Genomic DNA, 144,179 nt, shown 5'->3' on the forward strand with positions numbered 1-144,179 from the left:
TAGAGGAAAAATATTTATGTCGTGTATGTTACATTGCTTCTGTCATGACAAATTATCATATCGATGTTAATTGTACCACACATGATGCACTATTTAAAGACATGTCAATGGTCTTAAAACTGGAGAAAATATTTGGAACTTATTCAATTGTACACTTTTTAAAAACATTTTTTAAGTTACAAAGTCAATGCCCAGAATGGACCAAGCAAATGCAAACCTATTCCTTGCTTGCTTCAAAAACCAAATTCAAATTTCATTGAATCCAATCCATGATCACCAAAGAAGAGACACACAAGATGCAAGCTGACAAAATTAGGCATTGCACCCTATCTTGGGTTTGAGCTGATGCTTTGATTTGATTTGATTTGATTTATTATTGCCACATATACTAGTGTACAATGAGAAGTATCGTTTCTTGCATGCTATACAGACAAAGCATACCTTTCATAGAGAAGGAAAGGAGAGAATGCAGAATGAAATGTTACAGTCATAGCTAGGGTGTAGAGAAACATCAGCTTAGTGCGAGGTAAGTCCATTCAAAAGTCTGATGGTAGCAGGGAAGAAGCTGTTCTTGAGTTGGTTGGTACGTGACCACAGACTTTTGCATCTTTTTCCCGATGGAAGAAGGTGGAATAAAGTATATCCGGGGTGCATGGGGCCCTTAATTATGCTGGCTGCTTTTCTGGGGCAGTAGGAAGTGTAGACAGAGTCAATGGATGGGAGGCTGGTTTGCATGATGGATGGGGCTTCATTCATGACCTTTTCTAGTTGCTTGAGATCTTATGCATAACAAGATCCATACCAAGCTGTGATACAACTGGAAAGAATGCTTTCTACGTTGCACTTGTAAAAGTTGGTGAGAGCCATCGCAGACATGACAAATATTCTTGGTCTTCTGAGAGAGCTGAGGCATTGGTGGGCTTTCTTAATGATAGTGTTGACATGGGGAGACCAAGACACATTGTTGGTGACCTGGGAACCTAAAAACTGTACTATTTTGTTAGCTTATACTGTTACCAAATCATGTCTTCATTGATTGCCACTTGGTTCTCTTCCAGGGATTATACAGCATTATCCAGTGCCTGCCCATCCAGTTAAGTTTTATTTGAAACTTTATTTTATTAGTGTCATAAGTAGGCTAAGATGAGCACGGCAATGAAGTTACTGTGAAAATTCCCTCGTCGCCACACTCTGGCACTATTTGGATAGTCATGATGTGGAGATGCTGGCGTTGGACTGGGGTAAACACAGTAAGAAGTCTGACAACACCAGGTTTAAGTCCAACCAATTTATTTGAGATTTTCACTCAAAATCAAATTAACCTGTTGGACTTAAACGTGGCGTTGTCAGACTTCTTACTATTCAGGTACACTGAGGGAGAATTTAACATGGCCATGCATCTAACCAGCATGTCTTCCAAACTGTAGGGGGAAACTGGAGCACCCGTAGGAAACCCACACAGACATGGGAAGAACTTGCAAACTCCTCATGGACAGCAACCCAAGCCAGGAATTGATCCTAGGACTCTGGCGCTGCGAGGCAGCACTGCTAACCATTGTGCCACTGTGCCAGCTAGTTGCAATTGGTGTCAATGGTTCCAATCATTTCAATATATTTTATTGTTTCAGGAGGTTTGTCATAATTAATACGGAATGACTTTTCCTAATTGGTAGCAGACAATCAGCAATTGGCCACAATGTGGAATAGATTGATAAAGCATCCTCACTTTCTGGGCTAAGAGTATCTGATTTGACCTTCTGGGTTACAGATTAGAGATGGCCTTGAACTGGAAGTGTGGCTGTTTCTATCAATTCACCCCACAATATTGCTTAACCAAATTGAATGCTTTCTATTAAAGAGATAAGCTCTTATAGAATAATAATTTAATGGAAAGCATGTTAATGATCGGAAAAACATTGCAGATAAATGAACTTTTAATGGTTTCATATGCAGTCTAATCTAGAATGCAAGCAAACAAATCTGCTTTCTGCATGCTTACATAAAAGAGCCTTTGTTTTGTGTGCAAATTTGTGATGTATGCCACCTCAATCTTGGAAAAGGTTAGATGGAGACCGGAGATAAACAAGGGACCTCTAGAAGTGTACACTTCGAGGACTTCTATGGAGGCAAACATTATGGAAGTATTTTCATTCTTGCTATTTTAGTTATCTATTAAACCTCAATAAGATGACCCCTTTAGCACTCAAGGAAATACAAGCCAAATGCTAGCAACCTGTCCTCATAATTTAATTCTTTTGCCCTTCGCTATCATTCTGATGAAGTTGTGCTACATCCCCTCTAACTCTTTGTGACCTGTAGTTCTTGGATCTGACTGCAGTGTTCTAAATGGGTTTGAACCAAACCTTTATACAACCTCCATCCCATTGTATTGCAGCCCCTCTAACATAAACATCAATCATCTACATAAGTTACTCTCAGTTCTTGTTTTCAGCAAACTTGAATATATGGGTTTCTCTTACATTATCCAAGGCACAAATATATTCATGCTGAGGATACAGCAGAGATTCCTGAGGCTCAGTGTCAGTCACATCCTCTTTATTTGAGAACAAACTCATTATCCTGACTTTCTGTCTCCTGAACAATTCTAATCCAACAATGCTGTTGAGTTGCCTCCAAATTTAAGCTTTCTCATTTTTGTCAGCAGTCTTTAATGTGGAACCTCAGGTTGGCATCTGTAGCAATATGATCAACAGGCATGGCTGCCAGTTGGTATGCAGGAAGAAAAAGTTGAGGGACCCTCAAAGAGACAATCAGGAATGTTTCTCAATGCACTGGGCAAGCAGGTCCCAGTGATCAGTGGGTTGGGCTGATGGTATTAGAATTGCATGGCACGGGCATTGCCATTGGGGGGCTTGCACTGTCGGACTAGGAGCAAACAGAACAGATGGTCCATCCCGACCACCACCCATTGCCTCTTCCAGAAATGGCTATTGGATGGCCACCTCATCAAAGCCCATGGCCTCCCTATGTGATGAGAGGACCTGACAATGCTGAAAAAGACTGTGGTCGAATGACCATTAGCTGAACAGTTAATTGAAATAATTGACCACTCATCTCCAGTTAGAAGGTGGCCTATTTCCTATTGTTCCCAATCCTGGGAATTCCTGTCCTGCCGGGAAGATATCTGGCTTACTTCCCAGTGTCTTCCACCTCCACTTTACAAATCTTTCTGCCTCATAACCATCTCCAGGGTGTCAGTAAACTTACTACATTGAATCAGGGGTAATGTAGGCCTGAGGCTCGGAGCCACTAAATTTTATATAATTGTATTTGTTTCCTCCTTGATCTTGATTTTAAGCGGATAGCGAAGACTTGAAGTTATTTTGGATTTAATCTTAATAAGCAAAATACTGAGGATGCTGGAATCCGAAACAAAAACAAGCAATGTTGGAAAATCTCAGCAGATCTGGCAGCATCTGCAGGGAGAGAAAATAGAGTTAATGTTTCGAGTACATTTGGTTCTTTATCACAACTAAAGAGGGGAGGAATGTGTTAGGCAATAAGTGGTAGCTGTGAGAGATTGCAATGAGAAGTAGCAAAATTTGACAACGTGTGTGTGTGTGTGTGTATGTGTGTGTGTGCGCGTGTGTGTGTGTGTGTGTGTATGAACATCAGGATGTGGGTGAGGCTGGAGAAGGGGGAGGGATGGAAGTTTATTGCATTGAGATAATAAATGTATGGGATGTTTAAATACAGGGGGTTGAGATGAAGGAGAAAGGTCACAGTCTAAAGTTGTTGAACTCAGTGTTGAATCCCGAGGGCTGTAATATGCCTAATTGGAAGATGAGTCACTGCTCCTTCAGCTTGCACCAGGCTTCATTCGTTGTTGCAGGCCAAGGTTGAAGATGTGGGCATGAGGACAAGGTGCTGAGTTAAAATAGCACACCACACAAAGTTTGGGATCATGCTCAAGGTATTTAATCTTATTTGGTGGACACTGAACTTAACCCGTCTATGATTTTGTTTTGACTGATTAATCAATAATAATCATAAGTGATGCATTTTCCCACAGATGCATCTCCAGATTCTCTGGCCTCCCCCCAGCGTTTTTCCCAGCAGTGGGAGGTAGTGTGCTGTTCACTGGTGGTGGGATCTTCCAGTCCCGCCATGTAAATGGGAATTCCAGCTGAAGTCACACCATGTCACTGAAAACCCACAGGTTTCGCTGCTCACAGAACCAGAGAATCTCACTGATGTGAACGGCTGGAGAATTCCTGCCCTTCTTTTATTTTATACTAACCATGCACAACTGGTCAGGATTCTCCAGCCGTCCTTGCCGCAGAATTCTCCGATCCTACCAGCAGCACACCCCTGCCCACTGGTTTCCTGCTGTGTGGGGTGATGTCAATGGGAATTCCTATTAAATCTCAAATTTTAAATTATTAGTAGAGTGAGCATCTACTATTTATTGTGGGAGAGGTTTCTACCAATGTCCACTTTAAAAAATGCTCCCAAGCTTCCCTCCTGAATGCCCTGATTCTGATGTTAAAGTTGTATCCCTTGCTACTAGATCATGTTTCTCTCTCTAACTGCACCATCAAACCTTCGAGAATCCTAAACATCCTCAAGTTACCCTGAAATCTTCTAAATTACGAAGAATACAAATTTAGACTATGCAATCACTCCTTATTATCCGACGCTTGGAATCCTAATAATATTCCGCAGAATGTGCCCTGCATTCTATCCAAGGTCAATATATCCTTTCAAAGATCTGGTGACCTGAACTGTGCAGGATACCAGATGTGATCTGACCAGGTCTTTGAATAGTGTCATGACCATGTTGATAGGGGTGAACTGACTCTCTTTGTCCCTCTGTCACTTTTTATTCCACTCATGAGTTGGTTATAACAACTGTTGTTATAACATGAGACTCTTATAACAGAGTCTGAATTTAATAAAAATTGCCAATTTAATAAATATTGTGTTGCTTGTTGGAAACTAAGTCCTTAATTCAATAGTAAATAATTAATTTTATTGCTAAAACCCAGAGATATAGGAATTAACAAGTCATTTGAAATGTCAAACCACCCAGTAATACAAAAACAATAGCCTTACAATCCTCCCAAGCATGCAAAAAATTAAAAACTTCAGTGTATCAGATGTTAAAACTTGATGGAGTAACAAGTCAGAAAAAATATTCATGGAGCGTCCAAATATTTGTCCACAATGGAAGGGTTCAAGTCCACAATGGCTAATGGTTGCTGAAGTGTCTCAATGGAGACTGTGACGTTGATTTGGGATTTTCCTTTAAGAACTCTTGACTTCACAAAATCACAGAAAACACCAAACGAAAACTCAGGTATTTCAAACCAACCTCCATGAGGCCATCAGATTTGAATACACCTGGCAGAACAGCAACAAAACCAAAGACATGTGAACCTCTGCTTCAACAATGACATTGTTGCCAATAACAGAAATAAACATCAATGGATGGAAAACAAAGGTAATGGTGGTCAATGACAAACACTCAAGGCAACATCCTCTACTGCTACTTCCATCTTCCTGCTTCCTTTATCTGCCCTCCCTCTAGGCAGCTGTACAATGACCTCTTTTCTGGTAACACGTTTGTCACGAGACTCAGTAAATTAATGAGCAAAAACAAAAAAAAACACACGTTCACCACAAGGGTTAGAATTTGGTGAGCTGAGGAAATCTTAAATCTCTTTCTAAAAGATGTGATGAATGTTGAGCCTCAGGAATCTGTGCTGCATCCTCAGCTTTAGTATATTTGTATCTTGCATGATCTAAGAGACAGCCATGTATTTAAGTTTGCTGAAAGCAGGAACTGAGGGTAACTAGTGTAGATGTTTGGCTTTTATGTCAGAGGGGTTGCAATACAATGGGGTGGAAATTATATAAAGTTTTGGTTCAAATACATTTAGAATGCTGCAGTCAGATCTGGGAACTGCATGTCACAAAAGTATTGGTCTTAATGTGGGTGCAGCACAACTTTACTGGAATGATAGAAAGCGGTTAAAGAATTAAATTATAAGGACAAGTTACATCGACATTAGCTTGTATTTCCTTGAGTGCTAAGAAGTAAGGGGGTGATTAAATTGAGGCCTAATAAATCATTAAAATATTTGACAGGGTGGTGAGGGGAAAAACCGATAGTGATGTCTCGGTCAAGGAGGTCCAAACTTAAAATTAGAGCTAATCCATTCACAGGTAATGTCAGATAATGGCTCTTTATCCCCAGAGAAAGCTAGCTGAAATGAGAATTTCAAAAATAAGGTAAATAGATTTTTGTCTGGTGGAACCAAGATGGGAGAATGGCATTATGATACTGATCAACCATGATCTGATTAATTGGTGGAACAACGTTGAGATGCTGAATAACCCACTCCTATTCCTATGTTCCAATGTTCTTTGTAGTAAAAATACAAAATACTTCCATAATGACACAAGATTGGGGGAAAGGCAAATTGTGCAGAGGGTGTGGAGAGTCTGCAGAAGGATCTAGATAGGCTGGGCGAATGGGCCAGGAAATGGCAAATGGAATTTAATGTTGGCAAGTGTGAGGTGGTCCACTTTGGTAGGAAGAATGGTAGGAAGGACTATTACTTACGGGGCGAAAAACTGCAGCAGGCGACGGTGCAGAGGGACCTCAGGGTCCTTGTGCATGAGTCGCAAAAACCCAGCTTGCAGGTGCAGCAGGTGGTCAGGAAGGCGAATGGGATGCTGGCCTTCATAGCGAGGGGGATTGAATATAAAAGTAAGGAGGTCTTGCTGCAGCTGTATAGGGCATTGGTGAGGCTGCAGCTGGAGTACTGTGTGCAGTTTTGGGCGCCGCACCTGTGCAAGGATATTTTGGCCCTGGAGGGAGTGCAGAGGAGGTTTACTAGGCTGATACCGGAGTTGAGGGGGTTGAGCTATGAGGAGAGGCTGAATAAACTAGGCTTGTACTCATTAGAGTTTAGAAGAATGAGGGGAGATCTCATTGAGACGTATAAGATGATGAATGGGATGGATAGGATAGAGGTGGAGAGACTCTTCCCGCTCAAAAAAGACAGTAGGACTAGGGGGCACAGCCTCAAGATAAAGGGGAGGCGGTTTAGAACGGAGTTGAGGAGGAACTTCTTCACTCAAAGGGTGGTGAATCTCTGGAATTCTCTGCCCGTTGAAGTGGTGGAGGCTGCCTCGCTAAATATTTTTAAGAAGCGGGTTGATGGGTTTTTGATAAGAGAGGGGATTAAGGGTTATGGGGAGAGGGCGGGAAAGTGGAACTGAGCCACGACAGATCAGCCATGATCTTATTGAATGGCGGGGCAGGCTCGAAGGGCTAGATGGCCTACTCCTGCTCCTATTTCTTATGTTCTTATGTTCTTATGTTCTTATAATGTTTGCCTCCATAGTTAGGAAGTGGAAGTCCTTGAAGTACACACTTCCGTTTATCTCTGATCTCCATCTAACCTTTTCCAAGATTCAGGTGGCATACATCACATATTTGCAGTCAAAACAAAAGCTCTTTTACGTAAACAGGTGGAAAGCAGATTTGTTTGCTTGCATTCTAGATTAGACTGCATGTAAAATCATTAACAGTTCATTTATCTGCAATATTTTCTGCAATGCATTAGCATTGATTTCCAGAGGCTATTATTCTATAAGAGCTGATCTCTTTCATAGAAGGCATTCAATTTGCTTAAACAATATGGTGATCTGAATTAATACAAATACCCACACTTCACGCTCAGGGTCATCTCTCGACTAATCTGTAACCTCAGAAGGTCAAATCAGATACTCTTAACCCAGAAGGTGGGATGCTGAATCACCCGTTGGAACCTTTCTTTATTTTTAATCAATCTATTCCACATTGTGGCTGATAATCTGCTGCCAATTAGAAAAGGTCATTCTGTAGTAACCCCAACAAAATTCCTGAAAGAATGAAATGTTTTGAAATGAAATGTCATTGATACCCATTACAATTGGATGGGCCCATCACAGTACTGTGGTGGATACTTCCTGTAAGAGTACCAAGAGGTATCAGGAGCATCAGTGTAGACCATCTACAAGATGCACTGTGGGAACTCACTGAAGCTCCCTCGACAGCATAGAATCACTATAGGACAGAAGCACATCATTTGGCCCATCGAGACTGCACTGACCCACCAACACAGCATCTTATCATGGCCCTATCCTAAAACTCCATGTATTTATCCAGCTAATTCCCCTAACCTTCACATCTTGGGACACAAAGGGGCAATTTATCATGGTCAACCTATGTAACCTGCTCATCTTTGGACTGTAGGAGGAAACTGTTACATTCAGAGGAAACCCACATACACGCAGGAGCATCAAGAATATCAACAAAATATATCAATAATGGTTACATGGTTACAATTTGCATTCATTTACTCAATGTAAATTTTGCGAGCAGTCACAATAAGATTTGAATCCATGTTCTAGAGCATTAGTCCACACCTTTGTATTGCTAGTCTGGTGGCTTTAACTATTATACATCATTGCCTAGCACTGAAACACCCTTTCTTTCTTTGTTATAAATTTGTTTTCCATTTGTAGCAAACTGAGTTACTTGGCATATGATAGATTGGGGCAGCACAGTGGTCAGCGCTGCTGCCTCACAGTACCAGGGACCCAGGTTCAATTTTAGCCTTGGGTCACCATCTGTGTGGAGTTTGCATGTTCTCCCCATGTCTGCGTGGGTTTCCTCCAGGTTCTCCAGTTTCCTTCCATACTCCAAAGATATGCGGGTTAGGCTGATTGGCCAAGATGAAATTGCTCCTTAGTTTCAGGGGGCCTAGCAGGGGAAATACATAGGGTTAAGGGAATAGGACCTGGGTGGGATTGCTGTTGGCATAGTCTTGATAGGCTGGATGGCCTCCTTCCCCACTGCAGGGATTCTATGATTATAGATTGTCTCTCCCTTATTCTTGGACTATTAACATTTGTTACCAGAAATTAGTTTTGATCCTGTATCCACATGGTCAATATCTCTATTGTACACACAAATGATTCAAATTTCGAAGCCATTGTTACACAATGGGCAGTGGCTATTCTCAGCAACTTGTGAGAAATTGGTTTCTCAACAGCTCTCTTTGCTGAGAATTGAGCTCAAAGCAAATGGGCCCTTTTTACCATTTTGATTCTAAGTTCTGGCAAACTTGAAACTGGGAGTGTTTCAGATCCAACTTCTAGCCCCGTTCTCCGGTGCCCCCATACGCACTCTGCCTGTAAAAATATCAGCGATTCTGAATCATGCTGCACCAGCCTGTGGGCAGGGTTTAACGCGCCCAAATCCTGCAGCTCCGATCAGTGCATCCAATTGCGCATGCACTGAAAAGAAATGATAGAATGTGGCTCCCCTGCCACACCCCTCCCTGGCTGGCAAATGCCTCCCTCTGGCCTCCACAGACATTGCCACAACATTACTGACCCCCTTCTCCCCCTTCCCCCGCCATCCGGACCGATCGCAGGCCCCTCCCCCTTCCTCCCCACCAATCCCAGGCAGAGTGGCAGCGGAACCCCCTTCTCCCTCACTGATCTCAGGCAGAGTAGCATAGATCGCCTTCCCCTCCACTGATCTCAGGCAGCGTGACAACAGACCCACCCCCCCCCAGCGGATCTCAGGCAGAGTGGCAGTGGACCCCCTCCCCCTTCCCCTCCCCATTGATCTCAGGCAGAATCGCAGTGGACCCCCCCGTCCCCCTGCCGCTGATCACAGGCAGAGTGGCAGCAGACCCCCTTCCCCCCCCACTTAGCTCAGGCAGAGTGGCAGCAGACACCCCTTTCCCCTCCACTGACTGCAAGCAGAGTGGCAGTGGGCCTCCGTTCCCTTCCACTGATGTCAGGCAGAGTGGCAGCGGATCCCGCCCCCTTCCCCTCCACTGATGACAGGCAGAGTGGCAGTGGACCCCCCTTCCCTTCGCCTCCACCGATCTCAAGCAGAGAGCTGTCAAACACTAGACACCTACCTTCTCACTAGCTAGAGTGCCCGAATTGGACTTTTGTGGAGCATGTCTGTTTTGTGCCGATTCTGGATGGGTGAACATGCTGTTAAAGGGGGAAGTGCTGTAAAGTTGGGCGTGCAGCCCATTGCGTCAATTTAAATGCATGCAAATGCATTTAAATGACCATTGCACCCATTTCGGGCATGGTCCTGATCACAGCCATTTTCAAGCCTTGGTAAAGGAGGAACTGGGGCGGAGGCAGGCGCGGGACACGCTACTCGCCTCACACCCAAGTTTTTGCGCCCAAAAACGGGCACGGCACGATGGTAAAATCAGGTCCAAAGGATAAAATTTTCCCACCCTGCCCACTACGGGAATTGTAGCAGGTGGGACACGGTCCTTGCAAAGGTCCATTGACCTGGGATGGGATTTTCCGGCCTTGGGACTAACATGGTTGGAAAACCCTGTCCAATGGGTTTGGCAGTCCGTGAATTTTGAGTTTTGATAAATGCACAGACAATCTTGTGTAAATTCCACAAATCGTTTCATCTCCAGGCATTAATTCAAGGGATTGCACCCCATCCATGGTCATTTAATTAAGAACTTTCCAGGGACTTGAGGTAATTCAGTGTTTGTGCAGAAATGACAACAGTCACCTGACTCTCTGTGTCCATTTCAGTTGCTGTTGTAAAACTCAAGTTATTTTCAATATCAAGCATGATTTTGCAACATGTCTATAGACAATCCATTGCTTTTGAAGTGGAATCACTAAAGTTGACTTGTGTTGAAGCCAATCTCCATGAAAATCCCACAAACTGCAAGTAAGGTGAATGACCGGGTAATGTTTTTTTTTCTGGTGGTGTTAGGAGAAGAATGAATATTGACTAAGACACTGGAAGAATTAATTCTTCAAGTGGAATTTTCATTATTCACCTAAACAAAGACAAGGACCTTAGTTCAACATCCCGCAACGCACAACTCCTTCAGCATTGCACTGACATGTCAGCCTAGATGATATACTCAGGTTCTAGAATGTCATTTAAATCGCAATTCTTGTGGACAGAAGCTCGACTGCCAGGGCAACTAAAAGCAACTTGCGCTAAAATAATTTATTAATCTAAGCCACTGCTGTTCACCCAAAACCTATGTCAGCTCTTTATCGTTATGCTTCATTCAATTTCCCTCCGTTTCTGGGATTATGCTTTTCTTCTGCTGACTGTATCTTTTCTCAAACATCCATTCCTCTCCTCGCCCCCTTAATCCATTTTTGATCAGCTGTCTCATGCATCATTTTGTTTCTGTTTGCCTAGTCCACCTTGTGTTTAATTGACCTCCTCTCACTTGTCTCAAGATTTAGCAGACTGGCTACTCCAAGACTCCTACGCCACCTACTTGACATTTGCTTGAAAGCTTCAATCCCTCTTCGAATCTTAGAATCATAGAATCCCTACAGTACAGAAGGAGGCTATTCAGTCCATTGGATCTCTACTGACCACAATCCCACTGAGGCCCTATTCCCATCAATTTACCCTGCTAATTCTCCTGACACTAGGGTCAATTTAGCATGTCCAATCAACCTAACCTGCACATCTTTGGTCTTGAGCCCAATATTGGAATAAAATGGTGCCTTTTTGGTATGGCAATTTGAAACACCAAATTCATTCCAATAGAGTGCTTTGCTAGGATATTTTCCCGTTTCCCACCTCTAAATTCTTGAACAGGTTTGCCAGGATAAACTTGTGCCCCTCTTTAATTGGTGTTTGTTGGCACATAGACTGGTCCATTACTAGCATACCATATCAATGCTTACTTGATACTGACACAATGGTTAGCACTGCTACTTCACAGCGCTAGGGACCCGGGTTTGATTCTCGGTTTGGGTCACTGCCTGTGTGGGGTTTGCACATTCTCCCTGTGTCTGTGTGGGGTTTCCTCCGGGTGCTCCAGTTTCCTCCACATTCTGAAAGATATGCTGGTTAGGTGCATTGACCCGAGCAGGCGCTACCAGACTGTGGCGACTAGGGGAATTTCACACAGTAACTTCATTGCAGTATTAATGTAAGCCTTACCTATGACTAATAAATAAGTTTTTTGTTTTTTTCTCAATGAAGCCAATTCACAAATACCCAGTCATCCAAGATGGTACTTTTGTCGCAAGTTAAGTGTTTATATTTTAAAGTATGGCCATAAATCCAAAAAATTAGGGTACTTTTTTCACATATTGTTTACTGTTCTCTTGAAACTATCCCTCGTGATTCTATAATACATTGGCACCACTAGTCTCCAACATTGTGCTCATTATGTTGTCACTTGTGTTATGAATAGAAGGGGTTTAATATAAACAGCACTAATTTCTCCCCTCACCACCTATCCCAGAATAAAAAGTCTCACAACAACAAGTTAAAGTCCAATAGATTTATTTGATATCACAAGCTTTCAGAGTGCTGATCCTTCATCAGGCCATCACACAGTAAGAGGTCTTACTATTCCCGCCTCTGCCCAATGCTGGCATCTCCACATCATGGCTATCCCAAAATAGAAATGTATTTTTGATTTGCTTCCTCCTTTTATAAACAAAAATGTATTTCTCACCCCCACGGTTTTGGTGCAATCCAATTTTTACTAATAACCCTTCAACAAATTTGGGATAGGATAAACTCAAAGGGTTAGTTTATTTCCACATATTCAAAGTACAGGAGGAGGGTCACAGTCAAAGAGGGATGGAGAAAGGAAAGACTTCCAGTGCAGAGACCACAGAGATATAAATGTTATTTGATGTGGGTTCCAAAATCTAGACACAAAGTCCAATAAAACAAGGTGCGAGACGACACACGGCACGGCGAGGCTGAGTGACGTATTGCCGCTGAGGCCCGAGCGCTGCAGTGGCGTCGCAGGACAGCAGGGGGCGGAGCTTGTGAGTGCCCTGCCACATGTCGAGGCTGAGTGACGTGTTGGCATCGCAGGGCAGCAGGGGGCGCCCTGCCACATGTTCTGTTTTTGATGCTCTTGTGAGTCAGTGCACCATTCCTGGAGAGAGTGCAAGACCAGGTCGATGCGTGGCGTGGTAGGAGTTGATAGGAAGTTGATAAGGAAGGGTAGGAGAAACTATGAAGCTGGGCTAGCGCTTAATATAAAAAAGGATAGCAAGAGTTTTTATAAATATATAAAAAGGAAGAGGCTGGCTAGGGTGAATGTTGGTCCTTTAGAGGATGAGAAAGGGGACCTAGTGGTAGGGGATGGGGATATGGCTAAGGTATTGAATAACTTTTTTGTTTCTGTCTTCACGGAGGAGGACGTGAATAATTTGCCGGGTGTTAGCGATAGAAAGGTGGTAGGACTGGAGGGTCTTAATGACATTACTGTTACTAGAAAGGCGGTGCTCGACAGACTGGAGGGGCTGATTGTGGACAAGTCCCCAGGACCGGATGGAATGCATCCGAGGGTTCTGAAAGAAATGGCGGAGGTGATAGTGGATGCCTTGGTGGTTATTTTCCAAACGTCGCTGGATTCCGGGGAAGTGCCGGATGATTGGAAAACGGCTAATGTTACGCCGTTGTTTAAGAATGGTGCCAGGCAAAAGGCGGGGAATTATAGGCCGGTTAGTTTAACGTCTGTGGTAGGTAAAATGTTAGAATCTGTCATTAAGGAGGAAATTGCAAGGCATCTTGAAGGGAATTGCTTGATAGAGCAGACGCAGCACGGTTTCATTAAAGGGAAGTCGTGTCTGACAAATTTACTGGAGTTCTATGAGGATGTGTCTAGGGCGGTGGATAGAGGAGAGCCGGTGGATGTGGTCTTTCTAGATTTTCAGAAGGCGTTTGACAAAGTGCCTCACAAGAGGTTATTGCAGAAGGTCGAGGGACATGGAGTTGGGGGTAGGGTGTTAGCGTGGATAGAGGATTGGTTGTCAAATAGGAGGCAGAGAGTGGGGGTCAACGGGTGCTATTCGGATTGGCGGATGGTGACTAGTGGAGTCCCCCAGGGGTCGGTGCTGGGGCCTCAGCTTTTTACCATTTATATAGATGATCTGGAGGAGGGAACCGAGTGTAGAGTGTCGAAATTTGCTGATGACACCAAGATTGGGGGAACGGCAAATTGTGCGGAGGGTGTGGAGAGTCTGCAGAAGGATCCAGATAGGCTGGGCGAATGGGCCAGGAAATGGCAAATGGAATTTAATGTTGGCAAGTGTGAGGTGGTCCACTTTGGTAGGAAGAATGGTAGGAAGGACTATTACTTACGAGGCGAAAAACTGCAGCAGGCAATGGTGCAGAGGGACCTCGGGGTCCTTGTGCATGAGTCGCAAAAACCCAGCTTGCAGGTGCAGCAGGTGGTCAGGAAGGCGAATGGGATGCTGGCCTTCATAGCGAAGGGGATTGAATATAAAAGTAGGGAGGTCTTGCTGCAGCTGTATAGGGCATTGGTGAGGCCGCAACTGGAGTACTGTGTGCATTTTTGGGCGCCGCACCTGCGCAAAGATATTTTGGCCTTGGAGGGAGTGCAGAGGAGGTTTACTAGGCTGATACCGGAGTTGAGGGGGTTGAGCTATGAGGAGAGGCTGAATAAACTGGGCTTGTACTCGTTAGAGTTTAGAAGAATGAGAGGAGATCTCATTGAGACGTATAAGATGATGAATGGGATGGATAGGATAGAGGTGGAAAGACTCTTCCCGCTCAAAAAAGACAATAGGACTAGGGGGCACAGCCTCAAGATAAAGGGGGGGCGGTTTAGAACGGAGTTGAGGAGGAACTTCTTCACTCAAAGGGTGGTGAATCTCTGGAATTCTCTGCCCGTTGAAGTGGTGGAGGCTGCCTCGCTAAATATTTTTAAGACGCGGGTTGATGGGTTTTTGATAGGAGAGGGGATTAAGGGTTATGGGGAGAGGGCGGGAAAGTGGAACTGAGCAGCGACAGATCAGCCATGATCTTATTGAATGGCGGGGCAGGCTCGAAGGGCTGGATGGCCTACTCCTGCTCCTATTTCTTATGTTCTTATGTTCTTATGTTCCGTCGTGGACGACAGTAATCCATAAACCAGCACTTGATAATTCTTTCCAATAACTTTACCCAATGAGGTATACATGTAGAGATTAATCAGCTGGGTATGCAATGGTACAGAGTGTCCAGCAGAAGTAGTACTGATGGAGCTAGGTAGGCAGATCTGGACCAGATTGTTATATGTGATACTGCCAGTCACATGGTAAAATGACAGATTGACTTTGCAACTCAGCAAAGCAATGTTACTGGTTCCACAGTCAAAGGCCAATATCATGTAGCTGCGCCTCTCTATACTGTCTTTGAAAAAGGACATGTATCCCTCATCTGGCTTTTAGAGATTGTTAAATACCTCAACAATTATGAATTGAGAGGAAGGTTGCAGGATCCTTTGTCTTGGCAGACAAGCAGACTTCTATTGCCCAGCCTGGGCTATGAAATGTGGATGGCCTTTGTGTAGCTCTCTTTCAAATTGGTCTGTGCAGTCAATAAGTGGCTAGGAATGGCTCTTCGCATAAACAATGTGCCAGTTTCCCCCATACTACCAAGTAGCTTCTTTTGATGGCGGCCACTGATAAACATAGATTTAGACATTTTATGTTTTTGTCCAGTTTAAAATTTTCAGATAGCAATGAACACATCCCTGTATATATTTTATGAAGAAAGATGCACGCCAAAAACCTTTGACCTCGTGCGTGACTGGGATTCTCTGGTGCCACTGTGGTGAATGGAGTTTTGGCTGAGCACCAAATTCCCAGTTCCTGCTGGCAACAGGGGTGGGGAAAACAAGATCAGACAATCTAGCCCACAGGGGGTCTTAGTCCTTCAGGTATCTGTCATTTTCCAAGAGTGGGGAAGCAATTATTGCCGGACCATTCATCCATTCTGGGGGACCTGGGGACCTGGGTTTGAATCCTGCCATGGCAGATGGTGGAATTGAAGCTCAATAAAAAATATCTGGAATTAAGGATCTACTGGTGACCATGAACCATTGTTGATTTGTCAGGAAAAACCATCTGGTTCACTAATGCCCTTCAGGGAAGGAAATCTATCATCCTTATCTGGTCTGGCCTACATGTGACTCCAGAGCCTCAGCAATATGGTTGACTCCCAACTGCCCTCCAAGGGCAACTAGGGATGGGCAATAAATGCTGGGCAATTGGCAACACCCATGTCCTATGGATGAATAAAAAAAACAATTGTTTTCATTTCCTTTATCCATGTTGTTCTGCGCACCTTCTCAACTTCAATTTGGTGACTTCTTTTTACAGATTTCATCAGAACATTCACATGTGTCCAGGTCTCAGAGAACTACTTTTAATCCAAATATAAGTGCAGGTGACAATGAAGGACAATGTTCTAGCTGGAGCCAAAGATGTTATTCAAGATTAGGCTCACAATACAATTATGACAGCAAACACAAGAGTTTGCTTAACCTTCATTCAAAACATCAAAGGCAAGTCGAGTTTTTTTTCCAAAAATATACAGCTCTCAACACCATTATTGATAACTAGTGATAAGCTCAGTATATTAACGTGAATCAGTGCTCCAGCAATACACTTGCTGCAAAATGGCCAAGCTTTGGACTGGTGAGTTTGCTTTTTCATGGAAATATATTTCATTCTTTCGAAATTTTACAAAATTTTCAGAAATTAAATCCAACGTAGAAGACTCCCTTCCTTTTATTACAGTGAAATTAATTCAAGTACCACTTTGTGCAGAGGAAGCATGGATTCTACACTGAATAAAAGATTTAAACAGTTAGAAGATAAAATGATTTCTGTGAACTGTAATCATCTAGGATTTAGTTTCCATGTATTTAAGTGAAAGGCTTGCCTTTTGACAAATTAGTGTCCTTGTAAACAAATTCAGAAGTAAAAGTTTCACCTTTTGTCATTTGTCATTTCCATGAAATGGGATGATGCTGTGTTATACATACTAGGTTGCTTGTCTGCTCTGAAACCCTCATTCGTGCTCTTTATTATTTCAAAGCTCTTCTGTCCTTCAGAAACACGAGCTCCTCATAAACTCTCTGTATCCGAGCTTACACCAAGTCCTGTTCACCAATCACAATGGTGCTCACTGGCTTACTTTAGCTGATCACCTGGCAACAACCAATTATAAATTCTCACCCTTGTACTCAAATCATTCTATAGCCTCGTCCTTACATGTATCTTCTTGAACTCTACAACCGTCTAACGTCTCTGCAAACCACCAAATCTGGCCTCTTGCATGTTCGCACTTTTATGGCCAAGATATCCCAACCACGTCATGATGGGACGCATCATGGATAATCCAGTAGCCCAACCAAAATTCTGCTGACTTACAAAGCGACTGTCTAGTTCCTGTGGCGCGTGGGCCTCAAAATACTGCAATTAGGACAGAATTCGCCAAACGTTCCTGCCAATGGCATCTTTCGGTCCTGCCACAATGGTACGGGTGAAGAATGTAAGTTAGCATTGACTTTGGCAGGATCATCCCTTCCCACAGGCAGCCAATGGCGAGCCATCTGCACCATGGGGAAAATGCCACAGATGGTCTTGAGAATTCTACCTTTAGTCATAGCACCATTGTGCCTTAGGCCCTGGAATTCTGTCCCTCAGCTTCCTCATTGCTCTACCATTCTCTCCTTCTTCTGGACATTATCTAAATCCTATCTGTTTGACAAAAGTTTTGCTCACCTATCTGAATATCTCCTTATGTGACTCGGTTTCAATATTTTGTTTGACAATTGCTCTTGTTACATTAAAAGAAATGTGTAAATGGACATCAAGTTTGCCCCACTAGATTAATATCACAAACGTTTTTGTTGACAATTGCCAAGGTTAGGGGGGAATCTTCTTGAAGTCTTGACTCCAGAGATTGGGGGCGAATAAATCAAATGTAAAGAAGTTAGCCCAGTGGACCAACTGGTCTTTCAGCACTCCATCCGTTCCTGTCATGTCTCACTTTGACATTTATTGGAAGGCTGTGCGTGGTGATAATATTTAGGCTCAGGCCACATAGCTTTCATTCTATTTACACAATACCATTACTTCATTCAAAAATACTTTTCAATCAATAGTCTTCAAATGAATACCAGTGATGGAATGTCGTAACGTTCTTGTATGAAGAAATAACAATACAGCATGATATACTTTTGCTAAAATAGTGGACTGTCATATTTGAAGCAAATGCATTAAGTCTTTGTGCAATTGTCCCTTGTGGTAATTACTCACCAAATAACAATCAGCAAAATGGGCGGCACGGTAGCACAGCAGTCAGCATTGCCGCTTCACAGCTCCAGGGACCTGGGTTCGATTCCCGGCTTGGGTCACTGTCTGTGCAGAGTTTGCACATTCTCCTTGTGTCTGTGTAGGTTTTCTCTGGGTGCTCCGATTTCCTCCCACAGTCCGAAGATGTGCGGGTTAGGTTGATTGGCCATGCTAAAATTGCCCTTACTGTCCTGAGATGCCTGGGTTAGAGGGATTGGTGGGTAAAATGTGTGGGGATATGGGGGTAGAGCCTGGGTGGGACTGTGGCCGGTGCAGATTTGGTGGGCCAAATGGCCTGTTTCTGTATTGTAAGTTTTCTATGATTTCTATGAAATTCAGTCATCAGTATAACCGTGCTGCAAATGTCAATATATCAACAATACAATAATGTGTTGAACTCAAAATGTAAACTTACAACTCAAGCTAAAATACTGCTGTAAACGTTTGAACCTCCAACCCTCATTTGCTCATAATACATCTCCTATATGCTTTATTACAGCGGTGGTCTTGTTGGCATGCCTGCAACTGGGTAAGTCTCTGAATAATTTCAAGCTTTTTTACAATTGAATGTGATGAGTCAAAGCACCGTCCCTGATTTCCATTTTATGTCATGGACAGGTTCTGCCTACAGACTAGCATGTTATTTTGCAAACTGGGCCCAGTACAGACCAGGAGCGGCAAAGTACACTCCAGATAACATCCCTCCTTGCATGTGTACTCATCTGATCTATGCTTTTGCCGTCATGAAGAACAATGAAGTTAGCACCTTTGAATGGAATGACGTGACTCTCTACAAATCATTTAATGCTCTTAAAACCAGGTACTGTATAAGGACATAAGAATATATGTATACGAGTAACAAACCCTGAATTCAAAAGTCTTGTTCTAATCAAATATTGAGCCTTTTAAAAGAGATCTATGCTTCAATTCCCAAATTTTATAGCTTCCTTTTGTTTTAAGTTGCTTTCATTTTTACTCTAACAGGACCAGCAGTCCACATGGTCCTAAGTAGCCTGATGTAGATGGGCTAAGAATATAATGGGTAAGGAAAAGTGTGGGTCAGTCGCGATGGACTCTGAGGGGGAGGAATGAGGTGAACACACCACTCAGCACTCACGTCCAGGATGCCCATGCGCAAAACATCCATGGCCAGGGTTCAGAAAGGAATCTTTCAAGGGATCTGGGGGGTGGGGGTGGCTCAGGCAGGGCTGGAAGATTTCAGGTCAGGGATTTATCCTGGTATTGAAGTCATGAGGCTAATATTATCTCTGTTGCTTTTAAAAGCTTCAAAATAACTTTGAGCATGTCAGTTCCAAAGATCTGTGAGATTGCAGGGACTAGTCTTCATTTGTAGCTTTAAAAAACTTTGAAGTACTCTTCTCATATTCCATTTCATGCCCATTAACTTTTGCAACCACCTTGAATGACAGCTCCTGCCTCTTTCAAAGGTGGGATTATCATTGTTCATTTATATAGCCCTCTGCTGTCCAGTAATTCTGAATTCCTTCCTCAAAAGCACAGCTGTTCAGCCTGAACTCGATTTTTTTAAGGGGAATTTTTTTCAACCATGAAGTGCTTCCTAGAAAGTACAGGTGTTCAGTCTGAACTTATTTTTTTCAAAGGGTTTTTTTTTCTAACTATTGTGCCTAAACAACATGACTTTACTGGTGGCTGGTTTAAACCAATACAAACAGGCAGTACAAACCAGACATCGAAGTCCAAGTGTTTCTCAATGAGGACATTCTTACAGAGATTGTAGAATTCTCTGGACAGATGTGATGACCACGTTAAGGGTTCAGAAGGTTTTATAGCCTCCAGGTGCTCAATGTCATGGCTGAATAGTCCCCTAGCACTGCCCTTTGGCACAAGTTAGAACTGTCAGGGGGGGATAGGTTGGCACTGGCAAATGAATGTGGCCTGAAAGGAGGGTATAAAGGGGAGGGGGGCATGAAGGGAGTGCGGCCTTAGCCATTCCAACATGTTTCTCATGAGTGGGTGGGGATTGTGGGGTGGGGGGGGGGGGTGGTGTGGTGCCAGTGAATGAGGGATTGGGTGTTGGTGCATGATGCCCCAAAATCCTGATGCCAACAAGGATTGAGGGTTCAGATCAACCTGATATCTGCATAGTGTCAGGGGGAGAGGATGAGGGTGGAGTGATTTGAACATTTAGTTGTGGGGGAGGTTTCTCCTTTGTGGTCAAGGGTTGGGGCTGTTACCCTTCTTTGTGGGGGTTGTGACGTCCTTTAAAGAGGGTTCCCCAATCTCTGAGAAGCTGATCTTGCTGACGTCTTTAGGTCCCACACATCTCTTTAACAGCATAAATCACCCACCTCCTAGACAAATGTGGATTGTAATTGGGATTACAATTGGAATTGAAGCATAGATCTCTTTTAATTACCCATCTGAGAAGAATCACATCACATTTCCTGTTGGATACCATGCTTAGAAATGTTTCGGGAGAACTGAGCCCTGGGACTGTGATATTTTGGAGTAATTTCAGTAATTATTTGAACTGTATTGAAATGTGTTTTATTCCCTCAACTAATTTCTAATTCAACTACTTATTTTGTTCACAACAGAAATGAAAACCTTAAAACACTACTGTCTGTTGGAGGCTGGAACTTCGGAAGTCGAAAGTAAGATTGAAAGATTGTTGGTTTAGTGAAGCATTTTTTTTAAAAAAATTCATTAAGTAAGAATAGTTGACTATCAAATATTGTCTTGCTTCCAAACATATGTTGGCAGGGTCACCAATGTGTGTTGGAGGCTCAAAGAAAATCACGCAAGATCTGTTGTACAGTTGTTTTACTATCAGTTTTCCTATCAATGTTGATTCTGTGTTAACTTTTTTATAGATTCAGTGCTATGGTTGCCACACCCGAAACTCGTCAAATATTCATAAAATCAGCAATTACCTTCCTGCGCAAGTATGGGTTTGATGGTTTAGACATTGACTGGGAGTATCCTGGGGCAAGAGGTAGCCCCCCACAAGACAAGCATCTCTTCACAGTCTTAACACAGGTAGGAACGTAACTGGCACATTACTCATTTTAACATTTTTCCGAAACTTTTCAGGTCTCCCAAAAGTGCTGAAAAACCTGTTCTAAATCCTGATCGTTTTGACAGTTCAGTATCTCAACTGAATCTCTACACTCTGCGCACGGAAGAGGTCCCAGTCTTAAATATCATTAAAAACCCAGAGGGCGGGGTCTATTCACCCTGGAATTTGACAGTTGTGCATGTCTGCGCATGTGCAGTGGCCCCAAACTATCAACCTCCCATTTGCTGACCAGCTCAATTGCTGGTCAGCCCAGGACCCCTGCAGTGCTGCCCCTCCAGTCCCCCCATGGCCTGATTATGACCCCCACAGCAATTTCCAGGCCAGCCCTGACCACCCCCTGTCCAGAAAGCCCCAGTGCCCAGGTCCTTTCCCCCAGCAGTGCTGATTCTGCACCCCCCCCCCCCCCACCAAACAGGATCAGAATCTCCCAGAGACACGACTCCCCCCTGGCAGACCACCCACTCCTTCCCCAGCCCACCCGAATCGTTGTCCTCCCTCCATCCCAGATCGATCCCTACACAGAGTGGCAGCAGGACCTCCCCCACCAATCACACCTAGACCCTGCCCACAGTAGGCACCAACCCCTTGGCCATGCCTGGTGCCTGCTGGACAATGCCAAGATGCCCCCCAGCCATAGGCACTTTGCCCCTTGGGCAATGCCGAGATGTCCATGCCTAGGGAGCACCAACCCCCACTGCCCAACCCGGGGGGCACCCAATTGCCCCCCTTTCATTCCAGCGGTGTTACCCGCTAGTTCCCTGGACATGGGGAGCTAGCCTGAACCCAACAAGAATGAAGTATTCCTGGTGGGGTGGGAGATTCAAGATCTGAAAGGTCCCGATAATTAACAAATATACACATTTAAAATACAGGCAGAAAAGATTTAAATGACTTACTAGCTGGTTTCCAGTGTGGTCTGACTGGTGACCATTCGCTGGCCCTGGGAGGTGCGCATGCATTTCCGGCACATGCGCAAATCCCTGTTGAAGGCTGGAGATGTGTGTCTCCCACTGCAACGTTACAGAAAAGTTGTGGGGAGAATAGCAGCTTAAATTCTATTGACAGATTAATTTGCTTATCATTTGTAGCTAAATGTTACATCATATCAATAAATCAATTTAACACGCGGCTGTGTCCATGTCAATGACATGTCCTTGTATGAATGTGGGAAGCCAATTTGGTGGTGACATTTTTGGTCATCTTGGAAGAATCTGCAACAAATAAATCTTAATGTTAAAGTGATACAATATTTTTGCTTTAATTTATTATTGTCACATGTATTAGTTTACAATGAAAAGTATTGTTGTAGATTGTTTTATTGTGAATTAGAAACATGAGAACATGATTGACCTTCTCGTCAATCTACCATTCGCTGAGATTCTGCTAACAGTTCATTGAATCATTAATATAGGGAGACGGTGGTGTAGTGGAATTATCACTGGATGAGTAATCCAGAGACCCAAGGTAATGCTCTAGGGACCCGGGTTTGAATTGAATTCAATAAAAGCTGGAATTGAGAGACTAATGATGACCATGAAACCATTGTAGATTTTTGTAAAAACCCATCTGGTTCCCTAACGCCCTTTAGGGAAGGAAATCGGCCGTCCTTATCTGGTCTGGCCTACGTGAACTCCAGAGCCACAGCAATGTGGTTGACTCTTAAATGCCCTCAGGGATGGGCAAGAAGTGTTGGCCCAATCAGCGATGCTCACATCCCATGAACTAACATAAAAAAATCATTGTTATTCGGTGTCTTTTTATCTTTTAATAATCTCCCAACAACACTTTATTTTAGAGGAAAGGTATATTTACTCTAAATTTTTTCACCTCCACTTTAAAAAGCATTGACTCATGCTGGAGTCCTTTATTCTCCCAGCACCTTGATCGCATGGCTAGCTTTAATGCACCTGCCTAATGTATCTGCATATGGTCTGCATGTTACCAGAATGTAAACACACCATGAAACATGCCTAACAGTATTTGGCCTCACCTGATGTCCCCATATAAACATTTAACAGTGATAGTCACTGAATATTGCTGAGGGGCAGGAACTTCAGTGGAATTTCCTTCCCTGTTCATTGTGATGAAAAAAAAATTGCTTGAACAGCTATAAGTCTGCCTTCTGTTTAAACTCAGCCGAAGCTCTAAAACTCCCTTGTGTTCGGTACATTACCATGCTATGCTTGGCTATGGATATAAACAAAGAACTTTATGCATCTTTGGTCAAAATTTGAAGCCTCCTTTTTGTGTAAGTCTGTCAATTAGGCCAACAAAAATTTATTTTTGATGTTTAGGAACTAATAGCAGCCTTTGAAGCAGAAGGAAAAAGTATTGGGAAGCCAAGACTGCTACTTACAGCTGCAGTGGCAGCCGGAATAACCAATATTCAAACTGCCTATGAGATTCCTGAGCTGGGAAAGTGAGTATGGGCATCCATTTTATAGCAACTGTTAATACCCAGGCCAGAAACTCCAAGGTGTTTTGTGAAATTAGCCTAGACCCTAATTTTTAGGTTTGATTTTGGCATTAGTAAGCATAAGATATTTCACTCTAGGTATGATTCAAGTGACCCACTAGGAAACTTTTATCAAACAAAACTTATTTAAGAAGACAGTTAGACTATAACAAAAAAGAATGAGCATAACTTTTACCAATTATAAGACTCAAACATGACACAATATAACTCATAACAGCTAGCTATCCCTGTTGTTCCAGTGTAAAGTAATAGCCCACAAACATGCCCTCTTCCTTGGCATTAGTTAGCACAAAAACAAGTATCCTCATGTGATTCTAATTTCCAGTTATTTAACACTTCTGGACAGTAAACCTGAAACCAGTTTTCAGATTAGGATATATCCTCCAAAGAGCAAAACCTCAGAGGTAAATCAATCTTTGTCAGCTTCCAAAAACAGCCACCCAGACCACAGAATCTTCAACTTCAAAGAAGGGAAGGAACACTGCTATCTCTCTCAGCTTCAAGCAGCTTCTAAACTAAAACTGGAATGTTCTGTGAAAATAGCTGTCCCCAATCACATCACCTGACCTGTCGATTATCCCAAATCAAACTCTTCTCTGCAATCTCTGGAGAACACTAAAACAACAGAACACTACATTAGTTCAGATTTTTAAAAAAATGATATCAATTATAATTATCAATTATGCTGCTTCAGTAACAGTAAAAGACAATGGCTATAGAAAACACGTGCCGACAACATCCCAGGGACTGCAAACATATCCTACAGAGGAACATGTTCAAAATATATGTCTTAAAGGCACTGTACTGTCACACACCAACACAGTGAAGATCAGTTCATTCAAAATCAACCATCTTCAAATGGCTCATTACATATATTAATGATATGCTGTGCTTTTCTTTGCTCTAATTTGTAAAGCTAGTGAATGTGTTTATTTCCTCTATCACTGTCTAAGCTAAATAATAGATTTTCTATCATCACATTTATTCCTTCCATTACTTTGAAAACCTGAACATGTCTCATCTTAGCTTATCCTCCATGAAAATAATGTCTTCAGGTCATGTTAAAGATCTGGAATCTCACCATCATTATCACAATGGCAGTGAGGGATGTGGAATAAATGAGACTTATATCTCAACAATCAATAATCTATCTGACTGCTCTTCCTTAAGCCATTTTATTCTATCTATATCCCAATTGTGATAGGACAATTCCCTCCCTAACAGCATTGTAGGTCAACTTACAGAACATGGAATGCAGCGATTCACGACGTCGGCTCACCACCACCTTCTCAAGGGCAACTAGGGATGGGCAATAAATGCTGTCCAGCCAGTGATGCCCATGTCCTAAGAATGAATAAAAAAAAATTGAACCACCTGTCTTTCTCCTGAACTGGCTTCACTGTGCGATGTCATCATTGTTTTCCCTGACTTACATCACAGTGCCTCAGATGAATTCTCCTAATAGATTTGCTCTATTATTCAGATTGATCTGATATTTTGTGGGTATGATTGGTGGTTGCTCTCAATTTTCTTTTCTGTCTAATCCTTACCAGCAGAAACTATTTCCTATTATACACATATTCAAGTCTTTATTTCTAAAAGTATTTTATTCATTAAAGCTAAAATTTATTGGCCATTTTTCAGTCCCCATATATCATTCATTATTTCCTCAAAGGTAGTGGTGTGGAATTTCTGCCCATGTTCCTGATCTTCTGCTGTAACTTTAGCAAAAGATTGACAGAAATTGTTAAGTGTCACATTCAATGATCTGCTGCTGAAGTTATGGTGGACAACTGGAAAGTTGCATCAAGTCCACAATTAAACATAGATATTACTGTTTGATGGTAGTTGCTGCCATTGCATTCAATATGTAGATTAAAATTTGTAAACGATCTTGATGTAATCAGAAAATATTATAGGATTATCCAGAAAAATTCTCATGCTATTTTCCTTTCCTTGGCGAGCTCTGAAATTATGTCACAAAGCAGTATGCTTGTTCAGAATTAATGTCGACCTTGTCAAAATATTCCATTATTTTATTGCTGAATAATCTAGATGATGGGCCATCCCCTATGCTGTGGGGTTGTAACATTGCTTCAAAGGAGAAGAAATAGGACAAGATAATAAAGGGGCCAGGAGTATATGGCCTCACTGTAGGATGATCTTCATTCAGTTCTGTGGGACTGTCATATCCTATTGAGCAGAAGGGCCCATAAAACCCTGACCATGAATTCATTTTTAAGTTATAGGATGACAAGACCTCGAATGAAACAAAGAATAAATACATATTTTACTAAATATATATTTTGTTTACGATATTTTAATGTTACTTCCCTCTACAGAACTCTAGACTTTTTCAACGTGATGACATATGACTTCTATGGTCCATGGAATCGGTTCACTGGGGAAAATAGTCCTCTTTATGCGCTCCCCAACGCCAAAGGCAATAACCGCTACTTTAATATGGTTCGTATTCATGAATGCCCCATATTTCAATTTTACAATTGGCCAAATTACTTGCAGCCTAAATATTAACATTACCAATCTCTGCACAGGCAGGGACCATCAAATACTGGAAGGATAATGGAGCTCCTGCAGAGAAACTGAATGCTGGGTTCGCCGGTTACGGTCACACATTCAGATTGAGCACATCCAACACAGCTCCCGGTGCACCAGCAAATGGTGCTGGACCAGCTGGGTATTATACACAGCAATCTGGTTTCCTGGGTTACTTTGAGGTACAAATGCTGATACAAGCAGGATGAATATCCAAGTTCTTTGAAAATCTTAAACTTTGCCATTTATGAATGGGGAGACAGGCAATTTAAGTGATTAAAATTTGGGATGGATTTGATTTTACAGAGCCAAAATACTGCAGATGATCCAAATCCAAAATAAAGGCAGAACATGCTGGAAGTACTCAGCAGGTCAGGCAGCATTTTTAGAGAGCGAGGGAAACAGAGTTCATATTTCTGGCCAATGACCCTTTGTCAGAACCCAGGGCAGAGCCAGATTGGCACAAGTACTTCCTACAGTTTCTTATTTTATTCCCCACTGGATTAGGGCAAAAACCCAGAACTGAGTCTTCAGCCAAGTTTGTTCTTATGCCAATTGCTTTGATACCCTCTCCATCATAAAGTTACTGGCTTCAGTTGGGGTACCTCCTCAGAATGGGATGGTGAAGACTGAAAATTTGCCATGTTGGAATTGGTCAAGCACATGTCAGTAAAAATTTGTTTGTTCATTCTTTTCTCTTCCAGTAATAACGGATAATATAACTGTTTCCGTTGCTGGTTTTGTCAACAGAGGCTATAAGTTGACGGGTGCACATTAAGCATGACTGACCATGAGTCTCTTCCACTCTTAACAACTGGATAATTCCCTTGTCTATCCCCCCTCTGATAGACAAGAGAATTAAGGGTTATGGGGAGAAAGCGGGAAAGTGGAACTGATCCACTTCAGATCAGCCATGATCATGTTGAATAGCGGGGCAGGCTCAAAGAACTAGATGGCCTACTCCTGCTCCTATTTCTTATGTTCTTATGTTAACATTACACGTGTTGCAGGTAGACACTCAACTTGTTGGCCATGTTATTAACACAACTCTCTTGGCTATCACGTCCTGGGTGGGACTTGAACCCAGACTTTCTGGTTTTGTGGCAGAGAAGTTATCGACTGCGCCACAAAGTTTCCACGCTAAAACTTTGTGCAATCTTAGAATTATTTGAGATTTTGGATCTGGATTAAATTTCAGCAGTAGAAGGTATTTTTGACTTTGGGTGACATTTTAAAATGAGGTGTATCAATTCATTCACCTATTACATACCTCCTGCTAAAATTGAGAGAACTGTGTGATAGCTGCCTGAATCAATATCCCCCATTTTAGACAAGCATCCAAAGTCAACTTATTCATTAAATCCAAAGGAGAATGTATTGTGTATTACCATAAGGAAAACCCGGAAAAGCTTAATGAATCTAACAGGAGCTGATGCATTTAAGTAGATCTTAACTGCACTTAAATTACTGGAAACCAGTCACAATTTTCAACTTTTGTACAAAGTTTGCATCCTAATGTCTCATTATTTTGATAGATCTGTCTCTTCTTAAAAGATGCGACTGAAAAATGGGATGCTTCACAGATGGTTCCATATGCCTATAAGGGAAATGAATGGGTTGGATACGATAACCCTCGAAGCTTTGAAGACAAGGTCTGCTATACATACTGCTATATGTTTTAGGATTGACACTGAAAACATGTGATCAATGAGGAGCCTAACCCAATAGCTCCACCTAATAGTTTCACACATCCAAGAACTAATGGTCATGATTTTGATTTCCAATCATTAATTTTAATCGTGAACACGTTCAATAAGTTTAGAAAATGAACCATGTTTTTTTTTTCTAATTTGTTAAAACAACTAGGCATAATGACATTTGAAACTGCTGCTCTTGATATTTCTGATCCACCCCCTCACTTGACAATACTGCAGGAAATTCCCATCTTATTTTCAGCTTCCCACTTGTGGGTGGCATGGTGGCACAATAGTTAGCACTGCTGCCTCACAGCGCCAGGAACTCGAGCTTGGATTCCTGGCTTGGGTCATGGTCTGTCCAGGGTCTGCTCGTTCTCCTTGTATATGTGTGGGTTTCCTCCAGGTGTTCCGGTTTCCTCTCACAGTTCAAAAGACATGCTGGTTAGGTACATTGGCCATGTTAAATTCCCCCTCAGTGTACCCAAACAGGCGCCAGAGTGTTGCGACTAGTGAATTTTTACAGTAACCTCATTAGAGTATTAATGTAAGCCTACTTGTGGCACTAATAAATAAACTTAAAATTTTGTGCCTAAACTATAGTCTTCGGCAGAGTCAGATCCAGGTTGTGGAGCGCTGACTGACTTTAGAATTCAAAATGCAGTCGTGCAATTGATAATTGGAGTATAAATGCTGGAAGAAGGAACGTTTCCATATTCTCACTCAGCTCCCATACAAAGCAATATTGATGTTACAATGGAGATCTACATTTGTCTAATAATAAATGAAACACTGGCACATTATTAACTGATCACTGGGTGGCTGCAATGGAAGTTTAAGTAAATTGGTGCAGTTACACTGCAGGATCTCTTTTGCTTTGCCTTATTATTGTTTGACAGGAATAAATGTTTTTGGTTAATATGAGAACAAACTTAGTATGTTCTCATTCACAGTTTGTAAGAATCAGACAGTTTTTGCCTCTATTATTTGAGACGCTCTAGATTTTATGGACACATTTGAAGAGCAGCCTTCAGGCAAACAGTGGTCATTTTTGTTCTTTCCGATATTGGATTCCAGATTAAGTGGCTGAAGGAAAGTCAAATTGGAGGAGCAATGATGTGGACCCTTTCTCTGGATGATTTCAGTGGCACTTTCTGCCACCAGGGACAATATCCTCTCATCAGTAAACTACACGATCTTCTGGACATTAATAAAGGTAATTCCTTGTGGTGACTGGTCTCAACCATCTACTTGTTGTTGCTTTATAGCACACCGCCCCCGCCACAGCCCCCCCTGCCCCCGCCGTCCCCATCTCTTGGTTACACCCCTGAATCCCACACTGCCCACTTCCTCCCAGTCATCAACCTTCTTCCACTCACCGCATTCCCTTCCCCCTGGCACTGAGTGTAACTTCCCCGAGCCTACCCACCTACTTTACAAACTTACATTTACCCTGGCTCCTCAGAACGACTGGACCTTTAAATGTACCAACGTTATGGCAGTTAGTGCTACAAGAAATGGGAAATGGTTGTGGGCGAGTGGTTGGAAAGAGGGTGTGGGGGTCAATCCTCCTTAACTCCGATTTATCTGCCCACGACAAAACCTTGGAATGGGAACTTTAACTGGAATGTGCACTGGTCTCACCAGGCCTGTGTTGGCAGGTCAGGTGAGGAAGGAGCGGCTGCATTTCCTACCTGAAGCGGCGTGACATTCTGACACTTACTGTCACCCCATGAATGATCTGGCCTTATAGTGCTAAGTGTCATATGTATAATTCAATTGTTACCTCACTTGTATGACATTTTATTACCCATTTCTTTTTTATTCCAATGATGATGTGAGCATCGCTAGCAGGGCCCATTTTTAATGCCCAATTCTAAATGTCTTTGATATGATGGGGATGAACTACCTGCTCAGGTTTCTGCAAGCTGTCTGGTTTAGGTATACTCATATTGCTGTTAGAAGTGGAGTTACAGCAACATTGTTCCAAGCCAAGGTGATGTGAGGCTTGTAAGGAAATCGATAAGTGGTGGTGTCCCCATGTATCTGCCTACGCAACTTGTCTTTTTAACTGATGAGGCCATAGGTTTTGGTGCTGGGTGGATGTTTGGTGAATTGTTGGACTGCATCTGATGTATGCTATGCACTGGTGTCACAAGTGCAATTAATGTGGAGGATTAATGTGCTGATCAAGTTAGCTGCTTTGACTTGAATGATGTTGAGTTTCTTGAATGTTTGTGGGAGCTGGACACCAGGCGAATAGAATCTAATTCTGCCTTGTTGTCCACTTCCAATCACAATTCTTCCACCATTGGTTTTCATGCCTTCAGTTATCTCAGACCCTAACTTAGGAATTCCCTTTCTACACTTCTCCATTTTTTATTTCACATCCTCTTTTAGGTTTTGGCCATGTACCTAATATATCATTTTGTGACTTGTCAATTTATCTTGATTTAGAATGCATAGAAATATAGAAGCAAGAGTAAGCTGTTTGTCCCTTTGAACTGCTCTGCTATTCATCATGATCATGGCCGATCATCCAACTAAATATCCTGATCTCACTGTCCCCCCATATCCTTTGATCCCCTCAAGTGCTATATTCTAACTGCTTCTTGAAAACGTACAACGTTTTGGTCTCAACCAACTAACTGGGCGAAGAAATTTCTCCTCATCTTTGTCCTAAATAGTTTACCCTGTATCCTCAGACTGTGACCCCTGGCTCTGAACACCTCCACCATCAGGAACATCCTTCTTGTGCCTTGTGGGATGTTAAAGGTGCAATACCAATATAAATTGTTGTTCTAATTAAGCAGAGTGTTGTTTTATCCTGTGAGGTGAATATGGCTATGTTTATAATTTAGAGTGTTTGGTAGGGTTCCAGTGGGTACAGAGGCGACTGCTAAACGTTTCCTCTGGAGTAGGACAAGATACTGCAGATGAATAAGTTTTGGATGTGTTGCCATCCTCAGATTTTCTGTCTTTTCAGTTTCTCTCTGCCTCTGAAATGTGCACGCTTTCAAAGGAGCCTCTCCCATTTTAGATTTGATTGCACTAGGTGTAGCAGACATAGGTGAGCAAAATCCCAAAACTTATACCGAAACACAGGGCAGAATGTTGGACAGTGGTTAGCACCACTTCCTTAACAGTGCCAAGGACCCTTGTTCGATTCCCAACTTGGGTCACTGTCTGCGTGGAGTTTGCATGTTCTCCCTGTGTCAGCATGGGTTTCCTTTGGGTGCTCCGGTTTCCTCTCACAGTCTGAAAGATGCGCTGGTTAGGTGATTGGCCATGCTAAATTCTCCCTCAGTGTACCTGAACAGGTGCTGGAGTGTGGCAACTGGGGGATTTTCACAGTAACTTCATTGCAGTGTTAATGTAAGCCTACTTGTGACTGATAAATGAACTTTACTTTAAATGAAACATTTAGGGTGGAATTTTCCTATCATGACCACCACAGGGATCATAGTGGGCGGGACACGGACGATGTAAAAGTCCCTTGATCTCAGGTGAGAATTTCCAGCCTTGGGATGGGCACAGCTGGAAAATTCCACCCTTAGTGTCTCTCCTATGACTAACATTAGAGTGCGGCTCAGTCTCTAGGTCTCCATACAAGATTTGCTTTTGCTGCTTTGTCTCAGACATTTTGGCACAGTGACCAGTATAACTGGGTTATTGTGAGTGTTGTTATGGTCTTTGGTCAAACTCTGTGCCATAGGAGGAGATCCAGTTAGCGAACAATAAATTTTGTTTAATGCAGATAAAGTTTGAGATTCAAGATGCCCACTAACCGAATAAAACCACAAATTTCCACTCGTTTTAAACAAACAAAAATAAATATTACTATCCAAGTACAGAAAGAAAAGAAACAATTTACAATATCGATCTTATAGTCTGAGATTCAGGGTGAATATGAGGTACATTTCAATTAACAGCTAAACTGTGGTCAAACACATCACACTGCGACACAAATGACAGATGCAACTAAACCTGATTCCATGAATTTCTCACAACCCATGCAGACATGTATCACATGGGAGGTAACCAATCTGCACAGGTGCCAGTTCTCAGACTGAAGAACCTAAAAGAAGCAAGCTGTGCATGTGTAGACATTTCCTCTTGGAATCATGCACAGAAGGCCTGCGGTTTGTCAGGAATTAGAAGTCCCAACTGTTTCATGTTCAGTGAGTACAGTAACTCTTGCACTGCTGCCTCACAACACCAGGGACCCAGGTACGATTCCGGCCTTGGTGTTTCTGTTTCCTCTCTCAGCCCAAAGATGTGCCGGTTAGATGGACTGGCCATGTTAAATTACCCCTTAGTGTCCAAAGGTGGTGAGGTGGATTGGTTGTGGTAAGTGTGTGGGCTTATGGGGATAGGACAGGGAACTGGACTTGGGTAAGATGTTCTTTCGGAGAGTCGATGGGCTGAATTGTCCCTTTCTGCACTGTAGTGATTAGCTGGTTCTACAGTTCTAATGAAACTTGCTTCCCTCTAGGATGTGTGGCTCCTCCTCTTCCCACCACTCCTGGGCCTAAGACAATTCCTGGTAACCCCCAATTTTGTACTGGCAAAGCAAGTGGTACCTACGCTGACCCAAAGAATAAGAACATCTACTATCAATGTGTTGATGGAAGGACCTACGTGGAATACTGCAACACTGGATTAGTATTTGATCCTTCCTGCAAATGCTGCACTTGGGCTTGAAATAAAAGAGGTACATCGCCTCCACTGATATAACAAACAAAGCTGGTTGGTTGATACAGGTCTGGGTTCACTTCCAAGTTCAAATGCTGTCAATTTTCAAGGGGATATCAGAATTGTGAAACAAAATAGACCAAGGTCCAATTAGTTTGCCTTCTGCCCTCCTGAGAGTCCTGGTTCCAGCACAGAAGGAAGCTGGTTGAGCCCATGTTGATTTGTTGCAAACTGATCTTTCCTCACTCTTTCTGCTTAATCCTGTTGGTTTCCTTCTGCCTTCAGCCACTTCCAATTCTCTTTTGAAATCCACAATTGAATCTCCCTCCATTGTTTTCTCAGGAGCTTATTCCAAATTTTCCTCATTTTTTCATCATCTTGCCCTTGATTTTGTTTCTTAGTCACTTTGGCAAGAAATGAGGAGTATGTAGAACCTTTCATAATCATCATTAATCCCAAAGGGCTTTACGGACAAGGAAGTACTTTTGAAGTGTGGTCACTGTGCGGTCAAATAGGGAGTGATGATGTGGAGATGCCAGCGTTGGACTGGGATAAACACAGTAAGAAGTCTCACAGCACCAGGTTAAAGTCCAACAGGTTTATTTGGTAGCAAACGTCACTAGCTTAGAGGCATTTGCTACCAAATAAACCTGTTGGACTTTAACCTGGTGTTGTGAGACTTCTAACAGTCAAATAGGGCACAGCAAAATCCCATAAACAAAAATGCAATAATGGCCCAACAATCTGCCTTATTTTTAGCAATGTTGGTTGAGGAATAAATATTGACCAAAACTCTGGGGAGCAAAATAGTGCCACGTGATCTTTGACATCCAGTTGAGAGGCAAGCAAGGTCCTGGTTTTGTGTCTTATCTGAAAGCTGGCACCTGGGACAGTGTCAGATTCCCTCAGCACTGCACTCGAGTGTCAGCTTCCATTTTGTAGTCCAGTCTCTGGATTGCGACTATGACCCCACAACCGTCTGACATCAGAGTCAAAAGCACCGCTGACTGAGTGAAAGACATTGGGCCAAATTTTCCCATTCCGCCCACCATGGAATTGGAGCAGGCAAGGAAAGGTCCATTGACCTCGGGCGAGGGATTTTCTGATTTAGGGGGAACGCAGCTGGAAAAGCTCGCCCATTGGGTGGGATGTTTCAGCCCCACCTGTCACATGAATCATCACGGTTGGGACCCAAAATTTACGGACCAGCAAAAGCTCCATTGCTTTTGGGTGGGAATATTGCTTAATTTTAATGTTTTTGCTGCTGACCACTAACAAACTCTATTTTTATTTTCCAGCCTGTCGCTGATTTTCAGCAATGAAGCTCTAGCTGACCTCCAGTTTAATCATTGAAAATGTCATCACTTGTCAGAGCAAATGAACAACAGCCATCACATTGCTGACTCAAAGAATTCTCTCTCCAGTAAAGATAATGATTGAAACTGAAAAATAAAACAATTTGCAGATCTGATCAGTTTGTATGTTTAAATAAATTATAAGACTGTCATTTCTGTAACACTTCCTCCACCAAGATGATTTGTGCAAAGAATTCTCCTTCGGTGCAAAGACTGTTGGGTGTGATTATCCAATTCTGTGTTATGTTGACCGCTAAAAGGAAACACACCAAAGTTGCAAAGCTTTTCAGTGCTGCCATCTTGCGTATTCACATGGAAATTGTGGATGTGTATTGGAGTGGCAGCGTTGAGATCAGGGCAAATAAAAGTTTGCAGAGGACATGCACAGGTTTACAAATGATTAAAGTTGTATGTTACATCTGCCATCCACACATGAAATATTTTCCTTTAAGTTTTCAGCCACCAAAACCATCGAGGGTTCCTCCTTGGCATTTTAAGGCATACACAACATCCATGGCAGTAACAGTCTTGCGTTTGGCGTGTTCGGTGTAGGTGACCGAGTCCTGATTCACATTCTCCAAGAAAACCTTCAGGACTCCACAGGTTTCTTCATAGATGAGGCCTGAAATGCGCTTAATGCCCCCACCCCGAGCGAGCTGATGAATAGCAGGTTTAGTTATTCCCTGGATATTATTGAGGAGAACTTTCAGGTGCCATTTGGCACCGCCCTTCCCAAGACCTTTCCCACCTTTACCTCTACCAGACATCCCACCCTGGCAGCGAGTTGACTGAAGGATGACTTTAAGAATGGACACAAGACACTGAAGGTGTCTAATCATTAGCCACTGACAGGAATGGCTGCAGGGGGCTTCAGTAAAGAACACCTTCCTCTGCCTCTAGAAATTCAAGGTACTTGTAAAAACTATCCAAGACTGATTGTCATCTCTGGTACAGAGGAAGAGACATAACAACTATCTCATCTCCAGGTCCCTAGCTATGAGGACCAAGACAGACTAATACACACCAGCTGCTTGGAATATGCATCTGGGTGTTAAAACCTGTTCCCTGGCCTGTGAGGGAAGTGTTGTGATTGTGTGTGTATGTGTGTATGCTGGAAAACAGAAGCTGAAAGTCAAACACACAAAGTAACACAAAACAGCAGGCCAGGACCTGAAAAGGATTGCAGCAAGAAAAAGAACCAAAATCTCTCTATCAAACTATTGGACCGAAAAATCAGCTAATCATCAGCAGAAGCCAATTATAGTGGAAACCAAATGTTTCCAAATGTAATGGCCGCATCATGTCATCATCGACTCAATGCAACTCAAGAACATCCATATAACTTCTTATTTATATTTATTTCTAATCCACATGAAGGTAAGTGTATATATTTTACCATTTCTCCTTACCTTTTTTTAATAGTTAGAATCCCTACAGTGCAAAAGGAAGCCATTGAGCCTACACCATCAACAATCCTACCCAGACCCTCTCCCCATAACCCACGCATTGACTGTAATGCAACTTACTCTATCTTAATTCAAGAAAGCTTGGTTGGATTGGTTTCTTTGTAACCAAGATTACTGAGGCACTCAAGGGAAACTTGTTGCTATCAACTACCAAAGGGAGAGGCACAGTGGTACAGTGGTTAGCACTGCTGTCTCACAGCACCTGGGTTCAATTCCAGCCTCCGGTACGCTGTCTGTGTGGAGTTTGCACATTCTCCCTGTGTCTGTGTGGGTTTCCTCCAGTTGCTCCAGTTTCCTCCCACACTTAAAAGATGCGCAGGTTAGGTTGACTGGCCGTGCTAAATTGACCCTAGTGTCAGGGGATTTGCAGGTGAAATATGTGGGGTTAGGGACCTCCTTCTGCACTGTAGGGATTATATTCTCTGAAAGGGTGAGTTGAATAGAGCCAGTCACTCTCCCTCACCCATGTTTGTGACAGTTAGGGAATATCCAGACAGTCTCATCCATTTCAAGAACCCTCAGTTGGGGCTAGTCCTAACAATCATTACACTGTTGTAACAACACAAGTGACTCCTCAGTAGAGTGGATGTCTTTTGGCAGTAAAATGCCAGCCTTCGTCTGGGCCAACTGCTGGGTATTGTCTGCTCATTCCTCCTGAAAAGGGATGAATGAGATAAAATTCTAAATGAAAATTATGGGCAGCACAATGGTTAGCACGCTGCCTCATAGCTCCAAGGATCGGCTTGGGGGACAGTTTGGTTTCTTTCCACAGTCCGAAAATGTGCTGGTTAGATACATTGGCCATACTAAATTGTCCCTTAGTATCCAGGATGCATAGGTTAGAGGGATTAGCAGAGTAAATATGTTGTGATGGGGATAGGGCCTAAGTCGGATTGTTGTTGATGCAGCCTTAATGGGCCGAATGGCCTTCTCCTATACTGTAAGGATTCCATGAGCTGCTTCTCCAGCTGGATCTAAGCAGCATGTCAGCAATGTTACCAATCCTCTATCACCTGTCAGTAAACCCTGGCCTACGAGTTTCCACTCAAAGTGTGATTATTTTACCTTTGACAATTTTCAACTGCAAATTACAAATGAATTTGAGAATTGTGACTTTTAAGAGTGAGAGTTTTATGAACTAAATTTACTAAGGGTTACGTACTGCATATGTAAAACAGATTGAAATGATGACCAGAGATGAAAGCAGGCTCCCAACCCAACATACTTGTGGGTTACTCCAGAGGGGGAATTATGCTTTTGGGAACATCTGAAGAACGCAGCAACAAAGGCAGAAATAATTTACTATTGAAACTTTCAGGACTCGATGGGCGGAATGGCCTCCTTTTGCACTGTAGGATTTTATGACTCTATGATTCTACGAACAAGATAGAACACTGCTGCCACAACACTCAGGACCCCTTCATAACATTCACATCAGAATACAGTGCAACTGGCTGGCAAAGGTCAAACATGCATCTTGTTGACCTTTTGACACTCCAATATAGGCAGAAGCAAACATTTCATACCTTTTTAATTGCATTTGAAGGAAAAATATACTTTCTGCCCTCCAATTCGCTCATCAGTATTTCGGAACAAATTCCAAGATGAGCTATCAATTTTGTTAAGATTAGGTGGGAAGCGATAAATTGGTTTCTTCTCTATTCAATAAGGGTTTTATATTTCCTCATGACAAGAATATGCTGTTTTCAAATCAGAATGTAATTAATATTTAAGTTGTGAGCGATAAGGACTCAGTCATATAAGGTTTTCTCTAGTTAAAGAACAAGGAACTTTATCAACTTCTGGATCCGAGAGAAAAATTATTAAAATGCCAGATCGTGCACTGAGTTCTCGCTTGATCTGAGACCGGAAAATCCCACTCAAGGTTCATGGGCATTTCCATTATCTGCCCCTTGCCCACTCTGATTCCATGGCGGGCAGAGGAGTAAAATTCCAGTGGCAGTGTTTGGACCCACACATACATATAATTAGACATACACGCATGCCCCCATATACATACACACACGTGCATACATATACACACGCATGCCCCCATATACACACAAACATGCTCCCACACACACACATCCATGTACACACACACAAACACATACACAAGCACACATGCACACACACACATGCATGCACTCATACATACACACATACACAGGTATCAGGGATAAAGGAGCTGGAGTCCAATAAAAAAGGTAAAGGAATATACTGTCAAGTGTTCTTTGATTACCCTTGAGGCATAGATCCTAAATGTTGGGGTCATTTAGGTTCGCTAGTTTTTTGCATGTGGTCTAATATATGAGACGGCTTCCATTGTTTGCTGGAGCAGACGAGTGAAGGAGCAGAGAGACAGATAAGAAATTACCTGTTAAAAACCTGTTTAAATAAGTTTAAAGCACTTTCGTAGTAAGAACTTACCTTGTAGAACTGTTTAAATCATTTAAAAGCATTTTTGCGGGCTTTTTGTATCTACCGCTTTAAGAATTCTAAGGGAGTAGATAGCAGGGAGTTGTGGGGAAGCAGGCTTTAAAACAGCGCCAGGTTTAAAAGGAGGCCTGGTGTAGACAGCGGGCAGCGTCAGAGTGGGCAGCGGAGTGAGCGGGAAGTAGAGTGAGCTACTAGGGCTTAGGAGCAAAAGGGCTGGGGAGAAAAAGGGCCAGGTAAGTTCGTGTAGAAATTCTCAATACTACTACAGTGAATAATGGAGGGGCATGTGATGTGTTTTTTCTGTATGATGTGGGAGCTGGTGGACCCCAGGGTCCTTTCCAGTGACCATGTCTGCAGTAAGTGCAGGTTGCTGGAGGAGCTCCAGCTCAAGGTAGATGAGCTGGCCTCTGAGCTACAGACACTGAGGCTCATCAGGGGGAGAGAGGGTGCCATTGTTAATGGGGTGCAAGTGACATCCACCCCCCCTAGACTGGCTAACTCTAAGGGTCAGGAACAAGAGGGGGCTGCTGAGAGGAGGAAGGGGGGTGGGGAGCAGAGGAAGGAGGGTGGGGAGCAGAGGAAGGGGGGTGGGGAGTGGAGGAAGGAGGGTGGGGAGTGGAGGAAGGGGGGTGGGAAGCGAAGGAAGAAGGGTGGGGAGCGGAGGAAGGAGGGTGGGGAGTGGAGGAAGGAGGGTGGGGAGCGGAGGAAGGAGGGTGGGGAGCAGATGCCTCAGCCTCTCAATCTGCATAACAGGTTCTTGCTTCCAGTCTGGACGAGAACGAGGGAGGTGAGGTTGGTGAGCAAACTGCACACAGTACAGTGATGCAGCAGGACATAGGCAAAGAGAAGGTGAAAAGGAACGTAGTAGTAATTGGGGATAGTGGGGTTAAGGGTATTGACACTGTCTTTTGTCACAATGACAAAGTGCACAGAAGGGTGTGTTGTCTGCCTGGTGCTCGGGTACGGGATGTCGCAGCTGGGCTGCAGAGGATCCTGCAGTGGGAGGGTGAGAATCCGGTCATTGTGGTACATGTGGGTGCCAACGACATAGGCAAAATGCGAACTGAGGATCTGGGGAGGGAGTATGAAAAGCTGGGAATGGAATTAAAAAGTAGAACCGACAAGGTGGTTATCTCTGGGCTACTGCCTGAACCGAGTGCAGACGGGCGTAAGGTTGATAAGATTAAGGAAGTGAATGGGTGGCTCAGGGATTGGTGTGGGAGGAATGGGTTTGAATTTATGGGGCATTGGCATCAGTATTGGGGTAGGTGGGACCTGTTCAGGTGGGATGGGGTTGGTCTGAACCGTGCTGGGACCAGAGTCCTGGCGAATCGTGTAAATAGGACTGTAGACAGGGTTTTAAACTAATTGGGGGTGGAGGGTGCGAGGGTAGGTGGCATTACGGGGTCTAAAGTTAAGGAGAGGGTACAGATAAGGGAAGAGGCCGAGGATGTCCCAATCATAAAGGGAGTAGGGGACGTGAGTATGGTTGGTGGCGTTCTGGCAAATAGGGTCCAGGTGAAGGCTGGGATGAAGGCACTTTATCTGAATGCACGAAGCATTCGGAATAAAGTGGATGAGCTGGTGGCGCAGATCAGCACAAATGGATATGATCTGGTGGCCATTACAGAGACGTGGCTGCAAGGTGACAGGGACTGGGAGCTGAATGTCCAGGGGTATCAAGTGTTTAGGAAGGATAGGCAGGAGGAAAAAGGGGGGTGCGTAGCTCTGCTGATTAAGGATAGCATCAGGGTGGTAGCAAGGGATGATATAGGAACCAAAGAGCAGAACGTGGAATCGTTGTGGGTGGAGATTAGGAACAGCAAAGGGAGGAAGATGCTGGTGGGTGTCGTCTATAGGCCCCTGAATAATGATCTGGAGGTGGGGCGGGCTGTTAACGCGCAAATAAGTGCGGCGTGCAGGAATGGGACGGCCGTAGTTATGGGGGATTTCAATCTACATATTGATTGGTCGACCCATGTTGGATGCGGTGGGCTCGAGGAGGAGTTCTTGGAATGCTGCCGGGATAGTTTCCTTGAACAGTGTGTGTTGGAGCCGACGAGGGAGCGAGCTATCTTGGATCTGGTGTTATGTAATGAGGCGGGTAGAATTAGGGACCTTGCGGTGAAGGATCCTCTTGGGGAGAGTGATCATTGTATGGTGGAGTTTCTGGTGCAGATGGAGGAGGAGAAAGTGGGTTCCCGGACATGCGTCCTTTGTTTGAACAGAGGGGAGTACGGTAGGATGAGAGAAGAATTGGCGAATGTTGACTGGGGGAGCGCGTTGGAAGGTAGGTCTGCTGAGGAGCAGTGGAGGATCTTTAAGGAGATCTTTCTTGGTGCTCAGCAGAAATTTATTCCGATGGTCAAAAAGGACTGTAGGAGGAGAGGTAATAAGCCGTGGATAACAAAGGAGGTGAAGGAAAGTGTTAAATTAAAAGCGGAGGCATTTAGAGTAGCTAAGAGTAGTGGGCGAGAAGAGGATTGGGAGAGGTTTAAATGTCAACAAAGATTGACAAAGAAGTTGATAAAGAAGGGTAGGAGAAACTATGAAGCTGGGCTAGCGCTTAATATAAAAAAGGATAGCAAGAGTTTTTATAAATATATAAAAAGGAAGAGGCTGGCTAGGGTGAACATTGGACCCTTAGAGGATGAGAGGGGGGACTTAGTGGTAGGGGATGGGGAAATGGCTGAGGTCTTGAATAACTTTTTTGTTTCGGTCTTCACGGAGGAGGACGTGAATAATTTGCCGGGTGTTAGCGATGGAAAGGTAGTAGGACTGGAGGGTCTCAATGACATTATTGTTACTAGAGAGGCGGTGCTCGACAGACTGGAGGGACTGATTGTGGACAAGTCCCCAGGACCGGATGGAATGCATCCGAGGGTTCTGAAAGAAATGGCGGAGGTGATAGTGGATGCCTTGGTGGTTATTTTCCAAACGTCGCTGGATTCCGGGGAAGTGCCGGAAGATTGGAAAACGGCTAATGTTACGTCATTGTTTAAGAAGGGCGGCAGGCAAAAGGCAGGGAATTATAGGCCGGTTAGTTTAACGTCTGTTGTAGGTAAAATGTTAGAATCCGTCATCAAGGAGGAAATAGTGAGGCATCTTGAGGGGAATTGCTTGATAGAGCAGACGCAGCACGGTTTCATTAAGGGGAAGTCGTGTCTGACAAATTTATTGGAGTTCTATGAGGATGTGTCTAGGGTGGTGGATAGATGAGAGCCGGTGGATGTGGTCTTTCTTGATTTTCAGAAGGCATTTGACAAGATACCTCGCAAGAGGTTATTGCAGAAGGTCAGGGGACATGGAGTTGGGGGTAGGGTGTTAGCATGGATAGAGGATTGGTTGTCAAATAGGAGGCAGAGAGTGGGGGTTAATGGGTGCTATTCGGATTGGCGGTTGGTGACTAGTGGAGTGCCCCAGAGGTTGGTGCTGGGGCCTCAGCTATTTACCATTTATATAGATGATCTGGAGGAGGGAACCGAGTGTATGGTGTCGAAATTTGCTGATGACACCAAGATTGGTGGAACGGCAAATTGTGCGGAGGGTGTGGAGAGTCTGCAGAAGGATCTAGATAGGCTGGGCGAATGGGCCAGGAACTGGCAAATGGAATTTAATGTTGGCAAGTGCGAGGTGGTCCACTTTGGCAGAAATAATGGTAGGAAGGACTATTACTTACATGGCGAAAAACTGCAGCAGGCGACGGTGCAGAGGGCCCTCGGGGTCCTTGTGCATGAGTCGCAAAAACCCAGCTTGCAGGTGCAGCGGGTGGTCAGGAAGGCGAATGGGATGCTGGCCTTCATAGCGAGGGGGATTGAATATAAAAGTAAGGAGGTCTTGCTGCAGCTGTATAGGGCATTGGTGAGGCCGCAGCTGGAGTACTGTGTGCAGTTTTGTCGCCACACTTACACAAGGATATTTTGGCCTTGGAGGGAGTGCAGAGGAGGTTTACTAGGCTGATGCCGGAGTTGAGGGGGTTGAGCTATGAGGAGAGGCTGAATAAACTAGGCTTGTACTCGTTAGAGTTTAGAAGAATGAGGGGAGATCTCATTGAGACATATAAGATGATGAATGGGATGGATAGGATAGAGGTGGAGAGACTCATCCCGCTCAGAAAGGACAGTAGGACTAGGGGGCATAGCCTCAAGATAAAGCGGGGGGCGGTTTAGAACGGAGTTGAGGAGGAACTTCTTCACTCAAAGGGCGGTGAATCTCTGGAATTCTCTGCCCGTTGAAGTGGTGGAGGCTGCCTCGCTAAATATTTTTAAGACGCGGGTTGATGGGTTTTTGATAAGAGAGGGGATTAAGGGTTATGGGGAGAGGGCGGGAATGTGGAACTGAGCCACGACAGATCAGCCATGATCTTATTGAATGGTGGGGCAGGCTCCAAGGGTTAGATGGCCTACTCCTGCTCCTATTTCTTACGTTCTTATGTTCTTATCTTGGTTCGCTGGTTGCTTTCTCGTAATGTTGACACTGTGATGCAGACGACACACTTTTCAAATAGATACACCAGAGTTCTCATCCAAGTTAGAAATTGTAAATCCACAAAAGAATCTGGAAGAAGCTGACCACAGGCAATATAAGTCGTAAAGGTGACTTGTGACAGCTGTCTTTAGTCAGTATCTTTACTTGTTATTAAAAATCTTTTCTTAAACAGTCCGGCATATTTTTGGTAAGCTGGTGAAATGGATGACACAGATGATGAATGACACTCATAGCGGGTGTGGTGACCAGCATTTTGCCAAGGTTACAAAAATAAGTGGTAAAGTTAAAAAGAAAACCTCTGGCTCCCACTCCTCACTCACTCACACACTCCCCAATGTCCCATTAATGTAAACCCATGCCACTGCATTCCCTATCCAACATCCCTAACTCATGCACTGACACTGATCCTAAAGCAAAGATGGGTGCTTTCCCAGATTCCGTAACACATCCTTGGAATTCCTTTCTGGACACCATAGAAGGCCCACCATGAAATTCCATATCCCCAAACTGGCCACAGAAAGGGCAGCAACATCACCAATCTGGGTGATGATGGTCAGTGCCATCGTGGTACACAAGGGACCTTTATTTCATCCGAGGAGCTTTGGATTTATTTGCCCTACTTCTGATGGAATGAATCTTGACTGTGCCCAAACCATTTCTTTTTCAAAAGTAGCCCATTGTTTAGCCATAGTGTTTCACAGCGATGTTTGGTTCCAGCCTATCTGGCCCAGCCCTGTTCTTGCCCCATTAACATGAGGTCTCCAAACTGGATTGTCCATTGCCCATTGTCCACCCTAAGCATCATGCTCCAATGATTTCTGCCTTCTAAATATATCCCACAGACACTTGATCCACTTGGTCCAACTTATTTCCAAGGATCAGGTCTATAGTGCTTCCACTCTTACTGGACTGGACACATACTACTGTAGAAAATTCTCCCGTACACAATCGGGGACACATGGCCCTCTCTGCCCTTGGGAATATGACCGTTGCAGTCTATATGTGAGTAACTTGCCTCCCCTGTTATCAATAATATTCTGTTATTTTCCTGTATATTTGTTCCTCTATGTCCTTCTCACTATTTGGCAGTTTATAGACTACACCAAACAACCTGATTATCCACTTTTTGTTTTCCTTAGCTCCAGCCATATTGATTCTATACAGAACATAAAACAGTACAGCACAGGAACAGGCCCTTTGGCTGACAATTTTGAGCTGAACATGACGCTAAATTAAACTAATCCTTTCTGCCTGCCCTTGGTCATATCCCTCCATTCTTTACATACTCATGTGCTCATCTAAAAGCCCCTTAAAAACCTCTATCATATCTGCCACTAGCACATTCCAGACACTGCCATTCTCTGTAAAAAAAATTGCCCCTCACATCTCCTTTGAATTTTCCCCCTCTCACTTTAAGTGCATGCCCCCTAGTATTAGACATTTCAATCTGGGAGAAAGATTCTGACTGTCAACCCTATCTATCCTTTATAGCTCAGACCCTCTAATCCAGGCAGCATCCTGGTAAAACCCTCCTGCGCCCCCTCCACAGCCTCCACATCCTTCCTGTAATGTGGTGACCAGAATTGAAAGTCCATTTACTGGTGTCACAAGTAGGCCTACATTAACATGCAATGAAGTTACTGCGAAGGTCTGATTGCACCACTGCTTGTCCTCAACCTGCAACAGGCAAGCGTGAGGTGCTGCACATTGGGATATCAAATGTTAAGGGTAAGTAGACAGTTAATGGCAGAACCCTGAACAGCGTTGATGTACAGTGAGATCCTGGGGTTTAAGCCTATACCGCCCTGAAAGATTCCAATCTCTGGGATGATGTGCACACAGACAGTGGTGCCACATTCTGGGTGAGATGTTAAACTGTTCCATCGCCTGCCTATTATTGTGGGTGTAAACAATCCCAGGCACAATGTGAACAACACCCACATGAACAGACAGAATGTGAGAAACGAGCGACCTTCTGATGAAATCAGTCGTCTGGTTGTAGCATCAGAAGGCATAGAATCTCTGTGAGTAGAGTTGAGGAGTCACAACGGTAGGAAGCCCTATACCTTTGCAGCAAAACATTCCTATCCCTACATTCAAATCCTCTCGCTATGAAGGCCAACATATCATTTGCCTTCTTTATTGCCAGCTGTACCTGCACACATACTTTACTTTGTTAGGTTCACTGGCCTATGGTTCCCTGTTTTGTCTCTACCTCCCTTTTCAAAAAGCAGGTTTACATTAGCTACCCTCCAATCTGTAGGAAACAGTCCAGAGTCTAAAGAATTTTGGAGAATGGATCTGCTATTTCCTGGGCCACTTCCTTAAGTTCTCTGGGATGAAGATAATCAAGCCTTGGAGATTTATCCACCTTCAATCCCATCAATTTCCCAAAAACCATTTCTCTATTAATGCTGGTTTCCTTCAGCTCCTCACTAAAACGTGTTTCTCTCCAAACTTCAGATACATTTTCATGTCTTCCTTTGTGAAGACAGAAGCAAGTACAAATTTAATTCCTTGGCCATTTCTTTATTCCCCGTTTTGAATTCTTCCATTTCAGACTATGAGGGGCCTATATTCGTACTTGTCAATCTTTTTCTCTTTACATACTTGCTGAAACTTTTACAGTTAGTTATTTTGTTCCCCGCTATCTTACTTTCACACTCAATTTTTCCCTTCTTATTCAATCCCTTGGTCCTCCTTTGCTGAATTTAAACTGCTCCCAATCCTCAGGCCTATTGCTTTTTCTTGTCAATTTTTTATGCTTCTACCTTGAAAGTGATACTATCTCTAATTTCCCTTGTAAGCCATGGTTTGGCCACAATTCCCTTATCATTCTTGTGGCAAACATGAACTTCTGGAGTTCACCTCTTCATTCTTTAAATGCCTGCCGTAGCCTGTCCATTCTCTTTCCTTTCAATAATGTTTCCCAGTCCATTATGGCCAGTTTGTGCCTCATACCATCATAGTTACCTTCATTGAGATTCAGGACCCTGGTCTCAGAATTAACTACATCATTATCCACCTTGACGAAGAATTCTACCATATTATGGTCACTCATCCCCAAGGACTCTTTCACAGCTAGATTGCCAACTAATCATTTCTCATTGCACAACACCCCAGTCCAAGATGGCCTGTTCCCTTGTTGGTTTCTCAACGTATTGTTCCAGAAAACCATCCCATATGCACTCCGGAAATTCGTCCTCTACTGTCCTGTGAGTTCTGAGGGTTGTTTGTCAATAATCACATGCTGGTCCTGCTTCTTGTGAGGATAGTGTTAACTTAACTCATGGTTTTGGGTACGTGTTCTCATCACACTGTGCCCCGATGTCTGGTGACACCTTGGGGTTCAGTGTTGGCATTATTCGTGTGCATCTCATAAGACTCATTGGTAAGGATGCAGTAGTACTTGACTGAGGTTCTGTTGATGCAATGAGCTGGAAACAGCAAACATGTACCTTGCAGAACTATACTCCCAATCTGGGGGTGAAAGCCTCTCTCTTACACAAGCTGGTGAATTGTACATCAAGCAAGTTTGGATCAGATCAATTCTGTTCCAAGTGGGTTTGAGTCCACAGAATGGAATTAGTCCTGGTGTAACAGTAATCAGTCCAAAATTAGCAACCTCAATCAGTGGCGGCCACCGAATAATTGGTGCGCCAATGAAAACAAACAATATATTTTAGTTTTTGTGTGAAGGGAACGGAGTGCATTTGCGGGCGGCGGCCTTGAAATAAAAAACCCAGAAGCGCTGAACTGAGTTGCACTACCAGCAATGGTCAGGAGATGGCGGTCGTACTCCATGGGAAAAATAATCATACGCAGCACCGCACTGCCGGCAATGGTCAGGAGATGGCGGTCGTACTCCACGGGAAAAATAACTATGCGCAGCCCCGCACTGCCGGCAATGGTCAGGAGATGGAGGTCGTACTCCACAGGAAAAATAATTATGCGCAGCCCCCGCACTGCCGGCAATGGTCAGGAGATGGCGGTCGTACTCCACGGGAAAAATAATTATGCGCAGCACCGCACTACTGACAATGATCAGGAGATGGCGGTCGTACTCCATGAAAAAATATTCACGTATTACCGACAATGGTCAGGAGGTGGCGGAAAAATTCTGCCAAATGGAGTCGAGGTACATTTTCAGACAGTGGCTGGGTTCGAACTTTCAGATTCGTATCGGTGATTTACTTTGTAAAGGGGGCGGAATGGATATTAACTTAATGTTAACTCGCGGCTTTGGGTGCAGGTTCTCAGCTTACTGTCTGATGGTATCTTGGGGTTCACTTGGTCATTATTCATGCTGAAGAGTTGGTGTTTGGAGGTGAGGCTCCTTCTCCAGAGGTAACCACTTATAATAAATATGACCTCATTGCTGGGGTTGAAGGTACAGCAATGTACATTTGTGAGATTGTTCACCTTTCCTGCCTTGCTGAAGATGACACAGAATGTGCTTTAATGTTCCCTGCATCAAAACGTGACAACTGCCCACATAACAGCTTGCCTCCACCTTATTCCACTCAAAATCTTGTAGCTCTGAAGTTGTCACGACCATGACGTTTACAGTGTGCCTGTGCGGTGGCCTCTTCATGTGGACTCCTTGAATGTCCTCCTGATCCAAGGAAATGTCTTGGCAAAACACCCCCTCTTCACAGTGCAAGGCTTTGCAGAGCAATGATAAAACTCTGGATGGTCCATACCTCTGACATGGATCTTTCAGAGGCCAATAACCTGCTCTTGAAAGGATTGTGTAGTTGAATGCGTCACGTTATACCTCTCCTTGAGATTCATTCTGTGAATAATGAATGGATGTCATTAACCACGTCTTTAAGGAAATATCCCTGTTCACTGAGCTGTCAACCCTCATAAGCACCAAGCTCCATCCAGTGTCTCTGGCACCCTGGTGTGACTCAGAAATGATGAGCGACGTGACTTCCCTGGGTAGCTAGCACAAACATGCATGACCTGCTTCCTGTGATCATAAATTAGCCGGATTTCACAGAGGGAAATCCTTTTATATTAATGAACCTCACAGGTTCCTGCCAGGGAACTCTCGAGGGTATATGTGTGCAGCTGAAGGTACCTTGAACTAGCGGTAAGTCCAAGATCACAGAGAATCTCACAGCTCAGGCACCCTGGCAGCTTGATGGCACAGTGGTTAGCACTGCTGCCTTACAGCACCAGGGACTTAGGCTTGGCTCACTGTCTTTGCAGGGTCTGCACGTTCTCCCCATGTCTGTATAGATTTCCTCTAGGTGCTCCGATTTCCTCCCACACTCCAAAGATCTACCAGTTAGGTGGACTGGACAAGGTAAATTGCCCCTTAGTGTTAGGGGGACTGCCAGGATAAATGCACGGGGTTATGGGGATAGGGCCTGGGGTGGGATTGTGGTCGGTGCAGACTCAGTGGGCTGAACAGCCTCATGCTGCACTGTTGGGTTCTATGATTCTACTTCTCTTATGCATTTGTGCGTCACCAACAGTGAGATTACTGGAAGGTGCTCAGTAGAACCCTGGAATGAGATACGAGCAAATAAGTTCAGTGCAGTGATACTTGTTGCATTATGGGGTTTTTTTTATGTCTCACTTAATTGAATTTATCAGACAGAATGCAGTCAGACTCCGCCATTGTTCGCTCTAGTCTGCCGAATGACTCGCGAATCTCCACCTGATGCTCTGTGTGCCGTTGTACCTCCATGGTTGAGCTGGCCGCCATTTCCAGAGACTTCTCCTTTGACAGGGACTGAGCAGATGGCTGGTTTCCAGCAGCCTTCCGAGTGCTGGAGACCTGCAGTGTCTCCCTGCCTCTGACTGATGGGGGGAGGTGCCAGTGAGGCATTCTCCAGGAGGTGACCCAAACCTAATCAAAAGTTTGGCATCACTGAGATGTGTGTGTTTCTGCACTGGTGGAAGGTGTGAGTGAGGGCTGTGAGAGATGTTTATGAGCTCCCATGTCCTCAGACATACCTTGGGGTCTGGGCTGTTGCTGAGCTGTCTGGTTGGACATGACCTGCAGATGCATACTAAAAAGAAATGGCAGTCTTAGTGGAAGAGCTTAAGCTATATCAAAGTACATTTGACTCCAAGCAATTGTCAGGATTTGATGGAGTGTGATCCATACCAGATTGTTAGGAATGGCCAATCTCTTCTGCCCCACAGGAATGATCCCTGCCTTTTTGAATTCTGTGACAGCAAAGACCTTGGCTATTTCTTCGCCAGTCTGGGCTGGTTCTTACTTGTCATTTGCCAGCATGAATCATAGAGTCATAGAATCCTTACAGTACAGAAAGAAGCCATTCGGTCCACTGAGTTTGTACCGACCACAATCCCACCCAGGCCCTATCCTCATAACCCCACGTATTTACCCTGCTAATCCCCGTGACACTAGGGACAATTTAGGTTGGCCAATCAACCTAGACTGCGCGTCTTTGAACTGTGGGAGGAAACCAGAGCACCCGGAGGAAGCTCACACAGACACGGGGAGAACATGCAAACTCCACACAGATAGTGGCTTGGGGGTGGCTTGCATGAAGATGATGGAACGGCAGGTGGCCAGAGGGATGAGCAGAGTTAGGGACTCTTGTCTATGGTGAGTCTTCTTCATAAGGGCCAGCAGATGGAATGTATGCAACATGATAGATGGGATAGTGATATTCAAAACTGCACTTGAAAGAATGAATGTTGGTCAATGTCTCACGTTATTGTATGTGTGAGGTCTTTCCTTAACTTAGCAATCAATTAAACGCTACTGTTAAATGTAGAGAATTAAAATTTATTGCAGTCTTAAATAGGTGACCCAAAACACATCCCTTTTAAGCTCCAGAAAGTGGGGCCACCACCTCCATGTAAAATTGCACTACCTGTTTTCACATCATATGTTTAAAAGAAAGCCAATCATTTGTATTGCGGAATATTTAATTGTTTGGGACACCAATACGCTGGAATCTTATCACCATTTGTGCTGGTGGGATTTTCCCATACTGCTACAGTGAACGGAGCTTTGGCTGGCCGTTAAATTCTCCAACCTCGCTGCAGTGGGAGCGTGGCGTGACGGCCGGTAAAACCGTGTCCCATAGTGTTTTGGGTGGGGGAGTTGCCGGGGGGGGGGGGGTGGGGAGGGTGGGGAGGGGGCTGGTGGTGTGGAGGTGGGGGGGGGGACTGTTGCAGTTAAAGTCCCAACGGGTTCCTGATGGGCACCCACTGGTTTCCATTGAGGTAACCTTATTCAGAATCAGAAAATGGATCTAAGCTTCAAATGATTTTGTTTATCCACCGCACCATCTGCAAATTTCTGTGTGTGTGAAAATAAGCAGGAGGCAAAAGAAACCATCCAAAACAAAGGTGAAGAAAATGTTGAATCCAAGATTATTTTATTACTTTTGCATTTTGTCATTATTTCTGTGCTAAGGACAGGACAACTTAAAAAAGGAATAAAGGAAGGCATGGGAAAGAAGAGAGCTTTAATGAGTCAAACTAATGTATCGGGAGGTTGATCCTAAAATCATCATGGGGGGAGTGGGGTTTGTAGACCTCATTATACCTATTTTCATTAACACATCATCAAACTACTCACATTTGCACAATTCTCTACTATTTATTTATGCACATAAATCATGCTTTCTCGTAAATAAGTCATTTATGAGTGCAATCAACTTATTCCAACGGTGGTTATTTATAAAGCGATCCAACATTACTTTGTTGAATTCTGACAATGCAACGTCCAACTCCTTATTATCAAATTCAATTTCAATTTGCATGCTTTAAAATTCAGCCTTGCAACATTGGCATTCATTATAATATTTCATGCCTTGAAGGCAAGTTACAATAATGACTTCGTTATTGATACAATGGTAATATCCATGAGCATTGTCCAGGACAGGATACTTCCCTTTTGGTTTGCCGAAACATGAAAACTTTATTTCCAATTGGTCGCCTGATAACGAATATGTGAATGGTATGTTGACTACAAGCTGACATCCTAAAAACAAAATGTAAGCAGTGTTTAAATGATTTAGATTTCAATAAAGATTTTCATTTGCTTTTCACGCTCAGTTCCCTCCGCCAATAATGGCATTGAATGGTGAGGACAAGTGGGAAAGTGTGTGAGAATGCAAATTTGGACCTAATATCAAGAAGTTCTGCTTCACAAAAGGTGGGACTGACGCCACACCCTGAACTCTCAAAACATCCCATGGAGACAGTAAAGAACATTGAGCAACAGTGGGAGATACATTGGGGAAGTGACAGAAACCATGGACCATGTGGAAGGATTTGAGGAGGCTCTGTAGGGGGATGGGTGAAGAAAGTTTTAGGACAAGACTCCAGTGTGTATGTCCAGGACAGTTGAAGAATTTGCTGTTGGCAGGTGGAGTAACTAGACCTGGTAGAGTATGACATGACTTAGCACAAAGGTCAACAGGGTATTACAGTGGAAGAATGGGTCCAGACCACAAAAAGGGATGAAAGGCACTCTGAGAACTTTGCTTTTGTCTTTGGTTTTTCAACACCTACTCCCAAGTTAAAGTTTTTGTCATTTAAAATCTCCACATATTCTCCTTGATGTCTGCATTGGACACTCAACATATAAGCTGGCAGCAAATAGTAAGAGACTGCGACAGCAATTTGCAATCTCATAGAACCTCTACAGTGCAAAAGGAAAACATTTGGCGCATCGAGCCCGCACGGATAACAACCCCACCCAGGCCCTATCCCCATACCCCACATATTTACCTGGCTAATCCCCATGGCACAAAAGGTCAATTTAGCATGGCCAATCAAACTAACCCGCACAATTTTGGACTGTGGGAGGAAACCGGAGCACCCGGAGGAAATCCCAGAGAGACACGGGGAGAATGTGCAAACTGCACACAGACAGTCATTCGAGGCCAGAATTGAACTTGGGTCCCTGGCATTGTGATGCCATCATGCCATCCAGATATAGCATATGTGGACAATATGCACAAAAGCATGGTAGAAGAAAGTGATTTTTTTGTACTCAAGAAGCACATGTATGAACAACATTTCTCACAATAGAGCATCAGAATGTAGTTCAAGTTCAGTTGGATTACCAGCATTACTGATGCCAAGGGCAAACTTCAATGTGGACGTCAAAGGAAAAACTCCATTATTGCATTGCTCTCCAGAGTAATCATCGAGATTCAAAGCCCACAACATGGCACCTCCAAAGTTATTATCCTTCAGCCACCGAACCTTCAAATAACAGTACAAAAATATAATTAAAAGGTTTTGTATAAAATTGTGTTTAGAATTGCATTCCCCTGAGCAAAGACAAGTCTAGGTACATTGGCTCTGATATTCTTCTTAATACTGATGTAGAGATGCTGGCATTGGACTGGGGTGGGCACAGTAAGAAGACTCACAATGGCAACCCCTGTAAGATGTGCTGGATCATCAACATGGATACCACCATCATATGTGAGAACACCACCCACCTAGTACACAGTACATACTCATGCAACTCGGCCAACGTAGTCTACCTGACTCGCTGCAGGAGAGGATGAACCAAGGTGTGGTCATTGGCGAGACCATGCAGACGCTACGACAACAGATGAGTGGACACTGCGCAACAATTGCCTGGTAAGAGTGTTCCATTCTCATCAGGGAATACTTCAGCAGTCAAGGGCATTCAGCCTCCGATCTTCGGGTAAGCGTTCTTCAAGATGCATGACAATGCAGAATTGCCAAATGAATTAAAGTCCAGCATGTTTATTTGGAATCATGAGCTTTCAGAGCACTGCTCTGTCATCAGGTAAGTGGACAGGTAGGTTTCACAAATACAGCATATATAGACAAGCACTGATAATGGCTGGAGTGTGAGTCTTTTCAGGTAATCAAGTCTTTACAGGTACAGATACTGTGAGTGGAGAGAGGAAGAATCACAGGTTAAAGAGATGTGAATTGTCTCCAGCCGGGATAATTAATAGGATTTTGTGAGCTCAAGCCAAATGGTGGAAGTTACGTGTAGTGTGACATGAACCCAAGATCTCGGATGAGGCTGTCCTCATGTGTGCGGAACTTGGCTGTCAGTTTCTGCTCAACGATTCTGCATTGTGTGTCTTGAAGGTCGCCTTGGAGAACACTTACCCAAAGATCAGAGGCTGAAAGGCCTTGACTGCTTAAGTATTCCCTGACAGGAAGGGAACACTCTTGCTTGGTGATTGTCGAGCAGTGTCCATTCATCTGTTGTCGGAGTGTCTGCATGGTCTCACCAATGAACCACGCCTCAGGACATCCTTTCCTGCAGCGTATTAGGTAGATATTGTTCGCTGAGTTGCATGAGTAAGTACCGTATACCTGGTGGGTATACCTGGTGGCATCCATGTCAACGATCCGCCACGTCTTGCAGAGGTTGCTGTGTCAGGGTTGTGTGGTGTTGCAGTCGCTGTTCTAGTGAAAGCTGGGTAGTTTGCTGCAGACAGTGGTCTCTCTGAGGTTGTATGAGTGTTTGAAGGCAAGAAGTGGAGGTGTGGGGATGGCCTTGGCGGGCTGTTCGTCTTCATCGATGACATGTTGGAGGCTCCAAAGATATTGTAGTTTCTCTGCTCCGGGGAAGTACTGGATGATGATGGGTACTCTGTTGGTCATGTAATCAACAGAGAGGGTCGATGTGATTTTATGCATCAAAGGTACAAACTGTCAGTTTCCTTAATAACCTTGAGGATAATTAAGTTCAGAAACCTATTGGTGAAGTGATGGTAAGGAGACTCGTAGTGCTTTTACATTTCTTTGAGATATTCAGCACATTTCCTTGGGACAAGGAAGAATAAATGTGGCATTTTTCCAATTCATGGTACTCATGAGAGGAGCAAACAAGATCCAAGTTGACAAAATGAGATATTGAGCCCCATCCTGGGTTTGACACTTCATCTGACACTTCATCTTAGCCCAAAGATTGAGATATCTTTGAAACATTCCATCAGGCTGCACATTAGTTGATTTGATTTGATTTATTATTGTGACATGTATTGGTATACTGTAAAAAGCATTCTTCCTTGCCCACTATACAGACAAAGCATACCATTCATACAGGGGAGAAGGAAAGGATGGGGTGCAGAATATAATGTTGCAGTTACAGATACGGTGAAGAGAAAGATTGGCTTAATATATGATAGGCCTATTCATGAACCAATGCTATGGAAATGAGATGGTGTCCTACTTCCATTTTCCTTGGGAATGATGGCTGTTTAGTGGGATACCTGAAGAAACTCACTGGCCCTCACATCTGGATCTTCCTTAGAGAGGAAGACCTGAGATGGTGGGCAGACAGTCCAGGAAGGCCAAAAGAGATAAGATAGCTTTCACTCTAATGTGGGTAATTGAACTGTTGGAGCTGAATTCAGGTCAGGTATGTCATGGTACACTTTGAAAGCATTGTGGTCAGGACAGACATAGAAATCTAGAAAATAAGAGCATTCAGCAAACTAATGGATCTAAAGGCTGATATGTTCCCTGAACCAAATGGATTGCTAAGCTATTAAAGGAAGTAGCTACACAGATAGTGGATGCAGTGATAGTAATCTCCTAAGAATCTTTAAATACTAGACAAGTCCCAAAGGATTGGAAAACTGCAGGTGTTACACCCTTAGTCAAAACGGAAGGGAGACAAAAACAGGTAACTGTTAACATCTGTCATTGGGAAAATGTTAGAGTCCATTATACAGTATATCATAACAGAGCATTTAGAAATACATTATATAATCTTGGTGAGTCAGTGTGGCTTCATGAAGGGAAAATCATGCCTGCTAAATTTATTAGCATTCTTTGACATGAATACAAGCAGATTAGATTAAGGAGAACAGATAGCCATTATCGACTTGGATTTCCGAAAAGCGTTCAATAAGGTACAGCACGAAAAGCTGCCTAATAAGAAAAGAGCCCATGGTGTTGAGATAGTATATTAGATGGATAGAAGATTAGCTAACTAATAGGAGACTGAGAGATAGAATAAGAGTGGTATTTTCAGGATGACAATCTGTAACTAGTACGGTGCCACAGGGATCAGTGCTGGGGCCACAATTACTTACAACCTATATATCAATGACTTGGATGAGGGAAATAAATGTACTATTGCCAAAGCTGACAAGTGGTGAGGATGACTAAAGAGTTGACAAAGGGATATAGAGAAGTTAAGTGAGTCGGTAAAAACTTGGCAAATGCAATATAATTTAGGAAAATATAACATTATGCACTGCGGTAGGAAGAATAAAGGAATGAATATTATTTAAATGGAGAAAGCCTGCAGAAAGTTAAAACACAGAGGAATTTGGGAGTCCTTGTGCATAAATCACAGAAAGTTAGCATGAAAGTTCAGCAGGTAATAGGGAAGTGAAATGAAATGAAATGTTGGCCTTTATTTCAAGGGGAATAGAATATAAAACTAATAGGGAAGTCTTGCTAAAGCTAAACAAGGCACTAGTTAGACCACCAATATGATAAGTAAGGGACATCCAGGAATTGGTGGCTCTTGTTATACATGCTCATTTCATGTCTTATGACCAATTCCACAATTCATGTGATGCGATAGACCCATTCCATATTTCATTATTTGCCATGACTGATCTAATATGTTAATCCTCAACTCTACTTTCCCGCCTTAAACCCATAACCCTCAATTCCCTTACTGATTAAAAATCTGTCCATCACAGATGTGAACAGACTTAACGACCAAACCTCTATGGACCTCTGTATTAAAGAATTCCACAGATTCACTGCTCTCTGAGAAGAAATTCCTCTTCAGGAAGAAACTTCTCTGTCTTAAATGAACGACAGCTTACTCTGAGATTATGCCATCTGGTCAATGAATCTCCCAAAGGGAAAAGAAGCATTCACAGTTCACAGTATTTCAATTTTGGTTCCCTTATCTAACAAAGATATGTTGGCATTGGAGACAGTCCAGGGAAGGTCTACCAGGTTGATCCTGTGTATGGAGGGATTTTATTATGAGAGGCCCGTACTCATTGGAATTTAAAAGAATGAGAGATGATCTCATTAAGGCATATATTGTTCTCGGGAGCTTGACAAGGTAGATGCTTCTTGTCCCTAATAAAAACAATGCTGTTTTTATTAGTGAACAGTATTACCTGCTTCTAAGAGATGACCAAGAAAAACTCCATTAATTTAACCTTGTTAATGAAATAATCTAAACAAATGCAGGTTTTTGCTCTTAACAAACAAGTGCAGATTAACAACAAGTGCAGATTACTGCTATTAAAAAACTACAAAGACTTTGAGCATTTGTGCAAAATTGTGGAGGTAAATTCAAAGCTCCTACTTTAGCTGCGACGCTCTGCGGATTGTCATATCCAACCCATTGGTTGCCCTTGAATGCATAAGGGACCATCTGGATAGTATTAACTCTAGTGGCCGCATTTTTCAAAAATGGACAGATCTGTCAATCAAAACCAATAAGCATTTTAATAAGACAAACCAATGAATCCTGTTCACCACAGTTTCAAACATACTTATCCTCAGTACTTAATCAAATTCTATGCATAGTTGACAAAATATATTTTACCTGTAAATGAAATAGAACTTTTAAATTTTATCAGAAAAGAAATATCCTCTGGAAAAAGAAAGTGTGTATTACCAAAAAACAAACCCCACAAATTAACGCTAATTCTGAAATATGTGTGCAATTATCTTTTTAATTCTGACAGTGAACATCAGTCTCAAAGGATGGAGTATTTATCATCTCAGCAATTCTTTTCCAAAGACACATGTTATAATGAGCATGTTGACATTGAGAAGAAAAGGTATTGAAGGCATTGACAGCTTTATAGTAGATACATCTCCAGGTCCAGATGAATTATGCCCCAGGCTGCTGTGGGAGGCAGGGGAGGAGATTGCAGTTGATGTAGTTTATATGGGTTTTAGCAAAGCCTTTGTCAATGTCCCTCATGGGATACTTTTAAAGAAGGTAAATGCACATGCAATACAAGGTAATTTGATAATGTGGATTCAAAATCGGCTAAGCTATAGGAGATTGAGAGAGATGACAGAAGGCTGCTTTAGTGACTGGAAGTCAGTGTCCAGTGGCATATTACAGAGATGTGTGTTAGGCTCTACTATTTGTCATTTATATAAATGACATGTGTGACATTGCATTGGGTAGGATTAGTAAATTTCCAGATGACACTAAGATTGGCCAGGTGGTTACCAGTGAGGCACAGTATCTTGGGCTGCCAGAGGGTATAGACAAAAGGACAAATAAGTAGCAGATGGGATTTAACCTTGAATTGTGAGGTGATAACTTTGGAAGGAGTAATTCGACAAGAAAGTACTCAATGAATGTTCGGACTCGAGGAAGTTCCATGGAACAGAGTCCTTGGCGTGTTTGTCCACAAATCTCTGAAGATGGAAAGGCATGTTAGTAGGATGGTGAAAAAGGCATATGGAACACTTGCCTTTATCAATCGAGGCACAGATTACAAAAGCAGGGAAGTCATGTTAGAATTCTGTAGAATTTTGGTGAGGCCACAGCTGGAGTACTGTATGCAGTTCTGGTCACCACATCATAGGAAAGATGTGATTGCATTGGAGGCAATGCAGAGGAGATTCACCAGGATGCTGCCTGGGATGAAACATTTAAATTATGAAGATAGGTTGGGTACGCTTGGGTTGTTTTTGTTGGAGCAGAGAAGATTGAGGGGCAACCTAATCGAGGAGTACAAGATTATGAGAGATATGAATAGAGTGGATAAGGAACGGCTGTTCCCCTTAGTTGAAGGGTCAGTCACAAGGGGACATGGGTTCAAGTTGAGGGGCAGGAGGTTTAGGGGGGATGTGAGGAAAACTTTTTTTTACCCAGAAGGTGATAATGGTCTGGACTACACTGTCTGGGAGACTGGTAGAGGCAGGTTGCCTCGCATCCTTTAAAAAGTATCTGGATGAGCACTTGGCACACCATAACATTCACACCTATGATGTGCTAACATTCAAGTGCTAACAGATGGGATGAGGTGGGAGTTCAGGTGTTTCTAATGTGTCAGTGCAAATTCGATGGGCTGAAGGGCCTCTTCTGCACTGCATGATTCTCTGATTCTATGATTCTATAATGTAACCAATGAGAACATTGGAATCTAATTATAATGGTAACATGCCGTGAGGGTCAGCTGACCAGCTAACCCGATATAAACATAAAACAAATGGGGATTGTGGGTGTGACCCAGGATGTGGTCAGAGTGCTGTGTTATGAAGTTTCTTTATTAAATCTTTTTCTTTGATATACTTTGTGAAGTTAGTTACTTCATTACTTGCATCTGAATTATCCTTACTGCTGGATGAGCAACATGTACTGTAGACTTTATGAATAAGTGTTAACTCTGTATGGTACAAAAATATACGTATCTCTTTCTGAAATAGATATCATATGTACATTTATTGTATATAAATAGACAGATATAATAGCTATTTTTTAACATCGGTGCTGTGGATTATGATTGATAAAGGAAGTATCAAAATGTGACATTTACTGTTTATTTGATTGTATGAAAATAATTGGACTAATTTTCTGTTTCCACACATCTCATAGAATCAAAGAACAAAGGACAAAAAAAAGTACAGCATAGGAACAGGCCCTTCGGCCTGTGAAGTCTGTGCCAATCATGATGTCTACCTAAACTAAAACTGTATGCAGTTACAGAGTGCATATCCTTACATTCCCATCCTATTCATATATTAATCTAGTTTCCCCTTAAGTGCTGCTATCATACTCTTTCCCACCACCTCCCCGAGCAGCACATTCCAGACATTCACCACCTTCTGTGTAAAAAACTTGTCTCGCACATCTCCTCTAATTTTTTCCCCATGCACCTTAAACCTGTGTCTCCTGGTACTTGACTTTTCTACCCTAGGAAAGAGTATCTGACTACCCACTCTGTCCATGCCACTCATAATCTTGTAAACCTCCATCAGATCACACTTCAACCTCCGTCACTCCTGTGAAAAAAACAAAGCTTTTCCAACCTCTCCTCATAGCTAATACACTCCAGACCAGGCAAGATCATGGTAAACCTCTTCTGTATCTTCTCTACAGCATCCACATCCTTTGATAGTGTGGTGATCAGAATTGTACACAATATTCTAAATGAGGCTTAACTAAGGTTGTGTACAGCTGCAGCACGACCTGCCAATTTTTATACTCAGTGCCCTGACCGATGAAGGCATGAGTGCAATCACAGAATCATTTGGTGAACTTTATTAGCAGGTTGTAAAATAGTGACCCTGCTCCCAATGATGGTCTGTCATTTCATTTTTGAATAATCAGTAACATTGTGTTATTAAGGAACTTCTAAGAATTTCATTCATAATTTTTGTTAACACCTATAATCCTTCACGTGTGAGTTTGTCTCTGTTCGTGACACTCTGAGCCCAGGCACTATGGGTTTCATGTCAGAACTTTAATGCACAATGAAGGCTGAAACTCTCTTGATTTACTGAGAGACTGCTCTGTTTTTGAAGCCTCACCCTTTAGTGAGATGTTCTACTCTATTCTTATCTCCCTTTGCAGAACAGCAGGTTTCTGTCATATCTTGGCTTGATATTCTGATGAACAAACTGATTAGAGAAGACTCATTTATTTCTGGTGGTTTCAGAGGAGCAGATGTGGGAGCTAGTGATACCAGCGATAGCTGCCTTGGTGGGGAGTTGGGAGGAAGGGGTCCAATGACACTGATGTTTAGGGAAGGATGGGGTTGAGATTGACTGTTTGTGGGGGAGGGGGACCGCTAGCATCAGCTGTCTAGGTGGAGGGGAGAGATTCCATTCTGATAGCAGGGGTGGAGTGGGGGTGGTGCCATCTCTAATCATGCAGGGGGAGGGGAAGGAGGGGGGAACCTGAGACTTCCATGGTGGGATTGGGAGCTTGGGGGAGGGGAGGTTCATTATTGGTCTGATCGGGAGCCCCAATCTCATTGCGGCCAGGTTTTAGTTGCACTTTTAGTCCCTGTCCCTCTACATGACAGCGTGAAACACACTCCCCTGCAACAGAGTGGCAGAAGATCTGGAGAGAAAAGCAGCACATTTCTCAGGAGAGAAATACATCGGGTGCAATCTTACCAGCTGTTCAGTCAAGCACATGCTGCAGCACGGTCGGAGAATTTAGCAGCTAGTCAAATCTCCATTCTCTGCAGCGGGATAGGAAAAGCCCGCCGGCAGGAACAGCCATAAGGTTCTGGCTACCGTTTTTCGGTCAGATCCTGATGCTTTGCCAAATTCTAGTAAGATCGCCTCCTACGCCTTCCGGTATGAGACACCAACTTCAGGAGGTTGAAAGGAAAGGAAATAATTCATTCCTTATTACCTGGTCATAAAATCTATATATCTATATGTATGCACAAAGCACATTTCTACTCTCTGACAGAACTACCATGAAAGTTCTTCCACAATATTTCGAAGCAATTTATTCCTGAGTGCTTCCCATTTAAAACCTGTAGAAATGTTATCATTGAATAATCCAATAATATTTGCAACATAATTACCTCATGTTGTGCTAAGAATCCAGGTCTTTTGGTGTACTGACCAGGTTCACCACCTCCAGAAACCGGAGCACCAAAATCTGTTTCAGTGGAATTTAGGGTGAAGGTATTTCCAAAGGCCGGAAATCCAACAAGTAGTTTCTCTGTCGTTGCACCTTTGTCTCTCCAAAATTTCATTACAAACTCCTGCAAGATAATACAGCTTGACTTCTTAATTAAGATTTTAAAACTAAAAACATTTCCTTATAAGTTATTGATGAAATTTTAAAGTGATAGAGAAATAATTAATTGATAATTAATTAAGGGCAGCAAGGTCACACAGTGGTTAGCACTGCTGCCTCACAGCACCAGGGACCTGGGTTTGATTCCCACCGTGTGGAATTTGCACATTGTCTCCGTGTCTGTGTGCGTTTCCTCCGGGTGTTCCGGTTTCCTCCCAAAGTCCAAAGATGTGCGGGTTAAGTGGATTGGCCGTGCTAAATTTCCCCTTAGTGTCAGGGAACTAGCACGGGGTTATGGTGAAAAGGCCTGGGTGGAATTACGGTCGGTGCAGACTCGATGGGCCGAATGGCCTCCTTCTGCACTATGATTCTATGATCTATGATAATAAAAATAGATGTCAATTTTAGCAGACTTACTTACGATATTAAAGTAACGTTGAATATTGACTTGAGTGCCACGATACAGGGGGCTGTTGTGTCCAGTGGCGGTATTCCATATACCATGAAAACGAAATGTCGTTACAGAGATAAAGTCCAGATATCTGTTTTTAAAAATACCAAATGAGGTATTGTAATTCAAAATGAATTTCTGCCAATTATATGAATAATTATATAACATTATAAGTTTCACTCTGTCTCTAGTTCCAATACTCAAACATTGATTCCCAGTCGGAGCTCCAGATTTGCATCCTATCTTGGACGATTGGAGTTAAGACAATTCTTGACGATGGAGTTTCTTAATTTCTCAGTGAAACCACCAGATGGCAGTGTTCACTATGTTGAGGAATCCTCTCTCAGGCAATGGGAAATGTCAACCCCGTGCGCCCCCTCCCTCACCCGCCGCCGCCCTGCCCAACTGGCCCCATGTGATTTAATTCGGGGAAGCACTGGGTACGTGACCGGCAGCAACAGCTAAAACTAAGGTCCAGGAAATTGGGAAGCTGAGCAGTAAGAAAAAACAGAATCAAAACCAAAAGAATACATATTCCTCCGCATGGTTGACAGAAAGTGGTGGTATTTCTCAAGCAGCTTGTTATGAAGCTTCATTCAGGGATTTACCCATTCAGATGATCAGTGAAGAGTATGATTGGGAGTTAGGGAGTGTTCTATGCCACCACGTTCAAAGTCCAACAAGTTTATTTGGAATCATGAGCTTTCAGAGTGCTGCTCCTTCATCAGGTGAATGTAATTCAAAATGTGACTCACCTCTTGAAGGAGCAGCACTCCAAAAGTCCGTGATACCAAATAAACCTGTTGGACTTTAATCTGGTGTTGTGAGATTTCTTACTGTGCCCACCTCCAGTCCAACGCCAGCATCTCCACATCATGGCTACCACACTCAAAATTAGCAATGTTCAAAATCTTTCTTCACAAAACTCTTTCAATTGGTTTGGTTTGTAATAACTCAAATGAAAATGTTATCCAAAGGTTTTAAATATCAATCTTTCTCTCAGTTATACTAACTGTGAAATCTCAGGTATCTCATATGCGCCTTCGATAATGACTTTGTTCGCAGATACTGGGGCTGTCAACAGGAGTCTCTCCTTCCCAGAAATCTGTGCCTCAGCTTTAAAGGCCTCCATCAATTCCTACAAAGGATGACAAATTGTTAATGACGATAAACATCCTTCAGAATATCATCTCCGTGGTCATAGCCTCAACTGATAGTTTACATTCACGGGCATTCTGTCTCTTAAAGAACTGTCATTGGTTATGCATCGGACATTTTGGCTGGAGTTTTCCAGCCGTTCATGTCCCACCACCACTGCAAGTGAGGATGGAGAATTTGGCGCTCAGCCGAACCTACATTCACTGCAGCAGAACCAAAGAATCCTGCTGGCGCGAACGGCCAGAAAATTCTGATTATTGTATCTCATGCCATATACTTCCCTGAGATCCTAGTTAAACTAAACATGCTTGAGTCAATTTTAGTGCTTTTTTAGCAATAAATTTAATGAAGGTATATGCATCACTGATAGTGGGGATGCATTATTGGTCTTTGGTCATCTCAAAATATTTTTTGGAAGATTTTATGTTAAAGATGACAGCCTTCAACCTTTCACCTTGAGCAAGAGTGTGAAACGCCTTTTATCCTCTGGTGGACTGCCGCGAGAGCCAGGATACTCCCAGTCCACGTCTAAACCATCAAATCTGTGCTTCCGCAGAAAGGTAATTGCATTCTTGATGAATGTTGTCCGATTTTCCTTTGTAGCTACCATTCTGGTAAATCTAATCATATGAAGAGTTCGAAAAAAGAGAGAAAGCATTGAGTCTTAAATCAATGAATCTACTTTCGAGACTCGGGCCATCATTTCTGACCAGTTCTGTTTCCTTGAACACTTAATATGCACATTCTAAACTTCAATGTATGTTGTAAAAAGGGTTAATAGCTGGAATATGGGTGGCACAGTACCACAATGGTTGCTACTGCTTCCTCACAGCACTAGAGACTCGGGTTTGATTGCACCCTTGGGTGACTGTGTAGAGTTTGTACATTCCCCATGTGTCTGCGCAGGTTTCCTACAGTTTCCTCCCACAGTCCAAAGGTGTGCCGGTTAGGTGGATTAGCCATGCTAAGATTGCTCCTTAGTTTCAAAGATGTATAGGTGAGGTAGATTTGCCATGGTAAATGTGCAAGTTTACAGGGATAGGACAGAGGCAGGCGGGCTGTGTAAGATGCTCCACTGGAAGTTTGGTGTAGGCCTGGTGGGCTGAATGGCCTATTTCTGCATTGTAGCAATTCTGTGACTTCTATATACTAATGTATGAATACTAATCAGTCATGTTTTACTGTCTCATCCATTCTCTCCCTTTCTCTCTGCTCCCCCCCCACCCCCCTGAGAAGTGTTGAAGTCATGCCTAAATTCTATGTCCCTCTTCTATAATATGTTTTGAATGAGCTCTGAAATCAGAGTATGTCTACATTCTGTCCAAGAACTAAGCCCCAGGCCTACGTTCCAAGACAGAAGGACCCAATCTCAGAACATTGTGACAGCAGTGAAGACACTGATGTAAAGTTAGACCAAGGAAAGCCAGTGGATGTGATTTATTCAGATTTCCAGAAAGCTTTTGACAAGGTGCCTTGTCAAAGGCTTTCTGGAAATATAAGGAGTTCATATAAGGAGGCTGCTAAATAAGCTAAGAGCCAACAGTATTAAGGCAGGATACTGGCATGGGTAGATTGGCTGACAGACAGAAGCAGAGATGGGTATAAGGAGGTTCATTTCAGGATTGCAGCGGTGATTCGTAGTATTCCACAGGTTTCAGTGTCGGGACCACAACTTTTCACAATACACATTAATGGTCTGGAAGATGGAACTAAGGGCATGGTTGCTAAATTTGTGGATGATACAAAGATATATAGAGGGACAGGTAGTGTTGAGGAAGTGGGGAGGCTGCAGAATGACTTGGACAGGCTAGGAGAATGGGCAAAGATGTGGCAGATGGAATACAATGTGGGAAAATGTGAAGTTATGCACTTTGCTAGGAAAAATAGAGGTACAGACTATTTTCTAAATGGGGAAAGGCTTCGGAAATCTGAAGCAGAAAGGGACTTGGGAGTCCTAGTTCAGGACTCTCTTAAGGTTAAAGTGCAGGTTCAGTTGGCAGTTAGGAAGGCAAGTTCAATGTTAGTGTTCATTTCTAGAAGTTAGAATACAAGGCCGAAGGGCCTGTTTCCCGTGCTGTGTTGTTCTTTGTTCTTTGTACAAGAGCAGGGACATACTGCTGAGGTTGTATAGGCGCTAGTCAGACCCCATTTGGAATATTGTGAGCAGTTTTGGGCCTTATAGCTAATGAAGGATGTGCTGGCCTTGGAGCAGGTCCAAAGGAGGTTCACATAACGATTCCAGAAAGGTTTATCATATGAGGAGTGGTTGAGGAGACTGGGTCAATACTCAGTGGAGTTCAGAAGGGTGAGGGGGATCTAATTGAAATTTACAGAATATTGAAAGGCCTAGATAGGCCAATATGGAGAGGATGTTTCCACTAGTGGGAGAGACTAGAACTCAAGGGCACAACCTCAGAGTGAAGGGACGCTCCTTTAAAACTGAGATGAGGAGGAATTTCTTAAGCCAGAGGGTGATGAATTTGTGGAAGTCATTGCCATAGAGGGCTGTGGAGGCCAGGTCATTGAGTGTCTTTAGGTCAGAGATTGATTCTTGATCAATAAGGGGATCAAGGGTTACGGGGAGAGGGCAGGAGAATGGAGGTAAGAATCATTTCAGCCATGATTGAATGGTAGAGCAGATCTCATGGGCCGAATGACCTAACTTTGCTCATATACTTTATGGTCTTATGGTCTAAAGACACATTAATCTTATTGGAGGAACCAGAGAATGATAAAGTCTTTCAAAGCAGCTCAATCAATAACAAATGTAGTAGGGGGCACACTGGAAGGAGGTAACAATCACCATATTTACTAGCAGTCCTTGTCCTTTCCCCGCCTGTTTGACTACCTCGAGAGCCTGAAGAGATATCAGAGAGGGAATTCTGGAAATGTCATTTTCTTCAGGACTGAGCAACACCATTAAAAAAAGTCAAAACTCAAAGCTCGTTCCTTTCTTTACAGAGTAGACCCAGCAGCAGATGACACTTTCCTAAGCAGGGTATGCAGGAATCCACCACACATTTTGAGCCTATTATTGGAACTTTTGTTACCTTTTCAATGCACCATGCAGCCTTGTTGTTGAGGAAGTGGCTCAGTCTGTGATGTAGCACAAACTCAGAATGCCAAATTGGGCTATAATCCAGGTCAATTCTGAGGCTTCACATGACAATAAGAAGTCTGACAACACCACATGACACCATTGACTGACATCCAGGTAGCAGCCCACCCACAGGAAAGCCAGCCAAAATACACAAAAATGTATATAAGCACGGTGGTGTGATGAAAAAGCGCAGAGACCTTGGGTGAGGGTAGAAGTCTTCCAGTGGGACAAAACTGGACATTTTCAGCATTCATGAAAACATCCAGTCTTTTTAATTGAATTCATAGACCAGCGAGTATTTGTGAAACACATTTCTCGCATGCAATGGAATGTGTAGAAAATGGCAACCCTAAATAGTTACCAAGGGAAGTAGATAGTCAAAATCCACATTACTGGTCAGCTACAGCAAAGGTTCAAGGTTTTGTGATGATACCGCATTATTAACATATTTTTTATGTAAGGTAGTCTGCTTCAAGATGCAATTGTCAGTTTGTATGGAAGAAATTCTGCAAACGCTGGCAAGCAGGATCATTAGTCTTTTTAGCCATGAAGTGTTTATTTAGCATAACGCTTAACAGGTGTCTTTGACTGAAGTAATAAGATGAGTTAGGTAAATAGGGAGAGAGTCACGTGATACTAGGCTAATTGGAGGAGCTAGGCTTATAGTAGGAATATTAACAATTTCATTTTCATTTTTAAAACAGAGCAGTTGCTGAAGAGAGCTGTTTAAAGATTGCAATCTACAAGCAGATGGTGACCATACCCATGAAGACCTGCTGGACCTGAATTCACTCTCCTGAGGGAGTGATAAGGAAGAATCCTTTGGAGTAATCAATGACCTCTTGAACTTTGAGAATAATTCATCTTTCCTGTTGTTTCACATACTTTATCACCTCTCTGATGCCTTTTCAGAAGAATCAACTGTGTTTCTAGTGGCTGAATAGCAACAATCAATATGTCATCAAATCTAATGATATACTCCTTACTGTAACTTTGTTATTTGTGAAATGTTTTCCACTGAGAATGCTTTGTCTGAATTCAAATTAGAGTCTAGAGAAGATCACACTGTTAGCAAGCTGATATCTTTGCAGAGTGAATGTCAATTGAAACCCATGCTTCAGTCCCAGCTGAAAGTCTTCTTCTTTTCAGAGCTGGGGATCAGCACAAAAGTTGCAGCAAATTGCTTAGTGCTGCTGAAGCTGCAGAATCCCGAACAGCACATTTATCTCAGTTATTTATGTCCAGAAAATTTGCCTTCATTTTGTTGTTGCAATTTGTTCAGTTCAGAAAATGGTCATGTCTCCCTATCCTCAGCGATTCTTCCCATTGTCCCGGTTGGAGCAAATTCACAGACAGAAAGGTTTAGTTCTCTTCCTACTGTCTACACAAAGTAGGCATTCTTTCTGAAATATCATCGGGAAATGATCTTTTCATTTTTCCCTAAAAGGCTAACAGGAACGTTGTCATTGTTTTCCCTTTGTCATTTAAATTAATTGATATGCCAGATATGTCAAATATCTTTGAAGTGCTAAGCACCTTATTTATTTTATTCCAGTCCAGCAAAATTTCTTTGAGTCAGTTTCTGTCCATAAACAATGGACAAGATCCCCTTTCACAGTAATAAGTGGCAAATTTAAATAAAGTTTATTTCTTAGTCACAAGTAGGCTTACACAAGTATTGCAATGAAGTTACTGTGAAATTCCCCTAGTCCCCACACTCCAGCACCTGTTCGGGTACACTGTGGGAGAATTTAGCATGGCCAATGCACCTACTACATCTTTCAGACTGTGGGAGGAAACTGGAGCACCCAGAAGAAACTGATGCAGACTCCGCACAGATGGTGACCCAAGCTGGGAATCAAACCTGGGTCCCTGGCACTGTGAGGCAGCAGTGCCAACCATTGTGCTATCATGCAGCCCACTTAGTGGTCTGATCTCCATATATAGCTTGAATTGACATTTTTCTAAGTGCACTCACAGGCTCACCAGTTTATGTGCTAAGGTAGAGGAGGGTTTTCATCTGAGGACATTTCTTGAAGAGTTGCTCCCATGTCTTTGAAGCAATAGAAACAGGTGCTCTAGTTTTAACCTGCATTTCAACCTTTTTTTATATTTGTTCATGGAATGTGGGGATCGCTGGCTTGGCCAGCATTTATTGCCTATCCCTAATTGCCCTTCAGCTGAGGGAATTTAAGAGTAAACTACATTGCTGTGGGTCTGGAATCATATGTCGGCCAGACCAGGTTAGACAGCAGATTTCCTTCTCTAAAGCACATTAGTAAACCAAATGTGTTTTTATGACAAGTGACAATGGCTTCATAGTCATCATTAGCCTTTTAATTCCAGATTGTTATTGAGTTCAAATTTTACCATCTGCAGTGGCAGGATCCAGGTCTCCAGAATAATAGCCTGGGTTACTAGTCGAGTGATAATTCCACAATGCCACTTCTTCTCCTTGAAGATAATGGTCAACTTTTAGCCCTTCATTCAGTTTCATAGAGACTGAATGCAATTCAATTGCTTTTCTGCATTGTCACAATCAGTTTCACTTTTTGTCTGATCTGGAGTCACATCACTTTTGTACTTTATTCCCAATTAATGTGAATTTTTCAAATGCCTATTTATTTCCATGCAAGACTTGTCTATGTGTGAAGCCTTGACCTGGTGATACTGCTTTACTGTGATCAACCTTGGATCTGCACACACTCTCTGCGTGACCCTTCATCCCATAGTAGTGGCAATCAGTGGTTTTACACTCACAGGCATTGTGCCCTTTCCTGTTAACAGCGATAAAATGTTTGGAAACAAGTATCCCCCAACTTCATTAAGTTAACTTCAATATTGTTGGAATGTGCTTCCAGAGCTCCAGTTTTTTTTTCTTCATTTGTGGCATTTGAGTGTCGCTGACTGGCCAGTATTTATTACCCATACCAAGTTGTCCAAGGGCAGTTGAGAATCAACCATATTGCTGTGGCTCTGGAGTCACATGTAGGCCAGACCAAGTAAGGATGGTAGATTTCCTTCCCTAAAGGACATCAGTTTCTCTGACAATTCTATACTTGGTACAATCTCAAATGCTTTTTTCAGCATCAGTTCTTTCTCTGATAACAATCTATGGTGAATATTTTTCATTAGTTCAGAAGTCAAGCGATTATGCAAAGCTTCTTCCAGGTGATCTTTAAAGTTCCAGTGTTCCACAAATTTTCTCACCTTGGCTGGAACTGGCAAACCGGCTCACCAGCCTGCTGTTATCTTTGGTGAACCTTGAATCTCTCAGCAATTACTGCTGGTCTTGGATCGAAATGCTTTTTCGAAAAGCCCACAAGATCTTTAAAGCTTTTATCTGCCGGCTTGTCAGGAGCAATGGGATTTTTCAGTGAAGTGAACTTTTTCATCCTGATGTCTATATGAAACACCAAGGCATGCTTCTCCTCTTCAATCTCATTCACAATGGAAAACTGTTCAACATGAACTACAAAGTCCACAGTAGTTGGATCCAAGCCTATCCTCATCACCATTTGATGTGGCTTGTATGGCAATATTGACAATGCTGTCAGAAATCTGAACCCAACTTCTGAAAGAATGTGAGAGGGATTCCAATCTCAGAAAAGGTGATTTAATTGTCCTTGGCAATGGAAATAAATGTGAGTACACTGAGTAAATCTCAGGTTCCTACTTGTAAATGGCAAATGTTTGGATTGAAAAACAGAACTTCTTTGTGTGAAGGGTAATTGAAGTTTTTTATCATTCATTACAGGATGTGGACATCACTTGGCTGGACCAACATTTATTGCCTAACCCTAACTGCCCTCCATTTCATAAGGCATTTGAGAGTCAACCACATTTCTGTGGTTCTGGAGTTACATGTAGGCCAGGCCAGATCAGGATAGCAGGTGAAGACATTAATGAACCAAATGGGTTTTTACGACAATGGTTTCATGGTCATCATTAGCCTTTTAATTGCAGATTTTTTATTGAATTCATGTCATGGTGGGATTCAAATCCGTGTCTCCAGATCTTGCCCTGGGTTACTAGTTTAGTGACAATCCTACTACACCACCCCTCCCCACCAGAAGTGTTTTGCCACTTCTAAGCAATAAAGAATAAAAGCACTGCTGCCTCGCAGTGCCAAGAACCTGGGTTCAATTCCCGCCTCAGGTCACTGTCTGTGTGGAGTTTGCACATTCTTCGCATCTCTGCATGGGTTTACTCTGGGTGCTCCAGTTTCATCCCACAGTCCAAAGGTGAGCGGATGAGGTGGATTGGCCATGCTAAACTGTCCCTTAGCGTCAGAGAGACTAGCTAGGATAAATGTATGGGGTTATGGGGATAGGGCCATGGTGGGTTTGTGGTTGGTGCAGACTCGATGGGCTAAATGGCCTCCTTCTGCACAGTAGGATTCTATGATTCTATGAATGCCCATGTCCCATGAATGAACTAAAATAAATATATTGCATTGGGAAACTTTAAGACCTTTCTACATGAATATGATAAGGAGACAGTGGCATGGTAGTAACTTTGTTGTACTAATAATCCTAAGGCCCAGGCTAATACTCTGGGGTTAAGGGTTCAAATCCCAACCTGGCCGGTTAATAAATCTGAAATATAAAGTGTGTCTAGATAATTGTGCCCATTCAATTATCATCAATTGTAACAAAAAAAAATCTTTGATTCATTGATGTCCTTTAGAGAAGGAAATCTGCCACCCTCACCTGTTCTGGCCTATATGTCACTCCAGACCTATCGAAATCTGGTTGACCCTAAATTCCACTCTAAAATAATCTAACAAACTGTTCATTTCAAATGGCCAACAAATGCTGGCGTTTCCAGGGATGCCAATATCCCATGGAAGAGTAAAGATAAAGCATACACTAAGAATGTAATTATGAAATACAAAGGTAGGGTGGGAGGGGTGGGAATTCTCCATTAACTGCCAGGATTAAAGGGTATGAGCTAAAAGGGGAGGCTGGACAAAGTAGTGTTGTTTTTTCTGGTGCAGCAGAGGCTGTGGGGAGACCTGACAGAACTCTATAAAATTTTGAGAGGGATAGCACCCTCTTAGCACTCACAGAGTTGAAATGTCTAATACTAAGGGGCATGCACTTAAAGTGAGAAGGGGAAAGTTCAAATGAGAAGTGAGGGGCTAGTTTTTTTTTACATAGAGTGTGCTAGGTGTCTGGAACATGCCAGAGGTGGTGGTGCAGACAGATACGATAGGGGCATTTAAGGGGCTTTTAGATAAGGACATGGATATGCAAGGAATAGAGGAATATGGACCAAGGGCAGGCAGAAGGGATTAGTTTAATTTGACATCATATTCGGCACAGCATCATGGGCTGAAGTGCTTGTTCCTGTGCTGTACTGTTCTACGTTCTAAGTAACTGGGATAACAGTCAGGATAAATGATTCGCCCTGTTCAATCCACATGGTCACTAAACAGTTCCCTAATGACAGAACATTAGTAATTTGTGACAATTTTCCTTTGGAGCACACGGACATCTTCCAGTCAGTGGATAGTAACCAACAAATTAGAGTTAAATTCCTCTTAAGGTCACCATATTTTTTGGACTGTCTGTCAGATAGGGGAAAGTTTAACCAGAAGCTTGGAAGTCTACCAGCTAAGTGTCTGCTGCTATAATTCTTTTGTTTAATTGAAAGTGGCCAAGTTAGTTTTATGAAATAATCACAGCAATACTGACATTGACATTTGGAAACTCTCAAATTACTAAACATTGAGATGTAAACAATTTTAGGAAGTTATAACTTTTACCTGCTGGTTCCAAAAATCCAACCTCCATAAGCTATAAGTGTTTTCAGATTCTTATTTCTGTTCAGAGAAATGATGGAAAACATGAATATCAGTATTCCAGTGAAAAAGGGGGGAACGTACATCACCAACATTTAATTTTCAGATGACACAAAATCGGGCAGCATTGTAGGTTGTATTGAGGACAGCAATAAATTTATTGATAGGGTGGATGGGCCAAGCTTTTAAAGTAAGTGTGAGGTTTGCCATTTTGGATCAAGAAATGGATAGATCAGGGTTTTTTTTAGAAGGCATGAAGTAAAATTTATGGATGTCCAAAGAGATTTGAGAGTTCAGGTGCATAGTTCCTTAAAATGCCACAAACAGGTGTAAAAAATAGTCAAGAAGGCCAATGGAATGCTGGCCTTCATATCTAAAGGGCCGGAATATAGGGGTGCAGATGTTATGCTGCAGTTCAAGAGGTGACTAGAGTATTGAAGAGGCAGCTAGGTATAGCACTTGGGGTGAATAGGATCAAAGGTTATGGGGAGAAAGCAGGATTAGGCTTTTGATTTGGACAATCAGCCATAATCATAATGAATGGCGGAGCAGGCTCAAAGGGCCAAATGGCCTCCGCTTGCTCTTATTTTCTGTGTTTCTATTTTCTACAAAAGCCTAGTTCGATCCCACTTAGAGCACTGTGAGCAGGTATGGGTACCATACCTTAAGAAGGATGTTTGTACCTAGAGGGAGTTCGGCACAGGTTTACAAGAATGATACCTGGACTTCAGCTGTTGAGTTACAAGAAGAGACTAGACAAATTAGGCCTTTATTCTCATTGAGTTCAGATGATTGAGCAGTGACCTGATAGAAGTCTACTAAATATTTACCAGGGGAAGACAGGGTGGATAAGGATAAATTGTTTCCACTAGTTGAAGACTCTAGAACCAAGGGCCATAATCTAAAAATTAGGGCCAAACTGCTGAGGAGAGATGTAGAAAACTCTTCTACATGCAGAGAGTGGTGGAGGTTTTGAATTCTCTTCCTCAAATTACACTGAATTCTAGTTCAATTGTTAGGTTTAAGTCTGAGATTTTATTGAGAAGCGGTATCAAAGGATATGGGCCTAGGGCAGATATATGGAATTAGGCCACAGACCAGCCATGATCATATTGAATGGCTAAGCAGACTTGAGGTGCTAAATGACCTACTTCTCTTACTACATTTCTAATTCCTTCACCCATGCAAATAGTACACACCAGTTATGTTAATGATCAGTGGGAGTGACACTTTCCATTCTAGTGTATAAGTTCAGTGGAGTGGAAATAAGAGTGATTTCCTTTGGGTGGGTAGGAGTGGCACAAATCATGGGACGGTAATCTGATGCTGATAATTTGGTTACAGAATTCTTTAAATAGGTTGTTGTGAGAATGATTGTAAATTGCAAAATGGGTCTAAAATGTGTAACCAATGAAGTTCAAAGTGAATGATATGACTCACATATTTTTCAGATCATTAAATCTCTTGTACAAAGGTTCATCTTTCCACTGAGACATGTCGTCTACCGTATTGGCATGGGAATAAACCAGGTGGCTGCACAGGCAAGGGTCAATATTTTCCGGCAAGAACTTAATTTCTGCAAACCTTTGCGGAGACCATTCTAAGTAGTAGCAAAGTAGTGTGTAGGAGAAGACTAAGGTATGAAGAAAAGATTGTAGTTATTTGAAATATTAAAGACAATAAGGTGACAAAACTGAAATAAGACACACATCATGGGCTTTCCTGAATCCTTGGGCCTGATGGGAATAAACATTTGCTGGGGTTTCTAAGAGGATTTTTACTTTTGATCACAAGCAAACTTTTACATTTCTCTTCGAAGTAAATTGTTTGTCTTCAGTGTTCCTGCCAGAGAGTTGAGCACAATGAAGAGAATTAGGGTTTACACCTCCACAATTGTTTAGCAATGAATAATTATTTGCACATTATAATTGTACTGAAAACAAACATGTAACCCCACTCCTCCCAACCACCAAACATACCCTCTCTGTCAGCCATGTTTAGAGAAACTTGAACGACAGACAGGAACAGGAGAAATTGTTAGGAGGAGAGGTGGAAATCCCAGGAGGTGACAGCTGAGAAAACAATCATGTTTGGGAAGTGGATAAGTCACCGGGCTGTAAAAACCTGTCAGTTTTATATAAGTCAGCCTGATCTTCAAACCTTCTCACCAGATTACTCAATCTTCTTTCCCACTGCACACATTTGGAACAAAGAACAAAGAAGATTACAGCACAGGAACAGGCCCTTTAGCCCTTCAACTCTGCACTGACCATGCTGAACTAAAATCCCGGACCCTTCTAGAGATCATATCTCTCTATTCCCATCTTATTCATGTATTTGTTAAGGCGCCCCTTAAAACTCACTATTGGATCTGCTTCCACTATCTCCCCAGGCAGCCAGTTGGAGACATCTACCGCCCGCTCTGTAAAAGACTTGCCTCATACATATTCTTTAAACCTTATTCCTTGCACCATAAACCTATGCACCTGAGTAATTGACTCTTCCACCATGGGATAAATCTTCTCACTACCCACTCTGTCCATGCCGCTCATAACCTTGTAGACTTCTATCAAGTCGCCCCTCAACCTCTGTCATTCTAATGAGAACAAAGTTTCTCCAATCTCTCCTCATAGCTAATACCCTCCATACCAGGCAACATCCTGGTAAATATTTCCTGCACCCTCCCCAAAGTCTCCACATCCTTAATTGTGACTTGAATCCATTAACTGTGTCCACTTCAGTGGAATTCCCCGCTCACTTATTTCATAAACTGATGATGTTTTGTGTGGGAAGGTTCTATCAGAGTTGTCTTCTTATAACACCACTCCTCAATTTACATTTGTGTTTTGTGGAATTTAAAGCATTCATTCTGCTGAACAATTGGATAAGATTAGTGTTGTCACTCTTGTCAAACACTGAAAATCCCAATCAAACTGATGAATTGAATCAGATTTCCAGAGGCAGTCACAAAATTAGAAATAACTCTTGTGGCTAAATTACATATAGCTCTTGGGGCTGAAGAAATCAAGAGGGTATGGGAGGAAGGTGAGATCAGGATCTTGAATTTAATGATCAGCCATGATCAAAATGAATAGCAGAGCAGTCTCGAAGGGCTGAATGGCCTTCCCCTTCTTCTATTTTTTATGTTTCCTTGTAGATTGTTAAGCACCAGAATCGTCTTCATTGTTCCTGCTTTTTACCTTTCAAATTTCCTCTCAATAGTTGTGCGGAATTATTAATAATTTCTTATCTCTTATGTGATCTTAAACAAAGTGATCCAGCAGATCAGAGGGATGAAGCTGTCAATTGGGCTTAATAGGCCCACTTTAGGCCTCAATTAGCATTCAGCAATGCTAGCCTATCCACCAGTACTTAATTGGGCCGAGTCAAGAAGGCCAACCCCATACACTTCCATCCCATTAAATGTATCTTTCCATCTCCAACATACCATTAGCTTTGAATTCCACATCATATTAGCATTCTCTGAACTAATTGAAATGCATGCCTTGATATAAATGAGAAAAATACAGAGACTTACCCAATGAAACATGCTGTGAGCAGATCAAACCCACTAAAATTGAAATAAATAACCAGTTTTATCTCACATCACATTTGTCAAAATTATAATAAATATCTATCAAAGTTAAAGGATCCATTACAAACTGTACTAAATTGACATCATGATTTGGTTATTCTCTGGTGTAAAAATAATATCAATAGTTAATCTACTTCTGTATCTATGATGATGATTTTATTTTCAGATAAATCAAAACGTGAACACATTATGCACATTGACAGATTGTGAAAATCTAATTTGTTTGGACAAGTGAGGATAATTACTGAGAGAAATGTCACAGAAGCTTTTCATCTTGCATTCATCAGGACAAACACAAGAATACCAAATTTCAAATGATCATTGCAGTTTATACCACAGAAGAAAATGGTGACAATTGATTGGCCAACAAGTTGACAGAGAGAAAACAGTAGGGAACCAAAGGCATTCCAAGATCCAGGGAAATATCAAAAAAGGTGCAGTTAAAGGTTAGAAAATGCTATATGTGTTTGCAGGCTGCAGGTATTGCATATAAATGTACACCAATTCTGGAAAGTATTAAGGACTCGTATTTCAAGCAAGGCTGATTATCTTAAATTAGTTGTTAGTGTAGCTATATGTACATTCAGGAAAGTTCAGGAACTGCTGCCCAATCTTTGAATAACACCCAACAGTAGACATTTTATTTTGGGATTCGCCAACATGGGCTGGTTGTGTACAGTCTGTAATGCACCTGTTGTAAACAACTAAAGGAACACGTTGGCCCTGATTTTACTGGGACGGCTGATGAGTGAGACTCACAGAATGACATTCCCCTTTAGCCTCGGGCGCATTCTTATGAGCCTTGAGCGGCCATGCCGATAAGATCAGAGCCATTGTTTCTTTCAATCAGCCAATCACTGGGATGTATTGTTACTGTGAATCAGTGATGGGACAACACTTGAGACATGAAAACCCAATCTGAGATAATTAATTGAGCTTGTAATGTGATTGTGTGATGCTTGTTTAAAGTGGCATACATTCATGCGCAAGGACCCGTTCTCTGCAAACAAAAGGAATCTGTTCAAGACTTGCAAGTCTTTGGTATTTTTCCAGGACCTCGGGGAGCCAATACCTCCCCATCAATTTCTTCACTGCAACGCCTTGGTCAACTAGAGTTGGCTTCCCAAACAATCAGCATCCTTTTCTCCTGTAGTATAAAATGTTTTGATCATTTGAAATTTGGTATTTGGCATTCATGCAGTTGTCCTGATGAATGCAAAATTAAAAGCTTCAATAACATGTCTCTTTTTTCAGCAATTTCAAGCTCTCTGGTACCAAGCATCAACATAAGGATAATTTCCTGAGTGGGTGTTGGCATTGAGGAAACCCATCCAGTCCCAGCACACTCTGGGTAATCAGAGGGATGATGCCCACACAGACAGTGATGCCACATCTTAGTTGAGATGTTAAACTGTTCCATCGTCTGCCTGTTACTACGACACAATGCAAAGAACACCCACATGAATAGATAGAAAGTGAAAATCAAGTGACCTTCTGATGAAAGCAATCATCTGGTTATGAGGCTGTATTTACCACTTCAGATAATCCGAAATGAAAATAATCCAACACAAAATATCCAATACTGACCAGTCAAGAGAAGTGTCTTCCCCATCCTAGATCTTTGAAGCTGTTCAGTCACTGGTTTTGCATTCAGTGGTGCCCTTGATTGTGTCTGAACGAGACTGAATAAAGGATCTGTAGAGGAAATCATGAAAAGTAAGGAATTTATAAAGAGTCAATGAGTGGAATTTAATGGAGGCCCCTGGAGTGGGATTTGGTGAGCGGGGAGCTGTGGAATTGTCAGGACAACTTGAGTTGGAGCCCGGCACCAGGAAAAGAGAAGTGGATCACGCAGGCGGCAGGAGGACAGTGAAGCAGCAACGCCACATGGAAGCAGCAGGAAGGTAATTTAACTCATTAAGACATTCATTAACTGTAATTTACACACCTCTGATTGTAGTTGAATGCAGCCTTTTCAATTGAACGTGTGATGCACGAGGATCCCGTAACTACAGAAACCCAATGATTCAAAGCTAGCAGGGAGCAGACACGCTGTCAGGCTTTGAGTGGATGGTCAGTCAAAGTGGAGCTGCTTTTCATTGGAATGCAGACTTTCATTTGGAACACAGAGAGGCTGAATGTTATTACAGAAGAGAGGCTCAAATCTGAGGCTCTGAGGAACAGAGCTTTAAAGGAAAAGTTCAGCATTGAAAAGCCGAGGGACCACTGCTGGACATTCCATCTGAGGGTAGCTGCCAATGAAGAGAACGGGATCTAAATATGGAAATCGTGCACCCAGTTTTCTTGGACACAAGGGTGCTGGAGGACAGACTCAGGCAAATGGGTGCACTATACCCAGTGTCACCATTACCAGCACTGCGGGAGCAGCAAGAGGTAGAGGCCACAGCTGAATTCAAGCTACCAGAACACCATATGGATTGAAAACAGGTGAGAGACTGAAGTCTGTAACACATTCCAGGGTCTTCAGAATGTGAATGAACTATCTGCAGATGTCCAAGTTTCAAGAGATTGAAGTAAAAATTTAAGAATACGGTACAATAAAGATTAAAGAAGCTTGGACAAAATAAATTTGAAGAACAAAATGAAAGATAAATTGATAAGATTCAGCTCTCTGAAGGGGTTTTGATGCAAAATAGAAACGAGGTAAATTCTTGCAAGGTAAGTACTTAAGTGAAGTGAGGAACAATAGAAGTATAGAAATTTAGGTGATTAAACTGGCGCAGAGATGAGTTCAAAGTGGAGGCATAAGAACATATAGTTCATGCATATGTGCTAAAAGCCTGACTTTTAAACCATTTGAAAGGAGAAGATCAAAAAGGAAATAAGGTATATCAATAACTGTGTAGATCTGTACAGATTTGATTGGCACAATTGTTAGTGCTGCTGCCTCACAGTGCCAGGGACCTGGGCTCAATTCCAGCCTCAGGTGATTGCCTGTGTGGAGTTTGCACATTTTCCCTTTGTCTCCATGGTTTCCTCGGGTGCACCGATTTCCTCCCAATGTCCAAAGATATGCATGTTAGGTGGATTCGCCATGCTTAATTGCCCATTAGTATCAGGGGGATTAGAATGGTAAATACATGGGGTTATGGGTATAGGTCTTGGATAGGATTGCTGTCGGTGCAGGCTCAATGGGCCACATGGCCTCCTCCTACGCTGTAGGAATTGTATAATTTGATTTGATTTGATTTATTATTGTCACATGTATTAGTACACAGTGAAAAATATTGTTTCATGTGCGCTATATGGACAAAGCATATCTGAGAGAAGCAAAGGAGAGGGTGCAAAATGTAATGTTACAATTACAGAGAGTTTGTAACAGTTACAGTAGAGTTTTAAAAGCAGAGAATGAGAGTAAAAGATGGAATTAGAGGATATGCAGGGCACAGCTCACAAGAAGTCACCACACTCCAGTGCCCCCTTGGGTTAGGTATCTGGATTATGTACTGACTGGAGACAGTGAAAGAAGAGAAACATCTGGAAAGTAGTTACAATCACAGCCACACTCAGGTAGAAAGCAGAGCTCTCCCAGAGCGTGAATCATGGCTGGTGTGAGGGTTGTCCTTGTCACTGAGGATTCATCCCTGGAACTGTGCATGTGGCTGGAATGTGTGTGTCAGCTAAGAATGCTGGAACACATGTCTTTCATGAGTGTGGAGTCTGGAGTCTCCTCCTGCCATCCCTCTATCACTAATCTACAGGGAGGTGCAAACCAATAGGGAGAAGGAGCTGCAGTCTCCTCTCTGGGGGCTCCAAGGACAAAGAAAATTACAGCACAGGAACAGGCCCTTTGGCCCTCCGAGCCTACACCGACCATGCTGCCCAACTGAACTAAAACCCTATACCTTCTGGGAACCATAATACTCTATTCCCATCCTATTCATGTATTTGTCACGATGCCCCTTAAAACTCACTATTGTGTCTGATTCCACTATTTTCCCCAGCAGCGAGTTCCAGGCAAACACCACCCTCTGTGTTAAAAAAAACTTGCCTTGTGCATCCCCTTTAAACCTTGCCTCATGTATCTTAAATCTATGCCCCCTAGTAATTGACATTTTTCACCTCAGGAAAGTTTCTGACTATCCACTCTGTGCATGCCCCTCATAATCTTGTAGATTTCTATCAAGTCACCCCTCAACCTAAGTCGCTCCACTGAGAACAAACCAACTTTCTCCAACCTCTCTTCACAGCTAATGCCCTCTATGCGGACAACATTCTGATAAATCTTTTCTGCACCCTCTCCAAAGCCTCCACATCCTTCTGGTAGTGTGGCGACCAGAATTAAGCACTATATTCCAAGTGCGGCCAATCTAAGGTTCTATAAAGCTGTAACGTGACTTGCCAATTTTTAAACTCAGTGCCCTAGCTGATGAAGGCAAGCATGCCGAATGCCCTCTTGACTACCTTCTCCACCTGTGTTGCCACATTCAGTGGCCCGTGTACCTGTATGCCCAGATCCCTCTGCCTATCAGTACTCTTAAGGGTTCTGCCACTTACTGTATATTTCCTATCTTTATTAGACCTTCAAAATGCATTATCTCACATTTGTCCGGATTAAACTCCATCTGCCATCTCTCTGCACAAGGCTTCAGCTGATCTATATCCTGCTATATTCTTTAGTCCTCATCACTATCCTGAAATCCACCCATTTTTGTGTCAGCTGCAAACTTACGACTGAAGCCAGTTACATTTTCTTCCAAATCATTTCTATATATTATGAATAGCAAAGATCCCAGCGCTGATCCCTGGGGAATGCCACTTGTCACAGCCCTCCATTCAGAAACACACCCTTCCACTGCTACCCTGGTTGAAGAAGTGTTACTCAGCTCCTCAGTCAGTGACCTGACCACCTCCAGTATTGCGCTGAAAGAGGAGTCTTGTGTCGGAGTTTCTTAGCATGCAAGGAAACTCCATTCCTGGGGCATCCAGAGGATAGCCATCTACATCGCCTATGGCCAAAGAGACATTGTGATCAGTAGCCTGTCTTCCCCTCAGTTGCAGGTACTGGGACTGTACCTCACTCAACTATCAGAAACAGAAAGATCACACAGACACACCAGGATGGTATGGGTGACCAGTCCCGAGGAAAGTGAGCGCTCCTGCCAGCAGCACATCCCGTCCCATGGGTTTCATAGCAGAATGGGGTGACATCAAGGGGAAATCCCATTGATTGTGGCAGGACCAGAGAATTCCATCTCAAGCAAACAGCATGTTGTCTTCCACTGCTAGGAAATGCGCAGTAGGGAGGCTGGAGAATCTCACCCATTGAATATGTAGACAGCAGAATTTCCAATATGCATACAACGATCCATTTTGTATGTGACTCATTGCCATTTTTGAGCGGGGGATTAGAGTATTGCAGACTGGTGAGGTTAAGTTTCTACGCTGGCCTGTATAAAGCTGCTGATCATTAATAGGATAAGTTTGCACAATTTTTAGAATATTCTCATTACATACTATAGAATCCTGCTTTCGACATCATGTGTGGGATTTTCCAGCCATGCTCACTCCAAAACCAGATAATCCCACCCAAGATCAACAGACCTTTGCAATGGTCTGCCCTCCCCCCACCCACTTTGATCTCCACGGTGGACGGGACAGGCAAACATCCTCCCATGGCTTTGTAGTTGCGAGTACATTAACAGCAATCGTTCTTAAGAACACAAGAACTTAAGAAATAGGAGCAGGAGTAGGCCATCTAGCCCTTTGAGCCTGCCCCACCATTCAATAAGATCATGGCTGATCTGAAGTGGATCAGTTCCACTTTCCCGCTCTCTCCCCATAACCCTTAATTCCCTTGTCTGTCAAAAACCTATCTACTGTGTCTTAAATATATTTAGCGAGGTAGCCTCCACCACTTCAATGGGCAGAGATTTCCAGAGATTCACCACCCTTTGAGTGAAGAAGTTCCTCCTCAACTCTGATCTAAACTGCACCCCCCCCCTTATCTTGAGGCTGTGCCCTCTAGTCCTGCTATCCTTTGGGAAGAATCTCTCTACCTCTACCCTATCTAACCCTTTCATTATCTTATACGTATCTATAAGATCCCTCCTCATCCTTTTGAACTCCAACGAGTACAGGCCCAGTCTATTTAGTCTCTCTTCATAGTCCAACCCCCTCATCTGCGGTATCAGCCTAGTGAACCTCCTCTGCACTCCCTCCAAGGCCAATATATCCTTGCACAAGTGCGGCTACCAAAACTGCACACAGTACTCCAGCTGCGGCCTCACCAGTGCCCTGTACAGTTGCAGCAAGACGTCCCTGCTTTTATATTCTATCCCCCTCGCTATAAAGGCCAGCATACCATTCGCCTTCTTGATCACCTGCTGCACCTGCAGACTGGGTTTTTGCAATTCGTGCACAAGGACCCCCAGGTCCCTCTGTACCGTAGCATGCTGCAGCTTTTCGCCCTTTAAATAGTAATCCCTCCTACTATTATTTCTGCCAAAGTGGATAACCTCACACTTGCTAACATTATACTCCATCTGCCAGGTCCTCGCCCGCTCGCTCAGCCTATCCAGATCCTCTGCAGACTTTCTACACCCTCCGCGCAATTTGATTTTCCACTCATCTTCGTGTCATCAGCAAATTTCGTCACCCTACACTCAGCCCCCTCCTCCAGATCATCTATATAAATGGTAAATAGCCGAGGCCCCAGCACCGATCCCTGCGGCACTCCACTAGTCACCAACCGCCAATCAGAATAGCACCCATTGATACCAACTCTCTGCCTCCTATTAGACAACCAATCCTCCATCCACGCTAACACCTTACCCCCAACTCCGTGCACCCTAACCTTCTGAAACAACCTTTTGTGAGGCACCTTATCAAACACCTTTTGAAAATCTAGAAACACCACATCCACCGGTTCCCCTCTGTCTACCGCACTAGTCACATCCTCATAGAAATCCAATAAATTCATTAAACACAACTTCCCCTTAACGAATCCTTGCAGCGTCTGCTCTATCAAACCATTCCTCTATAGGTGCCTCACTATTTCTTCTTTGATGACGGATTCAAGCATTTTTCCAACTACAGACGTTAAACTAACCGGCCTATTATTCCCTGCCTTTTGTCTGCTACCTTTTTTAAACAGCAGCGTAACATTAGCCGTTTTCCAATCTTCTGGCACTTCCCCGGAATCCAGTGAATTTTGGTAAATAATCACTAAGGCATCCACTATCAGCTCTGCCATTTCTTTCAGAACCCTGGGATGCATTCCATCTGGTCCTGAGGACTTGTCCGCCATCAGTCCCATTAGTCTATCAAACATTACCTCTCTAGTGACAGTAATCGCATTCAGGCCCTCAACTCCTACCATCCTTCTATTTTTAATATCCGGCAAACTATTCGCATCCTCCTCTGTGAAGACCGAGGCAAAAAACTTATTTAAGGCCTCAGCCATTTCCTCATCTCCCACCACTAAATCCCCCCTCTCATCTTCTAAGGGTCCAACATTCACTCTAGCCAGCCTCCTCTTCTTTATATATTTGTAAAAACTCTTACTGTCCTTTTTTAAATGTAGTGCTAGTTTAGCTTCATAGTCTATCCCTCCTTTCTTTATCAACTTCTTAGTCATTCTTTGTTGATTTTTAAACCTTTCCCAATCTTCTAATCGCCCAGTACTTTTAGCCACTCTGAACGCATCAGCTTTTAATTTAATACTCTCCTTTATTTCCTTCGATAACCACAGCTGGTTATCCCTTCTCCAACATTCCTTCTTTACCATCGGAATATATTTCTGCTGAGCACTGAAAAAGATCTCCTTAAAGATCCTCCACTGTTCCTCAGCCATCCTACCAACCAATCTGCGCCACCAATCTACATTTGCCAATTCCTCTCTCATCCTATTGTACTCCCCGCTGTTCAAACAGAGGACACAGGTTCGGGACCCTACTTTCTCATCCTCCAGCTGCATCAAAAACTCAACCATACTACGATGGCTCGTCCCAAGAGGATCCCTCACAATAAAATCCCTAATTCTTTGTGCCTCGTTACACAACACCGGACCTAAGATAGCTCGCTCCCTCGTAGGTTCCGTCACACACTGTTCAAGGAAACTATCCCGACAGCATTCCAAGAACTCTTCCTCAAGCCCACCGCGTCCGACTTGGGTCAACCAATCAATATGCAGATTAAAATCCCCCATAATTATCGCCGTTCCATTTCTGCACGCATCATTTATTTACTTGTTTATAGCCCGCCCCACCTCTAAGTTATTATTTGGGGGCCTATAGACCACACCCATCAGCGTCTTCCTCCCCTTACTGTTCCTTATCTCCACCCACAACAATTCCACGTTTTGCTCTTTGGAGCCTATATCTTCTCTTACTACCGCCCTGATATTATCCTTAATCAACAGAGCTACCCCACCCCCTTTTTCCTCCTGTCTATCCTTCCTAAACACTTGATATCCCTGGACATTCAGCTCCCAGTCCCTGTCACCCTGCAACCACGTTTCTGTAATGGCCACTAGATCATACCCATTTGTGCTGATCTGCGCCACCAGCTCATTCACTTTGTTCCGAATGCTTTGTGCATTCAGGTAAAGTGTCTCTATACCAGCCTTCTTCTGGACCTTATTTGAAGGAACGCTACCAACCTTTCTCATGCCCCCTACTCCCTTTAGTATTGGGACATCCTCAACATTTTCCCGTACCCTCTCTTTTACTTTAGATATTGTAATTTCTCCCACCCCTGCACCCTCCACCACCACCACCACCACCACCACCACCACCACCACCACCACCCCCCCCCCCCCCCCCCCCCCCGCCTTAGTTTAAAGCCCTATCTACAGTCCTAGTTATACGATTCGCCAATGACTCTGGTCCCAGCACGGTTCAGACGAAGACCATCAACTCATAACAACTCTTAACAACTCATAACCATTTACATGTTTACATTAGAGGGAAGAGATGTGGAATTGACTCCATCCTAGGGGGAACAATCTTACCAAAGTCTAAGAGACAAACGAGCATGTAAACAGTAGAGAATCACAGTCATTTTTTCATGAGGTTCTCAGACATGATAGTATGACACCTGTGATTCATGCCAATTGAGGGATTGGATGGAGTCTATTCTCACTGGAAAGCCAGCTGATCACAGAGGGCACAATTATGCATGCACAAATCTCTCAGCATCCTGTGTAAAGTTTAAGTAGAACACTGAAGATCTGTCACTCCCTCCACTCCCTGGATATTGTCCTTCCCTGATCGTTGGCCTCAATCATCCCCTCACCCCTTAGATATCACCCCAATACACCCCATCCTGACCAACTGCTGCCCCAATATCCCTTCCACCCGATCAACTGCAATCCCCATTGCCCTTGCAGAATGCTCACCCATCTTCCCTTAGATCCCATCCCATTAAGGGTCCATTCCTCCCCTTGGTTCTGCCTTTTGGAATTGACAGGGTGCCAGGCTGGTACTGGGCTCACTAATCATATTTAAATTAAGATTATAGTATTTAAATCAGCCTCACACCTTTTGCAGGCAAGATCGTACCGGCAATCCAATTGGTAAGATTGAGAGAGGCATTTGGTTTGGCGATCACAATTGGGAATTATAAGGCTTTAATGAATCAGCAGAATCAATCATACTCACTTATTTAGGCAAAAATTAATAGAATGAAGATTGAGATTACTGGTCTGAATCTCTGGACCACAGTGCAGCGTGGTAGGTCTTGTTCAGATCTTCTGGGTTTGGTTCATTCATTTATGTCCTTATCCTTATGGATCTGTTGTGCATTCATGTCCCTGAATCACGCAAAACCCATTGGTTCCAATTGGTCTCTTTTCAGCCAACCATTATCTTGCACGACGACTGCCCAGAATGAGGTTGAATCTCCTTCCAAGCTAATATCAAATCAACCAAATATAAATTGTTAACTGTTAACAAAATTAAGGCCACCCATGTCCACCTGATCATTGTAAAGGTACACACACATCCTGATTGTGGCTCCACTCTGTCTAGCTTCAGCCAATCATTATCATGTCAAATTTCCACCCTCTTTTTGCATCTTCATTATTTGCACCATTTATTCACTCCTGTTTTCCAACCAAGCATCGACATTCCCTTTTCTTCTTATCTCTCTTTCCTTTCCATCACTGTCTACATTTGTGCTACTTACAGCCAGTTGAATTTTCAATCTTAAATGCATTTAACCATACTCCACTTCCTGTAAGGACTCTACTCTTCCAGTTTCCTCATTCCCACTGCTAACATGATCCAACTTTCAATACTAGCATTTCTGAGAAGTCTTTCCTTTTCCTCAGTGTCTATTCTATTTCACAAACGTCTAACCTTACCACTTCCCTCCTAATAGAGCTATTCGAGGTCTCCCCTTGTCTACACATGCAGTCTCCATATTCAAAGATCATCCAGCACCAGTTTCCTCACTTCCAGTGTGATGTTCACACAAAACACAACTTCCTTTCCACCTGCAGCATTTCAAAGGGATCGTTCCTGCTTCTCAGTCCTATCATCATAAACATCTCCTCCATTTTTGACACAACTTTCAGAGCAAGCACAGACGCTGCAGCATCTGCCGTTTTACCCTTCCTCTTATCATGATCCAAGGCCCCAAACACTCCTCCCAAGTGGAGCAGCAATTTCCTTGTACCTAATTCGATTTTGTATCTTGTTTTCACAGGATTGTTTTCAAACTATTCTGTTTTCAAGTCTTGAACTGCAATAGGTAGCATCCTTTCCTCTGTGCCAGAAACTCCAGGTTCATGTCCCATCCTAGGAGTTGATGGCCAAGAAAGATTTTGTCATATCACAGTCAGACAGGTTGAGTGTGTCAACCTGCCAATTGCTTCCAACTACACCAGTGGCTGGTAGTGAGGGTAGGAGAGACTCCTAGTCAACCATGCTTGATGTGGAATGGTGCCCCTCAAACTGTAGGCCCTTGGCAACAGACTAGTGACCTGTTCCAGGAATTACTAGCTATGGAAACAGATGAAAATCTGCCTTTGTGCACTGTTCACAGTGGTCTCCTTTACACAGCGAAGACCAAATGCAGGCTGGGTAACCACTTTGCCGAACTCTGACATTCAGTCCACAAGCATGAGCCCATACTTCCTGCTGCTTGTCATTTTTATTCTCCACCTTGCTCTCACTCTGACCTTCCTGTCCTTGGCCTGCTACGGTGTTCCAATGAAATTCAATACAAGTTCAAAGTACAAGATCTCATCCTTTGACTGCAACTTTGCAATCTTCTAGATTCAACACTGAAAACAATTTGATATCATAATCTGCAATATCACAGGATTGATAATTTCAATGGATGTTGACCTACATTATCATAAAGTTCTTGCATTGCCAAAGGTGGCTACTTAGCCTATCAAGTCTGCACCAACTCTCCAACGGACCATCTTACCTTGGCCCATCCCTTGTCCTATCCCCCATATTGCCATACATTTATCCCGTTAGTCAAACTTACCTGCACATCTTTGGGCTGTGGAGGGAAACCAGAGCACCCGGAGGAAATCTGCACAGGCACAGGGAGAACATGCAAGCTCCACACAGGCAGTCATCAAAGGCTGGAATCAAATCCAGATCCCTGGCACTTTGAAGCAGCAGTCTTAACCAATATACCACTGTGCTGCACTGTCTCCCAGCATGACTTTTACATGAAGGAAAGATAAGAAAATGCTCTGAAATAATTTTCAAAGGAATTTTGCAAGCTTTTATGATTCCAATACCTCTCCTTATCTATTCATTCGATAGTCTTAGATCTTACCTCAGCAATATCAAAAACAGAATCCATTCCTCTGTTAAGCATTTAAAATCACTTCTATAGAAACAATTAGAGGTAAATAGAAAATATATCAAGGGCATATTTAAGAACATAATGACCATGTAAAGGCTCACAGCATGGATAATAAAATAATTTTAACAATTAAATCACAGTGAAAAGTAAGGACATATCTAAGACAAGGAGTTAATCAAAGAGGAAACCATTACTGCTAAGGTTATGTAATCTGGTTTGGAAGAGTATAACTATTCCAATTTCCTTTCAGAAAAACAGAAATATTGTAGAAAGGTCCTGAGAGAACCCTGTCAATATTCTCCCAATTGTCAAGGAGTTGGATATCATAAAACAGTTAACTTTCCTTATTCAACTGCCCAACAGTCACTCAGGAATTTAAGTATAACATTCTTTTGAATATTGATGGGCACTCTTAAATTTATATTAGCTGTGTTTTTAAAGTTTCATTGGATTATATAAAAGAATGGAGACTACATTTTTATCTTTTATAGTCTTTTACTTGTTCACTTTAAAGTGTTTTGCATATTAAATAGTTTTGTAATGAACTTGTAAATAGATTGGTAAATAACCTTTCTTGTAGTTATTAGCATGCAGTATAAGAACCCACCTCTGTATCTTCTGTAAGCTGGAAGATACAAATTTTGAAGAGAGACCCTAGATCTTTATCATATCCAAGTAGGAAGAACCCGGCTGACAAATTACTTAATAGGCTATCTGAAAAAAGGTAATGGGGGCAATCATACAATTACATCCAGCCGGCCAATGAACGGAGAAAGCAGTAAGATCTGACAAGAGCTGAGAAATCAGTTTCTCTCCTGATTTCTTGCCTCCCCATGGTAGCTGTGGGGATGGTTTGCCAGCAGATATCTGGCAAAGTCAGCCTTCCAGTATGAGGTTGAATAAATTATTTAAATGTCATTTCAATATATTTAACATGCGATTAGTGAGCCGGGACTCAATTGTCAGAGCTCGCTTGCAGGAGTGATTCTCACTGCTGAGAATCAAAGCTGGTCCCCAGCAACGGGAACCAGGCGTGATGGCCTCATCGGTAGACCCGGAGGCCAGTGAGGCCCCACCTGGAAAATTAAGGGAAAACAGAGACTGCCACCCTGTCACTTCCCACTGGGCACCCTGGCAGAGACCACCAGGCACCCTGGCAGTGGGGCAGTGCCAAAGTGGCAGACTGAGGGGACAGTACCTACTGGGGGTGGGGCTAGGCTGGGGATGGGCCAAATGGTGGTGGGGGAACCACTGCGCACCTTGCATTTGTGATCAGTGGGGGCAGGGAGGAAGACCTGCTGCCACTCTGCAATTAGATCGGTCCGGGCAAGTGGGGGGGTTGTGGGGGGTGGGGGGGGGGGGGTCAATCGGTCTGGCTAGTGAGAGGGGTGAGGTCATGGGAATCGGTCAATCAGTGCATGGGAGGGGTACCTATGGTAGTTGTGGGGACAGTCTGCTTTAGGCCATGGAGGTTGGCTGAGAGAGGCAGAGGTTGAGTGACAGACTCTCTGCTCTCAGATCAGAGCGACATGCGCATGTGAAAAATGGTGCCCTCTGCTGCTCTTGGCCAACATTTGGATGATGTATGCCCCACCACCTTCCCTTCTGGCGAGAAGCAGTTTCTTTAGGGGTTTTTTTTGCTCATAAGATAACAGAATTGGAATTGCCCAATTTGGAATTGCCCAAAAAGTGGATCAGAAACTCTCCCATTTTCATGCTTGCCCTGGACTTAGAATTCTTTTTCATAAGACCGCCCCCCCACCACCACCCCCCCACAACACCCCAGCGCCCCCCCCACCCTGCCCCCACTCCCCACCATTATCTCTTAATAGTCATATTCCTTTTTCAGTTCACTTTTTCAGACCAAAAATAAGCATCTGTATGAAGTTACTGCCTTGAGCTCAGGTGAGGGTGCACTGCTGATGAAGTGGGGGCAGCAGAGAATTCTCCACACATATGTTCCCTCCGTATCCCTTGTAATGCCCTGCTGCTATGTCCTTTCTCTTGCAGGTTGACCAGCAGAACAGGGCAAACCATCCTCGTACTCCCTGACCCCACCAGATTCCAGCAGTTCAGAGGGGGACTTCTCCAACGCCACTACTGAAGAGACACCACATTTGTCACACGTGCCTGACACCAGCACGGGTACTCCGACGTCGGTTGGTTCAATTAGAACCATAGAACCATACAGTGCAGAAAGAGGCCCTTCGGCCCATCAAGTATGCACTATCCACAATCTCACCCAGACCCTACCCCCACGTCCCTACATATTTTACCCACTAATCCCTCTAACCTAAGTACCTCAGGACACTAAGGGGCAATTTCAGCATGGCCAATCAACCTAACCCACACATCTTTGGACTGTAGGAGGAAACCGGAGCACCCGGAGGAAACCCACACAGACACGAGGAGAACATGCAAACTCCACACAGAAAGTAACCCGAGCCAGGAATTGAACCCAGGTCCCTGAAGCTGTGAAGCAACAGTGCTAACCACTGTGCTACCGTGCCGCTTCTGGGTCACTGACTGATGAGCAACTCACAGCTGAAGATCCATAGTAGTTGGTGGCAGAGCTGTGTCAGGGAACTGATTCTCGGAAGGATGCCGGAGCCAGATGCTGAGCCCCTTGCCGGTGATGTACCATGGGGCCTGGTTGTCCCACAGCTGCGGAAGCTGCAAAGGCAGAGTTACGAGTATCAGAAAAAGATGACAGCAGCCCTCCTCGGAGTGCAAGGCCGATTGGAGGAGTCCCATTGCCTTCTAACTGAGGAGACAGTGCCGTCACTGCACCTAAGTTGGAAGGCTTACACTGTGAGGTTGGTCTGCACAGTGGAGGCCTTTGTGCAGGGCGTGCACTCCATGGCAGGAGATGGCCAGGCTTTGACTGCGTAGTGCAGGCACTGATAGGAGTCCTCATGTATCAGCGGCAGAAGACAGCAAAGCTTCTAGATCTCAATTCCATTGCCCCTGTATTCCATAGAGGAGCACAGGAGCCCCTGGGAACTTGATGGGAAGATATTGGCAGGAGTGCAGCCTGGGGCCAGGTAGCCAGGGGATCCTGGGTGCCTCGAGCCCATTTGAGGCCCCCCTCCCTGTGAGTGACACACTTCCAGCCCCTGACACCAAAGAGGATCGCAGTCAAGCATTTATGCTACATGAAAGCAGGCCGGAATCCTCAAGATCCCGGTTTCTTGCCTTGCATGATCTCACCAGTCCTGGATTTCCAGCGTGATGAGTCTTATGCCCAAGAAAGGGAGGGAGTACTTTAATCGACAGGGCCAGTGGGGTGGGGGGATGTCATGGTCGACTGGGGGTATGGGGGTGAGGTGGGCTAGGCAAGGTGATCAGCTCGGGGCAGGAGCTGCACGCTCTGTGATTAGAGAATGAAACAGAGGGAATGTTTATCTGCCCACAAGGGAATTTTTATGTTGAAAGTGATATTGGAAATGTTAAACCTGCTATTCCTTTTGTACATTTTTAAGATAATTTCTCATCTCCCTGAGATTAAGAGGTTTTATCATAGAGGAAGGGACACAGATGCCATTTGTTGCCAACTCTTATAATCTGTTTCCTATCATTTGTTTTGTTTAAGGTGATTATGGATGTCAGTAATGTGGAACTTGCTGTTCACTGTGAAATATTAATGCATTATTTCTAACTTGTGGCTCCACTGATCTGTTGGAATTGTTCCACGATATCTTTGCAATGATAAGAAATGTATTTATATGGAAAACTAACAGTGAAAAACAAAACCTGTGCCATCTGAAAAATCGAAATGGAACCAAAAGGGCGAGGCACTAATCCAATGGTTGAATTGGGCTTGTAACTGATGGAGTCAGTGGGAGACTATCATCTGAGTGTATTGTAGGCAGGCATCATAGAACAGTACAGCACAGGAACAGACCCTTCAGCCCACGATGTTGTGCCAAACATGATGCCAAATTAAACCAATCCATTCTGCCTGCCCTTGGTCTCTAGCCCTCCATTCTTGCATATTCATGAGCTTATCTAAATACCTCTTAAACATTCCACCACATCTGCCTGCAGCACCCCCGGCAGTGCATTCCAGACACCTACCAATTTCTGTAAAAAACTTGACCCTCACACCTCCATTGAACCTTCCCCTTCTCACCTTAACTTCATGCCACCACCACCAACCACCCCACCCCACCCCTCACCCCATTACACTATAGATCACTATGAATAAATGTCATATTTTGGATGCTATGACCTATATCAACATAGGATTTAAGCACACAGATTGCTCAAAGATTTTAAACGAAGGTTAAATTCTCCACTGTCATCAAAACTGTTTCTACCCTGAAGGGAAAGCGTAACTTTGAGAAACAAACTATTTGCAGAGAATATTGACTACAACTGCTCCAGGTCTTTATGCCATTTGGGGGGTCTCAACTCCTCAACACAGTCACTTACTCAACTTGTTCTGCTGCCCATTCCTGGATATAGTCCAATGTTCCAGTGTTCTCATTGTCTCTCTCTCTCTCTCGCACACGCACACGCACAGACACACATGACCACAACAGATGAACAAATCACATCCCAGTGTTCAACCTGGCTTGGAGGCCATATCTCTTTATGTCCTCTGAAAACTTGAAGGAAACATGCTGATCTAAGCAGCAAGTCTAGTAAGACTTTTGCAAGTTAAATAAAAGTAAAAGATTTATGAACACAAAGGGAAGAAAACTTAAGCACACATGATTACAGTTATACCATTAAAAATAATCTTACAAACATTCCCACAAAGAACTCCTTACTTCATCAGCCCCACTAGTTAACACCTTCCAGACAATGCTCCCTCATAGACATTTAGCAATAAACATCCAGTAATACTACTCAAGACAAAAATGTTTTCATTTCAATGAAGGTATACCACGTGACTTGTCAAACTCGCTTCCGCTCTTCTGTGGAATTCCAAGAAACTTCAGAACTTGTATCACAAAACATGAACCGCTAAAAATGTTAGACATGATAATATGCAACACTGTATGAGAGTAGCCTAAAACACCTGCCTATGCTCAGGCAAAGAAATCCAATAGGAAAACATTCATGTTTGGAGATAGTGTACGATGCAAGTCAGCATCAATGACACCATTTGTCCCTGAATTTTTAATTGTCAAAATTGTGATACTGTGTGAGGAAGATTATGGTCTAAAATTGTTGATTCAGTGTGGAACACTGGAGGTTGTAAAAGTTCCCTGTCAAAATGTCCTGTTCTTGTTTTTGCTGAATTTCATTTGAACACTATGGTTGAGGACTCTGTTGATCATGGTGGGGGAGAATTCTCAGTGCTGTCACTGCAATGCACCAAGGCTAACACTACAAGGTTGGTGTCCACAGTGGAGGCCTGGTTGCAGGACATCACTCCATTGCAGGAGATGGCCAAACCGTGGTGCAGGGCTTCAACTGCATGGTGCAGAACTGGTAGGACTCCAGTGGGACAAAAAGAAAGACATAAGAAAATCATTAGTAGGGAAGGTTGGATCCTCCAAACTGTTACAGTACAGATGAGGAAACAGGGAGACTATAATAGAGTCCTTACAGGAAATGGGGTGTGGGGAAGTTTTAAGAACCCTGTTGATGTTAAATACGGGGATCTTCCAAAACTCAGAAGATTAACTTGGGACAACAGTTCTTAGTGGTGTACGTTTTCAATTTGGTATAATGTGAGGGAATATGTGAAAAAGAGTGAAGAACAGAGGAGTCTTGCACTCAATTACTAAAGCATATTTTGTTAGGGACCAGATCAGAAACTCCAAGGTATGTTATGAGGTTAGACTAAACCCCAACTAATTTTGATTTTATCATTAGTGTGAGCATAATATGTTTTGCTCCAAATGTGATTCATTGACCCACTAGTAAGATTTTATTGGAACAAACTTAATTTAACAATACAGTTTAACTATAACAAAAATAATTTGCATAACTTTCACCAAATGCAACACTTAAACATACAAGATATAAGTCTTAACTGCTAGCTGTCTCTGTAAGTTCCAATTTCAGCAATATTGCCCATAGATGTAAACACCTCTTCAGAATCAGTTAGCTAAACACACAAGCTTCCATGAGTTGCCAATCTTCCAGCTTTTTAAAACCTGGAATCTGAAACAAAAACAGAAAATGCTGGAAAATCTCATCAGGTCTGACTGCATCTGTGGAGAGAGAATAGAGCCAATATTTTGAATCTGGATGACTCTTCATAAGAGCTAAGAGCAAAGAAAATCAGAAAAGGTATATACTTTGAGTGGGGGCGGGCGGAGGTGCTGTAAAACGATAAAGATAATGTAAATGAGGATAAAGACAGCAGAGAGAAGTGCTAAAATTGTTCACTAAAAGATCAGAATGTGTGAATGGAGGAACAGAGGTTAAGGCAGTTAACATTGGGCAGGGGGTAGGAGGCGGTGTGGGGGAACATCGTGCAAGAAGGAAAGCCAGAATGGAGAGGTGTAAAAATGGAAGAAAGATAGAAGGATGAAAGAAATAGATGAATGAGATGAAAAGAAGAAACAGAATGAAACAAAATAGATGGAAATAGGGTGAAGGTGGAGGGAAGAGTTCATACACTGAAGTTGTTGAACTCAATGTTCAGTCTGGAACAGTGTAAAGTGCCCAATCGGAAGATGAGATGCTGTTCCTCCAGTTTGCATTGGGATTCACTAAAACATTGCAAAAGGTCAAGGACGGACATATGGACAGAGAGCAGGGTAATGTGTTGAAGTGGCAAGCAGCAGAAAGGTTTGGGTCCTGCATGCAGACGGACCAAAAGTGTTCAGCAAAGCAGTCACCCAGTCTAATTTTGGCCCCCCCGATGTAGAGTTGGGAGCAGCGAATGCAATGGGCCAGATTGAAGGACGTGCATGTGAAGCATTGCTTCATCTGAAAGGGTTTAGGGCCTAGGACGGTGAGCAATGAGGAGGTAAAAGGACAGGTTTTGCAACTTCTGTGACTGCATGAGAAGGTGCTGTGGGCAGGAGGTGTGGTGTTGAGTGTAATAGAAGAGTGGACCAGGGTGTCTTGGAAAGAATAGTCCCTGCAAAATGCTGACAAGGTGAGTGATGGGAAGATGTCAGATTTTTGATCTTGATTTTACTCAATTTTTGAATCTTCCTTTTACTCCAATATGTTAACAAGGAACGTATTCAAGGTTGGAGATGGAACTGGTTTTATCCTGTACAGAGACAGAGAAAGATGACAGGGTGGAGGTTAGAAGAATTTCTACGCAAGTGTGGAAAGCAGGAGTGAATAAATGGCAAAAAGACTGATGGAGCAAGACAAAAGAGGGTGACAATGGGACAAAGATAATGATTGGCTGAAGCTAGACAGAGTGGAGCCACAATTAGGATATGTGTGTACCTTTACAATGAGCAGATGGACCTGAATCTCATTAACATTTAACAATTTATATTTGGATGATTAAGCATTTGAGCACATCTCATTCTGGGCAGTGGTCACGTAACATCTTTGCTCAGGAAAGTATTATGATAATCTTACTGAGGCCACTCTTCCAACACCATTACCCACATGGTCAGAGTGCTGCTTAGTGGCTATTGATGCAGGTCAGCCCTGCAGTCTTCTAACAGCCGGGCTGAGTGGAGTCACTTGCTTTAAAACCCCACACCACCAGCCATCCCTTTCTCTCCCACCCCACTGCTCCTTTCTTATTGGGTGGTCCTCCAAATTCAAAGGAATTTGATAGAAGTGCAGTGCAGCAAACTCTGCAGGAAATTTAAAATGAAAGGAACAGTAATTACATTGAAACAAAATTGGCTTTGGTCACAGGAAGCAGAGGGTCTGGGAATGGTTATTTATCATTCTGGAGGAATGTTTACTGTGGGATGGGATTTACTTTTCATTTTGATATCTCATATACGCCAGCACAGTGGTTAGCACTGCTGCGTCTCACCAGGAACCCGGATTTAATTCCAGCTTCGGGTGACTGCGTGGAGTTTGCACCTTCTCCCAGTGTCTGCACACGTTTTCTCCCACACTTCAAAGATGTGTGAGTTAGGTTGGTTGGCCATGCTAAACTACCCCTTAGTGTCAGGGGTAGTATGTAGATTAAGTATGGGCAGATGGGGGAGTTGGTTACAGGGATATGGACAGGGTGGAGTAGTGTTGGTGCAGACTCAATGGCCAAATGGCTTCCTTCTGCACTGTGGGGATTAAATGATTCTGGTACTGACCTTCACGTTGTTGTGCAGGGAACAATTGCTTCTGACAGTGGCCAGTGTTCTCTGGAAAGTATTTCTCATGGTGAAGTTTAGTTTAATATTTAGAATTTGAGTCAGAACTATATAAAACGTGAAAGGAACTGCATAAGCATTTTTTTAAATTCATTCGTGGGACATGGGCATCCACTGGTGGCCAGCATTTATTGCCCATTCCTAATTGCCCTTGAGAAGGTGGTGAGCTGCCTTCTTGAATCACTACAATCTACGTTCTGGGGTTGGCCCACAGTACCATTAGGCCTGAAATTCCAAGATTTTGACCTTGTGACGGTGAAGGAATGGCAATATATTTCCAAGTCAGGATGGTGAGTGGCTTGGAGGGAACTTGCAGGTGGTGGCGTTCCCATTTACCTGCTGCCTTTGTCCTTCTAGATGGAAGTGATCATGGATTTGGAAGGTGTGTCTAAGGATCTTTGGTGAATTGCTGCAGTGCATCTTGTAGATAGTGCATACTGCCGATACTGAGCGTCAGTGGCTGAGGGATTGAGTGTTTGTAGATGTGATGCCAATCAAGCAGGCTGCTTTGTCCTGGATGGTGTCAATCTTCTTGAGTGTTGTTGGACCAAATGGAGAGTATTCCATCACACTCCTGACTTATGTCTTGTAGATGGTGGATAGGCTTTGGGGAGTCAGGAGATGAGTTACTTGCCACAGTATTCCTAGCCTCTGACATGCTCTTGTGGACACTGTGTTTATGTGGTGAGTTCAGATGAGTTTCTGGTCAATGTTAACCCCAAGGATGTTGACAGTGGTGGATTCAGGGGCGGTTAAATGACAAGAGACGGTGGTTAGAGTGTCTCTTATTGATGATGGTCATTGCCTGGCATTTGTGTGGCATGAATGTTACTTGCTACTTGTCAGCGCAAGCCTGGACATTGACCAGATCTTGTTGCATTTGAACATGGACTGCTTCATTACCTGAGGAGTCACGAATAGTGCTGAACATCGTGCAATCATCAACGAACATCCCCACTTCTGACTTTGTGACAGAGGGAAGGTCATTGATGAAGCAGCTGAAGATTGTTGAGCTTATGACACTACCCTGAGGGACTCCTGCAGAGATGTCCTGGAGCTGAGATGACTGACATTCCGAGACCACAACCATCTTCCTATGTACCAGGTATGACTCCAACCAGCAGAGAGTTTGCCCCCTGATACCCATTGATACCAGTTTTGCTCAGGCTCCTTGACACCACACTTGGTCGAATGCAGTCTTGATGCCTAGGGTGTCACTCTCACCTCACCTCTGGAATTCAGTTCTTTGCCCATGTCTGAACCAAGGCTGTAATGAAGTCAGGAGATAAATGATCCTGGCAAAATCCAAACTGGGCGTCACTGAGCAGGTTATTGCTGAGCAGGTACTGACTGATAGCACTGTTGATGATCCGTTTCATCATTTTACTGATGATCGCGAGTCGACTGATCGGGTAGTAATTGGCTGGGTTTGATTTGTCCTGTTTTTTGTGTACAGGACATACCTGGGCAATTTTCCACATTGCAGGGTAGATGCCAGTGTTGTATCTGTAGGGAAAAGCTTGGCTTGGGGAGTGGCAAGGTCTGGAGCACAAGTCTTCGGTACTATTGCCGGGATGTTATCAAGGCCCATTGCCTTTGCAGCATCCAGTGCCTCCAACCATTTCTTGATATCACATGGAGTGAATCGAATTGGCTAGAGGCTCACCTCTGAGATGTTGGGGACCACTGGAGGAGGCCGAGATGGATCATCCACTTGGCACTTCTGGCTGAAGTTTGTTGTGAATACTTCAGTCTTATCTTTTGCACTGATGTGCTGGGCTCCTCCATCATTTGCGTGGGGATATTTGTGGAACCTTCTCCTCTAATGAGTTACTTAATTGTCCACCACCATTCACAACTGGATGTGGAAGGACTGCAGAACTTGGATCTGATCTGTTGGTTGTGGGATCACTTAGCTCTGTCTATCACTTGCTGTTTTTGCCATTTGGCAAGTAGTTTGTAGCTTCACCACATTGATACCTCATTTTTAGGTTTGCCTGGTGCTGCTCCTGGCACGTCCTCCTGCACTCTCCATTGAGGTCAGGTTCAATGGTGCTCTGTTAATCAGGTATCACGAAATGAGATAACTGATTAACAGAAATTGCTGCAAATGGCCTTTGAAGTCAGGTCAGTGCGGTAATTGTTACCCATTAGGACCTTTGAATGACCAACAGATGGGAGCAAGTTTATGAAGCCTCTGGGATCATCAGCAGATGGGCCCCTACTGAGGCTATGGCACAGCACATAACTGGAGGGTGACTTCTAATGGAAAACCAAGGAACCAATGGCAGTGCCTCTCAACCACCTTCAGTATGGAGCTGGAGGGATGAGAATGCCACAATCACAAGCCAACCTGTGGAGGAACTTCCCCTCCACATTGCTGGTGAGACAGATTTGGCCCTCAATTTTTTTAATTCATTTGTAAAGCATACCTACATGGATGACCAGAAACTAAGGCATGATCTCAAACAAACATGCTTGTGAGGGAGTCCAGAGAGGAGCTTATGCTTCTGGGGAACATCAGAAGAAAACAGCAGGAAACTTCAGAACCAGAAACAATTTGCTCAACAAATTTGTTGGATCTTTCTTTTTTTTAAATTAATTCATGGGACGTGCCAATCACTGGATTTAGAAACCAACATTCATTTTCCTAAGAGTTCTGGAATTCTGCTGAATGATTTATGAGGAATGTTGTGCAGGTTAGGGGTTGGTCAGCCATGCTACATTGCCCTTTAGTATTCAAGGATGCGTAGCGTAGATGAAACAGTCATGGTAAATGCATGGGGCTACTGGGATGTGGCAGGGCATGTGGTTCTAGATAGGTTGCTCTTTCAGAGGAAGGGTCAGCACAGACTCAATGGGACAAATGGAGTCCTTCTACACTAAAGTGATTATTTGGTGCTCTTAGCTGCATGGTTGCTTCTTGCTTCTTGCTTTGTCTGTCTAAACAAGTCTGGAAACTTCACCTCAAAGAAGAGAGGATTGGCTGTCATTTAAAAATGGTGACAGACTCTCTACTCCCAGCACCTGATGCTGGGATTGTCCCCTTCCTGCCCATCTCCGAGATTCAATTGGACAGTGCCAAACCTCCCAATATCTTAAATCAATGAAATCTATTGAATTCAGATGAATCCTTTTCAGAATAAATCTGTGTTATTCGTGAGTATAAATGTGGGGGAGCTTAAGTTGATATAAACATTCAGCAATTTAGGTCTGCAGTGCACTATCCACCATTTTAATAACTTGATTGATAAGTTCTGATACTTCAATGGAAATTTCTTTATTTTATGGAAATGAATGTTCAATTAAGGTCACCACACTACCGGAAGGATGTGGAGGCTTTAGAGAGAGTACAGTAAAGGTTTACAGACTGTTGCCTGGTATGGCAGATATTAGCTATGTGGACTGTTCTCCCTGGAACAATAGAAGCTTTAACAAAGGGTCATCTGGACTTAAAACTTCAGTTCTTTTCTCCCCTTGCAGATGGTGTCAGGCCTGTTGAGATTTTCCAGCATTTTCTATTTTGGCTTTGGATTCCAGCAATTTGTTTTTATTTTATGGGCCTGTTCCTGTGCTGTCCTGTTCTTTGTTCTTTGTTGAGTATTAAACATGGGTTGTGCCAATTGAGTAATGAAATTGAATTAAACGGCATAATTTTAACGGGATTTTTTTTCTAAGCTAGTCTGAAAATGGGAGACTTCCAGATCTGTTTTTCAGGTGGGTTTACGTGCCCAAACTTATCCACTCTTGCCAGAATTTTACTGGCACGCCTGCCCCAGAATCAGCGTGGGTGAGGCTCGTACAACAGCATTCTCTGTTGTCCTCGGGGTCTTATGAGCCTTGGGCAAGCAAGGATGTAGTCCCAAGGGAAGCGATGCAAATGCAGGCTAGGAGGCTGTAGCCACATGACTTAGTGCCAGCGCACTGTCCCGAAGAATTGGGAAGTAGTGCCAGAAAAAAAAAATCTAATCCGGGCAGCAAGTGTGTGTTTAACCTCATCTACCATCTTTCCCCTAAATGACTCACTGATCCCTCCTTCACCCCCAAGCACCCGGCATGCTTCTAGTCCCTGACACCCAGGCACCTCCGTTCTCCCTACGAAGAGTATTATACTGCTTGCCCTCTAAGGACCATCCCCTGATAACCTTCAGGACTCATGCCATCAGATTTCTTATGGTTCCTTCTGTCCTCACAGAAGATGAATGTACATAACTGCAGGGAGAGCATGAAAAAACTGGGTAGTGAGCCTGACCTCTGAGCCCTCAGCCCCTTTGAGGAGCGGGTGCTGGAGTTTGCAGGAGACAAGGGGATGTGGATCATTTGTGACAGCATTGTCCAAATGGAGCATAAAAGTGAGCACCCATCAATCCTCAACTTTATGGGCAAATGTCAAGTAAGCTGCTCCCATCCTGCCTCTGACAGTTAAGAGGAAGGCAGTGAAGAGACCTCCGAGGCTGGCACCAGTTTGGCTTCAGCTTCCATCTCACAATTCACCATCCCAGAGTCTCTCACAGTGGTGAATCAAGTTAGTGGCAAGGCATCTGGGATACTCTCTGGTGTGCATAACACGTCTGCTAACGTACATCAGGTGGAAGCAGGAACATCTGAAGCTTCTGGCAGGTAAGGGCTGGACCTCTGAGATCATTTCTCCCTTAGCTGCTGGAGATACAGAAGGAGCTGACAGCAACACTAGGCCAACTGAAAGGCTGTTTGGAGGAGTCCCAAACCTTTCAGGTGGACCAGCTATTGCCTGTCTTGCATGAACACTGCAAGGGTGACATCCAAGGTGGAAAACCTGAGGCAAGTGATCCTCACCATGAGCCACAGGCTCCAAGTGATGACCCTCTCAATGGGACAACACAATGAAACAGCGGGCTATGGCATCAGCCCTTGAGAAATTGGCCCAGTCACAGACGGCCATAGCTGAGGGGCTGCAGAGCATGGCCCAGTCTCAGAGGGCTCTTGGTGCTTCCATTGACAGGTGGCCCCAATTCAGGTGGACATCACAGGGGGCTTGACTGCCATGGCTAAAAAGCAGGTGGTCTTCTAGTACTAGCAGGAAATTCTGGAGCTCACTGCAGATGTAGCACCGTCCCATGGAATGACCCAGGGGCTCACAGGAACCCCTGAGGGAGGAGGAAGGGCTCCTCCACAGCAACAGCCGGCTGATCAGCTTTCACATCCTTCTCCTCAAGAAGGTCTCCTCGCTGCTGCACCAGGTTATGTAGGACACAGCATAACACCACAATGCGGGACAATATCAGAGGGCTATATTGGAGGCTCCCACCAGAGCGGTGCAGGCACCTGAACCACATCTCGAGTGGTAAGGCTTCTGGCCTCTATTCACCATTCTGCTCCTTCTACTCAGCTCCAGCTTTACTGTGATCCAAAAATAATAAAAAGATACTGACATCCAATGCAGTAAAATAATTTATTCAAGCATTTTTAAGCAGTGTGTGGCCTTGTTATTAGGTTTTCATTCAGGGCTTAATTTATCCAGATACAAGTTGCTTTTGAGTTGTTACCATCTTTAAGACTTTGTAAACAGTTGGCCAGTTTTTCTGCACTTTTACCTATTGCCACACAGCTCATTCTGAAGTATTCAGGTAGCTCAAATTAACTAGATCCTCGAACAGTTTAAAAAAGTTAAACTTTAAGTTAGGAGTGACTTTGACTCACGAGGGCAGCAACTTTCAACAACTTTGCTCATTTTAACATTTAGGTTACCATCAATCTTTCGCTTACTTACTCTTGTTTCACACACCAATACTTCTGATATTGGGTAATATCTACAGTTTTAATTCCAAATAGTATGTAACAATCTATGTTCATATGTGATTTTAGGAAATCATTGAATGGGACAGGGTGTGAAAGGGATGGTGCTATACTGGTCCTTTCAAAAATGTTAACAATTATTAGATCATTTTGCATATTTTTAGAACATTCATATTTAAGCCAAAGATTTACACAACTTTGTGAACAAATTGTTCTCCCATGTTTAAGAAAGAAAAGAAATGCTCTTGACAGGTATGTTATCTTTCAGTGGTAGAAGCTTGGAGAGATTCATAGATTAAATAGTTTGTACTGTCATGATGGCAGGAAGCTGTGGCTGAGTTAAAACTAATTTCACTGCTAAACAACGACAAATTGAATTGCTTAATGAACATCAGTTTAGAAAAAAGACAAGAATATGCATTTCAAAAGAGCTGCCACAAGTCACCTGATGTCAAATACTTTAATATTGACCACATGTCTGGAAATTTTCATATAAATTGGACTGCATTCTGATTGGATGGCATTTCACAAAAATGGGCTATGAAGGTTAACTTTGTAAAGGGATCTTTCAAAAGGAAAGCATTGGCAAAGTAAATATTATCCAACATCAGAAGTATTAGAGTGTGAAACAACTGGACATTAATCAAGTTTTATTCCACCAAAACAATGAGAATTGACAGCCAGTCAGATACTCATGGAATACTGAAAAGCCCCTGTGATATTGTTCTTGAAATGTGTCAAACATTTTGGTGATGGAAAGATTAAAAATGGGATGACTTGGGCTGCAAAAATAACCTAAAGATATACTAATTGCTAATCAAATTCCTTTCTCAGAATATACAGGCAGGAGTATTAGAAAGTTGTTTTGCTCAGCAAAAACAGAAGGAGAAGAAACAGAAACATCACATTTATATAAAACACTGTTTTAGAAAGAGAGAGAGAAAAGTAGTAATATCAGCTTTTCTCTCCCTCTCTGTCTCTCTCTCACTCTCTCTGAAGCCAAAAAAAAGATCTTCAACATAGTACACCCTAAACAAAGCCAATTCCAGGTTTCTACAGGAATGGAACTAATGTCAGATAGCCACATTATTCAATGATCTATGCCTCAATGACAAGTAAATGTCTTGATTGTATATTCTTTTGATGTTTTATTGGTTTCTAACTTCCTTATTTCTGAGGTCTGTATGTGATTCTGTCTTTATTATGTTTCTTCTCAGGTACAGTAATGAGTCTTTGACTCAACAGAACCTGACATTATTGACTCCTTACTAACAAATAAATACACTTGGTTTGGAAAAAAGGGTTTAAAAGTAACCAATCTCCCCCTTGCCCAATTGTAAGAGCAATACTTGGTGAGATACATGTGGCCCTTAAGGCAGCAGACTTATAACAGTTTATTAATATGCTGCAGATGAGATGGCATAGCTAAATATTTCCGCTGCTTTATAATATTTATACACACGGTAGAGAAGGAAGATTTCATTGATAACAGTGTGATTAACACAGTAATTGTAAGAATGTGTAACAGGAAAGTAACTGTCTGAGGTGAGTTTCTGCACAAATGTTCCATAAAGTTGAGTAATAAAGTATATGATTTTATCACAGGAACAATTGACTTATTACCTCAGTGATAGTCAGGACAGCGACAGTGAAACTGCGCTGATTTCCTCTGTTTGTAAAAGAAGGTGTTTTGAAATAGATTTTAAAGATTAAATGGTAGTATGCACTCAAAGAACAAAAAACAAAGAAAAATTACAGCAGAGGAACAGGCCCCTCAGCCCTCCAAGCCTGTATCAATCATGCTGCCTGATTGAACTAAAACCTCCTATCCTTCCGGGGACTATATCCCTCCATTCCCATCCTATTCATGTATTTGACAAGATCCTTAAAAGTCACTATCGTATCTGTTTCCACTACCTCCCCAAGAAGTGAGTTTCAGGCATCCATCACCCTCTGTGTAAAAAAACTTGCCTCATACATCTCCTTTAAACGCTATCTCTTGCACCTTAAACCTATGCCCCCTAATAGTTAACTCTTCCACTCTGGGAAAAAGTTTCTGACTATCCACTCTGTCCATGCCCCTCATAATCTTGTAGACTTCTATCAAGTTGCCCCTCAACCTCTGTCGTTCTAGTGAGAACAAACCAAGTTTCTCCAACCTCTCCTCATAGCTAATGCCCTCCATACCAGGCAACATCCTGGTGAATCTTTTCTATACCCACTCCTAAGCCTCCACATCCTTCTAGTAGTGTGGTGACCAGAATTGAACACTATATTCCAAGTGCAGCCTAATAAAGCTTCTATTAAGCTGCAACATGACTTGCCAATTTTAAACTCAGGGCCCTGGCCGATGAAAGCAAGCATGCCGTATGTCTTCTTGACACTGCCTTTTCCAACTGTGTTGCAACTTTCAGTGACCTGTGTATCTGTATACCCAGGTCCTTCTGCCGATCAATACTCTCAAGGATTCTGTCATTTACTGCATATTTACTGCATACATTAAATGAATTACCTCCCATTTGTCCAGATGAAATTCTGTCTGCCATCTCTCCATCCAAGTTTCCCACCAATCTCCATCCTGCTTTATCCTCTGATGGTCCTCATTGCTATCTGCAAATCCACTAACCTATGTGCCATCTAGAAACTTACTAATCAAACCAGTTATATTTTCCTCCAAATCATTTATATATATTACAAACAACAAAGGACCCAGCACTGATCCCTGAGGAACACCACTTGCTATAGCTCACCATTCAGAAACGCACCTTCCACTGCTACATGCTGTCTTCAATGACCGAGCCAGTTCTCTATCCACTTGCCAGCTCACTTCTGATCCCATGCGACTTCACCTTCTGCACCAGTCTGCCATGAAGGACCTTGTCAAAGGCCTTACTGAAGTCCATGTAGACAACATTCACTGCCCTACCCTCATCAATCATCTTCATCACTTCCTCAAAAAATTCCATCAAGTTAGTGAGGCACGATCTGCCCTTCACAAAATCATGTTGCCTGTCGCTAATACGTCCACTTCTTTCCAAACAGGAGTAAATCCTATCTCGAAGAATCCTCTTCAATAATTTCACTACTACTGATGTCAGGCTCACTGGCCTGTAATTACCTGGATTATTATTGCTACCTTTCTTAAACAAAGGAACAACATTGGTTATTCTCCAATCTTCTGGGACTTCTCTGTAACCAGTGAGAATACAAAGATTTCTCACAAGGCCCCAGCAATTTCCTCCCTTGCTTCTTTCAGCATTCTGGGGTGTATCCCATCAGGCCCTGGGGACTTGTCTACCTTAATGTTCCTCAAGAATCACAATCCCTCCCCTTTTTTGATCTCAACATGTCTCAAAGTATCTACACACTCCCAGACTCATCACCCACTACATCCTTCACTTTGGTGAATACTGCTGCAAAGTACTCATTTAGTACCTCGCCCATTTCCTTTGCTTCTATGCATAGATTTCTTCCCCTGTCTTTGAGTGGGCCAAACCTCTCCCTGGCTACTATCTTTCTCTTTATATATGCATAAAAAGCCTTGGGATTTTCCTTAATCCTGCTGGCAAATGGCTTTCCATGACCCCTTTTAACATCCCTTACTCCTTACTTAAGTTTCTTTCAACTTTCCACAGTTGTTTCATGTGTTCCCAGCCTCCTAGCTTTGACAAATGCTTTCTTTTTGATTCGACTCACAATATCCCTCATTATCCAAAGTCCCAAAACTTACCATACTTCTTCATCCTTTTCAGAATGTGCCGGTCCTGAATCCCTATCAACTTACACTTGAAAAGCCTCTCACATGCCAGATGTGAATTTGCCCTCAAACATCTGCCCCCAATTCACATTCTTCTGTTCCTGCTAATATTGTTGTAATTATCTTTCCCCCAGTTTAGTACCTTCATTTGAGGACTACACTTATCTTTACCCATTAGTATCTTAAAGCTCACTGAGTTATTGTCACAGTTCCCGAACTGCTCCCCTACTGAAACGTCGGCCACCTGGCTAGGCTCATTCCCCAATATCAAGTCCAGTAAGGCCCCTTCCCCTGTTGGACTATCTACATACTGCTTCAAGAAGCCCTCCTGGATGGTCCTTGTAAACTCTGCCCCATCCATGCACCTGCCACTAAGTGAATCCTGGTCAATAAAGGGGAAATTAAAATCTCCCATCATAACAACACTGATACTTTTACAGCTTGCCAAAATCTGCCTACGTAGCTGTTCCTCTATCTCCAGCTGGCCGTTGGGTGGCCTATAGTAAACCCCCAACATTGTAACTATACTCTTTCTATTCCTGAGCTCTATCCATATTGCCTCATTGTATGAGCCCTTCTGTGTCACTACTGTGTCCTCCCACAGTACAGCTGTGATATTCTCCTTAACCAGTAGTGCAACTCACCCACCCCTTTTACCTCCCATTCTGTCCCACTTGAAACATCTGATCATGGAAAGTTAAACTGCCAATCCTGTCCTTCCCTTAACCAAGTCTCTGTAATAGCAACAACATCATAGTTCCAAGTACTATTCCAAACTCTAGGTTCATCTACCTTACCTGTTATACTTCTTGCATTGAAATAAATGCACTTCAGTCCACGATATCCTCTTTGATCAGCAACCAAACCCTGCCTGCTCTTATTCTGAGTCTTACTGGCACTACTCTCTGGTTTCCCTTCAGTTAATTGGCCTTTGCTTTGGTTCCCACCCCACTGCCAACTTGTTTAAATCCTCCCGTGTGACACGAGCAAACCTCTCAGCCAGAATATTTATTCATTTCCAGTTTAGATGCAACCCATTCTTCTTGTGCAGGTCCACCTGTCCAGGAAGAGATCCCAATGGTCCAGATATCTGAAACCCTCCCTCCTGCACCAGCTGTTTAGCCATGTGTTGAGCTGTAGTATCTTCCTATTTCTACCCCCACTAACACGTGGCACAGGCAGTAATCCTGAGATTACAGTCCCAGACGTCCAGCTCTCATGAATCTATGGGCTCTTTGTGATCCGTTTTTATTTAAAATCCAAACTCAAGTTAGAAATAATTCATAAGAATATAAGAACATAAGGACTAGGAGCAGGAGTAGGCCATCTGGCTCCTCAAGCCTGCTCCACCATTCAATAAGATCATGGCTGATCTTCTCATGAACTCAGCTTCACTTATGTGCCCACTCACCAGAACCTTTAATTCCTTTACTGTTCAAAAATTTGTCTATCTTTGACTTAAAAAACATTCAGTGAGGCAGGCTCAACTGCTTCGCTGGATAAAGAATTCCACAGATTCACTGCCCTTTGTGTGAAGAAGTTCCTCCTCAACTCAGTCCTAAATCTGCTTCCCCTTATTTTGAGGCCATGCCCCTTAGTTCCAGTTTCACCTACCCATGGAAACAACTTCCCTGCTTCTATTTTATCTGTTCCCTTCATAATCTTATATGTTTAATCAGATCTCCCCTCATTCTTCTGAATTCCAATCAGTATAGCTCCAGTCTACTCAGTCTCTCCTCATAAGCCAACCCTTGGCTAGTGAATCTCCTCTGCACTCCCTCCAGTGACAGTATATCCTTTCTGAAGTAAAGAGACCAAAACTGTACACAGCACTCCAGGTGTGGCCTCACCAGCATCTTATACAGCTGCAACTTAACCTTGCTGTTTTTAAATTCCATCCCTCTAGCAATGTAGGACAAGATTCCATTTGCCTTCTTAATTATCTGCTGCACCTGCAAACCAACTCCTTGTGATTCTTGCACAAGGACACCCAGATCCCTCTGCACAGCAGCATGCTGCAATTTTTTGCCATTTAAATAATACTCCATTTTGCTATTATTCCTATCAAAACAGATGACCTCACATTTACCAACATTGTAGTCCATTGCCAGAACCTTGCCCACTCACTTAGATTATCTATATCCCTTTGCAGACTTTCAGCATCCTCCGCACACTTTGCTCTGCCACTCATTTTCATGTCATCTGCAAATTTTGACACACTATACTTGGTCCCCAACTCCAAATCATCTTTGTAAATCGTAAATAATTGTGGTCCCAATACTAATCCCTGAGGCACACCGCTAGTCACTGATCGCCAACCAGAAAAACACCCATTTACCCCCACTCTTTGCTTTCTGTTAGTTTACCAATCCTCTATCCATGCTAATATATTACCTGTAACACCATGCACCTTTATCTTATGCAGCAGTCTTTGGTGAGGCACCTTGTCAAATGCTTTTTGGAAATCCAGATACACCACATCCACATGTTCCTATTGTACACTATGCATATAATGTTCTCAAAGAATTCCACCAAATTAGCCAAATATGACCTGCCCTTCATGTACGCATGCTGTGCATTACCTATAGGACAATTTATATACAGATGTCTCACTGTTTCTTCCTTGATGATAGATTCAAGCATTTTCCTTATTACAGAATTAAACTCAGAAGGATATTTTATTTTACACATTCAAAGCCCAGGGAAAGGTGGTTAACAATGTTCCATTCCACCCACACACAGAGGCACATACCACACTCACATACACAGAGGACACACACACATGCATACACACACTCAGAGAACATACACACAGGACACATGCACACAGGACACATGCACTCACACACACACTCACACACACACACACACACGCACACATACACGCACACACTTGCAGAATCATGGTGGCAGGGAGGGGCATGGGGGAATAAAGGAAAGCAGATTTACAATAGAAAGACCAGAAAAAAATGAATACTGGTTCATGTGAATTCCCAAGTCCAAAGCCAGAATTCAACGAGGAATTGTTTCATGCAGCTGTTCAATTTCAGGTGGAGTATTCTTGCTGTTGAAGTCGATATGCAGAGATGCAGTTAGTTATGTTGGCAGTGGTATGAAATCTTCCAGGTGCCCACTTCTTGGCAATTGCTGAACTGGGGTTCATTCAACTTGGTCCAAAAGTGCGTGCATTACAACACCAGAAATGATAGAATATAAAGACTTCTTCAACTTAGGCGTCATTGGTGAGCTAGAAATTAGATGAAACATGAGATGGGTGTGATGCTACTGTGCCTTTAAGATATGTATTTTAATCATGTTTCTCTGCAGTTCTTTTTAGGGACCATTTGTGCTTGTTGCCAACCTTTATTGCTGCTTAAATGATTCAATGGGTTTTTTTGTTTACTTTTAATCTGAGCCTAATGCACTCTCTAGGAATTTACGACCCCTTTTGAATTGTTGTGAGAAGATTGATTAACAGGTCAGATGCATCAGGATTTGTTCAATTTCCCAAGAGATCTTTTACTTTCAGTTTTGGCTGCTGGCTAGTTAGAAGATGTTTGGACCCCAGGCTGGAGGCAGTGCGTTTGTCTCGCTCCCTGGTATTTGAAATTTTGCCGGAAGCAGGTTTTCTTGCCTTGCTGGAATAAAAATTTTACTATTGGTGGTTTGCTGGTTGGGGGTCAACACAGGCTCTATCACTACTGAGAGGTCTGCTGGAAGTTACAGGCCTGGAAAGTCGAAGTTTCAATTCTCTAAACAAAGTACTAATTGACAGCAGGCTTTGCAAAGTTACAAAACCAAGTGAGCATTCTTATGTTCTTTGCTAAACCTGGGATGGGTATATATTTGTAAGGAGGTTTGTTCGGTTGGAATAGTGCATTTAGTTGTTAAGGTTTATACAGTATCATGTTTTCTTCAGATTAAAAGTAAACAAAAACCCATTGAATCATTTAAGCAGCAATAAAAGTCAGCAACAAGCACAAAAGCCCCCCTTAAAAGAACTGCAGAGAAACATGATTAAAATACATTTCTTAAAGTCTTCATATTCTATCATTTTTGGTGTTGTAATGCATGCACTTTTGGACCAAGGTGAATGAACCTTAGTTAGCCAATTGCCAAGAAGTGGGCACCTGGAAGATTTTATACCATTGCCAACATAACTAATTGTATCTCTGCATATTGACTTCAACAGCAAGAATACTCCACCTGAAATAATTTGTAATTGGTAAAATTTAATGCTAATTTTCTTTCTATGTGTTAACTGCATTTCTAAATAAACTTTGTTTGATAAAAGCTCCCTAATGGGTCATTCGAATCATATCTGGAGTGAAACATCTTACGCTTACTCTAGCCAAATTCAAAGTGCAAAACTTTTTGTCATAAAATATCTTGGAATTTCTGACCTGGATTATAACACTGGATGACTTGGTACCACCAACAGTCTGTGCTCTAAGAAGAGTACCAACAGCCATGAAGCAGAAAGTAGTTAATGAGCTGCATTGGATGAGGACACTGGGTTTCATCATTCCTAAAGGTGAGGTTACATAATGGGTTCAGTAAGGGTGGCTGCAGCAAAGAAAGATGGTACATTTGGGATATGCAGTGACCCAGTGCACCTGAACAAGGCACTGCTCAAAGCTCATGAGCCTATGAAGACAGTAGAACATGAGATAACAGACATGCCCAATGCCAAGAATTTCAGCATCCTGGATGCAAAATGTAGATTCTGTTAGATGAAGAATCCCTGAACTACATTCATGTTTTCAGTAGCCAGCTATCATTTTCTTCATATGCCCTGTGGGATTTGCACTGGCAACGAGGTCTACCAGGTATGCATGGAGCAGATATTTGCAGGCCAATCTTGCAAAATCATTGGCGATGATATCCTAGTTTGGGGTTGTACTATGCAAGAACATGATGCATGTTTTTGTCTCTACCTTGACAGAATCAGAACTTTACAGCTGAAGCTTCATTCAGATAAATGTAGATTCAGGGACAATCAGTTCCCTGTATAGGTCACTTACTCCTAACTGATGGTGGAAACCAGATCTACACAAGATAATGGATGCAATCTTATTGGCTCTTCATCCGGCCTATTGGCTAGGCAAGTCAGTGAGATATCACAAGAGGTAGAAAAACAGATCTCACCTCTCAAAATCTTATCGGCACTGATTTACTCAGGAGTCAACTTCACTGGCGAGATTAAGAGCTCCTCACGGACTGCCTGCAGCTCTACTTATGGCCACTGCTCCCAGGGACACTGCTGAGGTTGGAAAGCTGCCAGCAATTTGATTAGCTATCAGCTCTGGTAGGTCATCCTCCCATCTGAGTCTGTGCCCTGAATCAACGAATAAACTGACAGCCCTATGGCTTGGGGATTCCATAAGATGATAAGGTATAGGAGAGAATTAGGTCATTTGGCCCACTGAGCTTTATAGTTGGCTCGGGTATTCCCAGCCAGATGGAGCCAGACTGTGGGACATGGAGTTACCATCACCATGTAAAATTCCACTGCCTATTTCCACAGCAAAAAAATACATTAATCATTTGTATTGTGGAATAATCAACCCTACATCTGTGTGTGTGCAACAAAATTGGGCGCAAAACTTTCAAATCAAAAAACGCAAAAAATTTTCAACCCGAGATCATTCTACTTGCATTCACATTTTGTAATTTGTTTGATTAAAAAGGGAAGAGAAATCTAGGAATATGTGACAACTAATCTGCTTTTGTGAATCAAGCAAGGTCATTGTTTAATGTTTACAGAGGCTAATTCTAAAAGTACAGTTATTAAGCTCGGATTTATTGTTGACATCATTCCACCTATTTCACCTGTCAATAAATAGTCAAACTATTCTTTGTGTAATTCTCTCCCATTCATATTTGAATCATAAATCATCTTTCCTGGTGGGAAAGTGATTGAATTTAACAATCAATTTGGTGGCACTTGAATGGCGTGGTGGCACATTGGTTAGCACTGCTGCCTCACCACACCAGGGATCCAGTTCGATTCCTGGCTTGTGCCACTGTTTGTGCAGAGTCTGCACATTCTCCCTGTGTCGAGTTGGTTCCCTCCAGGTGTTCCAGTTTCCTCCCACAGTCTGAAAGACGTGCTGGTTAGGTGCATTGGCCAAGCTAAATTCTCCCTCAGAGTACCCAAACAGGCGCCGGAGTCTGGCAATTGAGGGATTTTCACAATAAATAACTTCATTGCATTGTTAATGTAAGCTTATTTGTAACACTAATAAAGAGAATAAAGCAGTTTATTCAATTAAAAATAGAGCCGTGGTTACTTATGAAGCAATCATACATTACTGGATTGAATTTTGGCATTATAATGTCACACTAGCTCAAAATCAAATTCATTTTCTTTTCAGCATGCTTTAATTTTTTATTTATTTTGAAGCAATGTTTGCAATCTAATTTATTATGGCTGCAGCAATTAGTTCCTGCAACAATGACAATTGCTATTAAATTTCAGATTACCAGGACAAGTCATAATGTAACCATCTCCAGCGGCACAATTTATGAATTTATGTTGATCATTTGGCAAAGTATATGTTCCAGTCAGCTTGGTCAGACACCTCATTGTGAATTCAACTTCCTCTGTTGTTAGTTTGAAAGAAGAATCACATCCTGCAAAACAAACATAAACTGTATTTTAATGATTTAATTAGAGATTTTCATTCTCTTTAGACTCAATTGGCTCCAAAGTAATTATGTTGCAATAGCAGGGCAAGTGGGAAATATGTATGTAAATTTAGACCAGGGAGAAGGAGGGTTTTTTCCATTCCCACGTCTGTCAGGTGGGATGGGCAATGGGAACAGATGATTCCGAGAGAGGCCCAGATCGTGTTTCAGACTGACATAAAGGCGTGACGTGATTGTCGTAGAATCATAAAAACGCTACAGTGCAGACAAGAAAAGAACATTTAGCCCATCAAGTCTGCACTGATTCACCTATCCCCACAACCCTGCATATTTACCCCACTAATCTACCCTAAACTATACATCTTGGGACACTAAAGCACAATTTCGTATTGCCAATCAACCTAACATGCACATCTTTGGAGCATGGGAAGAAACTGGAGCACTAGGAAGAAACACACGTAGACACAGGGAGAACGTGCAAACTCTGCACAGGCACTCACCCGAGACCAGGACTGAACCCAGATCCCTGGTGCTGCAAAGCATCAGTGCTAACCACTGTGCCACCATGCTGATTGTCTCTGCACTCTGTCAGTGACATAAAATGCCATGCCTGATAATCCCCCTCCCCTGCTGTTATATTATCCATTCACATTGGTGTAAGGTGACATGAATTAGAATTGGTCATCCACTGTGTTCTCCTGGCTGGCAGATCTGTCAGAGGAGCTGAGGTGAGTGTATCGCTTAGGGGGCAGATGTTCTTGCTTGGTCAGTACCCTGGCACTGCCCATGACACTGCCCCCTGGAACTGCTTGCCCAGCCAGCGTGACAAAGTGAGACCTTGGAGCTTTTTTTCCCCAATTTGTGATCAATATGACGGAGAAAGTCACTGTTGAAGCAAAAGCTCCTGTTGGGGACTGACATGAGTTTTAAAATGGTTCTCTTTTATTGAACAGAACTTAAAAGTAACATGACAAAAGTGAAAAGAAAAAGCGAACTTGGAGATTGGCTTCTGCCAATCTCTCTACTGAATTGAACACATTGAACAGACCTCGAAAGCAGTCTAAAAAAAACACTAAAATCCAAACTATATTTCAATCATTATCTCATTATGGGAAATGTTTTTTGCAGTCTGTGTCCATCTTAAAGAAACGATCCTTGAAGCCGCTGTTGATTGAAGGATCCTCTTGGGAAGAGTGATCATTGTATGGTGGAGTTTCTGATGCAGATGGACAAGGAGAAAGTGGGTTCCCGGACCTGTGTCCTTTGTTTGAACAGAGGGGAGTACGATAGGATGAGAGAGGAATTGGCGAATGTTGACTGGGGGAGCACATTGGAAGGTAGGTCTGCTGAGGAACAGTGGAGGATCTTTAAGGAGATCTTTCTTGGTGCTCAGCAGAAATTTATTCCTATGGTTAAAAAGGATCGTAGGAGGAGGGATAATCAGCCGTGGATAACGAAGGAGGTAAAGAAGAGTATTAAATTAAAAGCGGATGTGTTTAGAGTGGCTAAGAGTAGTGGGCAAGAAGAGGATTGGGAGAGGTTTAAATATCAACAAAGAATGATGAAAAAGTTGATAAAGAAGGGTAGGATAAACTATAAAGCTAGGCTAGCGCTAAATATAAAAAAGGATAGTAAGAGTTTTTATAAATATATGAAAAGGAAGAGGCTGGCTAGGGTGAACGTTGGACCCTTAGAGGATGAGAGGGGGGACTTAGTGGTAGGGGATGGGGAAATGGCTGAGGCCTTGAATAGCTTTTTTGTTTCGGTCTTCACGGAGGAGGACGTGAATAGTTTGCCGGGTGTTAGCGATGGAAAGGTGGTAGGAGTGGAGGGCCTGAATGACATTATTGTTACTAGAGAGGCAGTGCTCGACAGACTGGAGGGGCTGACTGTGGACAAGTCCCCAGGACCGGATGGAATGCATCCAAGGGTTCTGAAAGAAATAGCGGAGGTGATAGTGGATGCCTTGATGATTATTTTCCAAACCTCGCTGGATTCCGGGGAAGTGCCGGAAGATTGGAAAACGGCTAATGTTACGCCATTGTTTAAGAAGGGTAGCAGGCAAAAGGCAGGGAATTATAGGCCGGTTAGTTTAACGTCTGTTGTAGGTAAAATGCTTGAATCCGTAATCAAGGAGAAAATAGCGAGGCATCTTGAGGAAAATTGTTTGATAGAGCAGACGCAGCACGGTTTCGTTAAGGGGCAGTCGTGTCTGACGAATTTATTGGAATTCTATGAGGATGCGTCTAGTGCGGTGGATAGAGGAGAACCGGTAGATGTGGTGTTTCTTGATTTTCAGAAGGCGTTTGATGAGGTGCCACACAAGAAATTGTTACAGAAGGTTAGGGGGCATGGAGTTGGGGGTAGGGTGTTAGCGTGGATAGGGGATTGGCTGTCAAATAGGAGGCAGAGAGTGGGGGTCAATGGGTGCTATTCGGATTGGCGGTTGGTGACTAGTAGAGTGCCCCAGGGATCGGTGCTGGGGCCTCAGCTATTTACCATTTATATAGATGATTTGGAGGAGGGAACCGAGTGTATGGTGTTGAAATTTGCTGATGACACCAAGATTGGTGGAACGGCAAATTGTGCGGAGGGTGTGGAAAGTCTGCAGAGGGATCTAGATAGGCTGGGCGAATGGGCCAGGAACTGGCAAATGAAATTTAATGTTGGCAAGTGTGAAGTTGTCCACTTTGGTAGGAATAATGGTAGGAAGGACTACTACTTACATGGCGAAAAACTGCAGCATGCTATGGTGCAGAGGGACCTCGGGGTCCTTGTGCATGAGTCGCAAAAACCCAGCCTGCAGGTGCAGCAGGTGGTCAGGAAGGCGAGTGGGATGCTGGCCTTCATAGCGAGGGGGATTGACTATAAAAGTAGGGAGGTCTTGCTGCAACTGTACAGGGCACTAGTGAGGCCGCAGCTGGAGTACTGTGTGCAGTTTTGGTCGCCGCACTTACGCAAGGATATTTTGGCCTTAGAGGGAGTGCAGAGGAGGTTCACTAGGCTGATACTGGAGTTGAGGGGGTTGAGCTATGAGGAGAGGCTGAATAAACTGGGCTTGTACTCATTAGAGTTTAGAAGAATGAGGGGAGATCTCATTGAGACATATAAGATGATGAATGGGATGGATAGGATAGAGGTGGAGAGGCTCTTCCTGCTCAGAAAGGACAGTAGGACTAGAGGGCACAGCCTCAAGATAAGGGGGGGGGGGCAGTTTAGAATGGAGTTGAGGAGGAACTTCTTCACTCAAAGGGTGGTGAATCTCTGGAATTCTCTGCCCGTTGAAGTGGTGGAGGCTGCCTCGCTAAATATATTTAAGACGTGGGTAGATAGGTTTTTGATAGGCAAGGGGATTAAGGGTTATGGGGAGAGGGCGGAAAAGTGGAACTGAGCCACATCAGATCAGCCATGATCTTATTGAATGGTGGGGCAGGCTCGAAGGGCTAGATGGCCTACTCCTGCTCCTATTTCGCATGTTCTTATGTTCTTAAGGAATGCAGTCAATTTTTAGCTAACCTTTAGCCTTCTGATTCCACATGTCGTCAAGTTCGCAGTCAATTTTTAAGCTTAACAGAGTTAGTTGCATAGGCAAAAATGTCTCAAAATGAAGTCTTTGCATAGACTGAAGTCAAAAGGGCTAAGCATAGACAAGATGTCTCAGCTTCCCTGAGTGCAAAACAAATAAACAAAGATATTCCTGAACACAGAAAGCAGGCTGGAATCAACTGAGTTTTGGTGATTCATGTAATGAACTTCAATCAAGGGTAAAATTTGAGGACCACTTGGGAGTGGGCTGAGAGTGGGGTTTGCCATTACGTCATGTACCATGATGGTGTTGGCATCGGGTGGTTGGCTCAATGTTGGGTCAACTGATGTCCTTAAGTGGCCAACAAATGGCAATTTTAAAGTTACATCTCTCACATCGCTAGTTCACAAGGTGATCTTGTTGCAGGATAAGGGTAGCCCTTCCTGTTCAGGGAGATTCCCAATCAGGTGAAGACACAGTGAGTGAAATGCCTCACTTCACTGAAGAGCCAGAGTAGAGAAGAGTGGGGAAGCTACGATCTGTGGGCATTAGGATTACAAAAGACACAACCTCTCATGATTTTGCATAGGAACAGACATAGGGAGGAGCTGGGTTATTGAGTGGAGAATAATTGAACCAAGGGCTGGTAGCATTAAACAGTCCTCATTAAGAGAAAAGCAATCAGCATTAATTTTAGAAAATACCTTTCTATTATAGCATTGTTGATAGCAAAATCACAAAAGTTACAGTAATTTGGGAAGGCGAGCTGGCTGGTGTCAAGAAGTATTTTCCAGGATAAGTTAGATATGCAGAGGTGCAGTCCTGAGACATAACAGCGTCACCACTGCTGGGAGTGTGTGATTACAGGGTGAAGAGTTTATAGATCCAGTTTGCATTATAAATGCAGACATTAGAATTTAAATAGAAAATATAGACACAAGGTGATAACAGGAAGTGATGTTTTGTGCACAGGAAGTACATGTAGACACAAGATTTGTTAAAATGTTATACGCAACAGCAATAGAATGCAATTCAAGCTTAGTTGGATCACACATAATAAATTACCATGAGTAGTAATGTCAAGAGCTGTCTTCAATGTTTTGGCCAAAGGATAAGTTCCTTGATTGCAATGAGTTCCACTGTAATCATCCTGATCCAAGGCCGACAATGCGGCACCTCCAAACTTGTTCTCCTTCAGCCACTCAGCCTACAGGAAAAACATATGAAAATACAATTAAAAGTATTAAACAAAATAGGACTTCTGTTGAAAATTTAGTGCTTTTCCATTGAAAAATTAAATGCCAAGTATTTTGGCTCGGACATTCCTCTGAGGATTATTCAGTTCCCAAACATACAGAAGATGGAAAAGAAAGGAGATCCCTAGTAATTTCACACTGCTTTGAGATTTTTAGTGCTTTTCCTGGGAAGACGGATGACAAATGCAGCATTGTAACGCCATGGAAATGAGCTGGTCAGGTGAGCCACAATGCATGTTGGATGCATTTTGGTCAGGACGAGGAGAAGTGGAATATTTCCTCCATCATTCAGAGATTCATTCTTGGCTTTGCACCCAAGTTATATTGTACACTGCTGTTTTTCTAAGAGATAGCTTGAAAGAAGAATTTTCCCCCATTTGACTGCAACTTCCATTTTTCCATCTATCACTCAAAATGATATTCTATCTCCAGCCTATTATAATAATTATCCAAAAAATCTACTTTAGTATCCAATCCTAAATATAGAATAGATTCATCACAGAAGATGAAATATTGAATAGGTCTATCACATGGCATGGGGTGTGGAATGGATCATACAAAATGAAATGAATATGTTTAACGACAAGAGTTACCAATTCCTGGATGTCCTTTACTTGTTCATGGGCCTGAACTTCCTCAAAGTGACAGTCAGTTTTGGATTGCCACTCTGTGCCCAATTCTTTAGCTGAAACATTTCCTAGTCTGACTTGCCTGACAATTCAACTCAGCCTGGACAAATCCAAGCAGTGCATCACAACCCCAGGGTTTAGTGGCAAAGCGCAGTTGAGTGAAACAGGAGTATGCAACCACTTTTTTACCTAGCTGCTATAAGCCAGATATGCTTAAATGCCCATTGTAGTTTAAGGTCCTTGACATACCAGGTAGAAGTAAAAAATCTAAATAAGTGGATAAAATTTGAGAGAATGGGTGGGTGGCAGCAGGGGTGGGTGGGGAGTGGGGTGGGGGTCACTAAAGGTGGGGAGGTTTGGAAGTTAGTGGGGGATCAAATGTTGGGGTGATGGGATGTTTGTAGGGGATCAGATGTCGGAGGTTGGCATTTGGGGGTTGGCATTTGGGGGGTTGGAGATCAGGGATCAAATAGAGTGTCAGAGATTGGGATTTGGAAAGAGATGGGGATCATATTTTGGACGATTGGACGTCAGAGGTGTCGGAGTTTGGGGTTTTGTGATCAGGATCAGAAGTCATATGGTCGGGCATCAGGGAAGGGCATCAGGACTTGGGTCGGATCAGGTCTGGGTATGAGGTTAGAGGGGACAGTGATCAGCTGCAAGTTACCAACTCATAAATGTCCCTGATTTTTACTGTTGATGCTACAATGAGCCTCCTTTTTATCCATATCTATTAGTATTACAACATTAGTTTGCATTTACTTTCCTTGCCATGATCAGTACAGGTTATTAGTTATAACTCAAATTCACCAAGTTACATAGAACTACAGAAGCCCTGGAGTGCAGAAAGAAAATATGTGGTCCATCAAATCTGTGCCAACTCTCTGAAAGAGCATCCAATCCAGGCCCTCCACTCTCCCTTATCCCCACAACCCCATGCACTTACCATGGCCAATCCAACTAACCTGTGGCATGGCAGCACAGTGGTTAACACTGCTGCCTCATAACTCCAGGGACCCGGGTTTGATTCCCAGATTGGCTCGCTGTCTGTGTGGAGTCTGCACGTTCTCCCCATGCCTGCATGGGTTTCTCCCGGGTCCTCTGGTTTCCTTGCACATTCCGGAAGACATGCTAGTTAGGTACATTGGCCACACTATATTCTTTCTCAGTGTACCCAAACAGGCACTGAGAGTGGCGACTAAGAAATTTTCACTGTAACCTCATTGCAGTGTTAACGTAACACTCTTGTGATACATATTAACTATCTTTAACCTACACATTTTAGGACACAAAAAGGCAAATCCACCTAACCTGCATATCTTTGGAGTGTGGGAGGAAACCTGAGCACTCGGAGGAAACCCCCGCAGACACAGGGAGAATGTGCAAACTCCACACAATCACCCAAGGCTGCAAATGAAGCTGGTCCCCTGGCACTGTGAGGCAGCAGTGCGAACTGCATGTTTATATTCAGATCATGTTCAAAATACGTGATAATGTACAACATGAGGAGAAATGCTCGCATAACATAACATGAGACAAGATCCCATGAGATCTGTCAGAGTCAGACAACATTCAGGGTTGTGAGAGTCATCACTGGACAATCCCTTTTCCCAGACAAGACCAACATTCTTCAGCCTCTACTACAACTGAGGAAAATAAGCATGGCTCTTTATTTTTTACTTAAATGATATAACACTATCTGTATTGTTTTTGTCAGTGAACAGTGTTACCATACTCTAAGCCAATGATTAATAAAAGCTCCATTGCCTGAACTTTATTCATGAACATATCTCATCATGACATTTATTAATCTCTAATGTTATTAATGAACTCTCAACTGAATAATTGCAGCAGATTTGTGAAATTATGGTGGTAAATAAAAGGCTCCTAACTTTGGTTTTGAAGCTTCCTGGATCGTCATATCCAACCCACTGATTACCGTTGACTGCATAAGGAACCTTCTGGTCTTCAATCATGTGTGTGGTGGCATTCTTCAAAAATGTACAGACCTATCAATTGAAAAACAAGAATTACTGTTAACATGTCAGACAAATAAGACTATAGGCCATCAGAAATAGGAACAGGAGTAGGACATTCAGCCCTTCCAGCTGCTCTGCCATTTAATAAGATCACGGCTGATCTACCAGTCACTAAGTCCACTTTCCTGTCTTATCTCCATAACCCTTAATTGCCCGACTGATAGAAAACCTATCGATTTCAGCCTTGAAAATGTCCAGGGACTCAACCTCCACAGCTTCCTGGAGTAAAGAATTCCAAAGATTCACCACTATTTCAGAGAAGAAATCTCCCTCAAATCCGCCTTAAATAAGCACTCGCTTATTGTGCGATTATGTCCTCTGGTGCAACGTTTGCCTATGTGTGACAATATACACTCATTATTTACCCCATCTAAACCTCTAAGAATCATACATATTTTAATCAAACCATCTCTCATTCTTCTGAGCTCCAAGACCCAACCTATTTAATCTTTCCATATGTGACTGTCCCTCTATACTCAGGATCATCTGAGTAAACCTCCTCTGTAGTGCCCATAATGATAGTATATATTTTCTAATATAAAGGGACAAAAACTGCTGACAATATTCTAAATGTGACCTCACAGGTACCTTGCACAGTTGCAGCAACACCTGTTTTCTTTTTTACTCCAGATATAGATATAGCACTTGGGGCAAAGGCCATCAAAGGAATGAGAGAATGGTGGGTAATGAATGATGGAGCTGATGAATGTCAGATGACCTCTTCCTGCTTGTATTTTCTATATTTCTCTATTTTTATGACCCTCTCATCACTTATTACTCACCATCATGTCATTTTGAATCCTGAGATTCTTTTGACGATTGTTCTCATAAGAAATGACTTCTTCCAATTAACCATAGGAGACCATGGAACATGTTACTGTAGTTTTTCATGATTCAAGCAAAAAGAGAATTACTCCAGAGAAACCTCTGGAGCAACTTCCTCTCATACTGCTCCAACAGCTCTGACACAACCCTCTAATATAGGAATCACAGAGAGTATTCTAATATGGTTCTCTGCTCCAAGTCACAGATACAGACTGTTATATACTTAGTCAGTACACAGAACGTTGTTTTAAAATTCTAATCTTGTCTATGTAGGCCCATTATTAACTAAATTTTTACCCAAAAGCTTGTCTTTAATCTTCCAGTCAGAGTTTCTGTTCTTCTAAAAAGTAAACAATTTTGCTGATGCATTCTGCTGATCTCAAGTTTTTGAGTTAAAGCATTTGACTGGCATGTGATTTTACACTAATGCAGGAATGTTAGATCTATTGCTCTGTTTACTCAATCTATTAATTTACTCTTACTGTATATATGCACAGAGATACAATATTAGCTGTCACCTGTGCTTTAGATTTAGATTATAATAACACAAATGGAATGAGAGAAAGCACTGAAATGTGACATTTGCTCTTTATCTAATTTTAAGTAATATAATTATAGTTATAAATTTATTTAATTATTGGTCAAATTCCCTGCTCACCATGATGGTTTGTCATTTCATTTTGAAAAGATAGTACATTTTTTAAGTTCATTTATTGGATGTAGTCATTACTGGCTGGGCCAGCATTCATTTATTGCCCATCTATGAAGGAATTTAAGAATTTGCTGAGGATCAGACAAGCAGCTGCAGTTGTGGGTTGTAAGCCAGACCAGGTAAGGATGTCAGATTTCTTTCCCTAAAGGACATTGGTGAACCAGATGAATTTTTACAATTGGTAATGGTTTCATGGTCATCAGTAGCCTTTCATTTCCAGGTTTCTTTGTTAAATTTGAATTTCACTATCTACCATGGTGGGATTTGAACCCAACTCCCCAGAACATTACCCTGGGTGTCTGGATTACTAGTCCAGTGATAATACTACGAGGCCAGTGTGCCACTGAGAAATTTTAAAATATTTAGTTTACTTTTCATCATATTGATAACGCTTCAGATATGTTTGCCTCTGTTAGTGACATACACATTTCCCACTTGCCCTGCTATTGCAACATAATTACTTTGGAGGCAACTGAATCTAAAGAGCGCCATAGTGAGTCCAGTTGCTGTGGGTTTCATGTCAACTTCAGCACATAATGAAGTCTGACACTTTTGATTTACTGAGAGATTTCCATGGTGCCATAAGCTCCACTTGGTACAGTAGTTAGTACTTCTACCTCACAAAGTGGTTGATATATTGGGTGGGATTTTATGGCCTCACTCGTCCCAAAACCCATAAATCCCACCCGAAGTCAATGGATCTTCCCATTCTCCACTCCTTGTCTGCTCCAATTCCCATGGCGAGCGAGTCAGTAAAATTCCTGGGTTTAATCAGAATCTATGTATATGGAATGAGCTGGGAACCTGGAGTTGAGAATTATCAGATCAGATCAGTCATGATCTTATTGAATGGCAGAGCAGACCCAATGGGCCGAATGGCCATCTTCTGTTCCTATGTCTTATGGTTTAATATGGCACACTGATTATATAGCAAAAAGATTACCTTCATTTTTCATACCTTATTAGAACCCTTACCCAAACGTTGAGGTCTAAATTTCAGAACTCAGTCATTTGGCTCTAATTTCTTAACAAACTATTGAACCACGGGGATGTTCACTCATGTGACTCCTTTCCTATTTCCACAAACTGGTTAGAAATGTAATTAAACAAGTTTAAATGTGAAGTCTAATACAGTTTTGTCTGATGTTTGTTTGTTGTAAGAATCTACCAGTTGTTTTCCCACAACTGCAGCTGCTTGTCTGATCCTGGGCCCCGTGCAGGACTGAAAGAAGCTGCCATCACCTCAAAATTATCATTCCACTGACTGGTTTCTGGAGAAACAAATCTTATGCAATTTCCAGGAAAATTAAACTCACAACACTAACCCAGTCCTTTGCTTGTTCCAACTTCATTATATACCTATAAGTATATATGTCATAGATTTAATACCTAATACTAATATAGATGTATAAATATGTATTTATATATGCAATGCATCTTTCCAACTTCCTACAGAACCAACAAGGTGATTCCCCCACAATATTTTATCCCTGATCACTTTCTATTTAAGATGAACTTGTGAGAATTCATTATGTGATAATCTAATAACATTTGCAACATCATTACCTCCTTATAAGCCATGAGTCCACGTTTGCTGCTGTATGGACCAGACACACCACCTTTAGAAACTGGGGCACCAACACCTGTTTTGGAAGTTTTAAGGATGTAGCTATTTCCATAGGTTGGAAATGTCACAAGTAGTTTCTCTGCTGGCACACCTTTGTCTCTCCAGTATTTCAAACTATAATCCTGCAAGGTAATATACCTTGATGAATTAATTGAGATTTTAATAACAAAATTTTTCCTATTTTGTTTTGGTAAAATTTCAAATAAAAATCATGAAATATGGATGTCAACATTAAGCAGACATACTTACGACATTAAAGTATCTATTTTGGCCCCGTACGACAGAACTATTGTACAAGGGACTGTTATGTGCAGTAAATTTATTCCATGGACCATTAAAATGTAAAGTAACCACAGTGATAAAGTCCACATTCCTGTCCAAAAAGCACAAAATGAGTCATTGAAATTCAGAATTCTTTCTAATAATGAATTATAGATCATTATCAGTTTCATAACGCAAGTGGTTCCAATGGTGGAACGTTGATTCCTGATCAATGTTGCACAGGGCACATTTGATGTTGGAGTTTCTTATTTCTCAGTGTAGCCACCAGATGGCTGTGTTCACTCCATTGGAGAATTGCATCTCAGATGATGGGAAATGTTAAGTGCCCTCATTCTCCTCTTTCACCCACACCCATCTCCCTCCCAACCCTCCCAAACTACACCCCCACCCTCTCCCCCTCAGCGCTACTTAATTCAGGGAAGCACTGGGAATCTTGCTGACATTTGTAGCTAAAACAAGGTCCAGGAAATTGGGAAACAGAGCAGGAAGAAACAAACCAAAACAAAATTAAAGTAACAAATATTATTCCATGCTGTTTTCATAAAACAGTTTGAAGCTTCCGACCTGAATTATAACATTGGTCAGTTATCAGTAATATATCAAATCAGACTAGATGATTTGGTATCACTGAAAGTTTGTGCTCCAAGAAGAGTACTGTTAGGAAACCAAAGATAATTTTACGAGATTTATATTTGTATGGATAAATATTAGAAATAAGGTAGAGTGGGACGTGAGTTTATTTTAATGTTGGTGTGCCCGGAAGGGACCTATAGTTAGATTCATGCTGGATAAAGGTGTTTTTATGCTTGGAGGTTAATTTCCAACTGAGATTCCATTGTGCTTAGAGAGAGCCACAGCATGAAGAATCAGTCAGTCAGCTTCTTAGGAACTGGGGCCTTGGGAGGATAAAAAAATCTTTCCTTTCTTCTTAGTTTTAGTAAAATCCAGGCCATAGCGTCATCGAGGTTTACAGCATGGAAAGAGGTCTTCTGCCTACCTTGTCTGTTCTGCCTCATTTTTACCATTCCTGAAAATGTGCAGGGTGTGATTTTTTTGGCCTGCTGCACTGTTTGGGTAGAGCATCGGGGTGGGACATTTCAGTAAGTGGGGTGGGGGAAAATTGGATTCATGACTGGCTAGATGCCCCATTCATTTTTTTGGATGTAATCAGCCTCAAGCCGCGGAACTGCATGCCCACAGCAGTGGGGATAAATTATGGTCCGCATCAATGGGGACTAAATGTGATGGCCTTGATGGTGGGACCAGAGGAATTGAGGCCCATGGGAGATTGGGGGCAAGGCATTCCCCATAGGAGTTCCAGCCTGGCACATTGACAGTGCCCAACTGAGCACCCTGGCACTGCCCATCAGGCACCAGGCAGTGCCAAGTGGGGAGGGCCTGATGGACAAGGCCAGATAGTGTGAAGCCAGACCAAGGTTGTGGAGAAGTAGGACAGCAGGGAATGAGGGAACTCAATATGGGAGTTGGGCCCATATTCAGGAATGGTAAAAACAGGGCAGAATGGACAAGTTAGGCAGAAGGCCTCTTTCCATGCTGTAAAACTCGATGATTCCATGGCCTGGATTTTACTAAAACTAAGAAGAAAGGAAAGTTTTTTTATCCTCCCAAGGCCCCAGTTCCTAAGTAGCTGACCGACTGATTCTTCATGCCATGGCTCTCTCTAAGCACAATGGAATCTCAGTCAGGAATTAACCCCCAAGCTTTAAAACACCTTTATCCAGCATGAGTCTAACTATAGGTCCCTTCCAGGCACACCAACATTAAAATAAACTCACCTCCCACTCTACCTCATTTCTAATATTTATCCATACAAATATAAATCCCTTAAAAATGGGGAACTGCTGGTAAGGCCGGTGCTCAGAGGCTAGCCTTTAGAATATGGAGCAAACAGGAGGCCCACAATCAAGAGGCTGACAATGATAGAGGGGAAGCACTTTTACACTGGGAGATCAGTGCATGCTCACAGGCCACATCTGCAGGCTGGTGCCGGCCTCTCAGTGGGATTAAGCCATACCCTCTCCCTACTGGTGTAAATCCCCTCTATGTTGGACTCTATGATGCACAGAGTGTCGTAATTCATTCCATTCAGCTCGCCCAAAAAGCAGTGGGAAAACACCCACATTACCGTTTGTTGAATACTTAATTTTTTTTAGCAAAATTGTGCTCACAATGTTTTGGTCTCAACTGCTTTCTGTGGCATGAACTCCACAAGCTCACCTCTCCCTGGGCGAAGAGATTTCTCCTCATCTCAGCCCTGAACAGTCTATCCCATATCCTCAGACTATGACCACTGGCCCTGGACACCTACACCACTAGGAGTATCCTTTCTACATTTACCCTGTTTAGTCCTGTTGGAATTTTATAGATTTCTATGAGATTTTCCCCCTCATTATTCTGAACTCCAGTGAACATATTCCTAATCGAATAAATATCCTCACAAGTCAGTCCTGCCATCCCAGGAACAAGTCTGGTGAGCGTTTGTTGCACTCCCTCCATAGCAAGAACACCTTTCTCAGATAAGGAGACCAAAAATGCACATAATACTCAATGTGTGGTCTCATTAAGGCCCTGCAAAATTGCAGCCCTGCTCCTGCGCTCGAATCCTCTCATGATGAAGGCTAACATACCATTTGCCTTTTTTACTGCCTGCTGTACCTGCATGCTTGCGTCAGTGACTGGTGCAGGAGGACATCCAAGTCTCATTGCACATCACCCTCTCCTAATTTATGATCATTCAGATAGTAATCTGCCTTCCTGCTTTTTCTAAAAAAAAGTGGATAACTCATATGTATCCAAGTTACCGGCATCAGCCATGCATTTTTACACTCACTCAGCTTGTCCAAATCACACTGCATTCCATTCACAGGTTTCCGGGACTACAGAATGAATTAGCCTACAACTGGCCTTTGTCTTGCTTCTTTCAAACAACAAAATGACAAGAGGGAAGGAGATGTGATGGGTTATGCACCATCTGCCACAGCTGAATTCATGTCCCACCCTATGTAAATAGTTATGCATTGATAGCCTGTTCAAACTATATATTATAAAATGGTTTGTACGCAGTTACTATTCATACACATGGTTTCATCCCAGGGCCACCCATTGAGCCAACTTAAACAGGGAAGATGTTGGGAGATAGTAGCATAGTGGTATTGTCACCAGACTAGTGTTCTAGAGATCCAATTTCAAATCCAGTGGGAGGAACCCAAGCACCCAGAGGAAACTCACGCAGACACAGGGAGAACATGCAAACTCTGCATAGACAATTACTCTAAGCCAGAATTGAACCCAAGTCTCTTGCACTGTAAGGCAGCAGTGCTAACATTTGCACCACCGTGCGTCCCATGATGATCATGAAACCATTGTCAATTGGCTGTAAAAACTCATTTGGTTCATTAATGTCCTTTAGGGAGGGAAATTTGGCATCATTACATGGTCTGGCCTACATGAGACTGCAGATCCACAGCAATGTGGTTGACTCTTAAGTTAGGGATGGGCAACAAATGGTCAAAGCATAAAAGAGACCGAGTGGGTCATGTGATGACATGGCAACAGAATGGGAACTTTACCCAAAGGTTGTAAATTTCAATCTTTTCCTCAGTTCTACTCACTTTGAAAGCTCAGGTACCTCATATCCAATATCAATAACCTTCTTATTAGAAGAAACCGGAACATTAAGAAGGAGTCTGGTCTTCCCAGAAGTTTTTGCCTCAGCTTTAAAGGCCTCCATCATTTCCTACAAAGGATGAGCAATTGTTATTGATGATAAACACCCTACAGAGCATAATCCATGTAGTCAAAGCTCCAACTGACAGTTTATGTTCATGGGCATTCTGTCTCTCTCTCTCTTTTTATTGGATATGCATTGGGCTTATATCTGATACTGTATACCTTCCTGAGATCTTACTTAAACTAAATATGCTCGAGTCATTTTCAGTGCTTGTCCAGCCGGACACTTATGTCAGACTCCTATTTATGACTATAGCTCAGCCTTCAACACCATTATTCCCATGAATCTCATCTCCAAACTCGGGGGCCTGGGCCTCGACACCTATCTCTGTGACTGGATCCCGAACTTCTTAACTCACAGGCCACAGTCAGTAGGGATAGGCAACAACACCTCCTCCACGATCATCTTCAACATTGGCGCCCCACAAGGGTATGTTCTCAGTTCCCTACTATACTTCTTATACACCTATGACTGTGTGGCCAAATTCCCCTCCAATTCACTTTTCAAGTTTGCTGACAACAACACCGTAGTGGATTAGATCTCAAACGATGACAAGATGGAGTACAGGAATGAGATAAAGAATCTGGTGTACTGGAGTGGCAACAATAATCTCTCCCTCAATGTCAACAAAACGAAGGAGATTGTTATCAATTTCAGGAAACGTAAAGAAGAACATGCCCCTGTCTACATCAACGGGGATGGAGTAGAAAGAGTCAAGAGCTTCAGGTTTTCAGGTGTCCAGATCACCAAAAACCTGCCCTGGTCCCCCCATGCCGACATTATAGTTAAGATAGTCCACCAACACCTCTACTTTCTGAGAAGACTAAAGAAATTTAGCATGTCAGCTACAACTCTCACCAACTTTTACAGATGCATCATGGAAAGCATGGTATGGCTTCTGCTCTGTCCAAAACTGCAAGGAACTACAAATGGTTGTGAATGTAGCCCAATCCATCACGCAAATCAGTCTCCCATCCATTGACTCTATCTACACTTCCCGCTGTCTCAGCAAAGCAGCCAGCATAATTCAGGACCCCACGCATCCTGAACGTGCTCTCTTCCATCTTTATCTGTCAGGAGAAAGCTACAAAAGTCCGAGGTCACGTATCAAAAATAGCCTCTTCCCTGCTACTATCAGGCTTTTGAATGGACTTACCTTGCATTAAGTTGATCTTTCTCTACTCCCTAGCTATGATTGTAACATTATATTCTGCACTCTCTCATTTTCTTTTCTATGAAAGCTATGCTTTATCTATAGCTTGCAAGAAACAATATTTTTCACTGTATGTTAACACGTGACAATAAAAAGTCAAATCAAATCAAAATCAAATCAAACATTTTCATGAAGATGTGGCCATTACTGGTATTGGAGATGCATTATTGGCTTCAGATCACCTCTAAATGTTTTCAGCAGATGTTACATTAAAGACGATAGTCTTTTACCTTGACTAAGAGTGTAAGATGATGTTTGTCCTCTTTTGTACTGCCTTCATATCCAGGATACCTCCCATCCAGGTCTAAACCATCAAATCCATGTTTCCGCAGAAAGACAACTACCGAATCAATGAATTTTTTTCGACTTTCCTCTGTAATTGCAATCGTGTGAAACCTAATCATGAGAAGATTGAAGTGGAGAAAATATCAAACCTAGAAATCGCTCCTTTGGAATTCTTTTTCTGGCCAGTATTGATTTTTTGAACTCTTAATGAGCTTATTCTAAACTTCATTGCAAAATAATTCAATGTCAGCATTTCAATAAACTGATAGTATTAATATCGTGAGTCTCTGCACAAGAACAGTGCTGCTTTATCCTGACATATCATTCATTATTCTGAAATTCATTAACAGATTTTTACCTAAGTTTATTTAAAAATAAATCCTTACCTGACTTTTATTTTGCATTGCTCTGTTGGGTTCCATTTCTGGTTGAAATCCAGACTCATTCATTTCCAAAAGGAAAGTCCTGGCTTCTGACACAAAAGCAACAATGACTTCTGGGGTGCACTCTTGGAACGGAATTGATTTTAAAATGCATTTCTAGGACGGAATTTTCCCATCGTATCCATGACAGGAATCGTAGCCGGCAACGGGAGAGGGTATCACCGTGTAAATGTCCATTGACATCAGGTGGGATTTTCTGGTCTCGGGCGAGACCGGCCAAAATATCCCATCCCTAATCTCTGATTATGTAATCATTTATGTAACCAAGGGAGGTGATAGCCTAGTGCTATTATTACTAGATTATTAATCGAGAGATTGAGCTAATGTTTTGGGACCCGGGTTCGAATCCCACAGCAGCAGATGGTGGAATTTAAATTTTGGATATAAAACTGGCTCGGTCAAAGAAGAGGGTAGCAGTGGAAGGGTGCATTTCTGAATGGAGGGCTGTGACAAATGGTGTTCCTCAGAGATCAGTGCCGGGACCTTTGCTGTTTGTAATATGTATGAATGATTTGGAAGAAAATGTAACCAGATTGATTAGTAAGTTTGCAGACGACATAAAGGTTGGTAGATTTGCAGATAGCAATGAGGACCATCAGAGGATACAGCAGGCTATAGATCAGTTGGAGACTTGGGCAGAGAGATGACAGATGGAGTTTAATCTGGACAATTGTGAGGTAATGCATTTTGGAAGATCTATTACAGATAGGAAATATACAGTAAATGGCAAAACCCTTAGGAGTATTGATAGGCAAAGGAATCTGGGTGTACAGGTACACAGGTCACTAAAAGTGACAATGTAGGTGGAGAAGGTAGTCAAGAAGGCATACGACATTTGCCTTCATCAGCCGGGGTATTGAGTTTAAAAATTGGCAAGTCATGTTGCCACTTTATAGAACCTTAGTTAGGCTGCACTTGGAATATAGTGTTCAATTCTGGTTGCTACACTACCAGAAGGATGTGGAGGCTTTGGAGAGGGTTCAGAAAAGACTTGCCAGGATGTTGCCTGATATGGAGGGCATGAGCTATGAGGAGAGGTTGAAGAAACTTGGTTTGTTCTCACTGGAATAATGGATGTTGAGGGGAGACCTGATAGAAGTCTACAAGATTATGAGACATGGGCAGAGTGAATAGTCAGAAACATTTTCCTAGGGTGAAAGAGTCAATTACAAGGACGCATAGGTTTAAGGTGCAAGGGGAAAGTTCTAAGAGAGCTGTACGAGGCAGATTTTTTACACAGAGAGCGGTGGGTACCTGGAATGCGCTGCCAGGGGAGGTAGTGGAAGCTGATACGGTAGTGACTTTCAAGGGGCGCCTTGACAAGTATATGAATGAAATGGGAATAGAGGGATATGGTCCCTGGAAGCATAGGGGTTTTAGTTAAGATGGGCACCATGGTCGGTGCAGGCTTGGAGGGCCGAAGGACCTGTTCCTGTGCTGTAATTTTCTTTGTTCTTTGTTCATTTGTGAATGTTGCAGAAGGGAGTACACAAGAACATAAGAGCTAGGAGCAGGAGTAGGCCATCTGGCATCTGGAGCCTGCTCCATTTTAATAAGCTCATGGCTGATCTTTTTGTGGTCTCAGCTCCACTTACCCGCCCGCTCAACATAACCCTTAATTCCTTTACTGTTCAAAAATTTATCTATCTTTGACTTAAAAATATTCAATAAGGTAGCCTCAGCTTCTTCACTGGGCAGGGATTTCCACAGATTCACAATCCTTTTGTATGAAGAAGTTCCTCCTCAACTCAGTCCTAAATCTCCTCTCCCTTATTTTGAGGCCATGTCCCATCGTTCTAGTTTCACCCACCAGTAGAAACAACTTTCCTGCTTCTATTTAACTATTCCCTTCATAATCTTATATGTTTCCATAAGATCTCTCCTCATTCTTCCGAATTCCAATTAATATAGGCCCAGTCTATTCAGTCTCTCCTCATAAGCCAACCCTCTCAAATCAACCTAATGAATCTCCGCTGCACTCCCTCCAGTGCCAGTATCCTTTCTCAAGTAAGGAGCCCAAACTGTAGACAGTGCCCCAGGTGTGGCCTCACCAGCACCATATACAGCTGCAACATAACCTTGCTGTTTTTAAACTCCATCCCTCTGGCAATGAAAGACAAAATTCTATTTGCCTTCTTAATTATCTGCTGCACCTATAAACCAACTCTTTGTGATTCTTGCACAACATCACCCAGGTCCCTTTGCACAGCAGCATGCTGCAATTTTTCACTACTTAAATAATACTCCGTTTTGCTGTTATTCCTACCAAAATGGATGACTTCATTTTTACACTATCTGCCAGACCCTTGCCCACACACTTAGACTATCTATGTCCCTTTGCAGACTTCCAGCATCCTCTGCATACTTTGCTCTGCCAATCATTTTAGTGTCATCTGCGAATTTTGACACACTACACTTGGCTCCCAACTCCAAGTCATGTATGTAAATCATAAAAAATTGCAGCCCCAACATTGATCCCTGAGATAAACTGATCGCCAACCTGAAAAACACTCATTTATCCCTGCTCTTAGCTTTCTGTTAGTTAACCAAATCCTCTATCCATGCTAATACATTATCCGTAACACCGTGCGCCTTCATCTTATGCAGCAGTCTTTGGAACAGCACCTTGTCAAATGCCTTCTGAAAATCCAGATACACCACATCTACAGGTTCCCCATTGTCCACCGCGCATGTAATGTTCTCAAAGAATGCCAGCAAATTGGTCAAACATGATCTGCCCTTCATGAATCCGTAAGAAGGCAAATTGATGGTGCTTTCTATAGAGGTGACTTTTTTTGATAAAAGATTTAAGATGGTCATTCATTGGATAATGGCCAATGATTTAAAGTTAAATTCATACTGAAGTATTTTTATTAAATACTTTGAATTGTCTGTCTGACAGAACCATTTACATTTCTTATCATTTAACATAAAATCTACTAAGAAGCCTGGAATTCCATAATTTAAGTGTCTGTTGCCATCGTACATTTGCACAATTGAAAATGGCCTATTCTACTTTGCCAAATAATCAGAGAAATGCTGACATTGATACTTACAAACTCTCGACTCACTAAATTTGGGACACAAACCATTTTGGGAAATTCAAATTTTACCTTTTGATTCCACGTGCCCAATCTCCGTAACCCAAAAGTGTTTTCAGATTCTTATTTCTGTTCAGAGAAATGATAGAAAACATGACTGTTAGTGTTAGAGTGAATAAGGGAGGAGCATTCAACATCAACATTTAATTTCTCTATCCATGTCAATGTTACACATCAATTATGTCAAAGGTCATTGGGGGGTGTGGTATCTTCCATTGCAAATTATAAGTTCAGTGGTGGGAGTGAACTTAGAGTGATTTCCATTGGGGTGGAAAGGTGGCGGGGGGAGGGGGGGAGGTGGGTGGGCGGGACTGCTGGTCCTGTGCAAATTCACATTGTTCAGTTCATAGGATTTGCATGTACGAGGACCACAGCAAATCTCAGGGTAGCAGGCAGGAAGCCACCATCCCTGACCTTCCCTCATGGGGTCAAAGGTCCTGGCACTAAATTTGGATGGCACCAGGACAGTTATTCACTCAATGTAAGCTAGAAGTTTCAGTCTGGCTGCCGTGCAAGATTCAGCATCAACCAGCATATTCCAGAACAAACAATGTGTAGCCTCCCACAATTCAGCAAAGCCTCACTGTAGATTCTCCTTCAAACCATGCAGGAAAGGTGGGAAGTGATGCTTCCTAGGGATGGCGGCAGGAGGTCTGCTGTCTGTTTGAAGTTGCCTAGGTGGAGGGTGCAGCAGAGGCTTGTGCCAGTGGGGTCCACATGAGAACCGCTCATGAGTGCATGAATGAGCAATCTGCTGTGCACCACCAGAGTAGGTGACGGAGTCTGGTGTACTATGCCTTTAAGGGTTATCACCATGACATTGCTGGAGAGGAAGTGTGACATGTGATCCAGTCTTGGCTTCACATTTGCTCCTGAGCAGAGCACACACACATACACACCCACACATTGCTGCCACTGATGACTTCAAGCTTTCTATCTGTTTATAAATGATATCATATTCCTAAGCTAAATGAACGAAACTATGACATGTTACCTGATGCATTGTGATGGTGTATTTGTATCATTTTATCAAACAAACATGGTTCCTAGTGGTGGCCAAACATCCCATCAGCAAGACCAAGTACAGGCATGACATGGTAAACATGCTGAGATTATGCTACATGGCATGAAACCACTCTTGACATTTTGGGAAGATCACAAGGGGGTCGTGCCTCAGAGAAGACTGTAAACACAGTATTCTGATTGTGCAGAAAAGGTTTGAAATCACAGTACAGCGATATTGCTCAGATAAAGAGCTGGAAAGCAAAATGAAACCTTGTGGTGAGTAGAACATTGCATCCTGAAGTTAGCACAGTGGGGAAGTGTGAGTGACAAGGCTATGGTCGGAATGGATCGTGAGGGATAGAGAATCCAAAAAATAGCAAAGAAAGGGAATAAATGTTTGGCCGGAGAATGTTGTAATTACAGTGGTGCAGCTTCAGAGAAGTGGATTAAAGCTGCTACAGCAATACTCAGACCAGGTACTAAAGAAGAGGAAAAGCAAAAGAGATAGGGCGGAATTTTACGTCCTCACCGTGCCCATTTTGCGGTGGGAAGAAGCCTTAAACTCGGGCATGATGCAACTCACGGGAGTGATGCCCAATTCCACGCCCATTCCTATTTTGCCATCCAAAAATAATCAATGTAATCGGAGCCACCCATAACAAAATTAGATTAACTGTATTCTTGAGAAAGGTCTGTCTGAGGAAAGGGGGACAAAATCAAACACTTTTAGATGGAAGACTGTTTCAGATGAAATGAATGGAAAACCAGAAAAAAGGTGGGGGGGCGGAGGCGCTTCTCCCAATTTTTACCATAGTGGACTGAGAGAATTGTGCGTCGGCCAATTGTGGGATTCCCACAGCAGTTATATATACTATTTAAATGTTTTAGTGGGCCTGGGACTAAATTCTCCAGGCCCATCAGCATTTCCCACCTCCTCAGGAGTATTTCACTCCACCAGGGATTATTATAGTTCCCAACTTTTGGGGAACTAGTTGGAGTAAAGGGGGGTAAACGGGGCCTCCAGGGGATGTGGCCGCAGGGACGGTGCCCGTTGGCCATGGGCCAAGGGGCCAAGGGGCCAAGTGTCCATGCCAAGGGGCACCTTGGCACTGCCCTCCAACCATGGTGCAGTGACATGGGCAGGGCTTAGCAGATGAGGCCTGATGAGGATGGAGCCTCAGGGGTGATCAGTGGGGATGGTGTTTCCCACTTCCACTCTGCAGGCTGGGGCTGGAGGGAGGCCAGGGATCGGGTGGGGTTGAGGGAGATGTGTTCAATCAAATGGGTGGGGTCTGCTCGGGGAGGGGTGCCTGCTGGTGGGGGGGGGGGTCGATCTGTGGAGGGCGGGGCCTCCTGGGGGAGTTTACCTGCAAGGGGGAGTCATCACAGCTGCTGGAAGCCAGGGTGGGCCAGACAGGCGGAGGGTCCAGAGCTGTCCTGCGAATAGATGAGGAGCCGCGCTGGACCGTGGGGTGGTTGGGGGGGTGGGGCAAGGCTGCAGGGATCCTGGGCGGGCTAGCATTCAAGTTGGCCAGCAAACCAGAGGATGAATTTCAGAGCCACTGTGTAAATGCAAAAGCTCGCTAGTTTCACCTTCTCCAGCATGAATAGGCCCCACTTCCAGAAATGTAATGATATGCACACTGGTAGACTTTGCATTGCACAGAGTGTGAGACATTCTTCTCTGAATTCCCATTGAAAAATACTAGTGTGAATTAGTCCAGTTTCCTCACAATTTTGACACTTAGAACATTTTGGGAGAATTCCACCCATGTTGTCAAAACGTTCACAAAATTTCCAGTCTGAATTTGGCCACAGCTGACCATTGTCCAAATCCAAAAACATTGTTGGAGATTTTGGATAGTAAATTAAAACATTTATTAAGAAAAGAAGATGCAAACACACAAGATTACATTTATACAGTTAAAATTCAACTTAAAGATCATTTCCACCAAAAGGATATCAACTTGATTCAACTCATGTGAAACATCCCTTTAGGCACCAGTTCCCATAGATACTTAATCTATAAAAATTCTAGTAATATCATCACAAGGCATTCACTCTTGCTATTGGGAAGATATGTCACAGGGCTTCTCCCGTTCTCTCTCGCACTGCACTGTGGAGAATTCCACAAGTTTTAGAAGAAAAGCCTGCTTCAGGAAACAACTGGTTCCCTTCTGGGTTGCCGAAGATTGCTTCACTTCGCTTTTTTGCACTGCTCTGATTCATCACAAAGTACACTCCTCTCAGCACAGTTTCCAACCTTTCCTTGAACAGTGTTATCTTTTTCATCTTTAAAACCATTGTTTCCAAAATATTTCTGAACTTAATCATCTACAAAATATAAAAATCTGTCATGTTCCCCCTGACCCTAGGCTATTGGCAAATCAAAATTAATAACCTTTCCCACGTTTACAATTGTCACTTTAATCAGAGGTGATGAATAAAACTACTCCGTCATGATAAACATGAAACAAATAAATATCCTAAAGGCACAGCATCGTCACATTGCAAAAGTTTGTTATGCTGTTGGGAAACTGATTTTTTGGACTCCCATCAGATTAAGTTCCCCACTCTCTGAGTTTCCCACTGCAGGTAGGACCAGAAGATTCCAGACTTGTTTGAATACGTTAACGTGAGAATAACCACTAATTATGAAATGGATCAGAATTTTGTAAATAATGTAGTTCAGAGTGAATGGTGAACTGATGCGGCAACAATAATTTCTCCCTCAATGTCAACAAAACGAAAGAGATTGACATCGACTTCAAGAAGCATAAAGGAAAACATGCATCATCAATGGGGACGGAGTAGGAAAGGTCAAGAGCCTCAGGTTTTTAGGTGTCCAGATCACCAACAACCTGGTCCCCCCATGCTGACACTATAATTAAGAAAGCCCATCAACATCTCTACTTTCTCAGAAGACGAAAGAGATTTGGCATGTCAGCTATGATACCCACCAACTTTTACAGATGCACCATAGAAAGCATTGTTTCTGGTTGTATCACAGCTTAGTATGGCTCCTGCTCTGCCCAAGACCACAAAGAACTACAAAAGGTCATGAATGTAGCCCAATCTAGCACGCAAACCAGCCTCCCACTCATTGACTCTGTCTACACTTCCCGCTGTCTCGGCAAAGCATCCAGCATAATTAAGGACCCATGTACCCTAGACATTCTCTCTTTCACCTTTTTCCTTGCTACAGAAGTCTGAGGCCATGCACTAACCAATTCAAGAACAGCTTCTTACCTGCTGCTGTCAGACTTTTGAACGGACTTACCTTGCATTAAGTCGATCTTTCTCTACATCCTAGCTCTGACTGTAACACTACATTCTGCACTCTCTCATTTCCTTCTTTATGGATGGTATGTTTTGTCTGTGTAGCACACAAGTATTCTTTTCACTGCACGTTAATACATGTGACAATAATAAATCAAATCAAATCAAATCAATAAAGATATCACTTACTTCTTTTTCAAATCATTAAATCTCTTGTATAAATCATCATCTTTCCACTCTGAGACATTTTCTTCTGAGTCATGATCAGCAAAAATCAGGTGGGTACACAGGCAAGGGTCAATATTTTCTGGGTAAAACTTAATGCTTTGTACTCTTTGTATAGAATTTCGTAAATAGTAGCAAAGCAATACGTAGGAGGAAACTAAAGTTTGAAGAAAAGATTGTAGTTATTTGAAATATTAAAGACAATAAGGTGACAAAACTGAAATAAGAAACACATGACGGACACTCCTGAATCCTTGGGCCTGTTGGGAATAAAAATTTGCTGGGGTTTCTGAGGGGATTTTTACTTTAGATCGCAGGGAAATTTTTACATTTCTCTTCAAAGTAAGTTGTTTGTCTTCATTGTTCCTGCCAGAGAGTTGTCCACAATGAAGAGAATTTGGATTTACATCTCTGAATATTTTTCCTCAATTATTATTAATTTGCTTTAATTTGGGTTGAAGACAAATATTTCACTCCAACCATGTTTAGAGAAACCTGAACGACAGAGGGGACCAGGAGAAGCTGCTGACATCTTGCAGGAGGGGAGGTGGAAATCACAGGAGCTGATGGTTGAGAAAATAATCATGTTTGGGAAGTGGAAATGTCACCCAGCTGTATAAACTTTCATATAAGTCAACCTAATCTTCAAACCTTCTCAAATCACTCGATCTCCCCTCCTACTGCACACATTTAATTGTCACTTGAATCCATTCACTGCATGGAGTTGGGGGTAGGGTGTTAGCGTGGATAGAGAACTGGTTGTCAAATAGGAGGCAGAGAGTGGGGGTCAATGGGTGCTATTCGGATTGGCGGATGGTGACTAGTGGAGTGCCTCAGGGGTCGGTGCTGGGGCCTCAGCTATTTACCATTTATATAGATGATCTGGAGGAGGGAACCGAGTGTATGGTGTCGAAATTTGCTGATGACACCAAGATTGGTGGAACGGCAAATTGCGCGGAGGGTGTGGAGAGTCTGCAGAAGGATCTAGATAGGCTGGGCGAATGGGCCACGAAATGGCAAATGGAATTTAATGTTGGCAAGTGCGAGGTGGTCCACTTTGGTAGGAATAATGGTAGGAAGGATTATTACTTACGTGGAGAAAAACTGCAGCAGGCGACGGTGCAGAGGGACCTTGGGGTCCTTGTGCATGAGTCACAAAAACCCAGCTTGCAGGTGCAGCAGGTGATCAGGAAGGCGAATGGGATGCTGGCCTTCATAGCGAGGGGGATTGAATATAAAAGTAGGGAGGTCTTGCTGCGGCTGTATAGGGCATTGGTGAGGCCGCAGCTGGAGTACTGTGTGCAGTTTTGGGCGCCGTACTTACGCAAGGATATTTTGGCCTTGGAGGGAGTGCAGAGGAGGTTTACTAGGCTGATGCCGGAGTTGAGGGGGTTGAGCTATGAGGAGAGGCTGAATAAACTAGGCTTGTACTCGTTAGAGTTTAGAAGAATGAGGGGAGATCTCATTGAGACGTATAAGATGATGAATGGGATGGATAGGATAGAGATGGAGAGACTCTTCCCGCTCAGAAAGGACAGTAGGACTAGGGGGCACAGCCTCAAGATAAAGGGGGGGCGGTTTAGAACGGAGTTGAGGAGGAACTTCTTCACTCAAAGGGTGGTGAATCTCTGGAATTCTCTGCCCGTTGAAGTGGTGGAGGCTACCTCGCTAAATATTTTTAAGACGCGGGTTGATGGGTTTTTGATAAGAGAGGGCATTAAGGGTTATGGGGAGAGGGCAGGAATGTGGAACTGAGCCACGACAGATCAGCCATGATCTTATTGAATGGCGGGGCAGGCTCGAAGGGTCAGATGGCCTACTCCTGCTCCTATTTCTTATGTTCTTATGTTCTTATGTACACTGCAGTAGATTTCCCTGGTCAATTAACTTACACCCACCAAGAGCTGCTAGCCTGTCAGAGCTCTGGTGTTCCAAGACAGTTGGGAGCAATGGCTGCTGCCAGCAATGCTCCCAACTGAGGCTTAGGGTTGTTGAAGGACCCAAGGCACCTGTGAGTGGCGCAGTGGTCAGCACTGCTGTGTCATAGCGCCAGGGGCCCAGGTTCGATTTCGGCCTTGGGTGACTGTCTATATGAAGTTTGCATATTCTCCGCAACATCTTTCTGAACTTAATCATCTACAAAACATAAAAATCTTTCATGTACTCTCCTGATCCTACGCTATTGGCAAATCAAAATTAATAATCTTTCCCACGCTTACAACTGTCAGCGTAATCAGAGCTGAAAAATAAAACTGCCCCAAAACAAGCAACATGGTACAAATAAATTTCCTAAATGCACATCATTATCATGTTGCAAAAGCTTGTTATGCTGTTGGGAAAATGATTCGTTGGACTTCCACCAAATTAAATTCCCCATCCTCCAAGTTTCTGGCAGGACCAGAATATTCCAGACTTTTTTACGGACTTCTTTGAATACATTAACGTGTCTGAATTGGTTTTGTCTGGTGCTCTGGTTTTCTCCCACAATCTAAAGGTGTGCAAATTAGCTGGATTGGCCATTGATGTTCCAAGATGAGTAGGTTAAAGTGATTTAGCGGTGTAAAGATGTGGGTTTACAGGGATAGGATTTGATATGGACCTGGACAAAACAATCTATTGGAGAGTTGGGTGCATATTCACTGGGCTGAATGTCTTCCTTCAGCGCTGTAGGAATTCTATGAATGGGGATTAATGTCACGACAATGTGGTGCTCACCCTGGCAGCCAAATTTGGTGGAGGTATGACATGGTGAAAAGTCTTTGATTGTGTCACATTCTGGTTAGAAAGCAATAGAGATGCTGCATCAGCAGCATTGTGAATCCATGGAACAGACTCAATACAAGGGATTGTGCTCAAAGCCAGAGAGCAAATGGATGCCTCATGGTGAGTGGAACAGCTCATCGGGAAGACCAGATCAGGATTCATTCAATTGAAAAAGGCCAAGGAGTGAGCTAGATCGATAGTAAATGAGGGAGAGTCAAACAAATAACTTTTTTCTCTCTCATCGTAGAAGGCAGGCCAGGGATATTTGTGAAAATCAGAGGTAGTTCTTCAGAAAAGCATGTGAAAGCAGTTACATTGACACCATTCCTGATGCTATAGAACAAGGAAGGTCCAATGGCTTTTGTCAGAATGTTAACAAAATTCCTCAGTTTGAATCGGGATGCAGCTGATCCAGCATTTCAGTTTAAGTGTTTAAACACCGGAGAGAACTATTGTTTCTTGGTGTGTATCAAACAGATAAAAATTTGTCTTGTAATTGGGAATGAAAGTCCATACATGATGAAAGCATCAGAATTAACAGCAGAGGAGCTAAGGAGAAAAAGTTGTGCACTATATTGCAAGGCTGGTTCAGAATCAGATTAAACTTCCGTATTCATCCATAGGTTTCATGTCTGTTCAACAACAGCTTACAGAATCCACAGACACTTCATCAGCAAATGCTGAGACAAGGGTATGTACTGTAATTTATCACACATGCAGCCAGCAGACAGAATTGTTGAGTTGGTGATCACATTAGCTCCCAAGGAAGCATTCCACAAGGATCTGCTGGAGAACCTAAAACTGCATAGCACCAAAGAACTACTCAAGAATGGACATAACTATAACATGATCCTCGAAGATCAATGAAGTTTATAGGTCCTGAGTGCAACATCAATTTTTGATACACTCATTAGGGACTCTTAAATCTAGCATGTACACGGTGTGGTCTTCTGCATTCAATGAGGAATTGCCCAGGTGTCCCTCAATTCTGCAAAGATATATGATAAAAAGTGCCATTGGCAGTGCATTAGAGCATTGGCTAATGGAGCTACAAAAACTTATGAACTGATCTCAACAAACTTTACACAATGGGTTGGTTCGTTTTCAATAAGAATGACAGTAAGAATAATAATAAGAGTACGTTGCTGAAAAGGAGCAAAGTATCTTTAAAAAGAAAGGGGAATATTATAAAATGGTTTTTAACAAATAAGGTCATGACATCACTAGAAAAAAAATGACCCAGTTTTAGTTTCACTTTTGTTTTTAAGCAGTGCACATCCAGACAGCTCTGCTGTGATGTGTCTACATGGCTTATATCCATGTGTATCGGCTCACATGTGGCTAATCTAAATAAATGAACCCACAACATGTTTACCCAATCCCTTACTTGTATCAGTGACTTTATATCATTAAAAAACGGGATTGGAGGGAGGTGATCAATGTCCTGTGGGGAGAAAGGGCAGGTGTGTAGCTCTCATAAGGCGCCCATTTCTCAGTGCTAGAACCTTTGCTCAAGCACTCAATGCTTTTGACAAGGGACTCCAAATCCACACCAGAAACTTGCACGCTACAATGACAGTTTGTTTGTCATGTTTCTAATGTGGAGATGGAGACTCCTTCCCCTGCCACTGGTTGATGAGTAGCAGTGGTGGGATGAAGCCCTTTAAGGGGTATTAAAGCCCACTTGTGGCCTCAGTTGGTATCAAGATGGGAAGATTGTCCGCAAGACTTTGTACCTTGGATTTAATGGTGTAGAAGGCAATGGTACCTCGACCCCACACCATCCAACCTATTAAATGTACCCCAATGTCCCAAACTTTGCTGTGAGATCGGGTTATTAAATTCCACCCTACATGACTATAAATAGGACAAGTGAAACTACCAATTTGTATGAAATAGAAATGTACAATAACTTACCCAGAGATATTTGCAGTAAGAAGACCAAACTCACTAAAATAAAAATAAATATTTTTATTTCATAACACATTTGGAAAAACAATTGTTTAAATTCTGCAGAATTTCAATGCTAAAGGATCCATTACAAACTAAGCTAAATAAATATTTTAATTTGATTATTCTCTGGTGTAAAAGTACATTCTAACAACAGGGTCACAGGTAAAATTTTATTCTGGTTTATCAACTTCTCCCGCAGGAGTCTAGTTGCCATTCATGCTGGGAGGATCTTATGGGTTTCCCAGTAGCAAGACGTATATTCAAAGGGAAACCCTGTTGACAACAGTGGGACCGTAAGTGAGCGGCACGTTGTCTCCTGCTATCGTAAAACACGCTGCAGAAAGGGAGAAAATGATTTCATTTTCGGATAAATAAACTTCAGGGTGTGAACATGATGGAGGTGAACAGTTTGTCAAAATCTAACCAAACTGGATATAAAAGAATTTCCTGAGTAGGCGCTGGCATTGAGGAAACCCACCCAGTCCCAGCACACACTATGCAATCACAGGGATGATGCCCACACAGGGCATCTTTTGGATGAGATGGTAAATAGTTCCATTGTTTATCGGGCACTGTGGGTGTAAACATTCCCATAGCAATATGTGAGAAACGAGTGGCCTTCTGATGAAATCAATCATCTGATTATACGGCTGTATTTACCGATTCAGATAGTCCAAAATGAAAATAATCCAACACAAAATATCCAATACTGACCAGTCAAGAGAAGTGTCTTCCTCATCCTAGAGCTTTTTAGATGTCCAGTCACTGGTTTTCCTTTCAGTGGTGTCTTTGATCGTGTCAGCACGAGACTGAATAAAGGATCAGTAAAAGAAATCATTGAAAAGTAAGGAATTTGGAAGGAGACAATGGGTGGAGTTTATTGGAGGCCACTGGAGTGGGACTTGGTGTGGGGGGAGCTGTGGAATTGCGCAGGATGATTTGAGCTGTACCTTGGCACCAGGAAAAAAGTGGATATCACAGGTGGCAGGAGGGCAGCGAGGCAGCAATGCCACATGGAAGCAGCAGGAAGGTAAATTAACTCGTTAAGAAGCTCATTAACTGTAATTTATATAACTCTGACTGGAATTGACCGCAGCCTTTCCAATTGAATGTGTGATGAATGGGGATCCTGTACCTCCAGAAACTCAACTATTCCAAGTTAGCGGGGAACAGAACAAGCTGTCAGACTTTGAGTGGAAAGTCAGTCAATGTGGAGTTGCTTTTCATTGGAGTGCAGACTTTCATTTGAAGCACAGAGAGGCTGAATGTTATTTCGGAGAAGCAGCTTAACTCTGAGGCTCTGAGGGACAGAGGATTAAAGGAAGAGTTCAGCATTGAAGAGCCAAGGGACAACTACTGGACATTCCATCTGAGGGCAGCAGCCAATGAAGGGAATGGAATCCAAATATGGAAATTGCCTTCAATCATATTATGGTCACTGCTGTCTTGGGGGACATAGCTGTACCCCTCCAAATATTCTGTTACATTCCTCAAAGAATGTCATATTCCCCTCGCATTCCCCATAGTCTGCAACATTTGGATTAACGAGGCGTGATTTTCCCAGTAGCCCTGTGGTGTGTTTTGTAGTGGCGAAAGCAATCTACCATTGGCCAGCGGCAGAAACTTTCAGTCCCACCGCTGTCAATGAGTTATAAGGAAAGGCTGGATAGACTGTGATTTTTTTCCTCTGGAGCATAGGAGACTGAAGAGTGATCTTATAGAGGTCTATAAAATAATGAGGGGCATAAATCAGCTAGATAGTCAATATCTGTTCCCAAAGATAGGGGAGTCTAAAATTACACAGCACAGATAAAGGTGAAAGGGGAGAGATACAAAAGAGTCCAGAGGGGCAATTTTTTCACGCAGAGCGTGGTGAGGGTCTAGAACAAGCTACCAGAGGTAGTAGTAGAGGCAGGTACAATTTTGTCCTTTAAAAAGCATTTAGACAGTTACGTGGGTAAAGTGGGTATATGGGGATATGGACCAAATGTAGGCCATTGGGATTAGTTTAGGGGTTTAAAAAAAAGGGCGCATGGACAAGTTGGGCCGAAGGGCCTGTTTTCATGCTGTAAACATCTATGACTCTAAAACATTCCGATCAGCTGTTTAGATACCTGGAGAGAGATTCAAAGATTAAATATTGGCATTTGGCAAAATTCATGTGGCCCATTATGACAGCAGAGCTACAAGAGTTAGATTGAGAACAGTGTGGTTGGCATTCAAATTACAGTAGTGTAACACAGGACACAAAGGGGGCAATTTTTCCCTCCTGTCCACCACAGGAATTGTAGCAGTGAGGGGTGGACCATTCAGATGTCCATTGACCTTGGGCAGGAGTTTCCAGTTTTGGGGTGACCCTGGCCAGAAAATCCTTCCCAAAATATCTGTGCTGAACAAAAACAGAAAATGCTGGAAAGTCCTAGCAGGTCTGACTGTACCTGTGGAAAGAGAATAGAGGTAACATTTCAAGTCTGGTTGACCCTTCAGATGCTGAGACCTACTGAAATATTCCAGCATTTTCTGTTTCTGTTTCTCTTTCTGATTCCAGCACTCACAGTGTTTTGCTGTTATGTCAATGGTGAATTTTTGTATGAGTATTGTATAAAGTTCAAAAACATCAGGGGCAATTTTGTCAAACCAAGAAGTTATCGATTATAGCTGCTAAAATGTTAGAATGAATTTTGATTTGAATTTGATTTGATTTATTATTGTCACATATATTAACATACAGTGAAAAATATTGTTTCTTGCACACTGTACTGACTGTTCATAAAAAGGAAAACAAGCGAGTGTAGAATGTAGTGTTACAGTCATAGCCAGGGTGTAGAGAAAGATCAACTTAATGCAAGGTAAGTCCATTCAAAAGACTGACAGCAGTGGGGAAGAAGTTGTTCTTGAGTCAATTGGTACGTGACCTCAGACTTTTGTATCTTTTTCGTGATGGAATAAGGTGGAAGAGAGAATATTCGGAGTGCTTAATTATGCTGGCTGCTTTGCCGAGGCAGCAGGAAATGTAGACCGAGTCAGTGGATGGGAGGCTAGTTTACGTGATGGTCTGGGCTATATTCAAGAACTTCTGTAGTTCCTTGTGGTCTTGGGCAGAGCAGAAGCCATACCAAGCTGTGGTACAACCAGAAATAATGCCTTCTATGGTGCATCTGTAAAAGTTGGTGAGAGTCATAGCTGACATGTCAAATTTCCTTAGTCTTCCGAGAAAGTTGAATGTTTAAACAGAGTACAAGTTTGAGTCTTGCCTTAATCATCATTGTAACAGACTTCCTATGGTGTCACCATTAAGAATAATGTTACTTTGTCAATGATTCGGCTTAACAATTTCAATTGTGAATAATAAAATTTTAATGTAACATCAGCAGAACCAGTCATACTCACAGTATTTAAGCAACAAGCAATAGAACCAGGATCAATATCACCGGGAGTGAGCCTCTGGACTGTAACACAGTGTGGCAAGTCTTGTTTAGATCAGCAGTATTGGGTTGTGTTCATTTATACCATTTTTTCTATGTATGTTCTAAGACCTGGATCAGCCAGAATCCAGTGGAATCAATCTGTTGAGTTTCACCCAATCATTAGGTTACGTAGACACTGCCCAGAATGAGTTGTAATTCAATGTTGAATCATCCAGATATACATTGTTAATGGTTAACAAGATTAGGGCCAACCAAGTCCATCTAACCATTGTAAAGGTACACACACATCCTGATTGTGGTTCCACTCTGTCTAGCTTCAGCCAATCATTACCTTATCTCAATGTCACGTTCTGTTGTCTTGCTCCATCAGCCTTTTTGCCATGTATTCACTCCTCTTCGAGCAAAGAGGTACTGAACAAAAAAGCCAATGGCAAAACACTCATGTTGGGAGGAAGGTTTTAATGCAGGTTAACATCCACGGCACCCGTTTGTTATCTGAATTTTTATTTGTCAATACTGTGATACAGCAGGACAGAGATTGCCATCTAAAATTGTTGAATAAAATGTTACATCTACTAGGCTATAAATTGACTAGTTGAAAGATGATTTGTTTTTCCTTTGAACATGTGTTGATCTTCATTGGAACACTGCAGCAGAAGAAGGACAGGAAGGTCAGAGTGGGAGCAAATTAGAGAATGGAAATGATAAGCAGCTGAAGCTTAGGCTAATGCTTGTGGGCTGAATGGCAGAGTCCGGCAAAGCGGTTACCCAGCTGCATTTGATCTTTCCTCATGTAGAGGAGACCCCCGCTCCCCACCTCTCCCCGCCCCCCGCCCTTGTGAACAGTGAATACAATATCCTTAAGAAATAGCACAAAGGAATCACTGGTTCACCCGGAAGGAGCGTTTGGGGACTTGGACAGAGGGAAAGGAGAAGGTAAAAGACAGACATTGTATCCCCTTTGCCTGGAAAGATGTTTCAGAAAGTGAGGAGGTCATGGGGATGACTGATGATTGAGCAGAGGGAACAGTGTCTTTGGAACGTTGAAAGGGGAAGGTGAGTTTTGTTTGATGTGAACATCACACTGCAGGTGACGGAAATGGTAGATGTGAAGGTTAGTCGAATATCTATGAAGAACCCTTTTCAGGTCCTGTGAGCAGAGGGACGGTATGGGAGCAGAAATGCGTGAGATAGATGGGACACATTTGAGGACACCGCCAACTGTGGTGGAAAATGGAGTTCTTGTACCAAGTGGAGTGTGCAGATGTTAGTCAAGAACTTTATAGAATCCCTACAGTACAGGGAGAGGCCATTTGGCCCATCACTTCTGCACCAACCACAATCCCACACAGGCCCACCCCCCCATC

General features: G+C 42.9%; 3 protein-coding genes across 3 annotated transcripts; 1 reads left to right on the forward strand and 2 right to left on the reverse strand.

The window, feature by feature from the left end:
- The first annotated feature begins 17,350 nt into the window (after positions 1-17,350).
- LOC145356751 (acidic mammalian chitinase-like) lies at positions 17,351-34,046 on the forward strand. Its single transcript, XM_080209619.1, has 12 exons — positions 17,351-17,368; positions 18,598-18,703; positions 18,793-18,994; positions 20,754-20,810; positions 21,030-21,195; positions 23,530-23,654; positions 26,054-26,177; positions 26,267-26,449; positions 27,803-27,919; positions 29,039-29,177; positions 32,457-32,675; positions 33,955-34,046. Exons 1-11 carry the CDS (start codon positions 17,351-17,353, stop codon positions 32,663-32,665), a joined length of 1,446 nt encoding a protein of 481 aa, XP_080065745.1. The 3' UTR covers positions 32,666-32,675; positions 33,955-34,046.
- Positions 34,047-34,466: 420 nt separating this feature from the next.
- On the reverse strand, positions 34,467-88,205 carry LOC145356752 (chitinase-3-like protein 1). Its single transcript, XM_080209620.1, has 12 exons — positions 88,061-88,205; positions 72,079-72,271; positions 70,603-70,659; positions 62,187-62,352; positions 61,588-61,712; positions 60,545-60,665; positions 59,906-60,088; positions 55,699-55,815; positions 51,476-51,617; positions 50,254-50,385; positions 48,375-48,430; positions 34,467-34,907 (listed from the first exon to the last, which is right to left on the reverse strand). The coding sequence occupies exons 1-12, from the start codon at positions 88,203-88,205 to the stop codon at positions 34,467-34,469; spliced, it is 1,878 nt and encodes a 625-aa protein (XP_080065746.1).
- A 21,046-nt stretch (positions 88,206-109,251) lies between these two features.
- On the reverse strand, positions 109,252-140,123 carry LOC145356753 (chitinase-3-like protein 1). Its single transcript, XM_080209621.1, has 12 exons — positions 140,099-140,123; positions 139,349-139,381; positions 134,633-134,825; positions 130,172-130,228; positions 126,561-126,726; positions 124,999-125,123; positions 121,334-121,457; positions 121,024-121,206; positions 117,774-117,890; positions 115,062-115,203; positions 110,306-110,455; positions 109,252-109,334 (listed from the first exon to the last, which is right to left on the reverse strand). The coding sequence occupies exons 1-12, from the start codon at positions 140,121-140,123 to the stop codon at positions 109,252-109,254; spliced, it is 1,398 nt and encodes a 465-aa protein (XP_080065747.1).
- Positions 140,124-144,179: the final 4,056 nt, after the last annotated feature.

This window comes from Carcharhinus amblyrhynchos, chromosome 22, assembly GCF_965287045.1.
Source record: "Carcharhinus amblyrhynchos chromosome 22, sCarAmb.v2.hapA, whole genome shotgun sequence".
Lineage (NCBI taxonomy): Eukaryota > Metazoa > Chordata > Chondrichthyes > Carcharhiniformes > Carcharhinidae > Carcharhinus > Carcharhinus amblyrhynchos.

Coding starts and splice junctions, on each gene's coding strand:
- LOC145356751 (XM_080209619.1), top strand. Junction 26,178..26,266: donor ATAACCGCTACTTTAATATG/GTTCGTATTCAT, acceptor ATCTCTGCACAG/GCAGGGACCATCAAATACTG. Junction 26,450..27,802: donor GTTTCCTGGGTTACTTTGAG/GTACAAATGCTG, acceptor TTATTTTGATAG/ATCTGTCTCTTCTTAAAAGA.
- LOC145356752 (XM_080209620.1), bottom strand. CDS start 88,205: ATGGTTCTAATTGAACCAACCGACGTCGGAGTACCCGTGCTGGTGTCA. Junction 70,660..72,078: donor TTTAATGATCTGAAAAATAT/GTGAGTCATATC, acceptor TTCTCTGAACAG/AAATAAGAATCTGAAAACAC. Junction 51,618..55,698: donor CGCAGAGCGTCGCAGCTAAA/GTAGGAGCTTTG, acceptor TGTTATTTGAAG/GTTCGGTGGCTGAAGGATAA.
- LOC145356753 (XM_080209621.1), bottom strand. CDS start 140,123: ATGAGGAAGACACTTCTCTTGACTG. Junction 134,826..139,348: donor CTTACTGCAAATATCTCTGG/GTAAGTTATTGT, acceptor TTCAAACTTTAG/TTTCCTCCTACGTATTGCTT. Junction 121,207..121,333: donor AAAATAGATACTTTAATGTC/GTAAGTATGTCT, acceptor ATTACCTTGCAG/GATTATAGTTTGAAATACTG.